This window comes from Eptesicus fuscus, chromosome 14, assembly GCF_027574615.1.
Source record: "Eptesicus fuscus isolate TK198812 chromosome 14, DD_ASM_mEF_20220401, whole genome shotgun sequence".
In the NCBI taxonomy this organism is placed as follows: domain Eukaryota; kingdom Metazoa; phylum Chordata; class Mammalia; order Chiroptera; family Vespertilionidae; genus Eptesicus; species Eptesicus fuscus.
The window spans coordinates 17,034,991-17,179,169 of record NC_072486.1 but is presented as its reverse complement, the minus strand read 5'-3'; the positions used below and the strand labels follow the sequence as shown (position 1 = coordinate 17,179,169).

Genomic DNA, 144,179 nt, shown 5'->3' with positions numbered 1-144,179 from the left:
CTGCCATAAATCAAGAAGATAAAGGACAGTTCTTATCCAGAGGACTGAAAAGTCTTCAAACATCTGGTCTGGAAAGGGTTCAATGGAGTGAGTGTGACTCAGATATCCTATTGGAAAGGACTGCAGTTGGCGCTTGTCTTTTTCAGGGAACAGGGATTAATGACCAGATAGGAGAGCTAATGACCCAGCCAGAGTGGATTATTACTCAGCCTGGCTGGCAGAAACCCCCCTGAGGCTATTCTTTGCCTCACATTGTTCTGTTTATTAAATTAAGTAACTTTTTTTTCTGTAAAGGAAGTCACCTGTATCCCACATACCCCAATCCCCCACCCCCACCCCAACACACACACACACACACACACACACACACACACACACACAATTGTTTTTTATTTTAATTGTGGTAAAATACATATAACATAAGATTTACTATCTTAATGATTAAGTGTGCAGTTCAGGGGCATTAAGTACAGTCACATTTTGTGCCCCCTCATTTATTTTTAGATTATTAAGCAAACACTGCACTAATCTAGGACAAAAATAGAAGGTCTCAATAATAGTAACAAAATAGTGTGCCTGGCTTTATCTCCACCTGCGATCTTAGGACTATTAGATCCTTTTAAGTGCTTCCTCCCACACATGCCATCAACACACACACACACGCACACACATGCACACACACACACACACACACACACACACACACACACACTGCACTTCACAATGATTTCTCTAGTCCCAGAGGATTCTCAGTTGATGCCACTTGCTCTATGTTCCATCTCTGCCCTCACTCCTGGCACCAGAGTTCCCAATTCACCAAAGGGAGACCACAAGATTACTTCTTCCTGTTACACCAAGCATGTCAAACTCACGGCCCACAGGCTGTCTGTGGCCCACAATGAATATTTTTGCGGCCCAACCAATATAATGGTATGTAAGAAACATTTTAATAAAAATTTCATAACTTCATTTTTACAATACCCTGTTATACATAATTATTAATAACAAACTACAATGTTTGCTAATGACTGATGACTATAATCGGGTTGCATTCATTTCCCTTACGCACAGGCGCACCGTTTCTCTCCACTAATACCAGCAGTGAATATTTTAGCAGCCCATCGCCACGTCATTAGTCTTGTACTGACTTGTTTGGTGTGTGCACAACAGGAAATATTTCACTCAGAGAACAAGAAAAATCGGTTTATTTGCGTTACGCTTATTAATTTGTACAGTTATTCAGTGTCTGGCAAGTTAGTGATCAAGAAAAAAATATTATTTTTATTAAAATGTTCTATTATTTTATGTTAACAATTACTTATTTCAGCCCTTGGTATTCAGTATGTCTCCATTGAAATAAACCTACGTGTCTATGAAAATTGAAGCTGTTGTTTTTTTGCGGCCCACATCAACTTAAACCTTGTTTATTTGGCCCGTGTTAGCCTTTGAGTCTGACATGCCTGTGTTACATGGATCCCAGAGTACAGCAGTCCAGGGTCCCAGGGTCGCACTGAGACTTTTGGTGAATGCCTCTTTCCGCTCTGCTCAGAGCCCCTTCCCCTGAAATCAGCTTGTGGGCTGAGCCAGAAGAGACCCCAAATGACAGTTGTCAGGTTATCCTCAGTCCCACCTCCACTCCAAAGCCAGAACCTTGTTACTGGAACAGGCCCGTGTCTCTGACTCTCCATTTTTTAGCAGGAGTCGCTTTTTGTCCTGAAAATACTCACTTCAGGTCTCTGCCGCCCCAATCGCAGGCATGGTCAGACATGTCTAACGCCCAGGGGAGATGCTGAGGCAGGAACTTGGATTTTCATTCTTCTTACCTACCATATAGGCTAGTGGTCTCTGATACAAACACATGTGCTTCTAGCAGCCCCGTTCCCCAACATGAAAAGGCCACTCTCAACATGGCTTGATATTCACGATGACTTATTTGTTGGCCGTGGAAGAAAGAGAGTGATTCCTTGGACACTTTCCAGTTTTTAAATAAACCATGACTTGAAAAGAGTCACTGTATTACATCATATCAAACTCGGAAGATCATACTCACTTCTCAAGAATTACTTCCTGGCAAACTCCACCAGACACCAAAGTAAAAATATCGTGATGGAGCCAGATACAGGACATGTGCGGTGGTGTCATAGGGCTCTACAGCTACGGCAAAAATAAAAATGCCTTTCCTTTATTCATATGGGTCTTTAAAGTATCCCTATCATTTGTCTGTAGAGAGGCATAGTTTAATATGGATGTTTGCAGCAACCCTTGTCAAGGTGATAGGGTACATGTTATTACCTCTATTTTACAGATGAAAAAGCTGTTACACAAAAAAAGTGCCTGAGATAAGATGGCTATACGTGCCATCTCTTGAACTCTGTAAACATGTTACGCCTCCATGTGAACAGAGCGGAGGAAAATCGACCCCCGGGTTATTTCACGCCTCCCCATCTCCCACCCGCTCTCCCTGGCCCACTCCCCACATCCCCAGTTTGCATCGCCTGTTATTTATAGAGAGGCCTGCGATCGAGTTACGAGTGTCAGGAGGAAGGAGAAGGCAGTGGAAGGATTGCCACGAAGGTGTGCATGTGGGTTTTCCTGCAGCCTCCTTTTGGACCTGCTCAGTGAGCCCACAGCCCGCAAAAAGCATTTTTCAGACGAAACCACTGCAACAGGTCAAGGCTCCTGCTGTGACTGCACAAACCACAGCCAACGTGCCCGTCGGGATTTGTTCTAGAGATTTCCAGGCTTGAATATTGAGCTACCAAGTCACCAAATTCTTCTTGCTAAGAATCTACTGGAAAACTCCAACTTGTGGCGATCAAGGAGGTGCTTGCCCTCCGATAAAACGTGAAAGGCCACCTGGGATGACTTGTCCACGTTACAGATCAGAAGGGAAGGATCTGTGTAAGGAAGCAGCGCAGACTCTCCATCCCGCCTCTGGTACGCCAGACCTCACTCTCTCACTTTGCCTTTTCACACCGGCCCTTCAGCCAGGTTTCACCTGCCGCTCACTCTCTGCTTGGCCAGCCCCATGGTCAGCCACTCGGCATCACCAAAGCGATGGAGAGAGGGTAAGACTGATTTGTCCTCTACTCCTGAACAGAATGATCCTGAGGGGCGCTGTTTAAAACCTTCTCGTAGATGAGATGGAAAACAAATATAAGTCACATGTTAATTATCAAATCAACAGTAAATATTTCTAAAAATAAGCCCATCGTTTTAAAATGTTGTTTTATTATAATCAAAACTTTGAAATCTAATATAAAATTTTGTTTTTTGATGAAATAATGACAGAATATCTTGGTGACAATAATTTAAAAAAAAAAAAACTGTCCTGAGAAAAACATAAAAAGCGTAATTGATACTGACTACAAACAGTAAATTTACTGACTTAAAATTCAGTAAAACCCATTTAGGCCAAGAGAATTGAATTTCAGAGAGGCAATGGCCATGATGAAGAAAGTTCTATGAACGGGTGAGGAGTCATTTCCAGGTTATACTGTTATGCAAACAAGTGAAATTCAAAATAGTATATATAGAATGTTATCTATTGTGTAAGAATATCATAGGAATAAGAAAATCGCTTAACTGCTTACTAGGTTTGTTACCATTGATGTTGTAATTCTGAAAGTGTTATATATTGCAGTTTGGGATAAATGAGTACATACAGTGATGTTGTCAGGAACCAAGAGTTTCATTGTGGGAGGGAAGGGATATAAAATGGAATAGGGGGAAACTCCTGTGTTGAATTTCACTGGAACTATCAATACTGAGTTTTTAAAAAATTACCTTAGCTCTATTTATTGAAAGGGCCTAGGTCTCAATTTCTAAATACCGTTCTTCACAAAAAGGGGCTCAGGACTGTTTGGAGAAATAACTGACTCCAGGGCAGGGTGGGCCCGGAACAACTCCTTGTACCACAAAGCAAGGAGGTACTCAGATATCAACAGGACACAGGAGCTGGCTTTTGAAGTGGCACACGTGGGCTACATTTGGAACAATGCTGGCGTGAGAAAGAGTAACGATGGCCATGGATTTTGTCACATTGAGCAGGACAATCCTGAATGTGGGACGTGTGCAGGACAACATGCTTGGACTCTTGAATGGACTCAGTGTCTTGAAGCCCAGAGGGAGGTCATGGGTTGTTCTAGACTGAAAGAGACTCAAGAAGGACCAAAGAAGATTGGAAGGTGCACGTAATTTCAAAGGCATGCAAAGAAGCCCAAGGGAATCATCCCACTATAAAAAAATTCACAAATTCATTTTTTTTAAAAAAAGTGCAAAACTCCTCAAGGTTACCAATTGTGCACTCATCTGTTCCTAATGGAAATACAGCAACTTTTTCTTATGATTAACATACTAACGAAGGTCTCGCAATCTACTCTAATATTAGCACTGTAAAAGTTAAGGATAGATTTGCCTTTGCTAGTGACCTCTGGTTTATGGTAAATGTTCAAATTTATTTTGTTTGTTTGTTCAGGTCAGAAATACCCGGGGACACCAGTTACTTTTGCTTATCTCAGAGGACAACGTACTTTTTCTCTCGACTGTGGTGGCTTATGTGAACCATAACATAAGATACTAAAGAGTATCAGTTTTGCATCTACAAGAGAAAGAATAGCCATGCGTAAGGTATGCAAAAATTAAAACAAATAAAAAAACTACAATGGATGTTTGGGGATAATTTGGGAAAACGCAATATGGACTTTATGTTAGTTGATTCTATTCCATTAATGTTCACCAAATCATTTTTCCCTTCTTACCTATGAACCCAACAACTAAGGATTTGGTTTCTGTAGAATAGTGTTCTTGTTCTTGGGATAGACACGTTGAAGTGTTTAGGGTGAAATGCCATGATTATGTACCCTATTAGTGATTTTGGGGAAGGGAAAGGTCTTAAATAGCTGGGCCAATTGTGGAACGATTTAATGAATTTATGAAAGGCGTATATGAGCTTTTGTTTTACTCTTCCTTCAGTTTTTCTGTGGGTTAGAATAGGTTCTTTTTTAAAAAATTAAAGAAGTAAGGGTCAACCAAAACCCCCATAATAGCAATAGGTTAAAGAAAAATGGCATGCAGAAAAACAAGATGATCAATAAATCAAAATTTTTGTGGTCAACTTTCCATTGAAGAGAACTGATCTTGGGGAAAGTAATTCAATAGAAGAGATATAGTGAGAAAAATCAGAAGGGTTTTAAGTATGCTATATAAAAATGTTTGATCAGGTGATTAAATTGAATTAAAGAAGGTTGTGAACAGTCCTCAATGTTGGCTCAATTCCATTAAAATATTGTAGTCACCAGTCATTTGTTCAAATATCTATATTGTCTAACTAGGGTACGTGGGGAAGGGGTCTCTCTAAGCATGAATGTATTCCTTTGGTCAAAATGGCTTGGGGGGGAGGAGAGAATATTATACACTTGTCCTGAGAATGTGACAAATACTATCTTTTAACCTTTTGCCCTCGGATGTCGAGTGTGACTAGACACGGTAAGCATTAGAATAAGGGAATCAAGAAAAAAAGTAAGCGAGTGCAAAGGGTTAAAAACCTGCACCTTGGAGTTGTTAGGTCAGGTGGCTATGACTAGCCAGTTAGTGAGAAGTCAACTTGGGAGAAGGAGGAGAGGAACCTGGAGGAAAGGCCTGATTCACAGACTTTCACTGAATCCCAGCGAGAGGGCGTCAGCCCAGGTTAGCCACTCTCCAGTCTTCCCTGCAAGCAGTTTCAGGGTTCTTGACTGAGAAGCAGGCTCCAAAACGTTTAGGCTCCTACCTGATTCTCATTCAGCGCTGTGAAGAAATAACCATTTTATAGATGAGGAAACCGAGGCTCCTAGAAGTAAAGAAACTGTCCCAAGCTAACAAAATCAAGCCAGACCCCATCCCGTTATCCCCTTAACTGCAACATGTTTTAAAATGTAAAGGAATGTTGGAGGTCCCCAGGGGAAAAGGTCATATTCAGCATAATTCTGGCTCTGCTTTCTATACTAGGCTCTGCGTTCTGTAATAATACTGATGAAATGAAGGAGATGGGTCTTTCTTAAAAAAAAAAATTGATCTTTGATTTTATTTTCCAGTTGTCGTTAAGAAGTGGAGAAACCAGGGTTTGGTTTTGCTATTAAATAACTGCTAATACATAACACGAAGATCAATTAACCGTTGCTCTGTAAAAGATGCACTCAGAACAATAGGCATCCTGCCATTTGATAAATGGTTAAGTGATTTGATAAATTATTTTAAATTTTTGAAGATTATGGTGAATCCATACGAACTTCACAACAGTGTTCTTAGACCGTAAAACTTAATCCTGCGCTCCATCATGATGTGGCAGTTGTTTGTGCCTATAAATTACCATCAAGTCATCCCACAGAACAGAGGCCTGATTTAATAACCGTGGTATCCTTCTTACCCGTTACAAAGTCATTGAAAGCCACGGTACACTGTGCCCTGGGAAGTCAGCATGTGAAGAGACCACATCAGCTTGCCTGGTCTGGCCGAGGAGCCCCGCCTGTGAATGTCTGTGTTTAAAGAGACAGGGAGGGGCTGCGGGAGTGGGAGGGTGAAGGTGGGGGCGCCCCATGAAATGAGGCCTTCACTTCAAAGGGGCCGCTGGCAAGTGCAGGTGGGCGGCTCCCTGGGGAAGGTGCGGGGGGCGGGGGAGGGGGAGGGGAACAGTGTCTGTGCTGGAACTCACATGAGGCGGGGCAGCAAAGGAGGGGGGCCGGGAGATCAAAGGGAAACCTGAAAATCACAGGTCACCCCCCCCCCGACCTGCACCTCTCCACTAGGATTACAATGTCAGGCATTTGAAAGGGAGCGCCTGACCTTGACAAGGTCAAGAGCCACGGACTCCGTGAGTCTGTAATGGATCCGAGGCGGCCAGTTTCATTACTGCCAAGTGCAGAATCCATTCCGGCCCAAGACACTCGGGTGGTTCCCACAGCCCGGGTCAAGTTCGCGGGGGACACCTGCACGCCACAGGCTCCCAGGGGCTCCTCTGAAGGATCTCCAGGAGCTCAAGCAGCCTGTCCGAGGGCTCATTTAACGCGCTGCTAGAGAAGGATGTGCGCTCCGGAGTGGCCCGGTCCATCCAGGGAGAGGGAGGACCACCTCCTCCTCCTTTGGCCTGGCACCAGGACGCAATCCGGCCGCGATCCCACTTATAAACATTTCCTGTACAAATGACATCCAGTTTCAAAACAGCACTCTTGAAGCCCTGGTCTCTCTTCTTGGTGAGAGAAAAAGAGCCTGTCTCTAGGTTTCTTTGGATGGAATGTCCCATATGGAATTTCAGCAGAATCGAGTCAGGTGAACCGCGTATCTCATGCAACCCTGTGGTTATGGCGCAGGACCTGGTGGGGGGTCGTTTCCTTACACATCACGAAAAGCAAAGCATCTGGTCGTCCACGTTGTTAATTAACTGTGTGAAGATCATCAGTGGTGCATGGGCCTTTGTGTTCTGGATTCTTCCTTTTGAAAACCCCTAATCCAGTCTCGACGGAGGTGTACAGTATCTATGAAAAATTTTGACTACTTCAACGTAACATTTTAAGTAATCTGGTTAAGGACTAAAAAAATCAGTCAAATGTTTTTTCCCATTCCAAAATTTAAAATTTTGATGGACTTCTACTGTTTTGCTTTAACTAAATACATTGAAAACATCTGCAAAATGTAGTTGCAATGTTGAGGTTCCTTGGAGGAAAGACCCTCGAGGCTGAAAAGAATGCATTTTTTTTCGAGCTGTAATCACACGTATGCAGGTGATATAAGCCGCCATAACTCAGGCCTTTCCCCCCTTAGCAGATGCTAAAAAACTGGACAACTTCGATAACAGCAGATTTTGCTCTGTGGATAATATGTGAGGCTTATTACATTTCATATCTCATCTTGCCTGGTTCAGTGTGTCCATCAGCAAAACTCCACAAAATAACAAATCCCGTCCAATACATGTTTAAGCCGTGTTCTCTCTGCCTGGGTACCTAGAAATGTTAGCTTATTTGATTTGATTACAAAAGAGCAAATCAATCAAACACTATGGCCAGAAAATTTCAAGCTATGCACATTCAATAAAATTATTCATTTAGTTGCCAGAAAACATGCCAGATACTCTGGCAGAAAAATCAAAATTATCTGATTCTATTTGATTAAAACTGATGTGAAACCAATGGGGAGAGAACATCAATTGTTGGTAGTGATATTCCAATAGGGAAACAGCTCACATAAGTTTTCTATTGGATAATGTTTAAGACCCATAATTCGAAAATCCAGGTCTTTAGCGACAGGGACTAAAACAAAATCAGGTCCATTATATAGGTCTCTACTTCTGAAATGCAAGTATCAACTTTTTATAATAATAACTCATTGCCCAATGGATGTGTGTGGTGGTTTACTGTGGGGAGGGGCTTGGCAGGGACAGGGGGTCCAGCTGTATGGGAGCAGGTGTGAGGTAGCAATGCTCACACCTGCTCCCATTCAGCCTAAGCAGCCACCACTATGGCAGGATCTTGGCTGTGCTTTATCTGTCCTGATTCCTGCCCAGGTTCTTTTCCAGCTTTCCCGTAGATTCTGTCAGCCTAGATATACTTTTAATAGATTCAATTTCAGCTTAAATCAGCCACATTGGCACCGTTGTTTGCAACCAAGAACCCTAAAAGGAAAAAAGTATGATACAAAAAGTACAAAATATGAAAAGGAGGTATGGCAAACAGAGGAATGGACAATGTAGATGCACTTGACTGGAAACTATAGGGAAGAAATAAATAAGAACCCAACTAATGCATCTAGCTGGCAACTTTCTTAGGACAGTGGTCAGCAAACTCATTAGTCAACAGAGCCAAATATCAACAGTACAACGACTGAAATTTCTTTGGAGAGCCAAATTTTTTAAACTTAAACTTCTTCTAATGCCACTTCTTCAAAATAGACTCACCCAGGCCGTGGTATTTTGTGGAAGCCACACTCAAGGGGCCAAAGAGCTGCATGTGGCTCGCGAGCCGCAGTTTGCTGACCACGGTCTTAGGAGGTTGTGACAGGGCTGACACAACAGTACTGTAGGGTGCTGAAGCTGTTGCATAAAGTGAAATAGGAGAAATGTATGATGTTGGAACATGACTGTTTATTTCTCAAAAAAATGGAAGGGGTGGGGAGAAAATCTGGGCAGATGGTAGGCAATTTGAAAGCTGAGCTCTTGAGCGTGATTCATCTGCTAAATCCACCAACTTCGGGATCTCCTCTTGTCTGAGTTAATGCACTTCCCGGTATCACCCCACCTTGAGTTGCTGTCAGTTTCCAGCAAATCCATCTTAATGGCATGCCAAGAAATTGGGTCCTCATTTGTTCAGAAGATTGAGGGCCTGCTATGCATCCCGTTGCCCAAAGTGGGACCCCAGAGAGCCTGCCTCCCTTATCCTGGGGCTTCTCCACACACAGTGCTAACTGAATTTTGTCTTGACTCATATGGAGGGGGGCCAGGCATTCAAGGGGTAGATTGTCCAGGCATGAGTCACCCCTTCATCAGGACTCATACTTGGTTCTCTTGGCAGCAACGCCCTCCAGGACGCTTGGCCATTTATTTTGCATTAGATGCCATGGCCCAGGCCCACAGGGCCCTGCCTCATGCCCCCTCCCTCCGCTCCAGCTATGGCTCTGTAGTGGGAGAAGCCAGGCAGCCTCTTAGTGGCCAAGTGTGTGCACCTGGGACCTATAGAGTTAATATCCCATGAAGAGTTAACATCCTGTGGGGTAAATCTTTGACCGATGGGAAGTGGGGGTTGTCAGATAAATTCTCCTCCTTTCTCTGCTCAGAAGAACTTTCCTAAAATGCAATCGTCCTTATGGCCTCTCAGAAGATGGCTCTGGAAAGGGGAGGGGAGACGGTCATTCACTCTTGCTACCCAATGTGGCCAGTCCTGTAATGCACTTCCTTGTGCTTGCCCTCCCTCCTCTGCCTCATTTTCTGTTTCCCTCCTTCCTGCTTCTGTGGATTGCAATTCCTAGTAATGTATCAGAACGCAAGCTTTTACTGGCTCTATTTTCTACAGAATCAGGGCTAAAATACTCCCCCTGCAACTCCAATATTTAAAAATAGATCCCTTATTTCCAATTATCCTCTTAAATTTCAGCCTTGGCTCCTAACTTGGAAAGAACTTTACTATTTATAAAATGTCTTTTCCAGTTATGCACACACATGTACTTTGGCTAATTTATCTCAGGATTCCTGATGGCCCACCCTTGCCCCCGACTCCAGAGAGAGACTCTGACCTTTGCAAGTACTGTATATTAGCCTTTGGAGCCCCATCTTGACAATCTTATCTTTACTTATTATTAGTCTGAATTGAGCTGACAGTGGCAGATGTCATCACCAGAAGACACTATGTCAGAGCTTCTTCATCTCTTCTAATAAGTCAGATAGCAAATCTGCACATAAGTGTACCAACTACCATGTCCTCTCCTCACTAACATCTATTTTTCCAAGAGTATTGATGAGAAATAAAGTGACTCAGTGTTGTTATTGCTTGTTTTTCGATATAGGCCCCTCCTGTCATAGGAGAGGTAAGGTTAGAGTTAAGGCTACCAGACCGCTGTACCGATTTTTCGGTAATTTCCGAATCTGCCGCTATACTGCTTTACCTAATTTTCTGTACTTTGCCTAGTACCTATTTTCTACAATGTCTCCAAGTTCCATCTTATTCTAACCACTTGTTTGCATGTAACTAACATTTTTCTATATCATGTTGATTTTTTCTCTTTAATGCTCAGGAGCCCAGGTATAGGGGACAGTTAGGTTCAGGGCCTCAGGTCTGGTAGGGTTAAGGTAAAAAAATGTCTATGGTTAAAAAAAAAAAAAGTTTCCATACCTGAAGCATCCCAGTTAACGTGGGCAAGGCTACCCTGCCGAAACTTCTCCTATTGAGGCTCTAACAGGCCTTCTGCAGTTTCATAGTTATTTTCTTTTTCTTTTAAACATATTTTTTATTGATTTCAGAGAGGAAGGGAGAGGGAGAGAGAGACAGAAACATCAATAATAACACATTTCCTGAATCCAAATATCACCATCAATGATGCAGCAACTGATCTGAATTTAGGAGAAGAATCAACATTTCATTTCTAAATGATGGGGATTAGCAAAGACATTGTTTTCCCCAACAAAGATTTGGACTAAACGGTTCATTCTATCCACTATGTTGATGCTCCAAGTTTCTGCTAGAAAACATTTATCTCTAAATAACAATTTCAGCCTATTTACAGAAATAATCGGAGACAGAAAGAGTTTAATCACTCCTATATGTAAACAAAACTCTGGTAATCAGCCCAAGAATTCGACGACTGGTATGACAAAATGCTAAAAGAAACCCCAAACCCGAAAACAAAACAAAACAAAACAAAAAAAACATGGTTGGCTCAAGTTAATAGCTCAATTTCGAAAACGGAGAGGGAGAGACTTTTATAAAATAGAAGCCGCTCATAAAATCAAGGTCCCAGGAGACAGTGGGACAGAAAAACACCAGGATGACGTTAGCTGTGCCCTCAGCCATTCACATGATATATTCTCTGGGTCTGAGCAAAGTGGTAGCCTTGGACACCAGCCCCAAAACCCTGTCCTCAGAGAGCCGGTGGGCTTGGCAACCAGCCATCCGGCTAAGCGCACACAGCAGGCAGCTATCCTGAGAATACACCTTTCCTCTGAAGTGGGTAGCAATACCTACTCCAGATTAGGAAGTTTGGAGGGTTTTAAATAAAATGTAAAGCTGTCAAACAATGATCATAGAGCTGGCACAATGTAATTCTTCAATAAATTATCATTATTTTCTTATCCTTGTTGTAGAAAAATCACATGTGCTCACAATGTGTTTAGTTCAGATAATGTCCTTATTCTACGCACTCTCCCCCGCCCCTGACTATGGAGTGTAGCCTCATGTTGCCTTACCTTCCCTGTTTATATGGAAATCAGACATTATTCTGTCCTGCTTTTTTAAAGAGAGCAACTGAAGCTAAATGTTTTTACTCACATCATCTTGCTGGGCCGAAGCAGAAGGTAAACTAGTATTTAATAATATATGCTAATCCAGTGTTCCTCAAGGACAGTACTTCCCTTCACGGAAAATTCTGGGAACTTGTAGGCACATCTTTAGATGTGCCAATATCTGAGGAATTCTAATGGTATTTAAGGTAGGGCAATAGATGCTAGACAGTCCAGAGTTACTAAAAAAAAAAAACCAAAAACCCCACATTCCTCTGAATGTTCAGATATTTTTCTGGACATTCTTATGAATCAGAAAAACATATGTTATACCTGCTCACAAACATCTGAGCCAAGACCCAATTTTTTCATATATGAAGACAGACTACATATGAACACACTGCTTTAAAAACTCAGAGATACAGAACAGAAATTATTTCCCAACTGGAATGGGAATATTTCATTATTTTAACAACTAATATATCCATATTGGAACAAACCATCCATCAGCCCTGCAAATGTACCCGTGTGCTTTCTTTTTTAAATTGAGGCTACAATGAATCACCAAGATCAACTGAACATTTTACAAGAAACACGTTAATGGAATTGTCGAAAAAGAATGATCATCCTTGTAGGAGTCAGAAGGGAAGTGTGAAAGCTATTAATATTGCATTGGAAGTTTTAAACAATTTTTTAATCAGAAAGATCATCAAATAGCACTAATGATAACAGATGGGGTAAGACACCCAATATTAGAGAGTAATCTTACCAGGTGTATGATGGGCTTTTAGTGATAAAGGGTGGTGGGGGGGGATCTAACCAAAAGTATTGCCCTCCATTGAAGAATGATACTGTTTTGCGAATAACCAATAAGATGGTGAAAGATGGCAAAATTCAGCTGTGTGATAATTAGCAGTCGGGTGGACATGTATTCTGCAAATAATGAGGCTTTTTACTTATGTAACAGTTTTAAGGAGAAAAATGATTTTTTTTAAATTTTAGACAATGGATACAAAAGAGTTGCCAATGTTTGATTTGTTATTTATACAAAAGGTAAAGTTGCAACTATAATTGGTTAGAACAGTGGTCGGCAAACTCATTAGTCAACAGAGCCAAATATCAACAGTACAATGATTGAAATTTCTTTTGAGAGCCAGATTTTTTAAACTTAAACTTCTTCTAATGCCACTTCTTCAAAATAGACTCACCCAGTCCGTGGTATTTTGTGGAAGAGCCACACTCAAGGGGCCAAAGAGCCGCATGTGGCTCGCGAGCCGCGGTTTGCCGACCACTGGGTTAGAACATAGTATAAAAGGTAAAGTGAGGGGCAATGGGGGAATAAGGACACATATGTTATACCTTAATCAATAAAGAAAAAAAAAAAGGTAAAGTGAGGCATGTTAAAAATGTTTAGTTTATTTGAGGAAAAAGTGGGCAGAATTCAATCTAGCAGATAAAAAGGAGCTCCAAGAAGTTGCACAAAGTGAGAGATGTTTATAAGGCAGAAGGGAGCAGGGACAAGTTATATTAGGAAAAGGAAAATACACCCTGGGTTGGTTATTGCGAGGCTGCTTTCCTTAAAGGCAGCGGTTTCCCACCAGTGTGCCACCGAATGCTGGTTGCCACAGAACGTTTAAAACCCGCAGTACCTGACTGCTTGGCCAGGGGCACTGACCTCTTTTCCCTTGGAATCTAAGGGAAATCTTAGCCTCTACAGCAGCGGTTCTCAACCTGTGGGTCACGACCCACAGGTTGAGAACCGCTAACAGGGTCGCCTAAGACCATAGGAAAACACAGATATTTACATTACGATTCAAAACAGTAGCAAAATTACAGTTATGAAGTAGCAACGAAAATAATTTTATGGTTGGGGGTCACCACAACATGAGGAACAGTATTAAAGGGTCTCGGCATTAGAAAGGTTGAGAACCACTGCCTTAGATTGTCAAATATAAAAATGACAACAGCCAACACAATTGCCATCCATTGTGAATGAATCAAAATTATACCTTTTTTTTTTTTTTTTTGGTCAGAATATATTTTGTGGTGTGCCACAGAATTTTAGTAATTAGATCGTGAGCCATAAGGTGACAATAGCTGCTTTAGAGGGGTGGCGGGGATCTGTCAAACAGATTTCTTACTGGTGCTTAGCAGGAGACTCCTCATTGGCTGGTGTAGGATTCCATTTCTGGGAAAACCGAAAATTGTAACTCCTGTTTTGGTGATATGTGACTCTATTTTGATCTCATGTCTTATTTTTTTTTTTAACAATAGATTTATAGTTTTGTAAAAATAGCACCAAATATTTTAAGAATTCATGATGTTATTTCTTGACAATTAATTACTAAGAATTGTACTGAGAGACTCAGCAAATCAATAGTTGCTACCAGCTCTATTTATAACATGAGATTAACCCCTTAAATGATAGATTATTTTATAAAATGCTCAGTGATAGGAAGAAGAGTTTGTATATCTTATCCTACAAAAGTAAATAAATTGACCTTTCAAAGGAAATCATTTGAGTGTTTTGGCTTAATATTTGATACTATTGTTGAATACTATTATTGATTTTTATTTTACCAGATGAAAAATTAAGCAATAAAACTAAAATATTATGAAATTACATTAACCCTTTTAAAATAGATTTAAAAGCTTAAATGAAATCCTTCTTAAGCCAGAAGGAAATGAGATTAAAGGAAAAAAAAAAACACCTAATGAGAGTTAATAGACAATTTTACATAATTTTAAAGTAAGCTTGCCCACAGAATTTCCAGAGCTTCTGTTTTTACAGTAATGAGAAAATGGTCGGCTTAAACTATTGATTTGAAAATATACTACTCCCAATTGGAAGCTGTTAAAAAGACTTGATGATGACATTTAAAGATTTATATGATCTTTACAATAGCATTTTCTGGGATTTATCCATTTTAAAAATGAAATGGAACGTGTTAGCCAGCATTTCAGAAAGAATTAACTGAGCTAAAAATTGACTTTGAGAGTAAAGCATAATTTAACTAGGGCAACTACAAAAGAATTGGATCTATTAAGGCTTTTATACTTCTTGGGAAAGATCTCAATGACTTATTTATAGCATTTCCAATTACATATGTGGTTGAAAATGGCTTCACTGGAAAGTGAAGATGTTGCAAAATATCAAAGCAGCATTGCGTTAGAACAGAAGAGATCGGAGGTCCCGCGTTTTTACAGATTTACAACAAAATCCTATTAAATTACCAGATATACATGAAATGCTCAGTTTCAGTGCTAAGATTGTTTTTAAGATACTTCATATAGTTGCCACAGTCTTAAAATATTTTGAATCATAATGACAAGCAACCTCAGCTATGAAAACTCTATTTTGAAATTCTTTGTCCTCGTGTTGTCTGCTGTTTCCCACTCTTCCTCTGGTCCTGTGGCCACAAGCCCAGGCCCTGCTGCCCTCGTGGGCTTGTGCTTCCATTTGTTCTCTCGCCCATCCTCTCTGCCCCGTTCCTCAGCGCAGGGTATGGTGCCGGGGGCCTTTTCCCGTTTCTCCTTGTCAGTCCTCGCGTGTGTTTCTCTAACCAATAAGCATATTTTCAAAATAAATAACGAATACTCCCTTATCACATCTCACACTGTGACCATATGTTATTTGGCCAAACTTGATACTTTTGTTATCCAAGTGTTCTGTTACACGGTGGGTTTATTTTTCTATTTCTCCGAGTTACCCTTACTCCTGGGGAACAGCCCCTTCTGACAGCCTTACTGGACGTTTGGGTGTTTCCAGTGCTGCTTCTTTGGGGGACCCTGAAATCCTCGTGTGTATGGGGTGGGGGGAGTTTCTCTCTCCACCCTTGTGAGACAGCGCCAAGCTCTCCGCAGATTTCTAGCTTCTGAGCGGCAGCTGTTTGACTTCTGAGCGTCCTGGTTTGGTGTCACTTACAGCTCCACTCGGGTTTTGACGGGGAAGGTCCACCCTTCAGGGCCCTTCTCTGCTCTCTGGGGTCGCGGTGCCCAAGTCTCTGATTGCCTTGGTCGTAATCTAATGTCCAAAAGCCAATGTTTGTTTCCTCTGCCCAGCATTTCTAGATGAATTCAGTACGCGTGCTAGACGCTCATTCACTTCTCTGTTAATTGCCAGAAGCCCAAGTCCTGCTGTGTTAGCTGAGAGCAATTCCGGGAGGACTCATCCCTTCCCTCCCGTATCTAACGCCACTGCTCACCAGGACCGGAACGAGCGCTTCCTTGCACAGTTCCTCCACTCAGCCTGCTTCCCTCGCTGCACCAAGCCGCATGTTGACCCCCGTTCTCTGGACTGGGGTTCAAGCAATCGAGCCTCGATGGTGATGGCATGTTCCCCTTGAGGGCCTAATTCAACATCCCATCTTGACCTTTGATACTAAGACTTAGTAATAAATGATGCTGTTAAAATCTCTCCGGAGGCCTGAAGGCTATCAAAGATTCTACTCGCCCTGGTTCACAGAGCTATCACAACGTCAAAGGCAATGATTTCTCTGTAATTTGACATTGCATTATCAGCTCTTTTTACCTTGATTTCCTACGGGGGTAAATGAGACACAAAGACATTATATTTCCTGGTTCAAGGGCTACTTAGTAAGAGGTAGGACTGCAATCTATTTATTTTAATACATAGGCTGTTTTCCACAATACCGAACTATATTTTTTTTAATGAAATGCAATTTGTTAGGTGGCATTGAAAGACCTTCCAGCGGTGGGGGGCATCCCTGCGTAGGGGCCTAGTGGTTCTCAAACTTCAGCCTCTGTTCCCTGTGATTCCTGCCAGGGCTCCGGTTAGGCTCCCGCGGCTCTGATCTTATTAACACTCCATCTCGTAGGAGTGGGAAGTGGTGAATCCCATTCACCTCGCTCCTCTCAGCGCTACCTCCCAAGGTTTTCTGATCCCCTCGGGAGTGCCCACACTTCCCTCAGGGACTCACTGCCTTTGGCCATACGTCCACACGGGGCAATCTGAACCTGCCTTTAGAGTGCAGTTCAGTGTCCTCTGCAAACACATTTGCCTCACTTTGAGGATCAGATAACCTTAGCCTGACCTTTTCCTGAAAAAAACAGAATCTCTAAGTGGCATCCATAAAGACTGAAGACCCGTGTGTGGGCTTCCAATTTAGTTACCCCAGCATTCACATCTGCAAGAGGGGCGATCTAGCTGCGAATTCTCACCCCGAGGGTTGGTGTTTGCTGGCTCAGGGGTGCGACATTCACAGGAAAACCTCAAGATCCTTTCTGCATAAGCAGGAGTTTCTGTCCCACGGGGGTGTCTACTAGTACCTGTGTGCCCATCTGAAAAAGCCCTCTTTAGTTCACACCAACACTGTTTTCTGGAAGGAAAATAGGGCATGCCCAACACTAGTAATGCCGATTGACACTTGTATTTTTCAAAGTTTTCTCTCTTGGCTCTCTTTGCTCTGTCACCTACCTATGAGTGATAATTGGTTGGTCAGTAAATAAAACTGCTAAAAACAAACGATCAAATACATAGTTGAACTCCTAACATTAACCGTTCAAAAACTAGGAAGTGCCATGAACCCCACCCTCACCCCATCTGCCAGCATTGCCATCAGGTTCAGGAAAAAATATTATTTGATGCTCTGAACTAGCAGACTTGGTGAATCAGCATGCTCCCCTGAGGCACATAAAAGAGGGGGAGGGTGGGGGAGGGGGAGAGTTCAACCAAAGGACCTGTATGCATGCATATAAGCCTATCCAACGGTTAAGTTCAACAGGGGATTGGGGCATGCGTGGGGAGAGGGGTGGGATGGGAATGGGGGGATGAGGACAAATATGTGACACCTTAATCAATAAAGAAATTAAAAAAAAAAAAAAAAAAAAGAGAAAAGGTTTTAATGGGCAATTGGTATTTTTATGCTTTTTTGAGGAATTTTAATTTTCACTTTTATCGAACTGTCAACTTACAAGGATGGAGGTGGTTACAAGCAGAAAAGTTACAGTATGTGCAAAAACCCTTGAAATTAAAAAAAAAATCTGGCTTATTTATGGGTATCTCAAGACAATTTTAATATTTTCTTGAGAGAAGAATACACTTCTAAAAAAGGAATGCGGATTCATACCAACAGAGGGAAAAGGCAGTTACATGTGAAGGAAAAAAAAGTGGCAAACACTATTCTTTATATTTAAATGTGGTATCATTTAGTGCAAGAGATTTCTGTCCGTTTGTTCCAGATGTTTCCTTAATTCCTGCTAATAGTCCCTTTAACCATGAATAAAGAAGATTTGCTTCTTTCTCATTATGTCTGAGGATCAGGTTGAGCATTTCTCTTGAGAAACAACTAATGTCTTTAGGACCCGTTCTCGTGTCATGGGAAATAAAAAACATGTTTCAAAACAGGACTTCTTTCACCTAATTTCTTTCGTAGATTAATTTACCTCTTGCTCTCAGTTAGACTCTAGCATTCCAGTCTCATGTAGATATTCCCCGGGGCAAAAGCAGAAAATATCATGTTGAACTCCCCGATTATAGGAAAAATGATTATCCAGGCATCAAGTTTGTTTTGGAAATTTCTTCAATTTCTGACAGCGAACATTTATCGGGACCTCCTCCGTGCATGTTTACTACACAATACAATGAGGTTTCTGAAATAGCTTGTAAGTTGATTCTTGCCCCAGTAGAATTACAGAATTGCAAAGAAACTCAGAGCAACAAAAAAATAATCACCTGTCCTGCATGTAAAATATTACAAATTTTTAAATAATTTATAAACTTAAAATTTATAAACTTTCAAACACCACAGTCTTGTTTCTAGGAGCACACTTGTGAGCAAGCATTCATGAAATTTTTTGACAACCGTAATATTCCCACACTGCTGAAAATTGATGGTAGAAATAAACTGTTTGTTTCAATCTATTTTTTATTAGCTTTGCAATACACGAAGGAAAAAAGGGCAATGACATAAACATAAGTGAAAATTCTGTGATCTCTTGATTTGGGATCTGTACTTCAAAACGAGGATTGTTTTTGTGCTTCATGTAAAATGGTGACTGCTACGAAACTGAGAGAATAAAACACAAACTAGGTGTTTGTTTCTGTTTGTTTCATTAAAAATAAAGTATTTTCTCCCTAAAACATGGGGGGTCCCAGAGAGCGTGAAAGCAAGTTTACAAGAGGTGTACTAATTGTGTTAGCACACTTACGTAGAAGCGTAGGACTGTCTCTACTTGTACACAGGCTCGAGTCATATCACATCTGGGATTGTGTTCATCAAAGTATCAAACAATGCTTTGCTCTGGTGGAAAGATGTGGAATGAATGCTACTCAAAACTTCATATTGTTCTTGATGGTTTGAGTAGTTTTCCAGGAAAGACAAATTCCTTTTATTCATACAGTCACAGCAAGGACTGCATCTCCCAAAATGAAAATGTTGCTTCCTGGGCCACCATTGTGGTTCCAACTTGCAGCAAGGCCTCCGGACCATATAGTAGTTCTGTGTACAAGTTTTTGTGTGGATGCACGTTTTCCGTTCTCTTGGGTATACATGTGGGATTGGAACTGCGGATCATATGGAACTGCGGATCAGACTATTTTCCAAAGCAGTTGTACCATTTTACATTCCCACCAGCAGTGTATTAGAGTTCTTATTTCTTCACATCCTCATTGTCTGATTTTTTTTTTTAAGCTATTCTAGTGAATATGCAGTGGTATCTCATTGTGGTTTTGATTTGCATTTCCCTAATGATGTTGAACATCTTTTCACATACTATTGGCTACCTGTATGTCTTCTTTGGATGAATGTTAAGATCCTTTGCCCATTTTTTTAATTGAATAATTTGCCTTTTTATTCGTGAGTTGTAGGAGTTCTTTATATATTCTGGATACAAGTCTCTTATCAGATATATGATTTGCAAATATTTTCCCTCTGTGGGTTGTCTTTTCACTTTCTTGATAGTGCTCTTTGAAACAAAACAAAAGTAACTGAGATAATTCATGTAAGTCCTGGACATGTAAATAAGAGCAGAAAGTATGGTCATAATTAATATTATCATTTGAAAAATTCGGGGTTCTGTCTTCCACCCTTAGCTGGTTTCTCTGGTTTCTACCCCAGTGCCTCTCTCCTGGATTTTCTTCGTGGTTGGACTGCCTATCTGGCTTTGATTCAGACTCTTCCTGACGCCCTGCCTCAGGAAATTCCAGGACCTTTAGCTTGAAGCACGTGAGCTGACCCTTGCTGAATCCAGGCTCTGGACTGTCCAGGAGGGGGCATCAGATAACCAGAAGAGAAGCCCCTGGAAAAATGAGCCTCAGCCAAAGATCTACCATTCACTGAGCACCCGCTGTGTGACATCCTGTCTGTATTATCTCCAGTCACTGGGATAACTGTGGGCACAAGTATTATCATCCTGATATTACAAATGAGCCAACTGAGTTCAGGGAAGTATAGTAACTTTTTCAATGTTTCTCAGTTGAGTAATTGAGGAACTGAGGTCTGACTGACTCTGAGGCCTGTGGTCTTTCCTTTACGGCAGCAAGTCTCTCAAAGCAGCACCAGAGCTTTCTTCTTTCTCGAGCAGCTCTGCCCAGTATTGAAATATTAACAAGAGTGAGCTAAGAGCATGTGTACTGGACTTGGAGGACAATGACCAACCTGGAAACCAAGTTCACTGACCACAAGGATTTGCAATAGAAATAAGGATGCAACATGCAAACAAGCAACAGACCCTGGAAGCGGCTGTGAAGTAATAATGCCTCGATCAAGTCAACCTCTTCTCTCCTGGACTGGGTTATGATATTTATTAGTAGTAAACCCTGGCTTCACTTTTAAGAAACTTGAACCTGACCAATTTCTCTAAGTCACTATGCTTGCAATTTGAATATCCAGCCAGGGCACAGTTAGCAGGGCTCTCTCAGACTGCTGTCCGGGATCGCCTGCAGCAGAACCTCTGGTGTGCTTATTGAGAGGCAGATTGTAGGGCTGCCCCCACACTTCCTGGCTCCAGGCCTGGGCCTGCCCTGCTGCCTGTCTAAGCAGCTCTTCACTAAAAAGCAAGAAACGCAAGTAACAGTTTTTTCCTCATCACTGGATCCCACATTATGCCTTTAGGAAATATCACCCACTCGCTTAAGGCCTCTCTCTCTCTTTCTTATTATAGTCCTAATCACTATTTTTAAAAAGTTTATAAAGCCAGTAACATTGATATTGTTGCTAAACGGTTAGGCTCAGTGGCTAGAGCATCGGCCCATGGACTGAAAGATCCCAGGTTCAACTCCAGTCAAGGGCACATGCCCAGGTTGTGGGCTCGATCCCCAGTAGGGAGCATACAGAAGGCAGCCGATCAATGATTTTCTCTCATCATTGATGTTTTATCTCTCTCCCAATCCCTTCCTCTCTGAAATCAATAAAAATGTTTTTTAAAAAGATGTATATTGTTTTGTCACATAGTGATAATAATAACAACTAACATTTCAATAGCAATTATCACAGGCCAGGTATTATTCTAAGCTCTTTACCAACATATTAACACATTGAAGACTCACAACAATCTCATGTTGTTGATACTATTGACTTCACACCCATTACACAGATGAGGAAACAGAGGCCCAAGGTCAAGGTCATGTAGCTTGAAATTGATAATAGTCAAAATCTGAATCCACAGGCAACTGGATTTCATAAACTCTTGAACATTATAATTCTCCCCTTCAAAACATGTTTTAAAGCAAGAGGTTGGAAAAAAAACAAGCCTGTATGTCTACTAATAGGGGCCTGGGTAAGGAAATTATGATTTTCCCAAACAACGAAACAGCAGTAAAAAGGTATGAAGAAGTTATCACTAAGCTGAAAGGCAAGATGCAGAATGTGTATAACATGCTGCCTTTATGTTTTAAAACATCTGTTTTCAAATTGATTTTTGTTAGATCTTTTATGTATTGGGAGTTTAACCTTTGGCCTTACAATTTTTTGCAGTTTGTCATTTGATTTTTTCATGCTCACGGCATAATTTGCCATGCAACAGTTATTTTTACTTATGTTCTTGAATTAACCTTTCACTTCATGGCTTTCAGATTTTGAACCATCTAAGTAGGAAGACCTTCCCCACTTCAAGGAGACAAAAGAATTCTCCCAGTGTTTTCTTCGGGTGCTTTTAGGGTTTCTTTTTAAAATATGGGATTTTTCAATGTATTGTAAGTTTATTATGATATGCGGGTGAGGTATAAATGAGCTCACCAGTCTCAGAACACCCACTATTAAATTGCCCTTTGCCCTCCTGCTAAGAGATGCCCTCTTTATCACAAAGTGAATTCTCCTATATATTTGGATTATATCTGGACTTGCTGTGTCCCTTTGGGGACCATGTTTTTTGATTTACGAGGCAGCCAGAGGCCTTTGCCTTTGTACTTAAATATTATTTCAGTCCTGGAGTTAAATTTATGGCCTGTTTAATGTACCATGTCATTGCCAGCATCCCTCATTATCCCGGGGACGTTCCAGGAGTAGGAACAGTGGTTTTACAGTGGTGGCTTTAGAAGCCAGCAGATCGAGAGGAGCCTGCCCTGTTGATAAAGATAGTGGGCCCTCACTTGAGGAGATCTTTAAAGTCATATCATTCTGTCCACTCAACTCCACTGGTACCCTTTGGAAAACCACAGCCAGGAGGATTGGTTAAATTCTCATCGTCTGCACCCAAAAGAGAAAGTGTACTACCTCCGGCCACTCACCTCCCACTTGACATTGTGTGAAAGTACAAAATCAAAATCAAACGTTCCAATTTGCCAGACTCCTAACCGGGTGTGTGTCTGCTGCTGGCTCCTAAGACCTGCCCATATCCCCCCGAAACCACAACCAAATAGCAGCTTGACTGGGGAGTAGGGTGAGAGTGCCGCACTGTTCATACCACAAAGCTCTCACATGGGCCCCTCTGACCCAAACTCCCCTGAAGCCCCTAGAAAGGCCTGTTGGAATGGGATGCACTTTCGGACAGCTTTTGCACTTTGCAGACTCCATAGAAGGCTCCCCGTCTTAAGTTACCAGCACGTGGTGGGATAGATAGCAGGGCAGGGGTGCTGGCCTCCAGACCTGCGTGTGACCTGGCCAATGCTCGTGGCTCAGCCCCTGCCCCGTGATAAGCTCCCATTGCCATGGTTGGAATGGGTGTGCGTGCTCTCTAGGCCTGAGCAGCTCGGGGGCAGGGGGAAGGGGGCGAGTCACAGATTACATTTGGAGGTGTAAAACGCTGTGGGAAGAAAACACACCAAGATGGCTAAAACAGATACCGAAGAGCGTTTGTTCACAGCTCCATCGCAACTTCATTTCTTTGTGTATGGTTGGCAGCTAACCGCATCAGAGAAAATGTCGTGCTTCTTTAACCTCTGGACGTCCTGAAGAGCGAAAGGCCGAACACCTGTTGCCGAAAGGGTTTCCAGGAGAGGAGGCACTGCTCCCCAGCATCTCACAGGCTCACGCACTGTGGATCCCGCACTGTGGATGGATCGGGAGAGCCTGTCCTTTAGAAACCAGCATCTTCAAGGACTAGCTGACAGGTACAACTGTCCCTTTACTGTAATTCTGACAATTTATTGTCTGAGGATTATCTCTTGTTACGTCTGAACTTCTATTAGAAAGACCTTAAAGAGTTGCAAGCTTGCATCACACTAGTACTGATTGGTTTGTCATAGTCCAAAGCACCTCTCACGTGCTCCTGATGATTCACGAGCTCTAAGTGGGAGACCCAAAGGGCAGCATTTCCGGGAACAGCCAGATACCACCATCGTACAGTGAGCTTTGCCAGCACAGCCTGTAGGTAAACACTGGGTTGCAATAAAGCCACCGGTGACTGGTTCTCTGGCTCCACTGGTCCTGGTCCTTGCTGGGGGACCCATGAGCCCTCAAATTCCCCCTGAACTGTCCTCGGATGGGTTCCTTGGCCCAGTCTTCCCTGCTAGCCCTGAGCTCCCAGCCTTTCTTCCTCGCCTGCCCTGGCTCCCTGTGCTGTGCTGATTAATGCCTGTAGAAGGCGCCCCCAGGGCTGCTGACTCACCGTCACATCTCTGTGTCCACGTTGCAAATAACGGGACTGGTGCTGACACCCAAGTTCCTGACACCTAGTGCTCTCAGGACCCGGGCTTGACCTGATCTTTCATTATAGCCTTCACCTAAATACTCAAAGTGAAAATAGGACTTGAGGGCCATCTAAATGAGTGACAGACATCTTCCCTTGAGGCCAACCATTCACTAATCTTCTGCCCTTAGAAGAGTCTCTAAAAACACTCTTCCATCTCAGAAGGCTTCTCAGTCCTTCGTGCCACTGGAACCCGAGCCAGCCTGCTCCACCAGTCCTTTAGGCATGTCTACGTCCCAGGCCTTCTGCTGTGAGATTGAAAGCAACGCTGACGTAAAACAACTTTGAAAATCTCAATTCTTCTTGAAATCAGCATTCTGAACGTGTCATCCTTATGGGTGTGGAAAAATAGTTCTACCTCTGATACATACTGAACGTCACTTGAATTTCCTTCTACATCACTGAGGGGAGCAAGAATTGACAATTCGAAGGCAATGGTCTATATATCCATTACCATCACTTCATACAAACACTAATTAACATGCAGCATTAATGACGTTCCACATTCCTATGTCCAGCCCAGTTTTTGAGGAGTCATCCACTTCACCGTGTTATATATTCAGGGTTCCTAGATCCATGAACTAGTCAAGTTCATGTGCTGTACTTCATGGGCCGTGGGTTTTCCTGACCTGGCCATTTGTCTGACTAATTCTGACCCAGTCTCCTTGCTTTCAAGCTTGGCTTTGCACCCAATAGCATGTCCCTCACTACTTGGAGGCAAGATGGCATAGTGATTGAGAGCAGCGTGGCATTCTGGCACCACAAAGACTTAACTGTGTGACACTACACGGGTATGTGCCTTCCCCCAGTGAGTCTCTGCAGCTACAGAATGGGGATAATTAATAATAATAATAATAATGCTTACCTCATGGGGATTTTTCAAGGATTACATAAGGCCAAATATGGAAATCACTTCAAATGTTAAGCATTCCTTAAATGTTAGCCAGGGTTATTATTATTCACGAAAAGGCCCGCTGTTAGCCCTCCATAAAAACAGGCTCATGAATGATGCTCTGAAGTATAGCTAGAGGATGTGATGTAAAAGTACCTGGTTATTTCTTTATAAACTGGCTCTTGGTAAGTTTATCTCCATGGTGACAGCTCAGCACCATTCATTGCTTTACCTCTTGCTATTTGATGCTGTTCTATCAAAAAAAAAAAATCCCCCAGCTCAGCCGGCATGGCTCAGTGGTTGAGTGCTGACCTATGAACCAGGAGGCCACGGTTCCATTCCTGGTCAAGGGCACATGCCTGGGTTGTGGGCTCGGTCCCCAGTAGGGGGCGTGCAGGAGGCAGCCGATCAATGATTCTCTCTCATCACTGATGTTTCTATTTTTCTCTCCCTCTCCCTTCCTCTCTGAAGTCAATAAAAATATATTTTTAAAAAGAAAAAGAAAACCCCCAGAGGAATCTGTGAACTCAGCAATCATTTGAGACATTGGAAAGGGCTCTGTGAAAGAATGTGCGGGCCTTACCTAGGAAGCCTACCTCCTAACAGGGGACGAGGAAAACCAATGACTGAGGCCTGCAGGAGGTAACTCCCAGAGGAGTGGAGTGCAGAGGCGGCCCAGGGCCAGGGCTCCGCGGGGCCTCGGGCCCCCAGCTGCCCAAGATGCGCCCTGGTCCCCAGCGCCAAAGCTGTGGTGGGGAAGTGAAGAGAGTTCATCTCCCTCCATCTCTGAGCCGCACCCTTGGTTACATGGGTCCCAAATCATTACCCTGTGACACCGAGGCCTGGCGGGGATTTTGGAAAGACCCCGCTATGAAATGCTGCCCTGGCATTGTTCTTCCTTTCGGACCACTTGGGCACTGTTGTCTGACCAGGCTTCCATTCAGAGTCCCTCTCCCTTCCCTTGGGACGCACGCTCTTCCAGGGGGGTCTGCAGCCTCTGGCACGTCTGAATTGGAGAACAGGCCCAGCGGAGGCCAAGGCTGGCCCTGCCCCAGAACCATTTGTCAGTGCCCAGGGTCACGGCCGGGGGTCACAGAACTACCCCTTCCCCTACAGGAGTCTGATTCCACGCCCTTTTGCTTTTTGCTTTTCCTCGCTGCATGCTGCCTACGCGTGAAACAGCCTGAGTCAATCAATGAGGAAGGAGCAGGGGCAGCTGTCAGGAAGGGACAAGTCTCACGGCAGCTGGGGGGGGGGGGGCGGTCTTCCCCCAGGGACCCTCCAGCAGAGGCGCCAGTTAGCGAATTCCTTTAAAACTTTTCCGTGTACCGACTTCAAGCAGGTATAGTTTTGGTGAGATGTGTGATTCTGTCATAATAGGTACCCGGACCTGGCGTCTAATCTTCAATATGTTATTAACTACATGATGGTAGGCGTGTATCATTTAAGCTTTCCTCTGCCTCCTCCTGTAAGTTCTAGGTAGAGTGGAAGCAACTATCTCCTACAAACTCATATACAGCTATGGACACCCAGAGGATGTCCCTCTCTACAATCAGAGATGAGCTTCTATGCAGTATTTCTGTCATTTAGGGCAGGAATATGAGAATTATCTTCATTTCCCTGTCCCAACGAATGATTTTGCTTTTCCCACCTTGCCCTCTCTCGTGTGGGAGAGGAGTCTGCCATTCCTGGGATTCAGGCCATGCCCACGCATCTCTCTACAGAAATCCTCCTGCCCTGCTGAGTCAGCTGCAGGCCTGCAGCTCTACACCCTGAAGCCCTGCTGTGGTGACCAGACGAAGGGCTCCCGACCCAAGGCTTTGTCCTGAAAGCTCCATCCAACAGAAGTGCCCTAAACCGAATGTTGGTTGAAGCCATCAAATCCTCTCTCCTGAATTTAACACAAAGAGAAAAAAGCATGGCGACAAATCCCAGAAATGTAGGACGCCATCGACTGAACTAATATGTGGGTAAGTGGAGTCCCAGAAAAAGTAAGAGAGCAAGAAATAAAATATATATGTAGATAATTTTCCAAAAATAATACATAAACTCACAGCTCCAAGAAGCTCACATAACTGTTCCAAGCAAGATGAAAATGACATACAGGTGCATGGGAACATGCGCACACACACAAACCTGGACACCTCATAGTCAATCTGCCATAAAGCAAAGATAAAGAAAACAATCTCAAAGATAGCTAGAAAAACAAAAGATGCAATGTGTATAAAGCAACAAAGAATTATATCAGACTTCTCATAGAAAACCGAGCAAGACCGACAACAGTGACATTTTAAAAAAATCATCAATAGACTTTTGATAATGACATTTGAATTCCAGAATTGAGAGATAGTATAGAGTTCCATATACCTATTCCATTAATAATTAACATATTAATATATTAATAATTATGCCCTTAATTATAGTCCATGGTTTACACTGTTTACTCTTTGTATTAGCTTTCTATGGATTTTGACACGGGCCTAATGACATGTATCTACTATTTATTTTATAAAGAATAGTTTTCCCAACCCTAGCCAGTTTGGCTCAGCGGATAGAGTGTCGGCCTGTGGACTGAAGAGTCACAGGTTCGATTCCGGTAGAGGGCACATGCCTGGGTTACAGGCTCGATCCCCCATAGGGGGTGTGCAGGAGGCAGCCTGATCAATGATTCTCTCTCATCATTGATGTTTCTATCTCTCTCTCCCTCTCCCTTCCTCTCTGAAATCAATAAAGATATATTTTTTTAAAAAAGAATAGTTTCCCCAATCTAAAAATCCTCTTTGCTTCATCTAGTCCTCCCTCCCTTCCCACTTCCCAAAACCCTGGCAACCACTGATCTTTTTACAGTCACAGAGAAGCATAAGTCTATGGGAAATTCAGCCCAGAATTCTATGCACAGTGAAAATAGTGTTCTAAAATGAAGACATTTGTAAACAACAAAAATTGAGAGAGCTCAATGGCAACAGACATGTATCACAATGTTAAACTTACAATTTTCAGGCAGGAGTATTACTGCTAGGTGGAAACTTGGATTTGTACAAAGGAATGAATGCCAGGGTTCTTTTCCCAACCTTACAAAGGGTTCAGCATTCTGGAGAAAGGGGCTGCGCGTAGATGATTAAGAAGGAGTCCAAAGACAAAAGATAATTTTGAAAGGCACTGGGGGTCAGAGGATCTTCAGCTAAAGGAACTGAAGACTCACCTGGTCTAAGGACCCCGTGCTATTTATTTAACACCATTTGTCCTAAGGCAAGGTGGAGATATACACTTCAAAGGGTAAGGTTTCAAAGGGTATACAGAAGCATTGTCAGTTTGGGGAATAGCCTACAGCTGTTCAGGTATTTGGCCAACAGGAGGCAATAAAATGCCCTGAGCTGTCTGGCAGCAAGCAATCCTATTTAGGTTTGAGGGAAGTGCCATTTAGCCTTCCAACAGGTAAACTACATTTGTGGCTCACCCTTGTTGAGCCGCCCAAGCTTCACCAACCTTTTGGTGAAACTCTTGTAATTATGACATGTTGGAATTGGTTCCCGGCAAATGAACAGCATTATAAATGGTAAAAATGGACATAAATATATACTTTTTCTTCTTTCTAATCCCTTTATGAAATGTTTGACTAACATAAAACCATTAATAGTTTACTGTAGGGCTTATAATATATGTAAAATAAAATGTATAACAATAAAACAACAGAGGTAGGAATTGGAAATATATTATTGTATGAGTCTTACACTATAAAGAATTATAATGCTATTTTAAGGCATCTGTGATAAGTTGAAACTTTTTTTTTATCCTCACCGGAGGATATGTTTATTGATTTTAGAGAGAGGAGGATAGAGAAGGAGAGAGAGAGAGAGAGGAGTACTAGGGGAGAGAGACAGACAGAGAGAGAGAAGCATCCACTTGAGAGATAAATGTCAATAGGTTGCCTCCCACATACACCGACAGGGAATTGAAACCAACACCTTTTGGTGTATAGGACGACACTTCAACCAACTGAGCCACCTGGCCAGGGCAACAAAAAACCTTTTAAACAGGGTCAACACACTATACTCCATGGGTTAAGTCCAGCTGGCAGCATGTTTTTAAAGACCTTTATTAATAACAAAGTGGACACTTGAACAAAGATTATTAGCAGGGATAAGGAGGAACATTAGGCCATGATAAATGGGTCAATGCATTATAGAAACATAAAAATCTTAAATAGACATGAACGAAGCTTCAAAACAGGAAGCAAAACCTGACAAAACTAATAGGAAACATAGACTCACAATTGTAATTGGAAATTTTAACACTTCTCTCTCAGTAACTGAGAGACAAATCAGAAAAATAAAACGGGTAAAGATAGAGACCTCAATACCACAACCAATCAACAGGACCTAAGCAGCAATCAGGGAACATTCCACTCAATAACAACAGAATATACATTCTTTCAAGTAAATATGAAATGTTCACCAAGATCAATCGAATTCTGGGCCACAAAACAAACCTCAATAAATTTAAAGGAACGGATATACGTAAAGTACATTCTCTAACCAAAACAGAATTAAACTAGAAATAACAGATATACAGAAAATGCCAAAATGTTTAGATACTAAATATACTTTTCATTTACTCGTGGATCAAAGACAAAGTCAAATAGAAAAGGAAATATCTGTTGAACTGAATGACAATGAATAAAACTAGTTGAGGCGGGCGTGCCTCGGGGTTTTGCACAATGATGCTGGCTCACATACATGGTTCTTTGTTCTTATATCTTCTTCCCTCTTCCCTACATTCTGTTTGCCCTGGGGAAATTCAGTAACAATTTCCATTAAAAGTTGACTACCCTGAAGGTAGATCACAGAGGCCCACTTTCTATAGTTCTCAACCAACAGAGGACATTTGGCAAAAATGTTGGAAGATGCTTTTGTTTGTCACAACTGGGGGTTTGCTCCTGGCATCTAGTGAGTAGAGTCCTAGGATGCAGCTAAACATCCTACTATGCACACGACACCCTCCCACAGCACATAGTTATCCTGCTCAGATGTCACTTTGGTTGAGAAACACTGACTTAGATGAAATGGACAACTTCCTTGAAAAACCTCAACTACCAAAGCTTAGAAAAAAAAACACAAAAACTTAATAGTCCTGTACCTATGAAAGACACTGACTTCATAATCCAATTCACAGTTCACAAAAGAAAACTCCAGGCTCCTATGGACTCACAGATCAGTTCTAACAATGAGGAAGAAATAATATCAATTTTACACACATTTTTCCCGAATATATTTAAAAAAGAGGAAACACTTGTCAACTCCCTTTAGAAATTGTTACCCTGTTACTAAAATCAGACATTAAAAGCAAACCAGTGACTAATATCCTTTATGATGACAGCCATAAGATTTTCTAATAGTGGTTCAAGTCCCAACAATATATTAAAAGGACAATAAATCATGACCAATTAAGGTTAATCCCAGGAACACAAGGTTTATTTAACATTAGAAAGTCAGCAATGTAATTTACCACGTCAACAGACAAAAAACAACTATATGATCACTGAAAATGATGCAGAAAAGCATTTGAAAACCTCAATATCCATTTGTAATCAAAGTTATCAGCAAATAAGAATGACAGGCAATTCCCTTCATCTGACGAAGAACATGTATTAAAAGCTTACACTAATGTCCAAACTTAATGGTGAAAGAACAAGGCAAAGATATCCACGCTCCTCATTCCTACGCAGCAAATATACTGGACTTCTAGCCAGTAAAGTAAAGTAAAAGGGAGGGGAGGGAGCATACAGATTGGAATAAAGATTTAAAACTGCCTTCCTTAATAGATGATATGGTGGTTTATGAAAAAAAAAAAAAAATCCCAAAGAATCTTTAAGTGACTTTAGCAAGGTCACAGAATATAAGGTCAATATAAAACACTGTATTTATATATGCTAGCAATGCAATTGGAAATTGAAATTAAAATATTATTTGCAATATTTACAATAACATTTAAAAAACTTGAGATATTTATTAAATCTAACAAACTATGTAAAAGATTTGTTCAATGAGACTATAACACACAGACGAGAGAAATCATACCATACTCATGGATTCAAAGGTTCAATATTAAGATGTCAATTCTCATGAAGTTGACCTATAGATTAAATGCAATTTGACTGGCTTCAAATCTAGGGGTTCCCACAACCATCTCCTCAGGTTCAATAATTAATTAAAACGACTCACAGAATTCAGAGAAGCATTATAATTATTACTAGAGGCCCGGTGCATGAAATTTGTGCACTGGGGGGGGGGGGCCTCAGCCCACCCTGCCCCCTCTCACAGTCTGGGAGCCCTCAGGGGATGTCCTACAGAGGGCTTAGGCCTGCTTCCTGCAGGCCTAAGCCGTCAGTAGGCCTCCCTCTGCAGGAGGCAATCTGGCTCATCAGGGGAAGGCACCACCCCCATCACCCCGCTGCTGCTGCCACTGCTGGCCGCCACAGCTGCCAAGGTGTTTTCATCAACACGGACTCCAGTCCCTTCACCACGAAAAAAATGACAACTTTCTTTAGGCATTTTCAAGATATCTCTTTCATAGGATATGATATTTCTTTCTTTTTTTTTTTTTATCCTCACCTGAGGATATTTTTCCATTGATTTTTAGAGAGCGTGGAAGAGAGAGGGAAAGATAGACAGAAACATCAATGTGAGAGGGACACTTCGATTGGTTGCCTCCTGCATGAGCCCTGACCTGGGCCCCGGCCAGGGAGGAGCCTGAAACCTAGGTACGTGCCCTTGACAAGAATCGAACCCGGACCCTGCGGTCGGCAGGCGGAGGCTCTATCCACTGAGCCAAACCAGCTAGGGCAGGATATGACATTTCTTAGCCCCTCCAGCAGCAGACCTTCGTTTTTTCCTCCAGGAGTGAGGTGGAAAAAACCTAGATCACCTTCTTGGATTCTTATTACTCAAGTTACCAAGAACACTGTGAGTAGCATACGGGGAGCTTAGCCAATGAGCAGTCAGAAAAGGTGTTTCCTCTGCAGCTCACACGCAGAGGTGGGACTGCTGGCCAGGGCCTGGCCCTGGCCCGGGCCCTCTCCCTCTAGTTCACTCTCTCTAAACCTACTGGGGTTTCATTACAGAAAGACAAGATTGACTGAATCCATTGGCCATGTGCTTGAACTCAATCTCCAGTCCTCCTCCCCTTCCTAGAGGTTGGCTGGCTCAAAGTCCCAAACCCTTAATCACATGGTTGATCTGCTGACCAGCTGGCATCCTAAGTCAACTCACCTCATTAACATAAACTCAGGTGCTTATAAATAGCAAAGACACTCCTATTACTCAGGAAAGACAATAGATTTAGAGTTTACCTTCCAGGAACCAGAATAGAGGCCACATTCTTTATTATACAACTAAAAATTCACAATTACCAAAACCCTAACATAACCAAAAGTCCTTCAACTGGTGAGTAGTTGGAACAATTGGGTATGTCCATACAATGGAATATTATTAGCAAGAAAAAGGATGAGTTATTGATATGCAACAACATAGATGAATTTCAAAAAATATGACAATTTCTTTGCATAGGTATTATAAATGCAATAATGAACTATATAGCATCATCTTGTGATTTGTAATAGCAGAGGAATCAATCCTTTTCATAAAGCCATAGTAATTTCATTAAGTCCAGGATTTTGCAACCTCAGTGCTACTGACATTTTGGCCAGTTCCTTGTTGTGGGGGCTGAAGGATGTTTAGCTGCATTCCTGGCCTCTACTTGTTAAGATGTGAGTAGCAACCTCTCCCATCTTGACAATCAAAAATGCCCCGATATCCCTAAATGTTCCATGAGGGTTTAATTCACCCCAAGTTGAAAAATACTAATTTAGTCAAACCCAATTTTACATTTTTATAATTTTAAATGTTTTGTGGAGATAAAGATAACTTACTTGATCCATTAAATCAGTATAGGAAACTTATGGCTTCCCAATGAGACTTTCCATAGGAAAACATACCCCAGTTTTGTTGGATAAAAACTCTAATTGCGGTTCATCCCTGGAGGCAATCAGCGCAGGTGAGCCACCTGGCAGCCCAGTGGATGGTATCAATTGGAAAGTCACCAATGTGTTGTATAAGTTAGAAACTTTAATGTTACTTCTCACACTAGGGCAAAGACATCTAGTGGTTTTAAACCAAAATCATTAAAACTGCCTAATTTGTCCAAGTATTCACTTTGTTCAATCATATTATCTATTTTCTATATTTGCATATCTAATTACATACCTAACAAGGTCTTAGCATTTTCTTCTTGTTAACTGATAACACATGTATGCCTTTGTCTCTTATTTTGTAGCCACACAATCATTGCTAATTTTTCCCACCAGCTCCCTTAATTTGTTAGTGGGAATGTAAAATGCTACAACCACTATGGAAAGTAGTGTGACAGCTTCTACTAAAATTAAATATATACTTATCATCTAAGCAAGCATTTGAGTTTCCTAAAAGAGCTAGCAAATTTAGCCATTGGATTTTTTTTTTCTCTCCAGAAATTATTTGGTTCTTTTATTTTAAATGCTTAAGTCCCACTTAGTCTATTTATTCCACCAAAACAGGAGCCCCATTAAATTTGAGACTTTATAACCCAATTTATTATAAGTTAGGAGATAATCAGAGACATAAAACATGTCTATCAACAAACACATTTATAAAATATTTCATATTTATGCAATAAATTAACTTTGTCCAACTCCTGAGCAAGCTAGGGTACACTGGAGGAATTCAGCGCTGGATTTCTTCCTATTGTATGTTCGTGTGTATTTTGTTTGGCTTGTTTTTAACACAAAGCTCTTCTCCATACCCTCATCTGCTTCACGGTGACATTTCATTGTTGTAAAGAAATGACTAAAAAATTCAGCTGCTCAGCATCCTTCAGGTTGCACAGGGAGTCCTGAAGCGCCTCGTAAGTTGGAAACCGTCTTCCCCATTCGATCTGCAGCCCACACCACACATACACTCGTTGATAAGTTCATATGCTCAATTAATTTCCCAAAGTTGAGGGACACAATAAAGTGAATGCCAGCCACAAACACAGTATTACAGTCATAAACGGACCATTTGTAAAAGGCTAATTACTTTTCTTTTACAAGGAGAGATAAGGGCTTTCTTTTTCTATTTACACACATTAAAACACACACAGAGAGAGAGAGAGAGGGAGAGGGGGAGAGGAGAGAGAGAGAGAGAGAGAGGAGAGAGAGAGAGAGAGAGAGAGAGAGAGAGAGGGAGAGAAAGAGAGAGAGAACGAACAGGCTCCCTTTTACAACTTCATCCATGAACCAAAAATAAAGAACGAAACTCACCAATGTGTTGCAGCAGCACTGGGAGGAGGGAGGTCAGACACCGAATTGCAGGGAGCTGCTTTCTTTCCAGCAGGCACAAAACTTTTTTCTTTAAAACTTTTTTAGGGTGTAGTACTGTGTAAATCAGACAAACAGCACAGAACATTCTACCTGTGGCAAAAGAAACACCATCCGGGTGTAGGCTGCAACGTGACTGCCTTTAAAACCCCACAGGTGAAACCAACTGCTGGCCTAAGCTTGTGTCTGAAAGGCCAGTCGATACCAGGAGTCCTTAAGACGGGCAAACAGACAAATGGCGGTTTGATGGAGAATCAGAAGTTCAGACGGCAAAAATCAGCTTCCCAACATTGCTGCCACCAATGGATTTATACAGCAGCTGTGCACTAATCAAAAGCAGAACCAGATTTGCCCAAGACCCAGAAAAAGAACCGGGAGGTGGGGGGAGTAAAGGGTCAGCAAGAGTAACAGCTCTGATTGTTGGAGATCAGCTCCAATGGCGCTTCGTCCCTGGAGGCCATCAGCGCAGGTGAGCCACCTGGGCTGCCCAGTGGATGGTGAAACTCAGAAACAAGAGCATTTAGGAAAGGTGTTCACTTGCAAAGAAGACTGAGAGGGAATTTTCAAGCTTTGAGAGGAGTGGCTCACAAAATAACGATTTGAAAGGAAAAGATCCCACACGTATCCACGATGCTAAGTTTGTAGCCTGGGCATGAGAGTAAAACAGCCATGTTTTCATTTAATCATTTATCTCACATCTTCCAAGAAAAGAAAAGAAAAAACACCCGTTTGTCTTATCTCAGGTTCTCTTCCACCACCTCCACCGCCGCCTCAACTATGAGATGCTCAATTAACAAAGTCAAGTTACAATACTTGGTTTGGCAGCCTCCCCCGGCAAGGCAGACTCAGGCATCCTGCTTACCTTCTCCCTACAAGGCAAGCCACAAAGCCGTCAGGTGTTTGCTCGTCAAGACACAGATGTCCATCGTTAATCTTCAGTCCCTACTTGATCTTTCTTTTGTTTTCGCTGTTTTTTGTTTGTTTTTGATCCTCACCTGAGGATATTTTTCCATTGATTTTTAGTGTGTGTGTGGAACAGAGAAACATCAATGAGAGAAACACATCGATTGGTCGGCTTCCTCACAAGCCCAGACCAGGGCCTGGGCTGGGGAGAAGCCTGCAACCGAGGTAGGTACCCTTGACTGTCATCGAACCTCGGGACCCTTTGATCTGCAGGCTGACGCTCTATCCACTGAGCCAAACCAGCTAGTTCTCAACTAGTGCCAATCTTGCCCCGGACATCACTTGGCCATGTCTGAAGACATCTTTATCACAACCAGGGGTGGGGGTGAGGGTGAGGGGTGCTACTGGCATTATCTAGTAAATAGAGGCTGGGATGCTTTCCCATCCATCAACTAAAGAGAAATGTACCTACACTCAAAAAGTTGTGATTAGTAAGTGCTATAGAACTGTTGGCTATGGGAATCTTCCTTGGAAACACAATCTGTTCCTCCAGTTTTTTACATATGCATATGAATATCACTTTATCTTTTTTCCTTTTAGAGTCTACATCTGCATTTTTTTCTGCCGTGTTTCTACTTCTAGGCATGGGGGCTTCTACACAGGGATAGACCTTTTTGAGCTTCAGGGCAACTCAAAACTTTCTATCAGCCATTTCTTTGCATCAAGGTATATAGTTGTACAGAAGAGTTAACATAGCAGGTGACTGCTGTTCTTTGAAAGGTTTGCTTACAAGGCTGGCCCCTGTTCTCAGAAATCTTAGAACTTAGATTTCAGGAGTATTTCTACAATTCCCCAAAGTGCCTCACTATGCCTAAACTTGTTTGTACGAAATATATACGTATATGGTAGTTTCTGCAGAACACATGCTTACCTTCTGAGAGTCCGGAATTTTGGTATATGCCAGGCAGAGGGTGACTACATGAACTGCCTCCTATAAAAATCATAGGCAGTCTTGTCCCAACCAGGTGGTTCAGTTGGTTGGAGTATTGTCCTGTACACCAAAAGGCAGCGAGTGTGATTCCTGGTCAGGGCACATACAGGAGGCAACTGATTGATGTTTCTCACATCAATGTTTTTCTCTCTCCCCCTTCCTCTCCAAAAAAAAAACAAACAAAAACAAAAAGAAACCCCTCAGGTGAAGATTAAAGTAAAATTTTAAAGTCATAGGCAGTCTTTTTTTTCTCATTTATTAAGGTATTACATGTGTCCTTATCCCATTGCCTCCACCAACCCCCACTCATGCCCTCACCCCCCTGGTGTCTGTGTCCATTGGTTAGGCTTATATGCATGCATACAAGTCCTTTGGTTGATCTCTCTCCCTTACCCCCACTCTCCCCTGCCTTCCCTCTGATGTTTGACGGTCTGATAGATGCTTCTCTGTCTCTGGATGTTTTTGTTCATCAGTTTATGTTGTTCATTATATTCCACAAATGAGTGAGATCATGTGATATTTATCTTTCTCTGACTGGCTTATTTCACTTAGCATAATGCTCTTCGGTTCCATCCATGCTGTTGCAACTGGTAAGAATTCCTTCTTTTTTACAGTAGCACAGTATTCCATTGTGTAGATGTACCACAGTATTTTAATCTACTCATCTGCTGATGGGCACTTAGGCTGTTTCCAAATCTTAGCTATGGTAAATTGTGCTGCTATGAACATAGGGGTGCATATATCCTTCCTGATTCGTGTTTCTAGTTTCTTGGGATATATTCCTAGAAGTGAGATCACTGGGTCAAATGGGAGTTCCATTTTTAGTTTTTTGAGGAAACTCCATACCGTTCTCCACAGTGGCTGTACCAGTCTGCATTCCCACCAGCAGTGTACGAAGGTTCCTTTTATTCCACATCCTTGCCAGCACTTGTCATTTGTTGATTTGTTGACGATAGCCATTCTGACAGGTGTGAGATGGTAGCTCATTGTTGTTTTGATTTGCATCTCGGATGATTAGTGACTTTGAGCATGTTTTCATATGTCTCTTGGCCTTCCTTATGTCCTCTTTCAAAAAGTATCCATTTAGGTCCATTGCCCATTTTTTGATTGGATTGTTTATCTTCCTTTTGTTAATTTGTATGAGTTCCCTATAAATGTTGGAGATTAAGCCCTTATCGGTGATAACATTGGCAAATGTTCTCCCATGCAGTGGGCTTTCTTGTTTTGTTGATGGTTTCTTTTGCTGTACAGAAACTTGTTATTTTGATGTAGTCCCATTTGTTTTTCTCTTTAGTTTTCATTGCCCTAGGAGCTGTATTGGTGAAGATATTGCTTCAGCATATGTCTGACATTATGCTGCCTGTGGATTCCTCTAATATTTTTATGGTTTCCCATCTTACGTTTAAGTCCTTTATCCACTTTTCTATTTTTTGTGTATGGTGTAAGTTGGTGGTCTAGTTTCATTTTTTTGCATGTACCTGTTCATAGGCAGTCTTGAATGAGCTTCCTGGTTGGCAACATTTCACATGTCACAACTCATTGCTGGAGGGGGAATTAAGTGTATCCTTCAAGACTCTAGAAGAATCTTGGAAGGTCAGGCTTGGTTTTTTGGACTTAGCCCCACCAACCCTTTCCCTTTGATCTTGTTCTACATCCTTTTGCTGTATCAGATATTAGCTGTATGACTCTAGGTTGAGTCATGTGAGCCCTCTTAGTAAAGCCCCAGGGGATGGTCTTAGGGACTTCCAACACATAGTCCTCTATTGATTTATTCTACCCAATGATACGTTAAAGGTCGTTTACCAATTTAAAATATCACATTTCACATACATTTCAATACACTGTGCACTGGTTGATGACTTGAGTTGATTCTAATTTTCAATCTATTAATTTTTTCCTTGTGAAACACTAGATTCGCAGCTGCTGCAATTTTTGCTAGATCAAACACAGTACCCGCCATTACATATAGGGCAACGTTTGGCACACATTTTAAAAACTGACTGTACAATATTATATTTCTCTCTCCCTCCTTCATTTCCTAGTTACTTCTCTTTTGATCTCATCTGCAAGGTCCTTAGCAAGTATCTTTCCCACTTTATTTCCCCTCACTGAGTTCATTATTCTGATACTCAGGGAAAAATTCAATTCTAACATCTACTAATCAGCCATTAATTTTTCCATATTCTTTTTATTCCAAAAACTGAACTTTCCATTGGAATGATAGGCAAAAATATAAAATCTTGTGTCCCCAATCCACTGCTTTTTCCGTTTAGAGTTAATATTCCTTAATTATAGTAGTTTCCTCCTATGACTGTTTTTCAAACCATGTTCTTTAGGTTTGAATATTAGGAATGTTATCCTCAAGCTATTAATAGTTGATTATGACAAAAGATTCTATGGATAACTAAGTTTGGGAAGTTAGGTAAACAAAGTGTTTGCTTATTATAAAACTTTTCAGAACATTTGATATAATCGTTTGAATTGTGAACATTTTAGGATTTTGGCTAGCATGTAAATCTGCATAAGTTATATAAAAATTATTCTCCCAAGAACATCATAGAGAGATAAATATTTTATAGTATGTATTTTGAGAAATATTGTGCCTGTCCCTGGTAAGGTGGCAGTATTCACACCTGAGGTCTGGGAAGTCTGTGGATACAGATCCAGGGAGGCTGCAAATATTATGACCAACCAGATATAGCTACAATGCTGAGTAATGAAACAACTACTTTTAGAACTGAAATGTCTAAAACATTAGGCAAACTATAAATTAAAAACGAGAAAAAGTAAAAACTGTTAATAGATTATTATAGATCTATGGGAAAATTACTTTATAATTCTGAATGACAGGGAAGTATGAAGTTTCTTTAACAAAGTGGTAGTAAGTTACTTGCCCCATAAAAGGAAAATTAAATGCAGTTAGTTATAAGTCAATCACTCAATAGCTCATCTAGCAACCTGGATCTTGTATTGTTTGATTTCCAAAATGAAATGGGAAAAAAAAATACACAGAGATACTAAAAATAAGGCCACCGAGCAAGCATTTTTTTTAAGTTAATAAAAATGCATTACTACCAAATAAATTCAACAAAAAGGTTTGTTAATACTTTATTAGTATTTTCTAATGGACAGAACATAACACAAACCAAATAAAATTTTTACTCTTCTTTTTTAGTTCAATAAAAATAACACATTCTGATTGTTGTTTCTTCTTTGTTAAAGAAGGAAAGTATTGATAGAATAGTTAGGCACACAGTTGACACTCACTGTACAATGATATGCACAAGTTATCTTTTAACAATTATAATCCTAAGATGTGCTCTTTATATTTTTCCCTTGTAATACAGGAGCCATGCTCCTATAAGCAAAATTTACTATTAACAAAAGAATTTTACAAGGAGTGACAAAGAGACTTTTAAAACAAGTCCTTAAATAAAAGGATGCAGCAACAACGGAATGTAAGTTGTTGGGTTAAGAAGACATTAGTTTAAACTAGATCTCAAAACATTAAAAATTCATTTATTTTACAATTACTCAAATATACATGCATTAAATGAAAATATTGCACAAAATTAAAATTTTAGATTGTGAAATTTATATTGTTCTTAGTTTTTTAAAAATCGGTACACTTTCTGGTAGCACTTAACTGTTTGATTTTTTTCCCCCCAAACACCAGTAACACAACTTAAAATGAGCAAACTGAAATAGAAAAAAAGTTTTTAATGTTTGTTTAAAAAAATTTAAGGCTAACCAAGTGCATCCATTGGTCAATGGCACAATTATTTTCAGCAACTATTCAGTACACCCAAATTATAGGAAATGCCCATCTAACTGCTATATTTAAATCATACAATCAAATTTTTTTAGGTGAATAAACTATTGAAAGTTAATAATAATGGTTTCTAAATAGTCTGTTACCTGAAAAATCAGAAAACCCAAAGAATGATTAATTTTTATGGTTTTTGCCTACAGGCACCACTGACTTAATAAACATTCAAAAATCAAATATCAGAAGACATAAAGCCTCTTCATGTATATTTATATATGCAATAAATGCATTAAATGTAATAACTTCATTTAACATAGTACACTGTACTTATGGGTTAAATATTTTAACACAGCTTGACCAAGTCATTCAAACAATATCTCTAATTTTAGCATGACCACGGCTCTCTCTGATGTAAAACATAGATGTGCATGGAGAAGATGCACAACCGTTTACATAGACTACCATTTGACATTCCTGCTTTTGAAATATAAACTCTCTTAACAAAAATTATTTTAAAAACCCATTTACTCAAATATTTTTTTGGTATAATGCAGTTATCTTGCAGGGCTCTGTTATGAAAAATTTGCAATCTTACACGACATCTCTTTCCCTGGTTGATGGCCAGCGCTCTTCCTATTATCTAGAAATGTTTTTTCACATGTACACACTAGACTCTTACATGAATTCTTCTGTTTACCCTTAGATTTATTTATGTCAAAAATATCCTTGAACTGGGCAGGGGTATATTTGAAAATCATTGCACTTGTGGCCATGCTGATGCTTTTGACAGACATGTTTCAAACAGCCTCATTTTTAAAGCCTGGGGCATGAGGAGGGACCAGGGCAGGGAGGTACACTGAGAAGAAGAAATATTATTTCTTCCACCCGAGTTAATAAGGATCTTTTCTCTTTTGTTAAGTTTCAATGAAAGGGATTTCATTTATGTAATTTTGAAGACATGCAACACACGATGAGTAGATGCATACAAGTATGCACACCAGCATCATTAATATAAATACGATTATTATTATAAAGCTTTAAAGGAAGGCTTTACTCTGCTATGAGGCTTCACTCTTTCAGTAGGACCTCAGTGAAAACAAGACGATAATATCTTGTTCCATTCTCAAAGCTCCCAAATAACTGGGATACCAATACTCTGTCCCTCTATCTTAAGCACCCAGGCGTTCTTTTAATACCAGGATTTTGGCTCAGTGGCCCGATAAGTAGCTTCACTATTTTAAGGTTTTAGTGTTAAATATTTTTAAAACAAAAAAAGCTGACACACTCAAACCCTTAGTCAGTGGAAGTGTTTAAAACTATGCAGGAATCCTGCATATAAAGGATAGAAAGACTTCCATGATGGACACAAGGAGAAGGCGAAAACTAAGGGAAATGCAGAGGCTCCAAAACTGGAAAAGGTATTTTGTTGTTGGTATAAAATTATTTGAGGGACTTAAATGTATACACTGAGGGGTTTTGCCAACTTGCTTTACTTAGTAGAATTTTACATTATGCAAAATATAAATAAAAGCATATTTTAAAAAATATTATAGTTCTGTTTTTCATTATTTTCATATATGTACACTATAATAGAATTAGGGATTTGTATGTTTACATATGACTAATAAACTCATTTAATCCTTTTATTTTCTATTTTTAAAATCACCTAAGGTATGTCTAGATCACACAATTTAAAATTATCAAATGGTAACTTTCAATAGAGTGCTGTTTCCTTTCACATTTTCATTATTTTTAGAAGGACAGAATTTTTTGGCTGTCTTTCAACAAATTATACCCCTATTTTATAATGGTAATTAATCTCTTAAAGGTAAAGAAAACGGCAATAATTTTGAAACTTAAGTGAGAGCCACCATATGCTTCTTTTTTTTTGCATAAAGAATACCAAAAGAAAACGTGGACTGAGTACCGTAAGAGCAAAAGAGAGCCCTTAAAGCACATTAGAATCAATTAAAGCTAGTTTTATACCAGTGAACAAATCCAATCATTCTGTTTCTGATTGGTTTTATTTTATGTCTCAGAGCTGTAAATTTGGGTATAAGGTTAATTCATACCTTAAGGGCATTCTGTCACTTTTCCCAGACCCAAAATAGATGTTCCAAAGATCATTCATCTGGCTAACCTACAATATATCAAAATTCCAAGAGACCTATAAAATCATTATGCAAAACAAATCCCTCCAAATCACACATTGCACAGTCTCCCACTTCAGACAAATTAGCTAATGTATCTGTGAACCGTTCTTTGTGCTTTCCTTGGCTCTCATGCATACACTCTGGCACTGTGTCACTGCTGCAGAACGCTGATTAGTTTAAAACGAAAGAGACAGACGTCGTTCTTGCTTGAGATGGGGGCAGTATCCTCTCAGTGTTGCAAAAATATGCACCAAATCATTTAAGACATGGCAACTCTCTTGGTAGTGATGGATTACAGACAAGGATGAAAAAAACCACAGTTTTGTGGATGTATTAATAATCTATTTGAGACATTAAGAGACTGGTGCAGGCACAACAGTATATGAGTTAAGCCCCAGAAGATCTGTCCACACTTTAGTTCTGGAAAAAAGGAACACCAGCTTCACAGATTGGAGTGTCACCTTTTCTGCAAAGAAGGCGCTTGAGATGTCTGAAGTTTCTGTTTATATTTCTGCATCTGCATTGATCGTGAATGCAGTTTGTTGAAAAGTTCACGGAATTTATACTGTGGAAATAAGGTTTCCAAAAAGCCTTCCAAGAAGACATAAACCATTCTCCTATTTAACTGGTTGTGCTGAAACATTTCAAAAACACGAAGAATACCTTTCCGTGTTGTCTCAGCCCCAATAATGTGCTTCAGTTCATCTACATAGGGGGGAAAAGAAACACAGTTCATTACTCAAATAAAGGAAGCACAGGGCCTACTAGTACACTATGCTCTACGTTAAACCAAGTATACAAAGAACACAGCAGAGTAACTAAAAAGTACAGGTGTTCAGTTAATGCGTTTCAGCCATGTATTGTAACTGAGATTTAAAATTTATACACGTGCATGCATGCCTCCAATCACTGATGCAATAGATACTGGGAGACATGACAGCACATGAGAAAGAAATAGGACCCAGCTCAGGAACCCCAATGAGAATTACAATCCTGTCCCTTAACACATATACTATATGATACTCACCTACCCTGAGTTTGTTTCTTTATCTGTAAAATGGGGATTTATAACAACCAATATCCTTATAACACTAAGGATTTATAAGGCTTTAATTAAATAATGTGAAAAGTGACCTATAAACTCAAAAACATATTCTTATTATGTGTAATGCACAATGAGAAATACGCTATAAGGAAATTATGTGTGAAAGCTGACATATGATCTCAAAAAAACCTGTGACACAGTAACAGTGCCATTAAAATACAAAAAATATAAAAATGTATATGGAGGGTAGAATTCTACACGAGAATATAAGGCAAGGTCCGTTCCAGGAAGTAATAAATGAAGTGGACGTTGCTACCTGGGCAGGAATTTGACAGATACAACCAGATGAAGGATTCGCTTTGGTGGAGAAACATCAGTGAGTGAGCACTAAGGGCACAAAACCAGGCAGATGCCAGGAGTGGGGGTGGTGCCATCGGCTGAATCTAGGGTTTCCCTTGAGAAAGTGGAGAAGAGAATGGGACTGACAGTGCTGTGACTGTCGGGATGAGCGACTTTGGAGTTTACTCACAGGCAACATGAGGCCACTAGAGATATCTGAGTATGGGAACAACACGTATGATTATTCTCAATTATTCATAATCAGGACCCTAATAGTAGTACTAGTAAATATTACTCTGGTGCTGGTGAAAGAAACACGCAACTTCAAAAGGTATGTTTCTAACTAGGGGTACAATATACTTTAACACAAGTGAGGGATTATAAACGTATTTTTATATCTACCTTCACTTCCTGCCAGTCTTCACACAGTGTCATCTTCTCAGGGCCTTCCCGGTCACCCCATCTATGTCTGCACTTACTGACACCTCCCTTGTCCTGACTCTCTGTTGTCTCAGCACTTTCCACTATGGAACATACTGTGCTATATTATTGTTTTGTCTGATTTCTGTGTCCCTTCATTAGAGTGTTAGCTCCAAGTAGGCAAAGATTAGTGCAAAGAATAGTGTATGGCACATGATACGCTCTCAAAAAATACTTACTGAATAAATGCATTAAGAATTCTTTCAGCTGCATAATTGAGTCAGTTTATAGCAAGACCTAATGTATTCTAGTGGTTTATTACATAATATTTTAAGTTATTGTGTCTTTTTATTTTTCTGAAATGTTATTTCTATAATTTGCTTTTAAAATCCAAATGCAACAATATAGTTTATAGGGCAGAATTAACAGCCATGTGGTAAGTTTCCAACTTAACTGACAGAAGAGAAAGTCGATTATTAAAATCTATGATGGAAATTTAGTTTTAAATTATAGAAGAATAGGTATTCTATGATATTAAAGAATTTAACAAATATATCTTTTAGATTCTCTACATCCATAATTTAAATGTGGAAAGAAGATACCTAGGTATGTCAAAGATATTCATAACCAAAGGAGGGACCAAATAACCACGCAGCCATACAAACTGCTTGTCATATTACATACCTTCTCTTCCTGAGAGAAGACAAAAGGGACAAAGGGAATTTAACTTAGTGAATAGGCGTGTTCTAAAGAAGTAACTCAAATTAGACCACAGGATGCCATTATGTGTACTTTCTTTGAGATCATGTTTTAATAAAGATTAATATTAGATCAGTCAGTTGTTCCTATGTAAAGGCATTCTTTGAAAAAAGAATATTCTTCCTAAAACCTCAAACTTCAGATTCCTTTATTAGCCCTTAAGTCTGTTACATATTTTATTTATCATCCAATTATCCTCAAAATATTTCAAGGCAGCAAAGTGAAGTGGTTGAAAGCACCACTTTTTTTCAAGTGGTTGAAAGAACTGGCTTTCATATCACTCAGAGCTGAGTCAGAATCCCAACACTTGCTTATCAGCTATAAACTTTGGGTACCTTACTTAATCTCTTTGAGCTTCTGTTTCCTCACATATAAAGTTGCAACATTAACAGTGCCTAGCTTCATAATATTGTAACGAGGACTGGTTAAGAAAAAACGAGGACTGCCAGAACAGTGCCTCGTATATGGTAAGTAATCAAATGGTAGTTGTTATAATCAAACTAGAATGCTCAATGCCAAAAATTCAGAACTACAAATTAGTGAGTGTTTTACCCAACATGTTCACTCACCTGGCATAATTGAAAGTAGTTTAGTTTTTCCTGCAATTCTTGTTCTCATTCGGATAGCTTTATCTCTGCATGGAACAGCTTCTGCTAAAATGCCATTTGGCCAAAAGGCATCTCTATTTAAAAAGATTAAATTTTATAACTATTTTTATTTTCTAATAATACAAGTTGGTACAATTATTCCAATTTTCTACAGAAAACACAAATGTAAACAGAAAGAGGAAATATTTCTGAAATTTTATAAAAGTATGATATTCAACAAATAGAAACTAAGTACAAGGTTCAATTTTAGGTATAAAAGGATACACACAAGGAAGATACAGATGAATTCTGCCCTAATATAATTTATAAACACTGACAAATGATAAAGATAGCAAAACGGAATACATAAACAACTATATCACAGCATTTAACTTCAAAGTAGGCCTCTCCTCTCATTGAGATTGAACATCTCATCTAAATACAACCCACAACATCCTGAATTTGGGTAGAGTTACTCTCCCTCAGGTCCTTTATCACTAAGCCAACATAAAACAAACTCTGCACCCACACCTTACAGCTGGATTGAGTACAATGTTCCTTTCACACATATAATCCGTTCTCCTTCACTTTCACAGCATGCTTAATTCTTGTTCCTTATTTATGAGGCCAAAAGCAGGAATTCAAGCACAATAACTAAGCTTCCGTCAGGGAATCTGGCCTAAGGGAGAGAGAATCCCCAGAGCGGTCGTTCTGAACTTTACACAGTAGAAACACCTGGGAGCTTTAAAACTCTTAATGTGCAGGCCTTCCAACAGATTAATTAAGTCAGGCTCTGGAGAGAGGCCCAAGCACCAGCACTTTGTAAAGCTTTCCAAGCGATTTCACTGTGCAGCCAAGGCTGAGAATCACTGCTCCAGAGGAACACCATTTACCTACCCTGAAACAGAATCAATGTGCCAGGGCAGTGGTCCAACTTTTGGAAACAGTATGGCACAGAGGAAAATGTAGCTTCAGATTAGAGAAACCCGGTTCCCTGTTTCCAGCACACAAGCTTTTGGGCAAGCTGCCTAACTTGTCTAATCCTCAATTTCCTCCTAACAAAATGGAGACAAAAATCCCTATCTCGTGAAACATGATAAAACCAGAAAGTGTACATAAAGAAGTTGGCATAGTACCAAGCAAAGAGTGCTTAATACTGATAGCTCCCTTCTTGCTTCTATCATTTTAAAATACACGATGCCATGAATATTGATGTCTTTGCTTATCTTTCACTCCTAGAAAAGAGGTCCATTTCTCTGCTACACCAGGCTTTTCTTGAAGGAACTGCATCAGAGTCCCTGGTGATTGGCAAAGTGCTAGGCATAAAGGAGGGGCTCGAAATACTTTTATAGAATGAACATATAAACTGGACTATAACTGCTCTTCATGTGTATTATTTTCAGAGGTTCAAATAGTTAAAAAATTAGACTATGGTCAGAGACATACATACTTTTTAAAGTTTTCATTTAAAATCAAGGTTAGCAAACAAGCAGAAAAAAGAAATCCCCAACACTAGGTATTGGATTATATGGCCATGCCTTGTCCACACTCGTATTTCAATTATTTTAAAGTGACTTTAAAATGCCTAGCATCTTAAGAATTTTCTTTTATGCTTTTTTCTATTCTGGTTTTAAAGAAAACAAAGATCAACATGCCCATGTAAAAAATGTTTATTACAATTCTTAAGTCTTTTGGCTCATCAACTTTATGGCCAGGAAGGAAAGAAAAGCAATCAGAGTTAATTAGTGATAACAATGCTAAACTCTGTACTACCTGAAAGAAGTGACTGTGTCTTAGATATACCTGAAACGTTTCACTAAGTCCGCTACTTGCTCAGGTGAGGTCATCCAATCAACATGGTCGACTATTTTTCTGAAAGTAAAGAAATTTATATACAGTCAAAATTTTAGGTGAATAAAATAAACACTACTTTCATGAAGTAATAAGCAACTTAATTTGCATATAAATAATCTCTGAGAAAAATAGACTGCTTTAATGATGTTCTTAAAGGGCCCAGAGAAGGACATATCCTAAGAAGGTTGAACAATTTACTTTCAGAAGTAAAAGTTTAAAAGCTAAGTAATAATTGAAGGAATAAAAATTAAAAAATGTGGTACCTATTAATAGTATCACCATATGTGGCTCTAATAAGCTGTTGAAGTAGGTTTTTGATATTTCTTCGCAACCACTGATTTCTCTCTTTTAAGTCGAACACTTCATCCATGAGAAGCAGCATTACCCTAAGCGGAATATTGTCATCCACCTAACAATGTATGAGAAGAAATAAGCATGTTTAATTGAGTTACCTACCTACCATAAATGGGACACTTCACAAAATTATTGCTACCATTTCACAGGTCAGAGAACAAGTTATATTATAGCTTGCATAACCTGACATTTCATTCTAACTTAGAAAAGACATTTTTAAAAGTCATTTTGACAGAATACAGAATTTTACAGCCCTATAATGATGAGTAAATTCCATGACTATAATAATGGTCTTGGGGAAAGATTATTGGCTCTTTTACTTTTAGTAGAGTCTGTATTAGCTGGATAAGGCAAATACTAGCCCCTTTGCCTATTTCCTAGGGCATGTTTTTCAAAAGAACAAAGTAGTCTCAACATTCCTCCTTATCCTACCTAATAATAGACAAATATGCAAATTGACCACACCTTCGCTACGCCCAAGCCATGCCCACAAGCCAAGCCACGCCCACCAGCCAATCAGGATGAGTATGCAAATTACCCCAACCAAGATGGCGGTTAATTTGCATATCAAGACAGCATAGAAAGAAGCCAAGAGCTGCAGAAGGGAGCAAAGCTGCAGAGAAGCAAGCAAGCTGGGGGGAGGAGAAGGGAGGAGCGGAGGCGGGGCCGGGGGAGAAGGAAGGAGAGCAGGCGAGCCGGCGGAGAAGGGAGAAAAGCAGGCGGGCTGGCGGAAAAGGTGGAGCGGAGGAGAAGGGAGGAGAGCAGGTGGGACGGGGTAGAGTGCAGCAGGAAACCATATTGCAGGATTCTTCTTGCAACGGGAATGCTAGTCCTATATAATAAAAGCCTAATATGCTAATGATATGCTAAGGCTGCTCAACCACTCGCTATGATATGGACTGACCACCAGGGGGCGGACAGTTGACCAGTCGACCAGTTGCTATGACGTGCACTGACCACCAGGGGGAAGACGCTCTGACAAGTAGGTTAGCTTGCTGCTGGGGTCTGGCTGATCGGGACTGAGCAAGACAGGCCGGACATGCCCAGGAACCCTCCCGCGGCCCCCTCCCCGGCTGGCCAACCTCCTGCGTCTCTCCCTGGCCCTGATCGTGCACTGGTGGGGTCCCTCGGCTTGGCCTGTGCCCTCTTGCAATCTGGGACCCCTCGAGGGATGTTGGAGAGACGGTTTCGGCCCAATCCTGGCCAGGCCAAGGAACCCCACTGTGCATAAAATTCATGCACCGGGCCTCTAGTTTAATATAACAAAACACAATCTACACAAAATGTGTTGTGCTTGATTAGTGAGTTTTATGTATTTAGGTATTTTCAGGGAAAAGAATTGAATAAAATCTAGTAAACAGCTAGCAGTACTAAGACATTTCTCTAAACTATGAGAATTTTAACATTTAACCAGTAAAAATGTGAACACTTTTATAATGGGAATATTTGATTAACAATGTAAAAAGTAAAGGAAGACAATAGAACGCTTTGATGCAAAAAAATATATACAAAGCCAAAACAGGAGCAGATTTAGAAATGCGACAGAATTGCATATAATTGCCAGTTAAGCTTATAACTCTTTCATCACTAAGATACTCTCTCTAATGATTTCTTCATCAGTGCTGTAATTTAAACAATGAGAAAACAGTATGAATTATACATTTTTCACTGTCGTGCTGTAAACATTTTCTTAAGTGTACCTTCCCTTTCACAACATACTGAAAGCTCAGAATTTAACCAAGGGGAGGGGAACATGGTAGTGGGGGAGGTCAGGAAGGATACATTTCATTACAGAGGCAAAATAAAAACTGTTCTCTGATTAAGTACGTTCGAGTTTGGTGCCACATGGCAATTCTAATAAAAGGTTAAACTGTAAAAACCCTTAACAAAAGGTATGATGTTATGGATATTATACCATAATATAAATTATTCTGAAATAGTCTTAAAACAGATTAAATATTGTATTTTTAAAGATAGTTTATCATAAAGAAGTTTAATGAGAAAATGAAGGGAAATAATCATAACTGTAAAATAAATCTGCCTAATACAATAGAATAGAGCCCAGACCCAAACATATACAATCATCTGATTTGTGGCAAAGGAGAAGCACAGAAATCGGGGAAAAGAAAGCCTTCTCAGTAACTGGTGCTTAGGTCAAATGGACCCCTACCTCATCCATACACAAAAATCAACCTTACATGAATGCCAAATGTAAGTTTCAGCATGGTAAAACAAACAGAAATATTAAAGAAAACCACATATATTTGTGACCTTGCAACAGGTACGATTGTATATACAGTTAAACAAAAGCACACAAAGCAAAACACAATCTGACAAAGAATTAATATTTAGATCATATAAAGCACTCTTACTAATCAAAAGACAAAAACAGCCAAGCCAACAGAAAAATAAGGAAAAGCACTAGACACAAAAGACAAGACACCCAAAAGGCCAATAAACATATGAAATGGGGTTCAACATTTCAGTCATAAGAGAAATGAAAATCCACATGAGATACAAAAACCAGAACGACTAAAGATAAAAAGACACACACTGGCAGGCTTGGACCACTGGAATTCTCATGCATTGCGGGTGGCAGTGAAAGTGGAAAAAACACTTCGGGAAACTATGGGGCAGTATCCATTAAAACCGAACCTTTGCATACCCTCTAACCAAGCAATTCTACTCCTAGGTATAGCCCCAACCGAGACATGTACCAGAACATTCATTGGAATACTATTCATAATACAACAAATAAATTGTACTATATTTACAAAATGGGGTACTGTAAGGCCACAAGAATGAAGAAATTACAATCACACAAAACAACATGAACAAATATCACAATGTTGAGCACAAAAAAAGAAAAGCCAGACTTAAAGGAGTACGTACCTTATAGTTTCATTTACATAAAGTATAAAAGCAGGGTGGAAGTCAGGATAGTGATTACCCTTGGTGGGGGAGAGCATAGTGACAGGAGAGAGCATTAGGGGCTTTCTGGGGTACTGACAACAATCTGTTTCTTGTTTAGAGTGCTGATTACATGGACATGTTCAGCTTGTAAGAATTCATCAAACTCAATACTTACAATAAATGTACATTAACGGTAGCTATATGTTACTATACTTCATTAAAAAGATCTATCAAGTATGATTTGAATCACAACTGAATACTATCCAAAATAAAATTAACTCACAGTATCATCAAGTTGAGCTGAGACTCGACAATGTTCAGGATCTGAATCAGTCTTTGGAATTAAAGGAGGCATCTAACATAAAAAAAAGAAAAAGGAAAAAAGTAAACCCACAAGCAGTGAAAGAACAAATAATAAAACAAAACAATTATCAAACATAATAAATGGCATTTGATTTGATATATAGTATTTAAAAAGTATTCACAATCTATAATTAGAAACGAAGTGTGATTATTTCATTACTGAAAGATTTTTTTTTTTAATGCTTAACTTTTTAGTTGGAAGGGGAGATTACTTAGTCAAAATCCCATACCTTTTTGAAGAATTTAAAGCTAAGAAAGGTTAAATGATTTAAAGACCAAAAGTTAGTAACACAGACAGGGAATAAAACTCCAATCTTCTTTCTTTTACCACAGAGAGCTTGATAGTATGATAACAGGATAAAAAAACTAACCCCATTGGACAAATTGTGGTAAAAAAGGACAGGAAGAACAGTACTAGCTGATAATTTATCAACACAGGAAGAACCATCAAGATCACCTATTATAACCCTTTCATGTTATTGATGTGGAAAAAGAAGCCTGGAAAAGTTCAGTGACTTTGTACGAAGTCACAGAAGTGGCACTGGAAATCCTCCTTTCAGTGAGTGTACTTCCCATGAATAGAAATGAAGGTGAAGCATCAGAGAAAGTATGAGAATTAATGGAGAAGTATGACTGACACACACTATTTTAGGAGTTGTCTCTTTCAGTAAAAACATTCTGTGTTTCTGTATATTTCCTCTTCATTCAAACTGATCTAATGAAAACTGTAATAGCTGTATGTTTTCTTTCATAATCTTAATTATGACAAACAACTAGATCAAAATTTGAAGGTACAAATTATGAAACAACCAACTACTTGGTCCACTACCTGTACTTTACCAATTTAAAATATTTGTTTCACATAGATTTTAAAATTATACCATAGCAGAGACTGAGAAGTGACTGGATTTTATAGTATACATTTCTGGTAAGAATGTATTCTCTTTAGTTATTTTGTTTGTTTGTTTTTTAATTCTTTATGAGACTGTATGTTAGAGGGCTTTGAACTTTTGAAAGAAATAGGTAAATCTAAGCAGGGACTCAATAAATTTTAGGTGACTTAAAAATAATTTGCTTTAGACATTAATGCAAATTATCTTACCTTGAAAAATGATTGCTTTATGTCTTGACCTAGTCTTTCTGACATTCTGCCCATGTTGTCTGACATTTTAGTCATTCCCTCTGCCAAGCTATCAGGAAGGGATTTTACTGCATTGGAAACATTCCTCATAGAATTTCGAAGTGGATTCACAAAAGTGTCCATCTAAAGAGGAAAAGATATTATACCAAGACTTTATTGTATCAGATCCGTTATTCAACTGAGAAGTTTGAGAAAACACAGAGTGTAACATATGGAAGATGCAATAATTTTCTAATCTATAATAGCTCATTTCATTTAAAAAGTATGTAAATGTGTCTTTGATGTGTCTTAAAAATGTATTTTCACACACAAATGTATAACTAAAAAATTTGAGTGATAATGTTATTGATAGAAAATAAATATAAACTGTGGCTGCTTTATTTATTAAATTCTGAAAATAAAATTTTTCAAAACAAAAACTGATGCAAGTGGAATTAGCTATAACATCCTTCTGCCACAATTCAAGGCAACGATGACAGATATTTTGAGGAGATACTGAAAAGTAAACAAGCTGATAAGAAACCGAAAGCTGAAATAACTAACAAGTGGCTATTTAAAATCAATATTTAAAAATAATTTTTAGGATACATACATTCGATGTAGGGAATTTGAAATCCATTAGGAAGAAGAAAAAAAGAAGTTGCAAACCAGATATGTAAATGATATTTGTATAAGGAGAACACAAAAACTATAAAAGAAAATATGATCAGAGATATAAAATGGAATAATCTTCAGAGGATTTGGAGCAGTAAAATAGAAATGTGGCTGCTCCATACAAATGTTCGATAATTTCAATGAAGAAAGGAAGCAACATCTAAAGAAACAAAGCAGCTGAATACAGAACTATCTGAGATTAAAAAAAAAAGGGTGGGGGGTGGACACAAAACCAGTCATACCAAACTACAAGAATATTTCCCAGAAAATGCTGAGTCTCATAAAAACTACCACAAAACAAATTATGTGCCCTGCAAAAATAAAAAAGCAAATGGTAGAAAAACGAACCCCACTGTTTAAAGAACATGACATAATGTTAATACATGATATAAAGAAGACAAAATTACTCTAATATGCTTTTGTAGTTTCCATCAAGAAAAGCACTCTGGAAAGGTAGAATAAGACAGCAATAACAACAACAAAAAAACTGAATTTCAAAAATAACTGTAGAAGGGATAGAGTTTTGGTTACTCCCCAGCTTAAGTTGAACCAATAGAGCTATAAAAACGCTTGATAGAATATACAACCTACAGGGGGACATTGTCAAAGTACAACAATTTAGAGTAGAAACAAAGGACAGAAATGAGCATGAAGAAAGGTTCTGAACAACACTACCACTGGTGAAAAGAAAAATGGAAATAAAAAGGATAAAAAGATGAAGCGTGTGTCCGTCTGTAATTCTAATTCTATACACAGTAATTTTTGGTTAACCATGAGAATACTCAAATCAATCAGAACATTTTTTCCAACACTGACATTATTGCCAGGAGTTTTTGTTTAACCGGAATGACATTATAAATGAACTATTATAAGAGCACTAGAGGCCCGGTGCACAAAATTCGTGCATGGAGGGGGGGCATGTCCCTCAGCCCAGCCTGCACTCTCTCCAATCTGGGACCCCTCTCACAATCCAGGACTGCTGGCTCCTAACTGCTCGCCTGCCTGCCTGCCTGATTGCCCCTAACTGCTTCTGCCTGCCAGCCTGATCACCCCCTAACCACTCCACTGCCAGCCTGATTGATGCCTAACTGCTCCCCTGCCAGCCTGTTTGCCCCCAACTTCCCTCCTCTGCCAGCCTGGTCACCCCTAACTGCCCTCCCCTACAGGGTTGATCGCCTCCAACTGCCCTCCCTTGCAGGCCTGGTCCCTCCCAACTGCCCTCCCTTGCAGGCCTGGTGCTTCCCAACTGCCCTCCCCTGATGGCCATCTTATGTCCACATGGGGGCAGGATCTTTGACCACATGGGGGAAGCCATTTTGTGTGTTGGAGTGATGGTCAATCTGCATATTACTCTTTTATTAGATAGGATAGAGGCCTGGTGCACGGGTGGGGGCCAGCTGGTTTGCCCTGAAGGGTGTCCCGGATCAGGATGGGGGTTCCCTTGGGGCGTGGGGCAGCCTGAGTGAGGGGCCTGTGGTGGTATGCAGGCCAGCCATGCCCCATGGCAACCCAAGCGGAGGCCCTGGTATCTGGAATTTATTTACCTTCTACAATGGAAACTTTGTAGCCTGGAGTAGAGGCTGAGGCCGGCAAGGGCAGGTAGAAAGCTTGGCTTCCTCCGTTGCCTGGGAAACCCAAGCCTCCCTCCTGCTCTCTGTGGCTGTAGCCATCTTGGTTGGATTTATTTGCATACTTGCTCTGATTGGCAGGTGGACGTGGCTTGTGGGTGTAGTGAAGGTACAGTCAATTTGCATATTACTTTTTTATTAGGTAGGACAAGCAGAATTAAGAGAGATAAACATGAAACTACAACATTTAAAATACACAGCTTGAGGGAAAATTGTCACCTGTCTACTAAGTTATAATGTTCACAGAAGAGGTAGAATTTCAGAAGCATAGAAGGCATGAATTTCACTTTAATCCACAACCTATATTAAAAACTATTTGATGAATCTATCTTCCCACCCCCAGAGTCATCAGTCTGTTGCACACTTCCATGTCTCTAAATCTATTTTGTTTGTCAGTTTATTTTGTTCATCAGATTCCACACGTGAGGCAGTGAAGGCCTGGAAAGCGGGAGGAGTGAAGAGAAGGGGTAATGGAGGGGAAAAAGGGGACACCTGTAATACTTTCAACAATAAAGATTAAAAAAATATTGTCAAGGAACAAACTGATGGTTACCAGAGGGGGGCTTGGGAGGCTGGTTGGAAAAGGTGAAGGGATTAAGAAGTACAAACTAGTCACAGCTGGTTTTGCCCTGTGGTTAGATCGTTGGCCCATGGATTTGCACTAAAGGGTTGCAGGTTCAATTCCGATCAAGGGCAAGTACCTGTTTCAGGACAGGGCCCAGGGAGCATGCAAGAGGCAACCAATCGATCTCTCACATTGATGTTTCTCTCCCTCTCTCTCTCTTTCTCTCTCTCTCACCCATCCTCCTCCCTTCCTTTCTCTCTAAAAATCAATGGGAAAAAATATCCTCAGGTGAGGATTAACAACAACAAAAAAGTACAAATTAGCAGTTACAAAATAGTCATGGGGATGTAAAGTACAGCAAAGGGAATATAGTCAATAATCTATCTATAATAATAAAAGCATAATATGCTAATTAGACTGGACAGTTGAACAACCTTCCAGATGTCCTTCTGGACAAAGCTTGGGACCTGTTTTAGGCAAACCTTTATCAATGCATCATTTCTAAATTTTTTCCCCCCTTTCTTTGAAGCTACTAGTACTGGTGGATTTAATCCACAAGTAAAGATAGGACTTTATGCTTATTAGGTCTACCTATTGAAGGCTTAGTAAAGCACAGAAGATAAATATGCCATGATACACTTAATAAAATTGTCTAGTTTTAAAACATAAATAAGTATAAATTTATTTCCTTATATTGAAAACGAAGAATGAAAACAGATCTGTAAGAAAATCAATGCAATGGTCTGCTTACCTTGCGAGCAAAATCCCCCTTCCCTTTACTGTAGGCTTTGTTCTCAAGGAAATCATACACATAGTGAGCCAAAACTGGGGATGCTTTCATCATTTCAGGAGTTAATAGTAACTAACAGGAAAAAAGGGTAAAAATTTTAATTTTACATTAAAAAAAATAATTATGCAGTTAAAGTCATCAATAATTCTATGACTATTAACATTAGGATATATACTATTCTCCCCATCTGCTATTTTGACTTTCAGTGCATCCTATCTAATAAAGAGGGAATATGCTAATTGATTGTCATGCCCTCACAAAGATGGTGGCACCCACAGCCAATAAGAAGGGAATATGCTCGGAGCTCCAGTGGCGCAATCAGATAGCGTGCGGTACTTATAAGGAGGGAATATGCTAATTGACTACCACGCCCTCAAATATGGCAGCGCCCACAGCCACAAGATGGTGGTACCCAGTCCCCTCAGCTCCACTGGGGCGGCAGGCGCGTGGCACGGCCGGGTCTGTCCCAGGAGGATCTGGCCACTCTGTGCGCATGCCTCCAGACTCCCCTAGTCCCCTCAGCCCCCCAGACCCCCAAGGCCAGCCCGAGGCACAGGCAAGCCTCGGATAGTGGGTACCCAGCCGCCCAGGGCCGCCCTAGGCTCAGGTAACCAGGGCTGGCCGAGGCTTGTGCTGCAGGCAGTGGCAGCAACAGAGGTGTGATGGGGGCGTCGCCTTCCTGATCACCAGGTCACCTCCCACCCCTGAGGGCTCCCAGAATGTGAGAGGGGGCAGGCTGGGCTGAGGGACCCCCTCTCCAGTGCATGGATTTTCATGCACCGGGCCTCTAGTTTAATATGAAAGTTGTCCAAATATATTTACTATTCCATTTTCAGGTTTTACAGCTAATCCTAAAATCCACATTAGTAAATTATTATGTTATTCATATACTAATTTCAAATTTAGCATTAATAGAAAGTACATTAAAAAATCCAGGCAAACATTTTTAAAATACTGTTTTCACCAAAAATATTTCATGATATGACCTAACACTCTAGCGTAATTCCTTCAATGAAACACGTTTTGACATACTGAGTTCATTAGCTATATTAAAATGAAAATTTGTGGGCAAAAATAAACATAAACTTACCTGCAAATATGCATTAAGATCCTTTTTTCTCTTTTCTAAAAAATCCCTATCCATATTATTAAAAGTTTTTTTCCCAGGAAGCTTCAATATACTTGACAGATTTTCAAACTGGAAGATAAAATTTATTCAATAATCTTAATTTTTTAATAAAAAAGAAAAGTATTTTCCTAGTTACAATTTATCTATATATTAAAAGCATCTTGAAACAGATCCTTTTGCAATATATTTTACTAAGCAAAAATCAGAAAATAGAAAATTATTTTCCAAGTATGTCCAAATCAGTTCTTTTTTAAAAATTTTATTTTAGCCCTAACCGGTTTGGCTCAGTGGATAGAGCATCGGCCCGTGGACTCAAGGGTCTCAGGTTCGATTCTGGTCAAGGGCATGTACCTTGGCTGCCAGCACATACCCAGTGGGCGGTGTGCAGGAGGCAGCTAATCGGTGTTTCTCTCTCATCGATGTTTGTAACTCTCTATCCCTTTCCCTTCCTCTCTGTAAAAAAATCAATAAAATATATTAAAAAAAATTTATTTTAGTTTTCTCATCACCAGTTATCCCCTCTATGCCTTCTTCTATCTTGATCTATCCCCTTCTACCCCCGCAATCATCACACTGTTGTTGTCCATGAATTCTCTCTTTTTTTCTTTTTTGCTCAATCTCTCCACTCTCCCATCCCACCCCCACTCTCCCAGAGCTGTCTGCCTGGTCTCCAGTACAAGTCTGTCTCCATTTTGCTTGGAAATTTCTTAAATTCCACATATGAGTGAAATCATATGGTAGTTGTCTTTCCCTGACTGGCTTATTTCACTTAGCATAATGTTCTCCAGGTCCATCCATGCTGTTGCAAAGGCAAACCACAGTTCTAATGTTATATGTTATAAATTTCAATAAAGAATAACAAACATGGACAGCTGATGAAGATGGGTGATATTCACATGGGGTATCATTTTCATACTTTCTCTAATTTTGAGACTGTTCAAATTTTTTATAAGAAAATGTTTTTAAAATATTGTCTATAACCATCCTTTGACTTGTAAATCAAGTATTAGCAAATAAGTTTTTAATGATCAAAGTTATGTGTTTCTGGCTTGTTAAAAATCTTATAAAGAATTATTTTTATATTGATGAGTTCAAATAAATTAATTCTTGTAATGGCTAATTATTAAAAGTAGAAAAGGAAAATTTTAAATATAGCTTACAACTGTATTACAATTCTGTATATACACAGCTGGAGTATTACACTGATACTTTCCCTCCAACCACATGAAAAATAAAGCGCTAGATTACTTAACACTTGGGTGCACCTTCAAAGCTCCAGCTACGCAGTAATCTGCCGTGCCTCAATGAAGCACAGTTTTAACCACACTAGCTACTAACAAACATTTTAAGATGAAAGTCATTTAGCTAGTGATTATGCCTGGCCAACAGCCTAGCATCTGAAACTTCAAGCAGCCTCATTGCTTTTCCCATGTGATACATATTATGAAGTGAAACAACTTTCTAAAACCATTCTATGTTCAAAAACACATTCATTCCTGGAGCAGAGATTAAAGAGAAGAGGAATGAAAAGGTGTAGGATAATTTTCATCCCCAAACTGGAAGATTCTGATAAATTAAATGGAATGGCAAATCAGATGGTTGCTTGGAGCTATAATGTGAACAAGTTCATTGTATGTTACACATGAAAGGTAAAAGCAGTTCTTTTGCTCCAGGCAAGGTAGGGGGGAAAGTGGAGAGGCAATTTATAGGGGAGAAGTTACGCTGTAGTAATATTCATAAATTTGGCAATTCACAAAACTATTAGCCTTGCATTTGCACTCGGATGTCGAGTGTGACTCGACACGGTTAGCATCAGTAGCAGCTCTTTTTATACTCTTTGAATGTATCAATAATTTGAAATATAAAAAAATCCAAATAAATAAGTTTGTATGAAAAGAAACTCTAGTTTTTTATTCTACTGCTGCGCTTTGTAAAATCTGGGATATTTAAAAAATTAAATCCAAAAGTAGAATAAAGGAATCGAGAAAAAAGCAAGCGAGTGCAAAGGGTTAGAATATGTCCTCCTTGGATATCAAATGGCCAATGGATTAAATTTTTTAATCACATCTAACAGATGTAAATTAAAATTTTCAAGGAGTCCTAAAATATTTAATTTCCTGGAATATTATCGACATTATCTTAACTATGGACTCAATTTTACAGAACACACAGTTTACTCTGGCATTACCAATATGGTATGGACTGAACTGTAGTTCCCCAATAAGAAGACCTAACCTCCAGTGTGTCAGAATGTGACTATATGTGAAGAAAGAGCCTTTAGAGAGGTGATAAAATTAAAACAAGTTCTTAGGGTGGGTCCTAATCTAATCGGGCTATTGTACTTATAAGTGGATGAAATTTGGGCATACGAAACACCACCAGGAATGAGAGCCCACAGAGAGACCATGTGAGGACACAATGAGAAGGGCAGTCACTAAAAGCCAAAAGAGGCGGTCAGGGATAGATAAGCCCAAAGCTGAGACCTGGCCTTCCAGCCTCCAGAAAATAAATATGAGAAAATAAATGTCTGTTGCTTAAGCCACCCATTCTGTAGTATTTTGTTAGGATGAAATACACTATGGAAATATAACAGTATCCAACAAAACAATTTATTTCAGAAACTTTAAAATATTAAACATTATTAATAAAAAGAAAAAATAAATGTTACAATAACAGTTATTTTCTTAAAGTCTAAATTATCAAACTCCTTTTAAAATTATCTGTCTGGAACAGAGGTATTGATGATTAATAGTTTTTTAAAGTATAGTTATTATAAAAGGAAAAAATGAGAAAACTTTATACTTCATACTGACATATTATAAACTTGGTATTTGAAAGATTGTTTATAAGTACAAGGTAGTCCATTCCTGAAAAATAATATAATTCTATGCCAAAAATTCATAAAAATATTTTTAAAGAAATATAAAAGAAATTGGAAATTTACCTAAAGAACTCACAAGAATAAAAAAAAAAAAAAGAGTATTACAATGCTCACAAAAAACTCAAATACTATATGTAAATCATAGACATTCCAAAATCAAAGATTTTATTTTTGTACATCGAATATGTCAGGTTTAGATTCCAGACACATTACTGGAAAATTTAAAAAACATTCTTGAATTTTTTTATCAGAAGGATTCAAAATGTGTTTATATCCAGGCGCAAATATACATTTACTCAGTTACTTTAATGCATACTTAATATCTTTTAAATCACTACTTTTATTTATACTCAGTTACAATTCACCCAATGAAAACGACATGCACAGTACCTACTGAAATAAAACTCCTAGAGGCACGGACCTGTCTTGTTCACGGTTATGTCTGCAGCATTGAGAGCTGCGCCAGGCATATAGGGAAAGCTCAATAAATATTTGTTAAATAAATGAATGGGGAGTTCAGCCCATTTCTAAAATAATATGACATTTAACATTTTAATTATCTCCTTTTATTTTTATATATCTTTATTCATAAAGACGTACTCAAAATGAACAGAAAAAGCAAACATGTCCAAAATTATTAATTTCCCTCGAAATATAATTCAAAAATAGTCTTTTTAATATGGGCTTCTGGAGTCAACACTAACCTGTTTTTAATCATTTTAAGTTATTAATAGTTTATCTCATTCTCATTAAACAAACATTTTAATGAGATTACCAATGCCAACCATTTTCCCTCTACTCTCTTAAATGAAAAAGGCATTTTCTGATTACTAAACTAGTACAATGTCATTTCAAAGCTTTAGTCCACCCAATCAAATGTCACCATTAATTAGTATAATTTGTATTGGCTTAATACCAGTTGTATATTTATAAGCCTTGAATAAAATCAAAGACTCTTGAGTTAAAATAAATTTCATAGATCACCTACTCCATTCATCTGGTGATAATTTATTTCCTTCTAAATTAAGGATAAGAAAACATATTTAATAAAAAGTAGAACAGAAATAATTTGTTTGTTATTTTTAAGAGTTCTTATATTTCCATAAAACAGGAGGGTTGTATTTAATACAAATTAAAACCATTATTTGGTTAATGTTAAATTTAATTCACGTTATGGTTCTTAAAATAATGTAATAGATCAAAGATTTAATTACACTATTAAATAAGGATGTCAACTAAAATGACTATAGCTCTGAATTACACTGCTGAAAACCAAAAAATATTCTACAGTGATCCCCTTCCTTACTTTAAACCAAACCCAAATAACTCTAATACATGCGCGCGCACAAACACACATACACACACACACACTCACGACTCAAAATGAGAAATATACACTCATGTTAATTTCCCAAGGTATACCATTGATATTTTGTCTAGTCCACAGTGTTTATGATTAGTTAAAGTCTGACTTATTGGTTAAATATTCAAAATCATTCTAACATTTATACTGATTATACACAAATTCTTACTTTGTTTTCTTTCATTGGCTTTGGTCAATACCTTAACATCCTCAGAACTATTTAGAATTAAACATTGAATCAGGAAACAATTTAAAGCACACACTTTAAAACCTCATTACCTGTTCAGTGATTCTCATGTGGAAGTCATGGAAGTCACTGTAACGACGATAGGTTTTCCACATCTCCTCACTGTTAAGATTGCGTCGGTGCACAGTGATGGCATACAATGCATATGTCTTGCCATGATCATTACAAACTCCTGCCACAGCATATGGGTCATAGTCAGCATATACTAGTCATTTAAAACAAAATGAAGAGGAACAAAAGACACAAAAAAAGGAGGAAGATGAAGAACAAAAACAAAAAGGACAACATGAAATGAAGAATTTGAAATGACAGACTGAGACAAAAGGATGTCACCAGGGGATAAAATAGAATCCCATCCTCTCTACTCGCACCCATAAGGTATTATATATGACTAGAGGCCCGGTGCACAACATTCCTGCATGGGTGGGGTCCTAGGCCTGGCTGGTGATCAGGGCCTATCAGGGCTGTCTCTCCCAGTCCAGATCAGGGCTGGGCCAGTCGGGGCCTGCTGGCTGCTGGACAGGGCCTGCCAGACGGGACCTGCCAGATCGTGGGGAGGGACCAGTGGGAGCACACTGACCACCAGGGGGCAGCTCCTGTATCGAGTGTCTGCCCCCTGGTGGTCAGTGCATGTCAATGCAACTGGTCGACTGGTCGTTCTGGTCATAATGGTTGCTTAGGCTTCTATATATATATATAGATGGCTACATTGCAAAACAAGCTACAAGTTTATGATGACATGATCAACCACACAACCAACCACACAAAAATGTCTACTTTGAACAATCTCCCCCAGGACTTTTACCTATATTATTAGTTATGATACCACAATACAACTTCACAGCACAGCATTGGAGCCTGAAATTTAATAGAGGAAAAATAACAGAAACAAAATAATAACCTTTTGTACTAGCCTTCACTATTTAGTTACATTTCAATTAAAATCTCCACAGTTAAACAGAAAGCAAAAGCAATGGAATAAGGTTTATCTGCTATTTTGGCAACTCATTTCTAATAAACAATTCACAAGTGTAGTTATTTTGGAGACTTTTTATAGGCATTTTCCTAATTTTCCACAAACTATCCAAGTCCAGTAGTCTTTAAAATAAAAAACTGTTCACATTTTGTACTATTCTTATGGAAAGAGATGCCCTTTGAATCCTTTTCTTTGTATTTCCTAGTTTCCACTTTCTTATTTCTCTGCATTGTATTCTCTTCTAGATCATTTCTCCAGGTCTCCAAAAAGTTTACTGAGTCTGTACTCATCTGTATTTAGTCTTATTCCATCCATTGACCTTAATTCCAATCACTATATTTTAATTTCTGTAATTTTACTTGGTTCTTATTTCGTGTTGTATTCTTATCTCTACAAATATTTTATACACACTCTCAGGCTAGGACAGTGGTCGGCAAACTCATTAGTCAACAGAGCCAAATATCAACAGTACAATTGAAATTTCTTTTGAGAGCCAAATTTTTTAAGCTTAACCTATATAGGTAGGTACATTGTTATTAACTTAATTAGGATACTCCTAAGCTGGCCTTTGCTAAAAACTCAAGGGGCCAAAGAGCCGCATGTGGCTTGCAAGCCACAGTTTGCCGACCATTGGGCTAGGAGATGCTGTGGCACACAATCACTTGAGGATAGGTGAATCTAGACATACCTATGTTGGGATATCCTATACAATAAAAACGTAATATGCAAATTGATCATCACACCATCGCACAAGATGGCTGCCCCCATTTGGTCACAAGATGGCCGGCAGGGGAGGGCAGTTGTAGGTGATCAGTCCAGCAGAGGAGGGCAGTTAGGGGCGACCAGGTCAGCAGAGGAGGGCAGTTGGGGGCAAACAGGCCAGCAGGGGAGGGCAGTTGGGGGTGACCGGGCCCGAAAGGGAGGGCAGTTAGCAGGGGGGGACCAGGCCTGCAGGGGAGGGTATTGGGGGCAACCAGGCTGGCAGGGGAGGGCAGTTGGGGGTGATCGGGCCAGCAAGGAAGGGCAATTGGGGGTGATCAGGTCAGCAGGGGAGGGCAGTTGGGGGCAATTGGGCCAGGAAGGGAAGAGGTTAGGCATCAATCAGGCTGGCAGAGGAGTGGTTAGAGGGTGATCAGGCTGGCAGGCAGAAGCGGTTAGGGCAAATCAGGCAGGCAGGCAGGCGAGTGGTTGGGAGTCAGCAGTCCTGGATCAGGCCTAAACTGGCAGTCAGTCATCCCTCGAGGGGTCCCAGATTGGAGAGGGTGCAGACTGGGCTGAGGGACCCCTGCCACACACACACCCCAGTGCACAAATTTTGTACACCAGGCCTCTAGTAAGATATAATTTGACAAAATATAAAACTGGAGAAAGGCTGGTTATGTTGCTCTAGGAGCTTAAACTGTAGGTAACACTATATTTCACTGCTCTCCACTTCCAATCATCCTTCTCTCAAAGACCTATGCATAAATAAGTGCAATACACTTTTTTCATCATGTTAGAGAACCACCATCATTGAAGAGAGTTGGCATGTAAACAAGGGAATGGCTTTATCTGTTGTGTTTAAGATAGGTTTGGGAAAGGAAAATAGAAAACAGAAGTCAATTAGGCAGCAAACCATAACCAGTTAGGAGTTAATAAAAGCAAGGACTAGAAAAAGAAAGAGAAATGTAAGAAAGCATTCTAAAAAGGAATAATCATATTTGTCACAAATTAATAGGCACGGAGATAATGACCAGGATGTATGCACCATAGGAAAAATAATGAGGTTATTATAAAAGAAGCACAGAAGACAAAAGGTAATTTGGTTTTAAAGAAGATAAATGAGGTTACATATATTGATTTTGAGATGATGGTGAGATATTACAGTGGAAATAGGTTTTGTTTTCATTAGGACTATGTTACCCATAGCAGGTGATGTGCAAACTGTTATTAATCTATAGCCAGATAAAAAAAATAGGACCAGAATATAAATCAATCTCATCACTAAACATAGTGCTTAATTTAGCCAATATTTTTTAAAGCAAGACTTCTCAATGAAAGAAGCAGTAAGCACTTGTCTATGGACCACTCTTTGCGTAGCACTACACTAGACTATCAGTTCTTCCTATAATAAAGATGTTAAGAGTGTGAAGATCTAGACTCAGAATCAGGAGGCCAATCTATATATATAAAAGCCCATCGACCTGAATGGCAGAACAACCAGAAAGACCAGTGGCTATGACACACACTGTGGCAGCCAACCAGCCTGATTTGAGCCCCTATCGGCCACCAGCCACCCCCCCTGGCCGGCCCTGCCCCCGATCTGCCCCCAACACCCCAATCAGGAGCAGGGCCAGCCGCCAACTCTCCTGGCCCCTTCCACCAGACACCCATGGCCCCTACCCCTGCACCTGCCCGGCCCAATGGGCCCCTATTAGGGCGGGCCGGCCGGACCACACCCATGCACAAATTTGTGCACCAGGCCTCTAGTTGATAGAATAAACATTTATAGAACAAGCACTAATATAAAATCCCCATCATGTTATTACTATTGTAATGAGTTAACTAGTCCTATAATAACCCTATGAGGTAAGTATTACTAATTATTAGTATTATTATCCCATTTTACATATAAGGAAATTGAAGTATAGAAGTTAAAGAACTTACCCAATTTCACCCAAGTATTAAGTGGCAAAGCTAGGGTTTCAACACAAGCAATCTGGACAAAAAGTTGTGCTCCTAACCACTATGTATGCTGCTTCTTTAGTATTTAAATGTTTGTCTGACAGGAGTAACAATTTATTAAAAATGCTTAACATTGTGCTTCCTACAAGAAGCTAATAAATACTTGCTGAATAAATGGATAATACAGCTGGAAAATCAGAACTCTCAGAGAAGAGAAAGATCCACAAAAGAAATATGGACATGAGCATCTTCCTCTAGACATGAAAGCTTAAGGTCTTCAAGAAAGAAGTAAAAGCACAAATACTAAATGTTTGCACTTTAACAAAGCCTTTCATATTTGGAAGACAAGCCAACAAAGAAAATAGAGGTTTATAAAAGAATTTAAAATTGAAATGAAGGAAAAGGTGGGACAACTCTAGCTAAAGCTAGAAAGAAAAGCAACCTGGTTTTATTGACAAGGTTTTTATCTAAGACCTTTAAGAGCAGAGTAATGTGTACACCAACTACTTGTAAAAGAAAAAGGAACTGAGACAGAAATTATAGATAAGTTATTACAGAAATTTAGCAGAGAACAGAATGCAAAATGAGATTTCAGCTCCAGTAAGAAGCAAAAGAAAACATTTAAAAAAATAATACCAATTATCTAAAACTGCACTTATACTATAAATTTCATTTCAGTATCTAAAACGTAAGCATTAAATTGAACTGAGATCTGTATTTCAGTATTATCTATACTTTAATATGTAATCTAACACAATACTCCTATATTCTAGGACCAGGGAGAGGCCACATAAGAAAATGTCATTATCTACTACTTACTGACTTTATCTAATAACCTAATGGCAATGATGAGTATTGATTTTTTTCTCAGTTCACTAACCATATTGCTGATTGAGACACAAAATCTTAGGGGTTTCTCACCTAATCCAAGCATGTCTTGAACTTCTGTAAACTCCTATACCCAAAAGCTTCATTTATTCAGTTATCTAATTGGCTTTGCATTCATGAAAATAAATTCTGAACTAAAATATGTCTCCCAAATGATTTAATGAGAATTATGCAGACAAATATCAGCTAGATGCAAACAAGAAGAGAGAAAGATTGGTTCAAGTTTATTAGCAATGACAAAATACTTAGAATTTGAGCTTTTTAAAATGTTAACAGTGACAACCTTACAGAAAGAAAATACCTATATACACAAGTAAATAAATATCAAAGGATTTAATGAGGAACATGCTGCAGGGGAAAAAATTAACTTAAAAAAATATGAGTACAGAAGAATGGTTTATAAAAATAAATGTGGAAAATAACGTAAGGGTAATAATAATCAAAATTTTAAGACTCTTACCTGTGTCTGAAATGTAAGCATGAAGTTGTATTAAATCATCAGAAGATACACTTGAAAGGTCATCTAAAGACTTGGGGGAAAGGAGGAGAAAAAAAAAATTAATTTTATAGGAAAAAAGTGTTAAAGAATTCCACATCACATATGCATTACTCACCTTTGCCCCATATAATCTTTATATTAATTGTATACTCCCCCACCCTCCACAATCCTCACTTTTACACCAACAGGAAAGAGAAAAGCTAAGGTTAAGAAACTATAAAATAAAGTAATTTAGAAATACTCTTAATCAATCAGATTATTTCTTCCTTCACTGCTGATCCGAATGCTAAAATTTGCTACCTCTCAGTTATATTCAATATTCAATACATGGCAAAACAAAATGTGGATAAAAATAAGTGGACCTATTTTAATTTAATGTTTCAATTTTTTAAAATGTTGAGATATACTATAGCCAACTCTGTATTATTTAAATGTACTTTTGTTAATTTCAAAATAATTTTAGTTAATTTAGATTCTTTATAAAATAAAAATAAAGGCACCTACATCACAGGATTATGTGAGGATTAAACAAGAAGACATGTAAAACATTTAGAAGACTGCCTAACCCAAAAAATGTTAACTATTATGATGATTACGTATTAAGTGGACTGAATCCATAGTCCAAGATGGATTTTAAATAATTAATTTTCAAAATTAATTTCACAAACAAAAATTATTACTAATTGATTGAGATCTTTTGAAACTATGGCTTTTGGGTCTAAATTTAAAATTTTTGCTATGTATGTATATAGAGTCTCCACACATACAGAGAGAAGAAAATAATCATATAATAAAGACAGACTGTACAGAAAAGAGTTAATAGAGCAAGCTTGAAACTGTGTGACTGCTTGCAATCTTGGCCCTTGGATGGCATCTGGGAATTTGATTTAGGGAAGGTTTCTGCCATTCCCTAACTACTAAGAGTGGCTCACACTACCTGAGATGTTTATACAAGGATGTGGTTTATCCTGAACACCTGCTTTCCTTCTGGAAATCTGGAATTTTGGCATATGCTAGGCAGAGTGTTCGTATATGACCTGCCTCCAATAAAAACCCTAGGCACTTAATTTGTTAGCTTTCCTAGTGGCAGCATTTCACCTGTGCTGTCACATTCATCATTCATCATGGGGGAATTAAGTTTATCCCATGGGATTTCCATGGGAGAGGATACTTGGAAATATGTGCTGGGTTTACTCTGGGCTTTACTCCATGCAACTTTTCCCTTTGCTGATTTTGCTTTATTTCCTTTTGCTATAATAAATCCTAGCCATAAGTATGACTATGTCGTGGTCTGTGACACCTCTTAGAAAATCACTGATCATAGGAGTGGTGCTGGAGACCTATAATACACAAACATTATATGATTCTGACATATTTTACACTTTAATAACCATATAAACTGAATGAACCTTGAAGTCCTAATGTGATATTCCAATTATTACTAAAAGAGTCATCTAAATGATTAGAATGCAGCCATACTGATGACATAAAACCATTTAAATTAAGGCAATTGCACTCTAAGATAGCCAAAAGTGTATCTACTAAAGACTGATCATTAAGAGAAACAAATGTGATAAATCCATACAGATATCACTGCACTCCTCTGGTCAAGTCAAGTAGTCCAGCTTCACCACTGATACCATAAGAGACTTTAGCCATATCACCTAGTCTCTCCTGAATCTAATTTTCCCAATAATACAATGCCAGCTCTAAACTCTGTCATGATAGAATATGAATGAAAATATTTTTAAAAGAAATAGAATTTATTTTTAAGTGCTCATATGACCTATAATAAAATATTGTAGTAGAAATAGCACAATCTTTGCTTTAATATTACCCTTACATGAAAGAGAGAAGACGCATTCTACAAGATTTATATTATCTACGCTGATTTTCAAATTACAAACCAGCACAGGGAACATAAAACAACCAAGTTTTCATCCTGGCTGGTGTGGCTCAGGGAATAGAGTGTTGGCCTGCACACCTAAGGGTCCCAGTTCGATTCCTGGTCAAAGGCACATATCTGGGTTGCAGGTTCCATCCCCACCCTGGTCCACGCATGTACAGAAGGCAACCAATCCATGTGTCTCTCTCACATCGATGCTTCTCCCTCTGTGTTTCTCTCTCTCCCCCCCCCCCCCCCGCCTCCCTCCCTTCCACTCTCTTTAAAACCAACCAAAGGTTTTGTTACATTGGAAACTTATTCTAATCTAGAGGCCCGGTGCATGAAATTTGTGCACGGGTAGGGGGTCCGGGGGTGTCCCTCAGCCCAGCCTGCACCCTCTCGAATCTGGGACCCCTAAACGGGCATCAGACATCCCTCTCACAATCCAGGACTGCTGGCTCCCAACCACTCAGCTGCCTGCGTGCCTGATTGCCTCTAACTACTTCTGCCTGCCAGCCTGATCACCCCCTAACCACTCCCCTGCCAGCCTGACTGCCCCTAACTGCCCTCCCTTGCCAGCCCGGTCACCCCTAACTGCCCTCCCCTGTTAGCCTGGTCGCCTCTAACTATCCTCCCCTGCAGGCCCGGTCGCCCCCAACTGCCCTCCCCTGCTAGCCGGTAACCCCTAAATGCCCTCCCTTGCCAGCCTGGTCGCCCCTAAATGCACTCCCCTGCTGGCCTGGTTGCCCCCAACTGCCCTCCCCTGCTGGCCCGGTCCCCCCAACTGTCCTTCCCTGCAGGCCTGGGTCTTCCCCAACTGTCCTCCCATGCAGGCCTGGTCCCTCCCAACTGCCCTGATCGCCCACAACTGCCCTCTCCTGCTAGCCATCTTGTGGCAGCCGTCTTGTGTCCACATGGGGGTAGCCATCTTTGACGACATGGGGGCGGCCATCTTGTGTGTTGGAGTGACGGTCAAATTGCATATTATTCTTTTATTAGATAGGGTAATGAAAATTATTGCTAACATTTTCTTCCTGCTCTAAGAGCTATATTACTTTTTGTTATAAGGCTATAGAATATAACAAGTAAACGATAATGATACTAAATGATTTAGGAAAACATTTTAAACGTTACAAAATATCTGACATAACACTCTGGCTGATTTGCTATAATATTTTGTCGAAGGTTATACTTTGTATGGTAATAGAGCAGTTACTCAGTGAGGTTATTTTAGAAATATGTGTATAGTATAGACAACATAAGATAATGGACCTGTAAACCACTTAGCTATTGCAAAAAGTCTGAGAGAAAGTTATATAGGTGGAAGGAAAAACCAAGCAAACAATCTCCTGGGACACCCTGCAAACTCTGGACTGAAACTTTAGAGAACACTAATATTTCATACTAGCATTTTATGAAATAAGTTATTCAACGGAAATACTATAAAGAAACTGAAATGTTCATTACTTCACAGCTCACCTCTTATAACATAAAACATCAATGACAGCTTATATGCTAAAAACCTGTCATTCTTAAACCTATAATCATAGAGTAGTTGCCCAATTCACTATAAAACTCTATACAATTAAAAAAATGTACAACCACCTGAATTTATTATACTGTAGACGTTAAGAAATATCTAGAAGTTTTCAGGTATCCTAACTAGTTTTATATTTCTTTTCTAAATACAAAAGAAGAAAAACTAATTCCAATGTAAATTATTTATATGTCACAAATTTACTATCATTGTACTAAGCACAGTAATTTAAAAATACTAAATGAAAATAAGTTTCATTTTAAAATTCTATTTCACAGATGTCTTATAGCCAAGTTTAACATTTCTTTAAAAGCACAACTTCTTATAACACTAACGGATGATATGGGGGCTTCTAAATATATTATTCATTTTCATATCTTAAAGCTCATATTATTTTCAAGCCACCTTAATAATTAAGTACCCCTAACAGTACATACCAAATTTATGCTTCCTGTAGGAGACCCATTAAAAGATTCTGTGGGAAAGAAAATTCAACTTAGTATACAGTAAAAGACTTTTGAAACAGCTGCTTTATCTAAGGTTCAAACACCAAGAATGAAAGTCAGCCAAGCCAAGACCTAACAGAAGAAAGAAAACTGTCATACACTACTCCCAAACACCTGCTCCCTTAAGCCCCATGATTTCTCCAGCCAGGAATTTCAGTGAATATATATATATTGGTGGGGCAAAAATAGGTTTACTATTGTTCATATTGAAGATAATACAATAATTAATAATAATGTAAAAATAAACTTGTGTTTTGTGTATTCACAACTGTAAACCTACTTCTGCCCCACTCTGTATGTACCTAAGTTGCCTACACACACACAGGCATTCATGTATAGAGAGAGCAACTATTAAATTATTTTATCCTCATAATGCAGTATTAAGTTGTCTAATACAATATAAACATGAGGAAAATACAGCAGACTGCGTGTTCAATATGTGAGAAGTATTTTGTTATTTCTGTTTCACTGGATTAAGAATTATTACAAATAAAATTATTCTTTAGTGTGAAAAACAGATTGATTTCTAATGTATCTTTATACTTATTCTTGGTAGATTTGGTTCAAAAACATTGTAAGTCTAGATTTTTAAATCACTGTGAATAATAGGACAAAATATATGTAAAACTCCATATGCAATGCCACTTAATTAAAAAGCAACCAAAATTATTTTTTAAAATGTTAGAAAATAAGTCAATTATACTTTATGAAAATTAACCCTTTGCACACCATAAGCATCTATAGACGCAAGCGGCAAACCTTCCCCCCACACACCACGCGCATCTATAGCCACAAACCTCGCGTATCAACTCTGGTCACCCAATTTTAAAATCAGACTTGTTAGTGACATCTCTGGGTTTGTAAAGAAAATTACGGTAACTTAAATTCGTAAATATTCCAGCACATATGGAAGAAATTCCAATATCGATTTATAGGGCTGCCACTCAGACACGTGAGAGATAAACACTGCGACACTTGAGATTTCTTTTGTTCATTGTGACACCTGAAATTTGTGTTAACATGAATTTCAGGCCTAAAATGGTAAACAGGATGTGCATTCTTCATTATTGTTTTTACAGATTTCGACTTTGGAACATCAACAAAATTTAGTGTTTTCGAGGCTTTTCGTGTTGATGGTTTATTTTTATTTTGAACTTGCTTTTGTTGATATTTCCGTAGAATTGAAAATTATTTTGTTATTGAATTTATCGCTGTAATATATCATATTGTGCAAGTAAAATTCAATCCCCATAAATGGCATCAGAGATGAAGAAATAATCGAACCAAGCACCTCGCAAGAAGAAAATGCCATCCTTTATTCAACTCCAGAGTCAGATGATGTTTTTTAATTAAATTCAAAATACCGTGGTGTGTGGGGATGGTTTCCATTTTGGATGCGTGGCAGTTAACCAGCTAATGTCTTTTGCCTCAGGCTTTATCTACATCATAGCAAATTAAGTCACCAAATAAATATATGGTAAAGAAATATTCACTTGCAGTTTAAAGTTAATACATATGGTTTCTAGCACTTAAGAGATTATGAATTTGGATCTCTAAAGAGATCTTAAAAGCAAATTTCTATTAATTTGAGAACAGTGGCCAAAATTTCAGAATGTATAATATACACCAAGTGTGAGTACACTTAAATTTAGAAGTCAGGAAATAAATTTGAAACAAAAAATTTGGGGAAGGCCTATTTTTTATTAAATAATCTTATAAAGACAAGAAAATATAAGCATTATTATTTGAAAAAGTTGTAATTGCCTAAAACCTAAACACTGGCAAGGACAATACACCTAACAGCTAACTTTTATTTTATTTTATTTTATTTTATTTATTTTATTTTATTTTATTTTAATTTTATTTTAATTTTATTTTATTTTATTTTCTTTCCTCCCCTCCCCTCCCCTCCCCTCCCCTCCCCTCCCCTCCTCTCTCTCTCTCTCTCTCTCTCTCTCTCTCTCTCTCTCTCTCTTTCTTTCTTTCAAATCCCCAGCCCAGGATATGTTTATTTTAGAGAGGATGGAAGGAGAGAGAAAAGAAACATTAACGTGAGAAACATCAATCAGTTATCCCACTGTGTTCAAGTCTGGACCAGGGATGGAACCCAAAATCTGGGTATGTGCCCTGACCGGGAATTGAACCTGCAACCAACTGAGCCACACCAGCCAGGGTCTGACAGCTATTTTTAATAATATTTTGTATTACATACACTATTACACATGCTTTTTTCAAATGATTTCTAAAGAAAAGGGAGAGGCAATTTCTTTGTGATAAAATATATAAAAACTCATTAATTAGGGCACGGAATGTTAAAAAGCAATATCTAGAAAGACAAAAAATACATATGTATACAATTCCAACTACAATCAATGATTCCAATGCAAGGGATTACTCAATTACTGATGTATAAGAGAAGTACACTTACTTCAGATCAAAACCAGTTGCAGTAAAACTTTTTAAAAATATACTTTACGTTTTAAGTAAATATGAGGTTTGAAGAAGTTTGAAATGGCTCATTTTGTTTCTGTTAGTTGCATAAAAGAAGATAGACTGGCTAAAAAAAATACCTATATGGAAGCTAAAAGTCAAGATGACCTTGGAAGAGTTCTTATACTACAGCATCAAAAACTACTCCCATAGGATATACTGTTACTATCATCACTTTAAATGATAGAATTATGATAAAAGTGATCTCCCTTCATTCTGAGTAATATAACAAATGCATGTCACAATGGTAAGAAATTTCTAAAGCACATAAAATTAAAATACTTATAGCAATCCTCTCTGGAAGCAGAGTTGCTACTGCACATTTCACAGTGGCTCTATAAAAGATTTTTCCAACATACACTAAATACAGATATATCAACTAATAAACTTGAGGTAAACTGAATTTTACTATTCAGCTCCCATAGAAGTACTCCTTAAAAAAAAAAAACTTTCTGGCTGTAGCCAGCGTGGCTCCGTGGTTAGAGTGGCAGCTGCTCCTCAGAGGGTCGTGGGTTTGATTCCTGGTCAAGGGTTCATACTGGGTTGTAGGTTTGATACCCGTCCCCGGTCAGAGAGTGTGTGGGAGGCAACCAATCGATGTGTCTCTCTCATATCAATGTTTCTCTCTCTCTTCCCCCCAAAGCCCCTTTACTCTGTCTGGTTAAAAAAAACCCAAATCAATGAAAATATCCTCATTCCTTGGGTGAAGATTAAAAAAAAGAAAGAAAACTTCCTTAATTATGCAATCAAATTCAGTTAAATATTATTCTAATTTTACAAATAAGACAAGAAAGAGTAGCAAATTAAAAACCCAAGATATCAGATCAATAATTAAGACAAAAGATATTAAAACTCAAATGCAAACATCTGTAAATAGATTTCTTAGATTATTTGAAAAGTAAAATCTCACTAATATAGGACACCATATGGTCCTAATTCATAAACCTATTCTTAAGTAAAGGGTTATAATTAAAGTACTCTCTTAAACTATTACTTAGTCAAATCTTTCCCATTTACTTTTTATTTACATTATTTATTTGCTTAGAACATACCAGGAAGTTTATCAAACCCTAGATATTTAACCAGAATTTAGCAAGAACTTCTGAACTGGATCACAAGTGAGATAGACACTGGGCCTAAGAATCTGGAACCTTGTGCTCTAAGGGCTGCCTCTCCCGCTATTAGTAAATAACTGATTGTTTACTACCAATAAAAATTGACATGTGTTTTAGTTTATAAATAATTTTCATATGCCTAATTCCATTTATATCTGATGATAAGTCAGAGGTAAGATAATTATTATGAGAAGACTATTAATCCAGACTCACAATTTAGAAAAATGAGGCTTAAAGAAATTTAGCCAACATAACACAGGTAATAAGCAGCAGAACAGGAACAAATATAAATATTCTGACTCTTACAATCTGCTTTTCTAACTGTACCAAGCTGATAGTAACCTAATTTGAAAAAACTATAAAAATAAATGACTGCTATAGCTTTTCTAGCTTGTACTGTACAGGATTTGGAAAAACAGTATAATTAGAGAGAAAAAAACTGTATTTTTTAAAATAAAGTTTTATAGTTTATGGTATACTCTAGAATCATTACTTGTATTTCTCATTTAATCTTCTCACTAATCCTACTGTTACATCTTAGTCATAAGTATTATTTACCATAAAAGTATTTGCATGAAAAAACTAAAAAAAAAAAAAAAAAAAAATTATTTAAGAATTCAAGGCTAGCCCTAACCAGTTTGGCTCAGTGGATAGAGTGTTGGCCTAAGGACTCAAGGGTCCCAGGTTCGATTCCGGTCAAGGGCATGTACCTTGGTTGTGGGCACATACCCAGTAGGGAGTGTGCAGGAGGCAGCTGATTGATATTTCTCTCTCATTGATGTTTCTAACTCTCTATCTCTCTCCCTTCCTCTCTGTAAAAAATCAATAATATATATAAAGAGAATTCAAGGCTTCTAGTTACACATTTTAATCTATTGTTATATTTTCAACATTTTAATTTAGTATGGTAACTAAACATTGTCACTCATTTATAGCTTTTTAAATATATTACAATTTATATTTGGACTTCAAGAAAATTTATATTGTCTGAAAGGTCATTTATTTGGTAGAATATATAGGAATACAACCCTAACCAGTTTGGCTCAGTGGATAGAGCATCAGCCAGTGGACTGAAGGGTCTGGGATTTGATTCCAGTCAAGAGCATGTACCCCAGTTGCATGCTCAATCACTGGTCCTGGTTGGGGAACATGCAGGAGGCAATCAATGTGTCTCACTCACATCAATGTTTCCCTGTCTATATCGCTCCCCATCCCTTCCACTCTCTCTAAAAGTCAATGGAAACATATCCTTGGGTAAAGATTAACAACAACAAAGAATATATAGAAATGCATACACATATAAATGTACAATGTGTGCCACATACCTCCATCACCATCATCTGATCCTCTGAAACTAGGATCTTTTAACATGTCCAGTTCAGCTAACATGCGCACATAAAGTGCATTCTGTCTGAAGGAAGGATAAAATCTTTCATCTCGTAGCATCAGTTCATACACCTATTGAATAAATGAAGATATTCAATCATTAACAAAGAAAATGGTCTTGCTGTAATGAATCACAGGCTCCATATTTACAAGAAGTTGTCACAACTAATGATTCCTCTGGTCTATCGGTATTGAAATTGCACTGAAAAGGGTCTCACTATAACATATGTCACATGATAGCAGATTATACATAACTAGAGGTCCGATGCACGAAATTCATGCAAGGGGCTCTACCCTTGCAGCCCTAGCTTCATCTGAAGGTTGTCCAGAAGGATATCTGGTCTTCTAATTCCTAATAGAAGACTAGAGGCCCAGTGCTCTAAAATTCGTGCACTCAGGGCGGGTCCCTCAGCCCAGCCTGCACCCTCTCACAATCCGGGACCTCTCGGGTAGGGTCCCTAGGCCTAGCCTGAGATCAGGGCCTATCAGGGCTTTCCTTCCCTGGGCTGCAGGCAGCTGGCCCCAACCCCGCCGCTGCCACTGCTTGCCATCTGTGCAGCGCTGCCCCCATCCCCAGCCACCAGTGGCCTCCTTCTGCAGGTGACAGGCTGGGATGCAATGGCTTGGCTGGCCTGGACCTCCCTTTTTCTTTGCTGGGGGGCGGGGCCAGCCCTGCGAGTGGCCATCTGCCCACCTGATTGCGCCTAACCACTCTGCCTGATTGCCCCTAACCGCTGGTCTGCCTACCTGATCACCCCTAACCACTCTGCCAGCCTGCCTGATTGCCCCTGCTTTCTTGGGGGCGGGGCCAGCCCAATGAGGGGCCGTCTGCCTATCTGATCTTCCCTAACCACTTGCCTGCCTACCTGATCATCCCTAACCACTGGTCTGCCTGCCTGATCACCCCTAACCCCTCTGCCTGCCTGCCTGATTGCCCCTTACCACTTGCTTGGGGGCGAGGCCAGCACTGACTTCCGGGTGGTCAGGCTCCGTTTGTTACGACCCAGGGTTTTTATATATTAGGACTAGAAGCCCGGTGCATGACAATTCATGTACTGGATGGGGGAATCCCTCAGCCTGGCCTGCCCCCTCTCACAGTCCAGGAGCCCTCAGGGGCAGGAAGTGACCTTACCTGGCAATCAGGGCAAGGTGACGCCCCCATCACACCACTGCTGCTGCCACTGCCGGCAGCGCAAGCTTCGACCGGCCCTGATTACATGAGTCTCGGGCGGCCCTGGGAGGCTGGGAAGCTGACATCCAAGGGTTGCCTGCACCTTGGGCCGGCCCTGGGTGGCTGGGGGGCTGAAGGGACTGGGGGACTCTGGAGGCAGGTGCCCTGGCGGGGCTGAGGGGACCGCGCGCCATCTTGTGGCTGTGGGTGCTGCCATCTTTGAGGGCGTGACGGTCAATTAGCATATTCCCTCCTTATTGGCTGTGGGCTCTGCCATCTTTGTGAGTGTGTGACAGTCAATTAGTATATTCCCTCTTTATTAGATAGTATGTTCTAGAAAGTGGTATTCTCTAAGAAACAAGTCCACCCTAAGACTCAAACACATTCAAATCAATTTGAGTGATGTTATTTATTTACATCATCAATTCAAGAAATTCTAAGATTGTATATCTGGCTCTGCAGTCAAACCAATATAAAATAGCCTGAAATAAGCATTTCCCTCACTTGTTAAATACAAAAACAAGCAGAGTGGCCCACCTTTTTGTAATTGAGAAGTATTATTACCATAACTCATTAGTTTCCTCTTTCTTTTTTTAAAAATCCTCACCTGAGGAGTCACTTAGAGAGAGGAAGGGAGAGACAGAAAGAGAAACATTGATGTGAGAAAGAAAACATGGATTGACTGCCTTCAGTGCATGTCCCGACCCCGGATTGAACCTACAAGTCAGGTACATGCCCTAACTGGGATCAAACAGGCAACTTAGGTACATGGGATGATACTCCAATCAACTGAGCCACTCCAGCCAAGCAATTTTTTACAATTTTCAATAAGTTTTTTAAAAACAAACTATATGCATGTGGAAATATACATATTTTTCAAGAAAGATCTAATAATAAATGTTGTATATAATACCTTTCTTTGAATGTCATCAAAGATTTCAGGAGTTGGATCTTCATGATTCAAAGTATCTGCTAATTTTGCTACCAAATAATCATCAACAGTAACCCGTGGAGATGCCTAACAAATAGAAAAATTACAGTAATAATTATCTTTGGAATTCCTAAATGCAATTTAAACCTTAATATTATTGAAAGTAACTGCCAGAAAATGCTTGGTTTATAAATGATAACTTGATGTTTAGAAGGCTGATATAAGAGCTAGAATTTCCTTGTCATCATGTAATATAGTAGCCTGGTAGACAAACATTTACTCAATCTGCAAAATGGAAATACTACTACATAAAGTTGTTATAAGGTTTAAAAGAAATTTACTGTATTTTCCGGTGTATAAGACGACTGGGCGTATAGAAGATTTTCCTGGGTTAAAAAGTCGTCTTATACGCCAGAAAATACGGTATGTAAACCATACAAACACAATAACTGGAACATAGGAAATACTTTCATTAGGAGTTTGTTTTGAACATTCAGTAGTCCTGGGTGTGTATTTACTACAACTGCCAAAATAATAATTTGTTACTTACCACTTAACAATAGAAACAATCCTTTTGAATGTCCTTTAAAAGAGACAACCTTTATCCTAAAGTTGGTTTTATAACACTGAAGCAAAGTTCCACTGTGATATGAGAGAAAATTTATCTGAAAAGTTAATCTGTTCCAACAACTTCCAAAATCTGATGTTCAATGTGAAAAATTACTTTACTGAAAGAAAAAAGTTCTGAAATCTAGGAATATGGTCATCTTTATGATGTCAACTTTGAAGTTTTAGTTCTGAAGGCTTCTGAGATCAAGTGATCAGGATGTTAACTCTTAGAAAACTAGCAAAAGAATGCATTGTTTAAATAATTTCTCCATGCTATCCAATAAAGTATCTAAGGAACAGAATGAATAAATCAAGAAAAGGGATAAAAGAAGAAAAAGTATACAGCAGGGTATAAATGTGTAGAAAAAGGGCTATAGAATTTATAATGCTCCCTTGTTAATTCAACATTATTGTTAGTAAATCCAAGCAGGTTGTATGGTGGTTTTCATTTTTGGGGGAAGAAGGGTGCTTATCTGTTGTTTGTGTATAGGAGGGTGTGGTGTAGTGTGTGTGTATGTTTTCCTCTGAAACAGGAATAGGAGAGCTAAACAACTCCGAGTATGTGACAAAGATTAGAGAAGAACATGATGTTAGGTTCTGTCCTTTCATTTACCCTCTAAGCTCACTAAACTCAGTTTCTAGAAAATAATAAGAGGCAAATTTAAAAATAACATTTTATATTTATTTAATTTTTCCTATAAACTCTGGTACACAGAATTGGATTAAGGTTCCCTGGTATAGGTTGACCAACACTTCTGGAGAGCTATTATAGGTCACAACTTACCAGACTGGCCCACTCAGAAAAGTAATACAGAAGAAATAAGTTTACACATTTATTATTGCCTTAATAACACAAAAGTGATTATTTTCCAAAATTATCTATTAATCTGTATTCTTTACTTTTCTATTACACAAATGTGGTTATTTAAACAAAATAACAGGACTAGTAAACAATGGCAATTAGTAACTAATAGGACTAATACAAGTATTATTAAAAATATATAAAAATGTATTTATGTTTCTGTCCTCTGATACAGCAATTTTTACTTTTTAAGCATTAGATATTTAAATATTATAGGCTCATTATTGTATATTCTTAATATACATAAATATGATTTTAAAAGATTATACATATAATAGGGTATTATCTATATTTAATTTAAAAAGTTCCTTTTTATTCCATGAACCCATAGGATATTTTTACTTTGTGTGTTTCTCTTTTTAGTAAGACTTCTCTGATTTGCCTGAAGCCTTTAAAAAATCCTTTTCTTTTACATAGTGGTAAAACAGCACAATCAAATGTAAAATTCACTTTGACTTTCAGCTCTAATCTTAAGCCTACATCACACTTATTTCTCTTACCAATTTAACAATTCTATCCTATTGTTCTATCAATTAATGAGACTGGGTACTGAAGTCTTAAACTATTATTGCTAAATTATCTATTTCTCTCTTCAATTCTGTCAGGTTTGTTTTGTGGTGTTTTTTTTCATGAATGTGGGGGTTTTTATGTTTCTGATTGTTTTATCACCCTGATCAATTAACCCTTTTATTATAAAACTAGTGATCTAGGGCACATTGAAAGGAAATTAATTAAAAGATGGCCAGTAGGGCAGGACTGGGTAAGATGGGCCAGACACACCCTGGAACCAACCTCCTTCAGATGGGGTCCCTCAGCCTGGCCTGTGAGGATTGGGCCGAAACCGGCTCTCTAATATCCCCCCCAAGGGGTCCCAGAGTGCAAGAGGGCACTCTACAAAGTTGCTGTTTGCAAACGCAAGTGTGCAATAAACCAGATTTGGGGCCGACAATGCCCCAGCAACAACATAACCCACAGCAAAGGTAGAATTGCGCAACCCCGCGAGAAATCAGGCTCCCTCCTCTCACCCAAGAACCGCCACTGCCAAGTCACTGCAGCTCAGCAGCTCCTGCGTTGAGCATCTGCCCTCTGGTGCTCAGTGCATATCATAGCTACTAGTCGGCTTAGCATATTAGCCTTTTATATATATACTAGAGGCCGGTGCATGAAATTCGTGCACGGGGGTGTGTGTCCCTCAGCCCAGCCTGCACCCACTCCAATCTGGGATCCTTCTCACAATCCAGGACTGCTGGCTCCCAACTGCTCGCCTGCCTGCCTTCCTGAATGCCCCTAACCGCTTCTTCCTGCCAGCCTGATCACCCCCTAACCACTCCCCTGCCAGCTGATTGATGCCTAACTGCTTCCCTGCCAACCTGATTGCCCCAAACTGCCCTCCTCTGCAGGCCTAGTCACCCCTAACTGCCCTCCCCTGAAGGCCTGGTCACCCCTAAATGCCCTCCCCTGCAGGCTTGATTGCACCCAGCTGCCCTCCCTTGCAGGCCTGGTCCCTCCCAACTGCCATCCCCTGCTGGCCTGATCACCCACAACTGCCCTTCCTTGCAGGCCTGGTCCCTCCAAACTGCCCTCCCCTGCTGGCCATCTTGCGGCGGCCATCTTGTGTCCACATGGGGGCAGCCATCTTGTGTGTTGGAGTGATGGTCAATTTACATATTACTCTTTTATTAGGTAGGATAGAGGCCCTGGAGTTCCTCGGCCTGGCCTGTGGGATCGGGCCGAAACTGGCTCTCCGACATCTCCCAAGGGGTCCCGGATTTAGAGAGGGGGCAGGCCAGGCCTAGGGACCCCAGCGATGCACTATCGGGGCCAGGGAGGAACCGCAGGAGGGCTCCAGGGCATGTCCGGCCTGTTACATCCAGTCCCAATCAGCCAGACCCCAGCAGTAAGCTAACCTACCAGTCAAGCGTCTGGCCCCGGTGGTCAGTGCGCATCATAGTGACTGGTCGAACGATGGTCGGACACTTAACATATTTGGCTTTTATTATATAGGATGTTCCTCTTTTCTCATTAACAATTTTTGTCTTAAAAATCTATTGTCTATACTAAAATCTATTAGCATAGCCATTCCTGCTCTGTTTTAGTTACTGTTTGCATAATTTACCTTTTTCATTCTTTACTTTCAACTATTGTGTCTTTGAATCTAAAGTGTGTGTGACTTTATCATTTAGTATTTTCATGATGTTGGCCAAGTTAATTCAATTTCCTAAACATTAGTTTCTTCCCTTCAAAATGATGATAATATACACAATAAGACTGTGATCAGGATTAAATGAGACAATATTAGTGAACAAGTTGTGCCTAGCATAAGTAATGGATATTTATAAGTACTACAAAAATTACTATTATTATTATTATTTTAAAATATATTTTTATTGATTTCAGAGAGGAAGGGAAGAGGGAGAGAGAGATAAAACATCAATGATGACAGGGAATCATTGATTGGCTGCCTCTTGCACATCTCCCAGCAGGGATCAAGCCCAAACCCGGGCATGTTCCCTTGAGTGGAATTAAACCCGGGACCCTTCAGTACGCAGGCCGACTCTCTATCCACTGAGCCAAACCAGCTCGGGCTATAAAAATTATTATTATTAATGATACTGCCAAAGAAGATAAGAACACATTAACCAAAATACATCCTCACCTTTTCTGATAAATACTGTTCATAAATTCCAACAGCAGCTGCTCTTAAAAGACCTTTGGTTTGGTTGGTTTGATGTTTTCCATCTTTCTGACGGCTTAATAAAACTTCTAGTTGTTGTTGGGCTGTAACCCGGTACCCTTCCACTGTCATCCAGAAGAAGAGATGTGCTTGACCTCCAGTTTGCTGCATGTAATCTACCAAATAAAATCCACACATAGGTATTAGTGTCACACATTTCTGGGTGCATGTAGCTGTATCCTACCTAATAAAAGAGTAATATGCAAATTGATCGCACCTTCGCTACGCCTAAGCCACGCCCACCAGCCAATCAGCTCAAGTATGCAAATTAACCCAACCAAGATGGCGGTTAATTTGCATATCAAGACAGTATAGAAAGAAGCCAAGCCGCTGCAGAAGAGAGCGAAGCTGCTGAGAAGCAAGCAAGCAGTCAGCGGAGAAGGAAAGGAAGCAGGCGGGGCGGAGAGAAGGAAGAGAAGCAGGCAGGGTGGGGGAGAGCGCAGTAGGAAGCCCTATTGCAGGAATCTTCCTGCAACAGGCCACTAGTCATAAGATAAGAAGAATTAAAGTTTCAAATACTTAAAATTTGGGCATTTTAAAAGGTTTAAAAAATGTTTGAGGTGAAAATATAGTTATATCATGAATTAGTTAAGCTAAAAAAGACCAGTTATGTAGAAAACATAAATAAAAGCACAGTTTTTTAAATATCTATTTTTCATAATAAAATCTCTAGTGGATAAAATTGCTACACAAAGTTTCATCAGAAATAAACCATTTTGCTAGCATTCAGCTTTTGTTCTCAATAAACATTATTAATAATCATAATATGTATTAATGTTTATGTAAATATTAAAAGTAAAAATTAAACTTTTTAACAAATCATGTATCTATATTTTTTATCATGAAAATCAAGAATCAGGAAGTTGTGCTAAAAATGTTCTCGAAATAAAAGGAATTATGATGTAATTGTAATAAAATTCCCACCCCATTCACACACAAAAATGATACAAACAAGTTATATATGCCACGTACATACTCCTCATAAAATACTCTTCTTCAAATAATTTAAATTCATAGTAGACTCTTCCAAGGTTTATTTTAAAAGCAAATGCACATCAGAGTTATAATAACATTTGTTTCTTTAAAACAAAATAAATCTCTGCCTCTATGTTTTCCAGTGAAAAAAATGAACATTTCAGAGAATAAGAGGAAGAGGTGAGACAGATTTGGCATGCTTAATACTGAGTACTTAAAATTTAGTAATAGTTACAATTATTAAAAATTTCAAGGGTTATATTATTTTCATAAAATAGATTTACCTACCCATAAAAAATTGTAGTGCAACATTGTCTACAAGGATGCTGGCCAGAGGGACTGTGCAAAGTTTCCCAAAGTTTGCTGCCAGTTTCACAGTATTTATTTCCTACAGATGAAAGTGGAATGTAGGTTAATATTTCATCTATTCACTCATTAGGTTAAAGATCATTATATAAGAGTAAAATATCAAATTATAAATTAAAATGGAATAAAAATAAAGTTTTTCCCTTCTTATACATGTGAGTTCCCAATAAAATAGCCTCGGCTCAGTGAATGTTATTTTCAGAGTTGCTTAGTAAATATATATTAAATATGATAAGCATTCATTTCTTCCAACACAAAATAATTCTAAATTACTGTGTTTTCAAATTCTCTCTCTCCATACTCCAAATGAAAATGGGTATTTTAGAGGCTCAAGGGGATGTTTAGAATGCTTAATATGTCCAAGAATAAACAAATTCCAACCTATTTAAGTATAGATTGAAGTCTATCTACTGGGAAAACAGAAAATATTCCTAAAAGAATAATTTTGCTCCCAAGAGAGTACAATCTCTATAAAGTATTTTATAGAAATATAAATGCAGAAAATATATTTCTCCTCAGACTATGTAAACAATAAATTATGTATGCTTTTCAGAGTTATAAAAGCATGATAACTACCTACATGTAAAACACAAGAAAAAAAAAGGGTTCAAAATCTACATATCAAGCACTATGCTAGGTACATTACACACATTACTTCATTTAATTTCCACAACAATTCTATTGGATTAAGTACCACCAAAGCCATCCTATATAATAAAAGTCTAATATGCAAATTGACCCCTCGACCAGGAGTTCCACTGGGAGTTCAATTGGGAGTTCAACCAGGGGGCGGGGCCAGCCAGCCAACTGCCCATGGCCCCTCCCCTGGCTGGCTGCATCCGTTGCCTTCCCCCAGCTGGCCTGATTGGGCCCCACCCATGCACAAATTTGTGCACCGGGCCTCTAGTTTATGATATAAGAAAGCTGAAGACCAAAAAGTTTACCTATGACCACAAAGCTGGTAAGAGTGAGTTTGTTTTTAAAGCCTACTGTTCTTTCTTCTAAAACGGATGATATTTCTGTGAACTATTTTAACCAGCTTCTCTGTACATATTCCCAAATCCGTATCTCACAACACTCGATTTTAAAAGATAGGCATGTTCTCTGGAAGTTAAATAGGCTCTATTATTCAGGGGCAGATACTAAATTAGGTATAGGTGATGCATAAAAAAGAAGGAAGATAATTTGAAGGAGGAAAATAACTTCTTGTGTAATTAGTATCCCTTCATATAAGTACTGAAAGTAAGAGGTAACTGACTTAAAATATCTGGCATAAACAACCCAGTGCCAGCACATGATTTCTCTCCTATATTTCCCATGCCCAGCAGCAGCTCCACAAAAAATGGGATGGGGGAGAGTGTTCACTATAACTTTATTAGTAATAAAAAGATATGATAAAAGATCTTCTAAGATTTCAAGATGAGTAGCATGGTTAAAAAAACATCTCTGGGGGATTCTGCGGTTACTTCCAAAGGAAAATGCATGACCAGATGAAGTTTAATATTCAAAACAGAACTGACAGGTTTCCAAACAAGGCATTGAAATTTTAAAAGGATTCAATGTCAAAAAGCATCTGGGCAAGAAGACTTTAAATAATGATGATGAAGGACCACTAACTCTAAGATCTAGATAGTGTAACTACTTAAAAGAAACAATAAGCACTAGTGAAACCATATCTTTTTTCTATTCTGAATTTGCATGAGTGGGTATATTAAACTAATTTTAACACAGCTAAAACAAAGACAGGCATACACACAAATTCACATGTGTAAATGAAATGAAATGTGGGCCTCAAGTACTGCGAGCTAAAATTAATTTAGCAAACTAAACTTATTTAAAAATGTCTTGTATTCCTTAAGAAAAATTGCAAAATTACATGATCAGAGTCACAAATAAATTTCCAAAATAGAAAACCAGCCCAAAAATCTAAAATAAAAATGTATTTTCCTAACAGCCCCAAATCTCTGCTCTATTTTATAGTAAAACTCTTCCAAACAGCTAACAATAATCACTATTTCTAATTCATCTCTTCCCATTTCCTCCTGGACTGACTCCCCTCATTAAGGTTTCTCTCCACTATTCCACCAAAGTTGTTTATCATCAGATCACCAATAATCCCCTTGGTGGCATATCCAATGGGCAATTCTAAGTTTCATCTTACTCAACTTATTAGTAGCCTTTGACATACCTGATCTCTGACTTCTTCAAACACTTTCTACACATGGCTTCTAGGATATCACACTGTCAGGTTTTCCTTCAAGCTCACCAGCCACTTACTCTGTATCTTTGATTTTCTACTTTGTCTTAAACTCTAGCAACTGAAGTGCCTCAGAACTGAGTTCCTGGTATCTTCTTACACCCACTCTTTTAGGTAACCTCATCCAGTCTCTTAACTTTAAGTAAACATCTGATAACCCTTAGAATTCTCAAAGTTATTTCCACCACTAAACTTTCCCTTGAACTTGTTTACTAATTAGCATGACTACTTCAATATTGAACAGGGAACACAAACTAAAACATCCAAAGTTAGATTAGATTCACTCCTCCAAATCTCTTCCCTCAGTTTTATCCATTTTTGTAAAAAGTGACTCCATTCATACACTTGCTCAAGACAAAAAAAACCTACAAATCATCCAAGTCCCTTTTTAGTTTATCACCCCAAATTTAATCCATTAGTAAATCCTATTAGCACTATATCTAGTCTCTACTTCTGACAACCTCTAAGACATCTATTACTGGAATGCAATAGTCTTGTAAATGATCTCTAAGTTTCCATTCTTGCCCCCACCACTTTACAATTTATTATCACAAAGAATCAAAGTAAACATTTTAATTCACAAATCAGATCACATCACTCACCTAGAAAAATATCCAATGGATTCACAATACAATTAGAATCTTAAAAAAAAAAACTACTATGGCAGGTAAAACCACATATAATCTAGCCTCAAGGTTCCTCTCCAATTTCATTCCTATTAACAATTCCTCTTTCATTCCATAGCAGCCACACTGACCTCCACGAACTCACCAACCATTTTCCTATCTCAGGACCTTTGCTTTCACCTTGCCTGTAAAACTCTTTAAAAAATAATCTAAAAAAAAAAAAAAAGTCATAGGACTCTCTCATGTTACGCCTTCCTATGCTTAAATGTCACCAGATCTCTCAGCACCTATAGAAAATACTGCTGGACATTCTTTATCCCTCTATTTTGCTTTACTTGTGTGTTTTTTCACTCTTTATTTATTTTCTACCTTTTTTTTTTTTTACATTATATATCAATTTATTTATTGGCTTATTTTCTGATTGCAACTAAAATGTAAAGCTCCATGAAAGATATTTTGTCTATTAGGTCAATCTACCATGGTGTCCATGAATAAAACTCAATAAATATTGATTTTTTTAATAAATAAAAGTGGATAGATGACTAAGTAAATTAAGGAATAAAAAAATCTTTAATTACTTTAGCATTTTTTAAGCAGTATTTTAATCTCTTTAGCTTGGTTTCACAAATATTTATACTACATTATATCAGAGAAGTTTTTTAAAAGTTCTTTTGTAGCGTAGTGCACTGGTTAATGTACTTTTCGTTATTTGCTAGACATTTTAAAAGTTTACTTTTATATTAGACATACATTATTAGTTTCAGATGTATAATTATAGTCACTAGACATTTATATGCCTTATGATGTGATCACCACAATAAGTCTAGTAATTATCTGCCCCCATAGTTATTACAATATTATTAACTATATTTCTTATATTGTACATTACTTCTCCACCACATATTTTATAACTGGCAGTATGTACTTTTTATTGATTTTTATTGACTTTAGAGAGGAAGGGAAGAGAAATAGAAACATCAACAATGAGAAAGAATCATTGATCAGCTGCCTTCTGCACTCCCCACACTGGGGATTGAGCCTACAACTCGGGCATACGGCCTGACCGGGAATCAAACCGTGACCTCCTGATTCATAGGTCAACACTTAACCACTGAGTCAGGCTGTCTGGGCCGCAGATTGTACTTCTTAATCCCCTTCACCTTTTTCACCTATGCCCCACCCTGCTAAACATTTTAATAAATAAAGAGTATTTATAACTAAATGTTAACTCAAAAGTACTTTACTTACTTTGCCTGACTGCAACCGTTGTATTCTTGAGTCACATACTTTCTTTACAAATAATAAGCTATTTATTTGATTTTTGATAGTGTTGATATCTAAAAACAAACAAATTGATTATGAACTAGGAAGTGGTAGTTATATGTGAAATACTTTAAACATGCACTTACTGTCATCCTATACAATAAAAGGCTAATATGCAAGTAGACCGAACGGTGGAACAACCAAACAACCAGTTGCTAAGATGTGCATTGACCACCAAGGGGTGTGCGTGAACCATGGCGGGCACTGGTCACAGCGGGATGGTGGAGCAGGTGAGCAGGGGCACCAGACCAAGGTGGGGCGCCAGTCGCTGTCATCAGGGCGAGCCTTAGGTGGTTATTGAAAATTCTTTGCTCCAATGTACCGCAGTCCTGCTCAGCACTCACACCTGCTGCTGGCACTGGACCCACTTGCACCCGCTGCTGGCGCTGGCCTCAATCACTCTATGCCGTCAGCAGGTGCGAGCATGACTGGCACGTCAGCACATGGGAGCAGTGGTGGCAGGAGCGGGGGGCTGCTGGCAGATAGAGGGCTGGGGGCCATGGTGGGAGGGGCCGGGCAGGGGCGCGGAGGATGGGCTGAGACCTGCCCCTGTGCCCACCACAGCTTTGTGGCCCACAGTTCCTTTCAAGGTGTACAAATTCATGCACTGGGCCCCTAGTTTAGTATAAAAGCCAATGCAGAGAGCAATTATAAACCTAAAATTATATACTGAAATTATTTAGTTAATATTAAACCATACCAATTCTCTTTACTTTAGAGATAACTGCAATAGTCTCACGTTCAAAATTATAATACCTTATTCTTTGTTTTTTGTTTGTTTTTGTGGTTTTTTTAATCCTCACCAGAGGATATTTTTTCCATTGATTTCTAGAAAGATGGGAAGGAGGAGGGAAGTGAGAGAGACACATTGATTGGTTGCCGCCCACAACGCTCCTACCAGGGCTGGGGAACCTGCAACTGAGATATGTGGTCTTTCCTGTGACTCTTGGGCCTGCAGGCTGACACTCTAACCACTGAGCAAATGGCCACAGCTATAATACCGTATTCTTAATACATGTTGTAACACAATAAGCTAGATTTCAATTTAGTTAAGGCTAAAACAACTAATACCATAAAATGACATTTAGGTAAATTCCAGTTTTGTTTGAGATATAGTAATCAATAAAGAAGTAAAACATTCTTTCACTTAAATCACTTACCATCACCAGCTGTATCTAGAGATCGAAGATACTGTAATTCTTCTATTGCCTTATCTCTGACTGCTTCTAGCTCTCCAATATTGTCACTCAATTTAATAATGTTCATAAAGGCCTCATAGTTGCAATTAGACTCACGGATCTAAAAAATGAAGTTTAAAAAACAGATGGGAGGGAGACTCACTTATTAGGGGAAAACAGAATCTTGAGTGACTACCATGTGACAGGCATGACTTGCTATATTCCTAATGTTTATAACAAAACAAAATGAAAATCTCTACACTCAGAGTACTTAAATTCCCATGGTTCACAAACTAAACAACGTAAATAAAAAATACAGTAGGCTAGAAAGTAGAAAAGCATGCTCAGAATGTTTGACGATAACAAGGAAGCCATGACGGTTGAGCTATAGCAAAGAAAGGTAGAAGAATAGACAATAAGATCAGTGGCGATGAGAGCAAACCAGTAGATTACAGTAAATGTTTTGACTTTCATTCTATGTGGAATGCAAGTTACTAAAGGATTTTAAACAGAAGAGTGTGATTCTCTGACCTAAATTTAACAGAATCACTATGATTATATGAATACTATTATTCTGTCCTTTTCTCCAGTCACTTGCTGTTTAAGAACAGAAATAGAGTAGATGGATGGTTAAGTTGAATTTAAGCAGAGTGTCATTTCACCAAGCAAGTACAGTGAAAGAGAGAGAAAGGTAAGTGAAGATGTTGTGAAGGAACTAATCATGACTGTCAATTAAATTTAAACCAAGTAAAGCAGTAAAGGGAGCTATGAAAAGGTAGCAGACTGAGGATATACCATCATCATTTTTAATGGCTGCATAGTATTCAATTGTATTAATATGCATAATTTATTAAACTAATCCTCTATGTGAGACACTTAAATTGCTTTCAGTTTTTTAGTATTATATGCAATGTTTCCATTAGTGGCCTTAAATGTTGTTGCAAATCTGCTTATCGTGATCCTATATAATAAAGAGCTAATATGCAAATGGTCATCACGCTGCACGCCGTTAATGGCTCAGACACTCAACACTGGGGAGAGAGGAATGGGGACCAGCCAGACACAAACAGGCTTGTGAGAGAGGAATGGGGACCAGCCAGCACAAATGAGCTTGCGAGAGAGGAATGGGGACGAGCCAGGCTGCGGCCCAGGAGAGGGACAAGCCGCCCAACACAGGGTCCTGGGTGCCAGCGGCTGTGCCTGTACCTGCGGCCTGGGAGAGGGACAAGCTGCCCGCCCCGCCGTCTCAGGTGCCTGCGGCTGCGGCCCAGGCAAAGCCACCGCCCATGGTCCCCTGCAGCTGTGGCCAGCCCAGGCGAAGCCAGCCCAGGTCTTGGGTGGCTGCAGCTGACCAGAGGGAGGGAAGCCTGGGTCCTGGGTGCAGGGTAAGGCAGAGGCAGTTAGGGGCAATCAGGCCAGCAGGGGAGCAGTTAGGGGCGATCATGCAGGCAGGCAAAGGTGGTCAGGTACGATCAGGCAGGCAGGCAGGCTAGTGGTTAGGAGTCAGCGGTCCTGGATTGCGAGAGGCAGGTGGACATCCCCCAAGGGGTCCAAGATTGGAAAGGGTGCAGGCCGGGCTGAGAGAACCTCTCCCATGCACGAATTTCGTGAAGCAGGCCTCTAGTTTTAGAATAAATTTCAGGAGAATTCCTAACCAAGGGATATACATTTAAAAAATTTTAATGATGTAGATATGCATATTTTTAAACCTCTTGGTAGAGAGCCCTAGTAGGGATCTATAAAAGTTAACAAAAGAAAAGAATAATCAGGTTCTGTGACCTCCATGAAAGGGACTAACTTTAAAAAATACTGGTCATCTATCTCCACATGGGCAATAAAATATTCCTTTTTAAATTTAAATAACTAATAATAACACCAAACTTGTCTCTTAAAGAGAATTTGACTGACACATATAGCAAACAGAAATATCTATACTAATAAAAGCCAAGTTGGCCCTTGTGCACGATGTCGCCACAAGATGGCCGCGTGCACAGTGGAGGCGGGGCCTGGCAGCCGCTCCGCGTGGTGAGGTCTGGGGGTCCCGCAGTTCACGCGGCATGGAGGAGGCTGGTCCTGGAGGAGGAGACGGGTCGCAGCAGGGGGGGCAGTTGTGGGTCATTGGGCCGGCAAGGGAGGGCAGTTGGGGGCGACTGGGCCAGCAGGAGAGGGCAGTTGGGGGTGATCAGGCCAGAAGAGGAGCAATTAGGTGTCAATCAGGCCGGCAAGGGAGAAGTTAGGTGGCGATCAGGTTGGCATGCAGAAGTGGTTAGGGGCAATCAGGCAAGCAGGCAGGCTAGAGGTTGGGAGCCAGGGGTCCCGGATTGTGAAAAGGATGTTTGGCTGCCGGTTTAGGTCCAATCCCATAACTAAACAGGCAGTCAGACATACCCCGAGGAGTCCCAGATTGGAGAAGGACACCCCCCCCCCCTGCACGATTTTGTGCACCGGCCACTAGTTGAAAATATAAAGATTATCTCTAGATACATCTTTATTTAATAAATTGTTGCTTAATCATCCTAATCTCCAAGTACTATTTCTACATTTAAAAAAACTGTTTTAAAGAGTTGTAATTTAGAAAGTACATACCATCCATATGATATATTGATTAATATAATCAGGATCACTGAGTTGATTTATTAATGGAAGAAGAATTCCTTGTGCAAGGATTTCCTGAACAAAATTTTAAAAAACACAAATTTAATCTAATACACTGTTCAAATCAATAGCATAATATAAATTCCATAACACAACCTATTACTTAAGAAAAGTGCAATACACGTAAAACTAAAACTTGATAACCAACATAAGCTTATAAACAGATGAGCTAGTTAACCACAGTCAAAATCAATTAAATAAATTGAGATGCAGCTACCTAGATCTACATGTCCACAATGACACCTAGAGTTCAATGGAGAAAAGCAAAAAGACAGTTCTAGTATGTATTTCTGTTAACTTTTAAATGGCAAAACATTGCAGTATAAGTATTTATGGATTCCTATATCTATACTTAAAGAATAATAACAAGAAGAAAAGGAAAAGATACACACCAATTTCAGAATAGTGATTATCTTCAAGGGAGGAACAGATTAACTATAGTAAAACTAGAGGCCCAGTGCATGATTGAATCATGCACGTGTAGGGTCCCCTACACGCTTTCGCTTTTGATCGCGGGGGAGCTGGGTGCCTGTCCGCTGGTACACCAGGCTTTCAGAAGCCTCTGGCTCGGCGGAGGCTTCTGAAAGGCCTGGTGCCGGAGCAGACAGGCACCCAGCTCCCCCGCTTTTGATGGTACGCGGCGGGACGTGAGCTCGCTGCCCCAGAGGCCCCTTCTGTTCCGCAGCCCAGCCATGGCGCAGACGCTGAGCTCGCACTGCCGCTGGCGATGCGAGCTCAGCGTCCCACTGGCCCAATCAGCTACCCCGGCCACCCTGAGTAGTTGGTACATAAATGTCTATTCTATTATTCACTATACTAACGGAATGTGGGTTTGTATATTCTTGTTTCTAAATTTCTTAGTTTTAATTTATAATACAGTAAATATTGATACATAAAACCCACATAAAAACAAAGCTCTTTGAGGTCTTCAATAATTTTTAAGAGTGTCATAAGGACCTGAGACCAAAACTTCTGGAAACTACTACTCCAGGTTTCCTACAGCCATTTGTTTGGTATGACTTTAAGCTTACCCTGACAAAGTATCGCATGGTCTTGTTCTGGAAATCTCCAGGAGGTAGCAATAAGTATAATAAGACCTCACACAAATCCCTTAGGAACCCTAGAAAAAAAAGGTAGCTATAATAACATTAGAAAATACTTGATATAAAACACATAAAAGTAGAAATAAGCAGTTTTATGATTATACTGGCTTATTATTTTAGTAATTAATTAGTACATATCAGTATTCATTAAAAACTTTTCCATTCTTCTCCAAATAGTAACTACCCAATAATCAAAATGGTATTTTTAAGTCTGCTCAGTTATATCCCACTCACTGAATCACTGAAAAACTTCAATTATAAAAAGTGCTCCCCAAACAACTTTTGTTGTACCATGTATCCTGTACTCTACCACACTAATTATGTTTGCATACTTAAAAATTATTTGCACATTTAAAAATTACCTGTAATTATTTTTTCCACTATTTTGGCAGAAAAAAAGAGTATGCTCTTCTAATTTACAGATTTGAGGGCTTGGGTTACATAAAAGTTCTGCACATCATTATATCTATTTCTTACATTTAACTATTTCATATCAGTGCTAATATAATGGCAATTGAAAACTGAATTGCACAATATATACAAAAAGAAGAAAAAAAAAAGAGGAAAGGAAAGCAAAGCAAAGAAATAAAAATGTTAAGCATTATAAAAATCAAGGAAAACAACTTCCACAACTTGAAATGTTTTTCCGTAGTTGTTACATGCTGACACTTCATAGGAATTTATTATACACCTCATACTATAAATAAAAAAAAGTGCCAAGTAGGAAAGACTCTTGTCATTGCAAATCTAGGGGAAAATACAACATCCTCAACTAAAGCTTATCTGATATAACCTCCCAAAAAGAAGACAAGTTCATTCAATTCTAAAAATCGTATTTAAAATTATTATAAGCATTACCTTAGAAAAATTTTTAGGGTACCAGATATATTCTTGAATTAGAAATAATAAATTCAAGGTGAAGATAAAATTACTATAGATCAAAAAAGTAAATTTCAATTATAAAATGTTAATGCTTGTTTTATTTTCCAAGAAGACAAGAGAGGTAATCTTGAATTACCATCTTTAACTTTTAACCCTTTGCACTCGCTTGCTTTTTTCTCAAGCTGCTACCGATGCTAACCGTGTCGAGTCACACTCGACATCCGAGTGCAAAAGGTTAAAAGTAATCTTCAAAACAGAAAATAAATTGGAAATTACTTTTAAGAATTAAAAAATAAAATAAAGTGAATAGTAACAGTATCTTCACTATGCTACCTGTCCTAAAAGAATAATTTCGCCCTTATATTTGTTCACTGGTCTTATTAACTCGTCTCTGACCAACTTGAACAGTTACTGTTCTCAAAAGTGTGAAACTGAAAACAAAACCTTCTTCATCTTTGGGAGAAGTGCACACTAGGTCACGGCAAACGTCCTTCTCCATTTCAACTTCAACTTCAAAGAAGGTATCTACAAGATCTTCTGCAGTACCTGCAGAAAGAGAGAACAATTCAAGCTATACTGAATGATAAAAACAAAACAGATTTTAAAATCATAATTTTCAGGAATAAAGATATTACCTGTTACTTGATCATCTTTCTCTGTTATCTTCTGTTGAGCCTTTCTAAATACTCGTAGGTGTGTGCCAAAATCATCTACAATGCGTGTTGTAAAATAAGGTTGCCAGTCTATTTCTTTTGACCTTATAAAAAACATATTACATAGAAGCATTATGTAAATGCTTTTTAATCAAGAAATATAAATTATTTTAATGACTACTAAAAGACATCATTATCAGAAATTGAATTTATTTATACTGAGGTTTTGTTCATTTAATTACTATTACATCTTAACACTATCTTTCATTCATAAGACCCAAGGTGTATCAAATCTATTTGACTAAGACATAAGTATTTTATGTGCCAAAGCTTAAAGATTATAATAGAAAAAAATATTTTTTCCAGTTAAATCTGAAATGAATCTAACCAATATATCATGAAAATTCTTACCCCAGACCTAAGGATATATTAGAAATTCAGAACTTTTTTGCCTGCTTTTGAAAGAGCAGACTAACAGCTGTCAGAGGGAAGAGGGTTTGGGGAAGGTGGAAGTAGGCAAAGGGGGAGATAAAAAGGAATAGAAAGAGACTTGACTTAGGGTGGTGAGTATACAATGCAGATATTTTATTGAGTTGTATACCTGAAACTTGTATGATTTTATTAACCAACTAGAGGCCCAATGCATGAAATTCGTGCATGGGAAGGGTGGTCCCTAGCAGCTGCCAGCTGCCGGCTGGGTCCTACCTTCATTCTGCGCCGCCCCCCTGGTGGTCAGCGCATGTCATAGCAAGTGATCGAATTCCTGGTTGGTCAAACTCCGAGGGGACACTTCGCATATTAGGCTTTTATATATATAGATGCTACCCCAATAAATTCAATTAAAAAAAAACAACAAAAGAACATTTGAAATATTTCTTGGTTCTTTTTCAACCATTTCTAAAATCTTCACATTCTTCTTTTAGTTATATAGGCCAAGTTCTAAACTAAATATCTTTGGTATGAGCCTGATTGGTTTCTGCTTGCATATACTAGCACTTAAAAACTAGTGTATTCAAAATAACAAAAAAATGGTTCAAAGAATGTGGCTGCACTTAGCCATGAAAAAGGTGATGATTACTAATTATATTATGTAGTACTCTATCTCAAAAGCAAAAGACCTCAAGAGACACTGCTAATTTAGTATAAAAGTGAAGCAAATAATAAACACAACAGATAAACCCAAAACAGTTTACACCTCTCCTTGAATTAAGTAACAGTTTGTTTTGTTTTTTAATCCTCAAGGATATTTTTTCCATTGATTTCTAGAAACAGTAGAAGGGAGGGAGAAGGGGGAGAGAGAGAGAAAGAGAAAAACATTTATGTGAGAGAGACACACTGGTTGGTTGCTTCCTACATGTGCCCCTACCAGGGATGGAGAACCTGCAACTGAGGTACTTGCCCTTAACCAGGGATCAAACCCGAGACCCTTCAGTCCACAGGCTGAGACTCTAACCACTGTGAAAACCTGGCCAGGGCAAATTAAGTGTTAGTTTTAAACAAACGTTTTTAGTGCTGTTTTCCTTAAATTAGTACTAAAATTAATTTCCTCTTTTAGGTATTTATTCATGAAGATGCTAGGCAATGGAGGGGCCATAAAAAGTACACCCTACATTACGTTAATTACCCACACATGTATAATAAAGAAGCTAGTGAAGAAATTGACTTGATTACACTGCCATTTTTTGATAGAAAGCATTAAAAAGATAATGGCATTAAGAAATATAACAGATGGCTGTTTTAAAATAAAAAACATAAGTTATTAACATTCATATACTTTTTAAAAAAATTATACAACTATGATTTTATTATATATATGGAAAGAGAGAGTAACATTTAAGGGTAACCTAAACTCAGGAATCTGAGGAGAGTTACCATTATTTAGAATATAAGAACCATGTATTAACCTTCGTAACAACATTCAGCTTCAACATAAAAACTTAAGTCTAGGAATCTCTAGAGTCTCTTTCAAAAAAAAAATCACAATCTATATAAGCATTTTTCAAAAACACTTTTAACATGAATATTTGTACAAAATTATACACACTGAAAATTTTATGAAAACAGAATTTACTTGGTATAAGCCATTACATTAGTTCATTTAATCCATAAAAGGATCCTTCTAGCAAATTTAGAAGAGAGTAATCTTTCAAGTTAGAGCTGTAATCTTTCAAAGTTAGAGCTGTTTCATTTCATGGTTCAATATATATAAAACAGTGACATTTTCAAACAAAGTAAAATTTACAAAGGTATTTTAAACCAAATTCAATTCTATTACCCATCACTATAGAGGAGGTAATGACATTTAAAATTAGTGAAAATAAAAAAAAAAATTAGTGAAAATCAAAGAGCAATGCAACTATACAAAAATAATTTTAAATATAGATTTTTACTTTCAATATACAAATATGAGTAGGGTAGGGAGAACAGGGAACACAGTATTCTGCATCTCTATCCAAGGTCATTAGTTTCCCTCTTCTTGACTCGTTTCCCCTGAATACATGAAACCCTAATGTAAATCTCAACTAAAAGGGACTTTTCTAGGTTAGAAAGATAAAAACAACAAAATACATTGCTTCCCATTTATAAATTAGGAAAATATCTACTATCAATTTCTAGTAGTATTTGTATAACAAAATTTGAAACTATTTTGATGACAGTACTTTCTAAATTTATGGTATATGATAAATATGTAATAAATTTTAAAAATCATCAATTTATGTAACCATCATATTTCTTTGTATTGATCCACGTGTAACTATTAAAGTTCTTAATATCCATTACTTTTAAGTTATGCCTAAGTTCAAACCTCTTTTCACTGTTTAAATATTTCCCCACACGCTTCCTATTCTAATAAAAACAAAAGAATTATTACACAATGAATCCCATTACCTACACTTCCACTTTATTATTACTTACATGTGAATATTTTATAATAATAAAAGCATAATATGCTTATTAGACTGGACAAAGCCTGGGTTGGGAGGAAAGCCGGTGCCAGCAGCCAGGGGAAGGCCTACTCTTGCACAAATTTTGTGCATCGGGCCTCTAGTTTAAAAATAAGAGCATATTTCCCATATGTTCAAAAGGATAAGTGATGTATTTAACCCTACCCTGAAAATATAAAATTTATAGTAGGGTCCTGAAGCTTATATACCTGATAGTATGAGTGCAAAAATAACTCAGATTACTGAGGAATGCAAAGAAGCAATAAAGTTATAATTAAGCACACAAGCAAAAGCCAAACTATAATGTGTACCTCTCTGACCATATATTTTGCATGTCTGTACCTCCATCTCGAACACCAGGATCATCTCCTTGCTTTTAATTGGTCTCCCATGTCTACTCTTGTCTCCCCTCCATTCTACTTTCCATAGAGCAGCCAGAGTGATCTTTTAAAAATACAAATGTGATAGTACGAAATAAAAACTTTAAAAACCTTTCAATAACTCTCCATTGATCTTAGGCCTGAGCACAAATACCTTCTCTAAAATCTTACATACCCGGAACACTGCTTACTTCCTTATCATCATCTGTTCCACCCTCTTTCTTCCCTTCTGTTCTGCACACTATCAGGCTTTCTTTCCATTTCTCAAACTTGAATATGCCTTTTCTTATATCAGTGCTTCTGGACAAACTATCCCCTCTGACAGGTTTGCTCATCCCTGCCCACTCTCCACAAATTCCCCTTCTTTCTCACATTCAATTGACAATTCTCACTTATAATTAATTAATTCATCTAAAACATCAATTCCATACATCAGCCTTTGTTGACCCTCTCCCTTTGCTTTATTCCTTAAGACCAGGTCTGGCTCTCTGGTGATACATTCTTATAGCACCAAAATTTTCACTTTTTATAGCACTTACAACAAGCATGTCAAACTCACAGCCCACGAGCTGCATGTGACCCACAATGAATATTTTTGTGGCCCAGCCAATACAACAGTATGTTAAGAAAATTTCATAACTTAATTTTTACAATACCCTGTTATACATAACTAGAGGCCTGGTGCACGAAATTCGTGCACAGGTGGGGGGGTTGTCCCTCAGCCAGGCCTTCACCGTCTCCAATCTGGGACCCCATGGGGGATGTCCGACTGCTGGCAGTCGGACATCCCTCACACAATCCAGGACTGCTGGCTCCTAACTGCTCGCCTGCCTGAATGATCCTAACCGCTTCTGCCTGCCAGCCTGATCGCCCCCTAACTGTTCCCCTGCAGGCCTGATTGCCCCCAACTGCCATCCCCTGCCAGCCTAATAGCCCCCAACTGCCCTCCCCTGCTGGCCTGCTCGCCCGAACTGCCCTCCCCTGCCAGTCTGATCTCGCCCCCCAACTGCCCTTCCCTGCTGAACTGATCTCTCCCCCAACTGCCCTCCCCTGCTGGACATCTTGTGGCAGCCATCTTGTGATGATGTCACACAGGCATGACGCCACCTAGGCTTTATTTTTAATTGATTTTTTTACATCTCGGAAGGGAGAGGCATAGAGAGTTAGAAACATCGATGAGAGAGAAACATCGATCAGCTGCCTCTTGCACACCCCCTACTGGGGATGTGCCCGCAACCCAGGTACATGCCCTTGACTGGAATCGAACCTGGGACCCTTCAGTCCGAAGGCCAATGCTCCATCCACTGAACCAAACCGGTTAGGGCGAACTAGGCTTTTATTATATAGGATTATTAATAACAAGCTACAAAGTTCGCTAATGACTTGATTACTATAATCATGTTGCATTCATTTCCCTCACGTGCCTATGTGCAGATTCACCATTTCTCTCCACTAATACTAGCAACGAATATTTTAGCAGCCAATTGCCACGCCATTAGTCTTGGACTGACTTGTTTGGTGTGCGCCACAGGAAATATTTCGCTTTCGGAGAACAAGAAAAATAGGTTTATTTGTGTTACACTTATTAACTTGTGCAGTTATTCAGTGTCTGGTAAGTTAATGTTCACGAAAAAATATTAATTTTTATTAAAATGTTCTATTATTTTATGTTAATGATTATTCATTTATTTCAGCCCTTTGTATTCAGCATGTCTCTATCGAAATAAACCTACGTTTCTATGATAATTGAAGTTTTTGCAGCCCACATAGACTTAAACCTTGTGTTAGCCTTTGAGTTTGGCATGCTTGACTTACAAACTGCAGTTAAATAACTCAACTGCTAGAAATAAATTCAATTACTGAGATAAAAATCTAGGAAAGTCAAGAACTTTGTTTTATTCTGTGTTCATTTTATTCACAATTGTATCCCTGATGGCTAAGTAATGTGTTGAACATTGGGAGGCACTCAATACATATTGATTTATTGATCCCTCTTTCAGGGTCAGATCCCTCTTTTCAGGGTCAGGTGCTTGAAAAATAGCACAAGACACATACAACAGTTGCTTCTTTACTCCTTACAGTTCTGAAATAGAACATCAACTGAGCTTTTTTTTGCCTCTCTAAATCCCTAAGCTACTTCATGCTAATGCCTAAAAAGGGCAATGAATGTCCCAAATATGTGGGCTGCGACTGAGTTGATATAAATTACTTCACTGGTTCTATCTATTCTAAGCAGTGTAGAGCTTATCATCCCACAAACACACACAAAAAAACCCTCCAAAAATCAACCAATTTCTGTAAAAAGCACTGGACATGTACACACACATACATGTACACACACACACATATATATCCTTAATTAAAGAAAGATTTATCATTTCATTAGTTGTGAAATTCAGCAAGTCACATAACTCCCCAAGGTTTGTTTTCTCTAAGGACATTTAGGGTTTTAAGAATCTATGATTATATTATCTAAATACCTACACACACACACACACACACACACACACACACACACACACATACACACACACACAGTAAATGGAAAACTGGTAACTGGTATATACTTGTAAATCAAAATATTTGATCAAGAGAGGGAGTTATGAATACATTTCATTTAACTTGAATCATATAAATCAGGGGTCCTCAAACTTTTTAAACAGGGGGCCAGTTCACTGTCCCTCAGACCGTTGGGAGGGCTGGACTATAGTTTTAAAAAAACTATGAACAAATTCCTATGCACACTGCACATATCTTATTTTGAAGTAAAAAAACAAAACAGCAAAAACACCCGCATGTGGCCCGCGGGCCGTAGTTTGAGAACGCCTGATATAAATCTTTCAACATTAGGCTAAGACCTTTTATTTGAATAATGTTTTGCTTAGTGATATTAATGTAGTCTTTGTCATGGATAAATCATTCCCACACTGCAAAAGTTATGCTTTTCTTTTAAGTGGCATGACAACTAAAGACATTTGTGAACAAATCTGAATCCTTCAAAAGAGTCCTTTAAAACTCTTCACCAATATTTCATAGCTGTCTTTTGCACACCTAATTCAACTGCAATCTATCTAGCAACTAACTACGAGTAAAATTCCAAAGCGAGTGACTTAGTTTTCATAGGGACTACCTTGCCATACTCCTATTCCTTCCATCTGGGCAGGAGTCACTTATATGATTAAAATACAGGTTCAGAAGCAAATACAACTTTCTTTTTTAATACTCTTAATTATCTTTCTCCTCTAAGTCACGAATGTGCAGCTTGCACCAGACCAACTGTATCAAATTTTCCTTCTTTCTCCCACATTCACTTGACAATTCTCTTATACTTAATCTAAAACATTAATCCCGCACGTCAGCCTTTGTTGACCCTCTCCCTAAAATACATAAACCAGGCATCACACAACTGACTTCTGATAAGCTTAAAACTCAAAAGATGGGAACAGAAGTGGACAGAAGTACTAGAAAGTGGTCTATTAGCCTAGCTTTATTGCTAGGGATATAAGTCAGTATATCCTACGAAGAGAATGAAGAATATTCGCTAACTAAATGTAAGTTAAAAGAATGATAGTAGTATATATAGAATTGGTACCATTCCAAAAATAGCTTAAAAGTTCATTAACCATACACAGAAATAAGAGGTTAATCAAGTAATATGTTGCAATTTAAATAGGATTAAATAATAAGCAGTATTTAATCGGAGAAAGAAACAGTATAGGAATGAGCAAAAGAGATGGAATGAACATGGTATATGGAAGAGTCATTGTGTAGACTTGCCTGACTAGAGAAGTGGGTGACCGTTTGGCAGTAAAGGCAATCTTCACATTCTTGGCAGAATACTTTCCTGGAAAAGGTCCTTTTGTCAAAATGATAAAAGTAAATACTGATTTTCCCATAGAAACAATCCTATTATAAACCATGTTCCTAATGCCACATATTTTTTCACAGAAATGACTAGGAAGACCTTATTTAAAAACAGTTAAGAACGTCACAGTACACTATTTACTGAACAGTGTGTGTGTGTTTGTGTGTGTGTGTGTGTGACAGACTACATATATATATACACACATATAAAGATTTATTTAAAGATACATCAATCAATAAAGGACAATATAAAAACCAATCACATAAAATTGAAATAAAATATACTAATTTCCCATATAAAGTTTTTTTTATGTAGAAAAATCAGATATTTTTAAAAAATATCACTAGTGTAGGAAAATTCAGTTTTTCTGGGCAGATTTTGACAAGTATTTTTGAGGAGATGTTGATAAAAGTTTAATTCCACTAAAGGATTTTTGAATCAACTGACCTACAGGCATGTTTCGTGGAAAGCAGTGGCCTATCTATGAAAGAAGAAATTTCTTTCTCTTTGAGCCACTGAATCAGGCAGTAACTTCCCCCTCATAATAATTCTCTATAAGAAAGTATATACATAAACCTAAAAAATAAATAAATAAAATACATAAACCTTTATTTGTTTCCATCCTTCTAAAGTACTTGAGAAACTACTTTGTTACACTGTCAAAAGCGTCAACCTGAAATTGAATAAGTCAAATTTTAAAGGCACAGAATTATAAGCTTGCTGCTAAATTAAAAGAATACCCCTTCTTCCAACCTCAGTTCACTGATAAATACTACATGTTACATCTCTCTAGAGTACCTTTGTTTCCCTTTTAAAATCTATAAGGATTTAGCTATAAAATAAACTGATTTTTTCACAACACTGTAAAGTATATGATAGTTTAACCACTATGCTGTACACTTGAAACTAATACAAAATAACAGTGAATAAAAAAGAAATACAGCTGAAAATCATTTTTATTTAATTTTTTTAAAATATATTTTTATTGATTTCAGAGAGGAAGGAAGAGGGAGAGATAGAAACATCAAATGGCTACCTTCTGCATGACCCCTACTGGGAATTGAGCCCATAACCCTGGCATGTGCCCTTACCTGGAATCGAACCATGACCTCCTGGTCCATAGGTCGATGCTCAACCACTGAGCCATATTGGTTGGGCTATATTTTTGTTTTCTAGATAATACTACCAAAGCCATGTTCCCACAAAATAAGTATACAGGAGTAGAAGTTTTGTTGTATCACTGACAATGAGTGTTTGAATTCCTTTCAACTTATGCATCCAAATCACATAGTTATATGTCATCAAAATTTAGTTTTAGTAATACATAAGCTGATAATCTGATTAGGCCCTCTTCTAATTTTGTTGAAATTAAGGAATGAAAATGACCTGACTTCCAACTGGATTTGTTATGGAGTCATTAATTATACCCATTATTCTTTACTTTTAGGGACCTATTTGAATATGATATACTCAGAAAGGACTAGAAAACAGAAATACTAATTTAAGACACTTTTGACAATTCAATACTTTTAATAAAATGCTTTTATTTCTCAAAGAAAAGAAAAGATTAGTGTACTATGTATGTCTTCTATGTTTGAGGTCAAGCATCCTATCTGACCATGTAGAAATATAATAAAATGTTTAAATAAACTTTATCCTCCTACTCTAAGACTCCTACTAATAAAATAGACCAGAGTAGTGCTTAATCCCAAAGTCAATTAAATCTAATTATCAACCTTATACACTATAAAAAATAACTCCCCAGTTTCCTCAAAAAGTTAAAAATGGAACTCCCATTTGACCCAATAATCCCACTTTTAGGAATCAGAAAGAATATATGCACCCCTATGTTCACAGCAGCACAATTTACAATAACTGAGATTTGAAAACAGCCTAAGTGCCCATCAGCAGAAGAGTGGATTAGAAAACTGGTACATCTACACAATGGAATACTATGCTGCTATAAAAAGAAGGAACTTTTACTATTTGCAACAGCATGGATGGAATTGGAGAGCATTATGCTAAGAGAAATAAGCCAGTCCGAGAAAGATAAATATCATATGATCTCACTCATATGTGGAATATAATGATCAACATAAACTGATGAACAAAAATAGATCCAGAGACAAGTTAGCACTGAACAGACTGTCCAACCTCAGAGAAAAGGCGGGGGGGGGGGGGGGGGGGGGGGGGGCGGGGGAGGGAGTGGTTAGAGATCAACCAAAGGACTTGTATGCATGCATATTAGCATAACCAATGGACACAGACACGGGCAGCGGGGGCTTGCCCTCAGGGATGGGAGTGGCGGGGGGAAGGGTCAATCAGGAAAAAGGAGACATATGTAATACTTTAAACAATTAAAAAACAATAATAATAAATAAAAATTAAAGAAATAAACAACTCTCCAAATGGTATTCAAAATGTGGGGTGTGACAGGATATGTGAATGTTTGAGTAGGAGGTATGATTAAAAACAAACAAATTAAGATCAGTACCAACTTGACCTGGGACTCTTTAGTATGTTAGAACTGAAAGGGATCTGAAATAATTACCATAACCCTGGTTAGTGCAGAGCCAGAAGTTAACTTACTTAGTCTAGGTTACATAGTGAGATTAAGACTTTTCGAAAGAGGACATAGAGAATGCCAAGAGACATGAAAACATGCTCAAAATCACTAAGCATCCGAGGGATGCAAATCAAAACGACAATGAGGTACCATCTCACACCTGTCAGAATGGCTATCATCAACAAATCAACAATTGACAAGTGCTGGTGAGGATGCGGAGAAAAAGGAACCCTCTTGCACTGCTGGTGGGAATGCAGACTGGTGCAGCCACTGTGGAGAACACTATGGAGTTTCCTCAAAAAACTGTAAATGGAACTCCCATTTGACCCAGTGATCCCACTTTTAGGACTATATCCCAAGAAACTAGAAATGCCAATCAGAAAGGCTATATGCACCCCTATGTTCATAGCAGCACAATTTACAATAACTAAGATTTGGAAACAGCCTAAGTGCCCAACAGCAGATGAATGAATTAGAAAACTGTGGTACATCTATACAATGGAATACTATGCTGCTGTAAAAAGGAAGGAACTTTTACCATTTGCAACAGCACGGATGGCCCTGGATAGCATTACGCTAAGCAAAATAAGCCAGTTGGAGAAAGATAAATATCATATGATCTTACTCATTTATGGAATATAATGAACAACATAAACGGATGAACAAAACAGTTCCAGAGACAGAGAAGCTTTGATTAGACCGTCAAACCTCAGAGGGAAGGCAAGGGAAGGTGAGGGTAAGGGGGAGAGACTTGTATGCATGGACTTGTATGCATGCATATAAGCATAACCAATGGACTCAGACTCCAGGGGAGTGAAGGCATTAGTGGTGGTGGCGGGGAGTAGTGGAAGGGGGGGAACAATGGGGGGATAAGGACACAAATGTAATACCTTAATCAATAAAGAAAATTTAAAAAAACAACAACAGGGTTCTTAATTTTCAATTTATTGTTTTCTCTACTAACACCTCAACAACATGAAACCTCCTGCTCATAATTTTTTTTTTAATGGTGGAAATGCAGAAAAATGTAAGCATGTACCTTTATCTAACCATATTAAAGAAATGGTACTTAGTGATCTACAACACCACATAAAAGCTCTAGTTCTGTGTCCCAATGCTTCAAAGAAGTCAAATATCCAGACGTTCTAAAGGACTTGGATCTCAGGATATAATGAACAACTTAGGAAGAGGACACACATGAAGCACACTCCCTACTTCAGGGGCTGAATATAAAGAACACACAGCTGAAAGCCACACATGAGCTACAAGAAAAGGAAAAAATAACCTAGGGCTAAGGGTGCATCCTCTTCAGTATAACATTAAATAAAGTATTAAAAAATTAAATTAGCCCTAACCGGTTTTGCTCAGGGGAATAGAGCGTTGGCCTGCGGACTGAAGGGTCCCAGGTTTGATTCTAGTCAAGGCCATGTACCTTGGTTGCAGGCACATCCCCAGTAGGGAGTGTGCTGGAGGCAGCTGATCGGTGTTCCTCTCTCATCAATGTTTCTAACTCTCTATCCTTCTCCCTTCCTCTCTGTAAAAAATGAATAAAATATATTTTTAAAATATTAAATTAATGCTGTTAAGAAATTTAATAAATAAGATTTTTAGTAAATTTTTCTTGATAAATGAAACATTCCTAGGCCCAACAGTGAAATATATTAAAATTTTGTGGAAAAAAAAAACATGGAAGTCATAAATGGGAATTTAATTAACAAAAATTTATTATGTATTCACTATTCCATCACAAACAAAACACTATATTAAGCATTAGTTTCAAGATCACTTCCTAAAGAAATAGAGGCTGCCAAGTCCAAACATGTCATCTAGAGCTGAAAAATAATGATTCCTATGTTTATATCTTCATAGAACATAAAAAGCAGAGAAACAGGAACATCATTTTTTAAGTCATCTTAAGATATATTTATTGCTGATTACCAAATGTTTCTGTCTAATAAAAGCCCATTTTGTAAAATGTAATTTTCTTCTTTAGATTTTCTGCATCAGTTATAATCAATCATAAATCCACAATCCAGAGATTGCTGTTAATATTTTAGTGTATTTACTTTTAGTCTCTTTGCCATGCATACAGTTACAACTTTTTAGAGCTGAAATCATATAGTATACACTATTTTGTATTATTTTCATTCTAATATACTTTCTATTTGTTTAATAATGCTTCTTAAGTGTTTTAATGGCTACAAAATTATCTAGTGCAAAGGTCAGCAAACTTTTTCTCTAAAGAGCCAAAGAGCAACTATTTTAGGTTTTGCAGGCCACATCATCTCAGCAACAACAGTCAACTCTGCCATTTATAATAATAAAAGCGTGCTATGCTAATTAGACTGGTCATCCTTCTGGATAACCTTCCGGATGAAGCCGGGGCTGTGAGGGAAGCCCAGGTCCCAGGTGCCAAAGGGAAGCCGGTGCAGGCAGCCGGGGGAAGGAAGGCCTACTCTTGCACAAATTTCGTGCATCGGGCCTCTAGTTGTTGTATAAAACAGCTATGGACAAAGTGTAAACATATAGTATGAGTGTTCAATAAAACTATTTACAAAAAAAGGCAGCAGTATACTCAATAATAAAATAATTTGAAAATGGGGAAAAGTGACTGATAGTGGATATAGGTCCTATGAATAGGCATTCTCTAAAGAAGATATACAGGTGACTAATAAGCACAAGATAAAATGCTCAATACCATTCGCTGTCATGGAAATACAAATAAAAACTACAATGAAATACCACTTTACAAGCAGTAGGAGGGCTAAAATAAAAGAGACAGAAAATAACAAGTGCAGATGAGAATATGGAGAAATTGAAACCCTCATACATTGTTGGTGGGAATGTAACACACTTTGAAAAACAGTTTGCAGTTTCTCAAAAGGTTAAACAGAGTTACCATATGACCCAGAAACTCCACTCATAGGTATATTACCAAGAAAAATGAAAACATATGTCCACACAAAAACTTGTGCACAAATGCTCATAGTAGTAGCATTCCTCATAATGTTCCCAAAAGGTGGAAACAACTGAAAAGCCCACCAAGTGATGAACAGATAAACAAAATATGGTATATCCATGCAATAAACTGTTATTCTTATGAATGACTACTAATATATGCTACAACATGGATAAACCTTGAAAGCACTATGTTAAGTGAAAGAAGACATTCCCAAAAGACCACATATAGTATTTAATTCACATAAAAAGTCCAAAATAGGCAAATCCACAGACATAAAATGTAGATCAGTGGTTGCCTAGGGCCAGAAGTTTTGGAGGAATGGGGAAGGAACTGATAGTGGATAAAGGTCATTAAAATGTTCTTAAATTGTGATGAAAGTTGCACAACTCTGTGAATATACAGATTTTTTTCAATAAATACATAGTTGACTCTCCATATCCCTGGGTTTCTCATCGATGATTCCGAGGGCCAAATATATGTACTGTTCCAGGCAAAAGGTAGTGAGAAAAATGGCAAAACTTTCAGAACATAAACCCTGTCATTCCAGAAACAATGTTACAATTACTACCATAACCATGAATCTTGGGACCTACACTTCTCCCCCATGGAAAAACCCTTCAGGATGGAACACAGTGACAGAATATATCTTCTTTCTGCTAATCTTGGGGTTAAGGGGAATAAAAATGGAGGGAGTTAGTAACCACTTTTCACTTTTAACATGTTAAGCGCCCAGCCTGTTTTATATTCAGGTCGTAAAGTATAGTGTCAGTCACCGGTGATTGACTGGGCGCTTAACGTGTTAAGAGCAATAATGTTCCTTATTCATTTGTAGCTCCTTAGCGTTTCTACCACCTAATCTTATGCCCCCTTCACAGAACTTTGCTCATACCATGTCTCTTTTCTAGCATTTCCTTTATCCCTCTCTATCTCAATATATCCATTCTTGAAGACCAGTTTTGACTTCAGTCCACATGAGGTCTTCATCAGTTACTCTGGTCCACTCTATCTCTAGATGAAAATTTGCTCTCAGTACCATACAAATTATGACTTTATTTCTCTCCATTTCATGTACCTTAATTTTGTCTCCCCACAGCCCCACAAAAACAAACAAACAAACAAACAAACAAAAAAGAATGAAAGCTAAGATAAGGTCAAAGAATCTTTATATATATCCTTGAGACATAAAAAATAACAAAAATAGTAACCAAGATAGCCCTGGCTGAGTGGTTAAATTGGTTGGAACATCATACCATACACCAAAAAAGGTTGCAGGTTCAATTCCCAGTCAGATCAGGGCACATACCTAGGTTGCAGTTTGATTCTCTCATCGGGGCACATATGGGAGGCAACCAATTGATGTTTCTCTCTTTCTCCCCCTTCCTTCCACGCTCTCTAAAAGGCAAAGGTGAAATATCCTTGGGTAAAGATTAGCAACAACAAAAAAGTGCTCTAGCCCTGGCCGGTTTGGCTCAGTGGATAGAGAGTCAGCCTGTGGACTGAAAAGTCCCAGGTTGGATTCTAGTCAAGGGCATGTACCTTGGTTGCGGGCACATACCCAGTGGGGGACGTGCAGGAGGCAGCTGATAGATGTTTCTCTCTCATCGATGTTTCTAATTCTCTATCCTTCTCCCTTCCTCTCTGTAAAAAATCAATAAAGTATATACATTTTTTAAAAGTGCTCTAGAAAGGTCTTCTTCCTCAAACTGCTACTAGAATAGCAGGTGCTATACTAATGCTAGCTTAAAATACCATCATTCCAAAGTACTATCTCAAATGTGATGTCATTTACTCCTAACAACCTGATAAATACTTATGGGTGATCATCAGATTCAAATAATTTATGTGTTTTGCCAATTCAAGGCTATTGAGCTTAATAAATAACAAAGCTAAATCTCACAATCAAGACTTTAAACTTTAAGTATGTCCTCTTTGGCCTGTTATGTCTCAAAATTAGCATTTCAATTTATGCTGATATTCTATAATTGTTTCTTCAAGGTGATGAATAAATATAAACAATAGGTTCTAAATTTTTTCTAAGTATAAGCCCTTTGTAAAAATGAAATCTATGGAAGCACTGAATAAGGGGAAAAAAGTTTTGGATACATTTTCAGGCCTTCATGAGTCCCGGGTTAATAACCCTATAGAAGATTATTACGTGAAGGATAGGGGTGATAACTTATGCTCTTCTCATATGCTTCACAGTGCATAGCAGAAAGCACAGAACAAGATTAAGAAATATTGGAATGATTGTAAAAAGTCCATTTTCTTAATATTGACATTCGAAACAGTCAAGAGTTTCTATTAAGATGCACATTTTAGCAGTAATAATAAAAAAAATGATGAAAAGAAGACAAATGATAGAGAAAAATAAAGTAATTCAGCCCAACCGGTGTGGCTCAGTGGTTGAGCGTTACCTATGAACCAGAAGGTCACAGTTCAATTCCTGGTCAGAGCACATGCCTGTGTTTCAGTCTCAATTCCCAGTAGGGGGCATGCAGGAAGCAGCTAATCAATGATTCTCACTCATATCTGATGTTTCTCTCTCTCCTCCTCCCTTCCTCTCTGAAATAAATAAAAATATATTACAAAAAATAAAATCATTCAGAGAGAAGGCACAAACAACTGCTGAGCTTTACTGTATGCTAAGAGCTTTACTTCATATTATTTTTAGCCTGAAAATAGCCTCTAAAGTAGTTATTATCATTCTTTTAGAAGATAAAACCAAGGATTAAAAGAAGCTGATTAATTTGCCCATAGCTTAAGGCCAATGAAAAAGCAAAGAGATAAATCAGATCAATCTAGGATGGAAGAAATCTGGCTCGTAGCCTGTAATCGCCCAAATATTTAGCTTGATAGCATAAGACTGCTACAGAAGGGGGAAAAAGTTCAAAATTCTTTCCATGAATAATTTGCTATATTTTAATATACTCTTAGGCAGTCAGACACAAGAATAATGAACTCTTCTTGTTTCCACCCTTTTGAAGAAAAATCATTAGGATGCTGTTACTACAGAAAGCAGTAACACTTCCTAGAGTTACATACATATCCTATCTAATAAAAGAGTAATATGCAAAATAACCATCACTCCACTACACCCACAAGCCACGCCCACCAGCCAATCAGGATCAAGTATGCAAATTAACCCAACCAAGATGGCTGCAGCCAGGGGGCAAGCAGGAGGCTTGGGTTTCCCTGGCAATGGAGGAAGCCAAGCTTTCCACACATTCAAGGTGGGCCCAGGCCTCCATTCAAGGATACAGAGTTTCAATTATAGAAGATAAATAAATCCCAACAAAATGGCGGCATGGAGTTGGAAAAAGCAGGAGGCTTGAATTGCCCCGGGCGATGGAGGAAGCCAAGCTTTCCGCAGCCCTGGCCTGCCTTGGCCTCCACTACAAAGATTCAATTATAGAAGATAAATAAATCCCAACAAAAATGGCTGCGGCCACGGAGCAAGCAGGAGGCTTGGCTCTGCTCAGGGCTACAAAGTTTCAATTATAGAAGATAAATAAATCCCAGATACCAGGGTCTCCACTTGGGTCACTGAGGGGCGTGGCCGGCCTGCAAACCACCACAGGCCCCTCGCCCAGGCTGCCCCACATCCCAAGGGAACCCCCACCCTGATCCAGGACACCCTTCAGGGCAAACCAGCTGGTCCCCAACCCCACACGTGCACCAGGCCTCTATCCTATCTAATAAAAGAGTAATATGCAAATTGACCATCACTCAAACACACAAGATAGCTGCCCCCATGTGGTCAAAGATGGCTGCCCCCATGTGGACACAAGATGGCCACCATAAGATGGCCAGCAGGGGAGGGAAGTTGGGAGGGACCAGGCCTGCAAGGAAGGGCAGTTGTGGGCGATCAGGCCAGCAGGGGAGGGCAGTTAGGAGGGACCAGGCCTGCAAGGGAGGGCAGTTAGGGGTGATCAAGCCTACAGGGGAGGGCAGTTGGGGGGGACCAGGCCGGCAGAGGAGGGAAATTGGGGGCGACCAGGCCTGCAGGAAAGGGCAGTTGGGGGAAACCCAGGCCTGTAGGGGAGAGCAGTTGGGGGGGACCAGGCCTGCAGGGAAGGGCAGTTAGGGTGAGCAGGCCTGCAGGGGAGAGCAGTTAGGGGTGACCAGGCTTGCAGGGGAGGGCAGTTAGGGGCAAACAGGCTGGCAGGGGAGTGGTTAGGGGGTGATCAGGCTGGCAGGCAGAAACAGTTAGGGGCAATCAGGAAGGCAGGCAGGCGAGCAGTTGGGAGCCAGCAGTCCTGGATTGTGAGAGGGATGTCCCAGATTGGAGAGGGTGCAGGCTGGGCTGAGGGACACACACTCCCATGCATGAATTTCGTGCACCGGGCCTCTAGTCTGTAATAATAAAAGCGTTAATATGCTAATTAGACTGGACATCCTTCCGGATAACCTCCCGGACAAAGCCAGGGCTGCAAGGGAAGCCCGGGTCCCGGTGCCAGCCTGGAAAGCTGATACCCACAGCTGGGGGAAGGAAGGCCTACTCTTGCACAAATTTCATGCATCAGGCCTCTAGTATAAAATAAAGGAGATCAAACCCAATTTCTGACCTTCTTTGATTAACTTTTCTGTGTTCCACAATGAGTCTACACTCATACTTACAGCTGGCTACTTTGAAAATTTTTGGTGTTAAATATAAGGGAGACGTTCAAACCTATCTCAACAAGTAAGGTTATTGTTCAAGCCATAAACCTTATAGCAGGCCTCCCCCAATGACCTAAGATTGAGGAATTAACCTCCCATTCTCAAGCTTAGCATCAACTGAGTTACAGAGGAAAAGTCTTGACAGAGCAGATGAGCTGGAAATATCTCTATATGCAGAGTGGGTTTTAGAGCAAATGAGGCCTGAAACGTTGCTGGAGGCAAAAATGACAATACTGAAGCTGTCCTACTTTGGGCACATCATGAGAAGACAAAGTTCTTTGGAAAAGATAATAATGCTAGGAAAAAGAGAAGACAGTAGGAAAAAGGAAGACCAAATATGAGATGGTTTGACTGCATAAAAGGCATGAGTCTACAGGAGCTGAGCCGGGCTGTTGAGGACAGGACATTGTGGATTTCACTCACTTACAGAGTTCCCAAAAGTCAGAGCCCACTCAAAGGTAAGGCAGCTAACATACATATAACAGAGATAAAAACACAGTAAGAGTTCTAGGGGAAAAAAGTATCCAAGATTCTCAAAAATACAAGAATGTATTTCAAGAATCTAAGTGAGAAAAAGAGATTGGCTAGAAAATAACACTTTCAGACTTGAGTGTACTCATGGCCATGACATGCAGCCTAAGGTTTTGATGATCTAGGTTAGTAAGAAAATCTTTATGTGTACTGGGAAGCAAAAGCTTTGATTAAAAAAAAAAAAAAAAAAGACTGTAAACTCTTGGAAAAACAAATACTTTCTTTCAAAAATAAATCATTTCTGGGTATGAAACGGCCCCCTCAAAAAAATCAAGTACAAGGATATAAACCAAAATATTTTGTTATATGGAGATACAAGTGGCTGTTTCTTAAAGCAAAATCACCAAAATACACTTCTCTCCTATAAACAAATAATAAAGTGAATAGTCTCCAATAACTTATGCTCTTTTGGTTTCTTCTTTCATTAAGAGGACTTCTATTAGATATATGCCAAAAGTAAGAGAAACTAATTTCCACAGCACTCAAATAAAACAGAGTATCTGGGTAAGGAGGAATAAATTATCAATAAGGGGGTTTGAAACGTGATTGGACCCCGAGGAAGAAACAAACCTAGAGACTAAGAGAACAGGGCTTAATCAAAATTAACATTCTGTAAATGTAAAGATTAAATTTAAAGGTTTTTAGGGTTCTAATTCTATAATCCAAGTTATCTATAATCTACTATTCTACTTACCTTTTAATACAGTAGACCCTTAAACAACATGTGTTTGAATTGCACAAGCCTACTTATATGCAGATTTAAAAAAATATTTGTACAGTAATAATAATGTATTTTCTCTGTATTATGATTTTCTTAATAACATTTCTTTTCTATAGTTTTATTATAAAAATATAGTATATAATACATATAAAAAACAAAATATGTGTCAACTGACTGCTTGTTATTGGTAAGGCTTGCAGGTTGGGGGAGTCAAGTTACTTGTGAATTTTCAACTGTGCAGGGGTCAGCATGCCTAACCCCCAAGTTATTCAAGGGTCAACTATAATTAATTTTCCCCTCCCACTTAAGTTATTTCACTATTGGTACGAACAATATAAAATTTTCAGCAAAAAAACAATGCAGTGACCTTACCTAGTAGCAAACTGAATGAGTGCATTTTGAAGAGTCTGTCTAATTTCAAGAAGAAAAGATTCATCATCACTTAGTGTATAATACCAATACTGGACATAATCCCTCAAGGAAAACTGGATAACCTAAAACAAGAATATTGGGAGAAAAATACAACTATTTAGGATTTTAAAAGTTAACAGTGGCAAACTAAAACCTAAAGGATTATTTGCCAATTGGTAATTATTCTCTATACACTAAATTGTGGTGGTAAATAACTTTTATTTTAAAAGCATCAATATGCCAAAAACCATTTCAAAAATTTAAAAATTATTTTAGTATCCCAATTCATAAGCTGCCCAAGTTTTTTTTGTTTTTTTTTAATTAGCTATCTATGGCCAAGGCTACTCCAAATTCACAACAGTGCCTGCAAAAAAAGTAAACTTTCAATGTTATAATATAATGAAGAGTTTTAATTAGTTTGATTTAATAAGATGCAAAGTAATGCCAATGGACCCTAATTCTACAAAAAAGCTCCACAATTTTTCCAAGATTATATCTTCAGATTCCTTTCAAATTATAAAAATGACATAGTTCAATTAATTCTAATACCTTCTACACTGCCAGCAGTATTAAGTTAGCCAATAAATAGCACATAATACAACTTAATGTATAATGTTTTTGTAATTCAGATAAACTAAACATGGGTTTATCTATAAAATGACTGTTAGAATTTTAAAGTACACATTACTTATAATAACCATATAATTTAAAAAATCAGTGAAAAATATGTGGGAGAAGAATATTTTTAATTCTAATTTTTTTAAAACATTTAATCACCTTTATTTGTTTGTTTTTGTTAATCCTCACCTGAGGATATTTTCCCACTGATTTTTAGAGAGAATGGAAGAGAGAGGGAAAGAGAAACATCGATAGGAGAGAAACACATCGATTGGTTGCCTCCTGCAGGATCCCTAACCTGGGCCAGGTCTGGGGAAGAGCCTGCAACCAAGGTACATGCCCTTGACCAGAATCGAACGTGGGACCCTTTGGTCCACAGGCTGATGCTCTATCCACTGAGCCAAACCGGCTGGGGAAAACTTAAGACTTTTTTTTGTTAATCCTCACCCGAGGACATTTTCCCATTGATTTTTAGAGAGAGTGGAAGGGAGAGAGAGAAACATCAATGTGAGAGAGACACATCGATTGGTTGCCTCCCGCACGGGCCCCAACCAGCCTGCAACCAAGGCACATGCCCTTGACCGGAATCGAACCTGGGCCACTTCAGTCCACAGGCCAATGCTCTATCCACTGAGCCAAACCTGTCAGTGCTTAATTCTAACTTTTGAATGTTGTTGAATTGAAGGAAGTATATGCACTTTACAAAGTAATAAAACTAGTAGGGAATTATGTCTGATTTACCAAAGCACTAAGTTTGTTCATTAGCTAAAGATTACACTTTAACTATAAAATAACTAAAAACATTATCAAATATGTCAGTAAAAACTTTTTTTCTAAATGCAAATTCAATCAAAAGGCTTACTATTAAGTAAAGTATCTCATTATAAATTAGTTCATAAATAAGGCAGCATCTTTAAATTTAGAACCAAGGGTAGAATTATATTTCTAGCATGTTACATAAATAGCAAAATTATTTTCAAAAGAAATATACCTAGCACACAATATATGGAATTCAAATACCACATACTGAAACTCACTTGCTGGAGAGGTTCATCAATTATATTGGCACCAGTTAATCTTCTATCAATCTTTATAGTCCCGGCTTCACGTTTCATTTCTTCTAAACACTTAAAGGAAACCATCACATCTTACTGCATAGTTTCTTGATTTAAAATCTCTGTGGTTCACTTCTAACTGAATATTCATTGTAACTTTCCTGTCATTATCTTTAAGTACATAAATAACCTTATTTCTTGATACTCTAGTAAAAACCAAACACTACTTCTCAAGTTAGCAAAACTACAGATCCAAAAATAAAAATCTATTCTTAACTTCAAAAATTTAATAAAATCTGCTAACATTATTTAGAATGTGAGAAAACAAAATATACAGAGACAATGTTGACATATTTTAATAAAACTTTAAACCATAAGTTAAAGTGAGCTATTAATTTTCCTCTTCCCTTCCCCCGCCACCCCCCCCCGCCCCCCCCAGCCCAAAACAGTTGGCAAAAGAATATCTTTCAAATTGATTTTACTTAGGGATGATTTATAACAACTAATGAAAATTAATTTGTCTATTTCTCTGTAGTCTTCAGAAAGATCAGTGGTCTGGAAACAAGATGAAAAGTAGTGGTTTACTCTTCAATTAAAAATACAAACCGAAGCCTACTTATATTTTATATATATTTACTAGAGGCCTGGTGCACAAATTTGTGCACAGGTGGGGTCCTTTGGCCTGACTGGAGATCGGGGCAGGTCGACCAGGGGGAGGGACCGCGGGACAATGGCCAGCCGCAGGAGGTTGGCTGTGAGAGCACACTGACAACCAGGGGGCAGATCCTGCATTGAGCATCTGCCCCCTGGTGGTCCATGCACATCATAGCAACTGGTTGACTGGTCGTTTGTTTGCTTAGGCTTTTATATATATAGATGTATATATTTATACATATAAAACATGATTCATGTTTATAAAACCTCTAAGAATTTTTCATAAAGCATGCTTATAAAGCATTTTAGAAAAAGCAAATCAAAATCACAATTTTTTATACCATCTATTAAAATATATAATAAATATAAATCTTGACTATGATATATTACTTTTTGGGATCTTACATTTTTTAAAATAGATTTTTAGAGAGAGATAAAGGGGAAGGGAGGGAGAGAAACATCAATGTGAGAAGGAAACATCAACTGGCTACCTCCACACACTCCCCACTCCGCCCCAGAGGTAATGGAGCCTGAAACCTGGGCATGTGAACTGACAGGGGACTGAATCAACCTTTCAGTGCTTGGAATGATGCCCAACCACAGGGGCCAATCCTGGGATCGTAATTATAAAATATTTCCATCTTCTATATTTATCCCTCAAATGAATGGAAACTATGATTGGCTAAGAATTGATTCAAAAAAAGAAAAGGTTCATTTCCTCAGAAAGATTTGTGAGCAAACTCAAAGAATACATTAATAGGAGTCATAAAGGAAGACAAGAAAGTTTCAGATTATTTTAAAAGTTACAGTATTAGAAAAAAATTATTAATATGAAAATCAGTGGGATAGGGTTATTTCAGTAATGTAAAATAATACTTTATATATTACTTTCTCTGCATCTCCTACATCAGGCGTCCTCAAACTATGGCCCGTGGACCACATGCGGGTGTTTTTGCCGTTTTGTTTTTTTACTTCAAAATAAGATACGTGCAGTGTGCATAGGAATTTGTTCATAGTTTTTTTTAAACTATAGTCTGGCCCTCCAACGGTCTGAGGGACAGTGAACTGGCCCCCTGTTTAAAAAGTTTGAGGACCCCTGTCCTACATTTTAGCACAAATTGAACAAAATAATAATTGCAAAGTTAAATTCCTAGCAGCAGCTCCAGACCATTTGTCTCTCTTTATAAAAGATGAAACCATCCAAATCCTACAAAAAGAATTGAGGCAATGCAAAACTGAAACCTATCTATCTTACTCAATTCCAATTTTATTTATATGACACTAGAGGCCCAGTGCACGAATTTGTGCACCAGTGGGGTCCCTTGGCCTGGTCTGCAGGATTGGGCCAAAACCGACTCTCTGAAATCCCCTGAGGCGTCCTGGATTGTGAGAGGGTGCAGGCCAGGCCCGAGGACCCCACCGGTGCACAATCGGGGCCGGGGAGGGACATGGGAGGTTGGCCAGCCAGGGAGGGACTGCAAGAGGGCTCCAGGGCATGTCCGGCCTGTCTTGCTCAGTTCCAATCGGCCGGACCCCAAGCAGCAAGCTAACCTACAGGTCAGAGCGTCTGCACCCTGGTGGTCAGTGCACATCATAGTGACTGGTTGACTGTCTGCCCCCTGGTGGTCAGTGCATGTTATAGCAACTGGTCGACCGGTCAACTGTCTGCCCCGTGGTGGTCAGTGTACGTCATAGTGAACAGTTGAGCGATCCTAGCATATCATTAGCATATTACGCTTTGATTAGTTGAACGGATGACCAGGCGACTAGACACTTAGCATATTAGGCTTTTATTATATAGAGGATTGAAAAAAATTTTAAAAAGCAACATTCAAGATGATATAAAATTGGCCCTAACTAATTAAAATTATAAATAATGCATAGCCTAACTGCAAGCTATAGTTTTCAAGTGAGTTAAATAAAAAGTATTCCTTTACTCCCTCTGGTTCCTTTGTTATTTATTTCATTCAAAACATTATATTCATTGACACAAATCATACATACTTTCAAAGTGAAACTTTCAAAGTCTAGTATAAGGATAGAAGGAAACACTCCAATTTTCTGTCTTTTCCTCAAATTTGTATTTGCACTTTTAACATCTGAGGAAGTTTAAAAGGTAACTTGTTAAAATGCATTTTTCTAGGCATGATCAGAAAGTCTCCCATAAGTTTATAATGAACATTAATGAGTTATAGAAAAATCTGCCAAGCCATAAATGGATTGTCACTTTGTAGTTATCATTGTGTAGAGGACTTGAAATGAGGTTTCACATTCCTTTACACTATTTACCTTAGGAATTCCAGTTGAAGTTGGAGGAAGAAATGAGTGTTCACACTGCTCTAGGTACTTCTCTGAGTTTGTTTTTCCAAACAAAAGAGTAACCACAAAACCCCTGAAAAAAAATTTAATTATAGATATGAAAACAAAATTTTACTATAATCTAATTCTAACACATCTATTAACAAATATTTTTTTCAGATTTAATAGGTGGTTTATCATTCACTAAAATATCTATTTTTTACTTTGACAAGGCAAGGAATTGACAGATTTTGCTATTCTCTGAAATTTAAATTAACTATCAACATTTGTAAATTTATACAATAATGCCTTTCAAAGTTTTCATCCAGAATAGTTCATAAAAAAAAAAATCTCAGGCAACATTTTCAAATTTTAGGAAAATCAGCCCTCGTTAAATAAGTAGGCTAGCTAATAACCAAAGACAAGAACAAATGAGATCTAAATCTATAGTTAAAACACACATTCTATTGCTAATTAATTAACATGAGATATTATAACTTGCCACTATGACTAAAAAACAAAGGCTACATGTAAAAAAGTGACCCAATTTATTATCTATTTAAATAATCCTGGAATTTATAAAGGAAAATTAAACTCAAGGTAAGATAAACACTAGTGTAGAACTACTTTACTGTAAGTATTGACTAAATGCTATCAATATTTTCTATATTTAAAATTTATCAATTAACTAAGTACTACTAAGTAGATAGAAATTCCATCAGGAAGAAAACTAAATTTTAATTTTGTAATAATCATACAATAATCTTACAGTGATTCAAAGATTGTAGGGACAAGAAGGGAACAGTGAAAAATCATATATAGGCAGCTTCAACTAACAACTGAAGATTCTCAAGGTTCTCTGCTTTGTGTGGCTGCCTGCCACTTCACTGCTCTTCAGTACAGGCAGCACAAAAGCAGGGAGGAAAGTGGAAAACACAAATAAAATAAAATCAGCTTATGTCATCAATTCTGTTTTTGTTTCATTTTAAAAGGCTGGTCTCAGAATTACCAGTAAATTTCACCTGTGTTCTATCTGATGTTAATACTAAGACTCACACTGGCTCTGTATTTCAGTTTTACCTGGTTATAAGCACATTTACAGACACAATAAAATAAATACATAAAGTAAACAATGTACTTCTAAAAACATCATCTTGGAACAGACTGATAAAATATAAACCTTTGCCCAGAGTATGAAATTAGGGAAGTAGGCTAAGGAACAGTCTGATCTTACAAGGAACCTAATAGCTTTAGCAATGAGGTTAAGTAAAAACAGGTAGAACAAATGATTGCATAACCAAACAAACATAATAGAATGCCATTAAATAACCTATAATACAGTTATAAATGGTATGCCAAAGTAACAATCAAAAACAAAACAAAAAATTCATCAGTGCTTTTCTTTCCAAAAGTATTCTTATAACTAGAAAATAAGGGATTAGCTTTAACTATACACAAAATATATACATTTTCAACATTATAAACTGCAGAACTTAAAAACTTAAGTGTTATTAGCAAAAAATAAAAAAGCGGTTTTCACAGAAAAATGTATTAATTCCTCTCAAGTTAGAATTTTAAGTAAGAAAAAGAAATGTTTTTACTTGAGATTGATATTTAAAAGCCTATTTTTGCTTTTAAAATTCATAGCCATTAAACTATACTAAGTTAAAGAAGGGACAATAGTCTTCATAACTATCGCCAAAATAAGAAACTTCCTTCGGGAATTATGGTACCTACTGCCCATAACTGAATAACCTAGGAGTGCTTAATTAACTAATTTCCTTCTGAGAGGATTGCAAATACGTAAGTAGAAGTCTCCTATTGTGGCAGTGAGTTTCAATGGCATCAACAGTCTGGAACAGAACATCAATTTATGTAACAGCAGGAACTTGGAATTTCACACCCTACTATGTGACTTAATATTATCTAATGAGTTTTTAGTGGCTCTCCAACACTTTCCAATGCCCCATCTTATCTATAAATGTTTACACACTTTACAAGTATCCAAAAATGTTTTTGAAAATTATTCCTTAAAAAATTAGCAGATGCAAAGAGGAAACAGCAGAGGCTACCATGACTTTGAAATGAATGCACTCATCACCCTTCTCTCTTTCCCAAATGTTATATACAACTAGCAGCCCTGGGCACAAATCCGTGTGCCAGTAGCTCTCTGTGGAGCCTAGCCGCTCCACAACTGCGCCCAGAGGCTCCCCACGGCCCAGAGGCCCATCCACAACCAGGCACGGAATGCTTGTCTCGTCGTCAGGGCAACGATGCAAGCGTTCCCCCCAAACCCCAGTTGCTCCGTGCCCACTGCCCAGAGGCCCTCTGCGGCCGGGGGGGAGAAGGGGGGGGGGAATGCTTGCCTCATCGCCACAGTGATGAAGCAAACATTCCACCAGGCTGCTCACACTACCCGCTCTCAGCGGCCGCCCCCTGGGACTGGGGGACTCTGGCAGGACTGAGAGGACTGGGCGTCGCCATCTTGTGGCTATGGGCACCGCCATCTTTGTGATGGACTGATGGTTAATTTGCATATTACCCTTTTATTAGATAGAAGGATAGTTAGTCAAAAAGAAGTAATTCTCCACCTCTCCATCTTCCAAGGGATCCTACCTTCCTCTATAAACCTAAAATTTCCTTCTTCTCTGAAGTATTGGGAAATCCTTCTCCTTCACTTTTGCCAAGCACTTATTCAATAAGTGAAATAGAAGAAATCTCTTCTTTCAAAGAAACACCTCAAGACAATCTCCTTTCCAATAAGTAAAAGCAGTTATGACCCTATACAGGAAAGCTGCAACCATGCAGCTATGCAACCCTGCTGCTCTGGCCTAAACTTAGGACTAAGGAATGTAATTTAGAAGCCAAATGGCTACAGATCTATAATCTTCAATCATCTTTATAATCAATAAAGATATTCAGGACTCCATTTATCTGATTCCTATAACTTATTTCTTAATTGTTCAATACACAGTTATCATATCTAAGCAATTCTAATAAAAATACTAAAACTAAAATAGAAAGTAATTTTATTAATAGTCATTTAATTAATTCTCACTTGTTCAACAGTCAGTGGTGCACTCCCTATAAAAATGGCTATGCATTACTTTCAAACCCATATCCTGAAAGAGGTAATAGGTAGTTGATATATTCAGAAGCCACCCCTTTAGTGTCTTATACATTCAGGCCACAGTTTATATATGCTATTCAATTCAGTGAAGTCCTTTAAACCTATAAATCAAATAACTCCTCCAAATTTGGGGATTCTCAAAATATATTTTTAAAAGAATTCATAGGTATTTATTTCACAAATAATTACAGAAATGTATCATCTATATATGTGTGCATACATATGTGTATGTGTATATACGTGTGCATACATATGTGTGTGTGTGTGTGTGTGTATGTATGTGTGTGTGTGTGTATATATATATATATATATATATATATATACACACACACATACATACATACTAGAGGCCCGGTGCACAAAATTCGTGCACGAAGGGGGGTTGTCCCTCAGCCCAGCCTGTACCCTCTCCAATCTGAGACCCCTCAAGGGATGTCCAATCTGGGACCCCGGTGGGATCGGGCCTAAACAGGCAGTCGGACATCCCTCTCACAATCCAGGACTGCTGGCTCCCAACTGCTTGCCTGCCTGCCTTCCTGATTGCCCCTAACCGCTTCTGCCTGCCAGCCTGATCACCCCCTAACCACTCTGCTGCCAGCCTGTTTGCCCCCAACTTTCCTCCTCTGCCGGCTGGTTACCCCTAACTGCCCTCTCCTGCAGGGTTGATCACCTCCAATTGCCCTCCCTTGCAGGCCTGGTCCTTCTCAACTGCCCTGCCTTGCAGGCCGGGTGCCTCCCAACTGCCCTCTCCTACTGGCCATCTTGTGGTGGCCATCTTGTGTCCACATGGGGGCAGGATCTTTGACCACATGGGGGCAGCTATATTGTGTGTTGCAGTGATGATCAATCTGCATAGTACTCTTTTATTAGATAGGATAGAGGCCTGGTACAGGGGTGGGGGCCAGCTGGTTTGCCCTGAAGGGCATCCCGGATCAGGTGGGGGTTCCCTTGGGGTGTGGGGTGGCCTGAGCGAGGGGCCTGTGGTGGTTTGCAGGCGGGCCACGCCCCCTGGCAACGCAAGCAGAGGCCCTGGTATCTGGAATTTATTTTCCTTCTACAATTGAAACTTTGTAGCCTGGAGCAGAGCCAAGCCTGGGGCTCCCTCCAAGGGCGCCGGCAGCCATTTGTGTTGGGGTTATAATTGAAACTTTGGAGCCTTAAGCGGGTGGGCCCAGCCAGGGTGTGCGGAAAGCTTTGCTTCCCCCGTTGCCGGCGGCAACCCTGACCTGCTCTCTCAAGCTCCATTCTGCCGCCATTTGTTTGAATTTGTTTACCTCCTATAATTGAAACTTTGTAGCTTGAGTGGAGGCTTAGGCCTGGCCAGGGCAGGCAGAAAGCTTGGCTTCCTCTGTTACCTAGGAAACCTTGCTCTCTGTGGCTGTAGCCATCTTGGTTTGGGTTAATTTGCATACTCGTTCTGATTGGATGGTGGGCGTGGCTTGTGGGTGTGTTGGATGTATGGTCAATTTGCATATTTGTCTATTATTAGATAGGATACACATATATATATATTCCCTACCTAATAACAGGGTAATATGCAAATAACCATCACTCCGCTACGTCCACGATTGGGCAGCAGGAGGCTTGGGGGCAGGACTCGGGGTGGCATATCCTGTCATTGAGAGGCGCAGGGCTCAGGACTCGCGAGTCCCGCCCCCCGCGCCACCGCTGATCTGGCTGTTGAGAGTCACCTCTCAATGACCAGATCGGCCACAGAGTCCCGCGCCCCGTGCCTCTCAAAGACCGGATCAGTGGCCACTGAGGGGGGGCTGCCGCGGATACCCGGCTCCCCTGCCATCGAAAGCGGGGAGACGGAGCGGACACCCGGCTGCCCTGCCATCTAAAGTGGGGAGGGATGTCCGCTCTGACTCCAAGGCCAAAAAGTGGGGAGCCGGTGTACTTGCCAGAGTCCATTAAGCAGGCCAAGGAGCTGGACCTTGCGGGGCTGGGCCTACAACCCCTCTTCAGCTTGAGCTTTGAGGAGGAGGAGCTGTAGCAGCTGAAGCTGGTGGGACAGCATCAAGCAGTACCGCTCACAGGCGACCATCTTTGAGATCAATGCCTTCAGCTGGGACCTGAGCAGCCAGGTGATGTAGGCCAAGCGGCAGAAGGACTGCAAGGCCATCGCCAGCTTCCGGCAGGGTTGGCAGGAGCGGCAGGAGGGCCTGGCTGGTCCAGCCTCGAGCTGCCAGTGTGGCAGGCGGAGCAGCCTGGGGAAGAGGAGGAGGAGGAGGTGGCGGGAGAGAGCATGGAGGATGTCTCATAGAGGTTGTGGGCCAAAAACGGCAACAGCCAGGACCTGAACGGGGAGCCAAGAGGTGGAAGGAGGAGGCCCGGCAGCTGGACCAGGATTTCTATGTCCCCTATCAGCCCAAAGATTTCGACAGTGAATGGGGCCTAAGCGTTGGTGGGGACCAGAGGTGCCTTTGAGCAACAGGTGGCTGGTGCTGTCCTGGACCTGATGGGGGGCGAGGCCCAGAACCTGACCAGGGGCCGGCAGCAGCTCAAGTGGGACTGGAAGAAGAAGCGGTTTGTGGGACAGTCAGGACAAGAGGACAAGAAGAAGATCAAGACAGAAAGTGGTGGCTCCATCAGCAGCTCCTACAAGCGGGACCTCTACCAGATGTGGAAGCAGAAACAGAAAATTGCCATATGCTCAACATCTGAGCCCCAGTGGGCTGCCTGCAGTCGGCCCTGTTGGCAGCGCTATTTCGGCCTGATCTGGTTGGGGCATGTGCAGGAGGCAACCAATTGATATGTCTTTCTCACATCCATGTTTCTCTCTCTGTCTCTCTCCTTCCCTTCTACTCTAAAAATCAATGAAAAATGTCCTTAGGTGAGGATTAACAAAAAACCAACAGTGCATACATACACACATATACAAAAATACATGAATATTGGAGGGTTGGGGAGCAGGGCCCCATAAGTGCACAAATTTTGTGCACCAGGCCTCTAATATAATATATATATATATATTTACACACACACACACACACACACACACACGCACACACACACACATATGTATAAACAAAATGCACTTTTCAGCTAAGCTGGTTAGAATACCTAAAACAAGAATCTCTCGTCTATACATTCTCTTACATGTCTGATATCAAATGTTCTGCATGGGAAGCTATACAAAATCATGACTGAAACCTCTCTTGTAAAGGTTTATCAAGGCAAGATAAAAAGTATAAACTGCAAACAAAATAACCATAAAGAAAAAAACTGTAAATTCAGGTGTTTGAATTTTCTTAAACAAAAGAAAAGCAATTAACATTATTGTTTGAAGTCTAATCAATAACACCAAGTAATATCTCCAAGTAAAAGTTGATGTGTTATCTCAATATAACTTACTTATCTTGTTACTGTTATAATAGATAAAGTAATTTCAACCTTAAAGGAGTAATACCAAAAGGAATTTTTAAAAAATCGTAAAAATTTATCACAAAAAAGTTTGTATCATTAACAATTTTATTTTACTTTTGAAGATGACTAACCATATTTCTGGCACAAATAATTTTATTTCTATAAGTGTCTCAATTTTACTTTTAAACTTTGGTAAAAACAATTTATAAAAACAGCATTCATAATAAACCATACTTCCATTTCTCTTAGTTATTTTTTTCAATTTTGAAAAACAGAACATGACATGAATTGCAAAATTATCACTGATTATACTTACCCACCCACAAAGCAGAGGATATAAAATGCCAAATAAAATATTACAAAGGGTCCAAAGGTTATTAGAGAAAGGACAACGCCAAGGCTTCCCCATCCCCATATGGACAGACTGGTCTGAAATAAAGCAAAAAAAAAAAAAAAAAAAAGTTTTTAAAAATAAATATGAATGATAAAAAAACCAAGAAAACTTTTATATAGTTTTAAATTTCTCCTTTTGTACATTTATAGTACTGTTTTAATTACTGTTAAAATATTTACTTTTGAAAGTGTTAAGTACATTTTTGGAAATTTACCTCCAAGAAATGATATACAAAACCTGAATGTAGGAAGAGATTTATTCATAGAACATCAGTAATGATTTTTTAAAATCTAGTGACAATGTAAAGGTACAAGATTAAATAGTTACACATTGTTAAATAATATGCTGGAATGAGAAATGATAAAGTATTTATAAAAACATTTGTGTATTTATATATGCAAAAGCATATGTAAAATGTAGACTAACTTTGTGCTTATTTTGAATGCTTCATTTCAAAACTAAGTTGAAATATAACTATAGTATAACTTTTTTTTAAATTAAAATTTCCAGGTAAGAAATCCATATCTCACTGAAAGCTGTGTGTAGAAATTTGTAAAATTATAATCACTAAACTTCCAACTTCCACTTAGCAAAATTTATCATGAGCGCAACAAAACATCTCCAAAAATTATCCATAATTAAAAAAACAACAAAAAACCTTATTTCATTTAGAATCCAATAGAAATACTTTTGTTGAAGGCAAACTGGATTTTAACAATTTAAGTCATTATGAATAAATAAATGTATTCAATTCAACAAGTTATATCCATCAACAAGTTATATCCATCTGTGAGGTATACAGGGAAGCATTTGTCTCTCTCCATCAAGGAGCACAGAGAAGACTGTCTTATAGGAATGAAACAATTAGACACTAAACCAAAAGAAAATAATACAAAGCATTATAAGATGCTAAACTGAACAAAATTAATGACCAAAAAACTATGCAATAGACAGTAAGTGCTGTGAATTAGGAGAGAAAGGACAGTTGTATTTATTTATTTATTCATTCATTCATTCACAATCATTGAATGCTTCCTATGTGCTGTAAGTTCTAGATGCTGGGGAAACCAGTGAATAAAACATATCCTGATAAGTCTACATTCAATAAGGAGAGAAAGATGAGCATACCCTCATTAATTTTTTTAAAAAGCACAAGGTGTGACTGCTTTCATGCTCCTACTCTATATCCTACAGTAGTCTCCATGAGAATCTGGATGTAATTTCTTGCTACTGGGAACTACTTTGCAGTGATTACTTGATTGCAGTCCAAGCACTGCCTTTTGGTCTGAGCCTGGATATTTCATACACCTGCTTCTCCCACCTCTGGGGTTAGATGGAAAAAATGTGAAATTTCCCAATCAGAGAATTATAAGGTACCATCACAACATTCATTGGCATTGAGTAATTTTGTAGCTGGAATTGGGCCCTGTATTGTGGTCTAGCAATTATTAGTCCATATGCAGCCAAAATGCCTAATCCATAAGTCTGGTCTGTTAGAAAGGGAAACAGAAAGTGACCTCCTTTGTGCTACAGGAGATCCCCTTGATGGTGTTTCTCTCCCACTTGTAGTACAAACTGGCAAAGCTTTTCTTACCAGTTTGTAAACATGCTGCACTTTCTTCACAGGCATTATCACTTTGACCTGTTTTCCCCCCAATCTTTTGGAAAGGGAATGGAGGCAGAAGTGGGTTGGGACAGTTAGGGCTCTGCCATCCTCCATTCTGGGTGTAGGATATACACACATCTTTTTAAGTTTACATTCCAGAAAGGGAAAAAAGACAAATAAGTAACTATATAGTTCTTGTAAGATGGGGATAAGCATCATGGTGAAAAATAAAGCAACTTCATCTGGTTGATCTAAGAAGCTCTCAAAGATTAGATGATACATGAACAGAAATCTTGGACAAGATTTAAAGAGAATTTATAATATTGATTCTTCTATTTTTCCATTTATTTTTATCTTTTTTTATGTCACTCAGTGTTTTGGGTTTTCTGGTTATTTTTACTTCTTCTATATAGGACTGGTACCACAGTACCGCCAGATGTCCAACTATGGGAAACAGATGCTATTTTCCAGGATTCACTCAAAGTCTTATCCATGGACTTCCCTGAAAAGAGTTCTTGTCAACTCTCAGGAAAGCAGAAATGAGACTATTCAACCTACCTCCTTCAGTGAGACTTGATCTAATAGTAGCAATATTACTCTTTCTTTACACAGTTAAGATTTATGCTTGCAAGTCCATTTTCCAAAGTTAAACAAATAATTAAAGATAAATTCTGATCTATTTGAAGGTCTTAAAAATAAAACCAAGCAAAGTGGCTCTCTCTGGGGATACAGGAAGAGAGCGTGCAATGGGAGGACAACACCTGGGGCCTTCTCAAATACTCAGTAGTGTTCTGCTTCTTAAGGAGGTGTTTGCTTTTTAACCAGTTAACTGCCATATTTTTAATTTAATTATATTAAAGAAGGTCTGCTGCTTCGTCTACAGACACTTATGGCAGTTAACTGGTTAAATGTTTTATTTGTTCTTTTGTTTGAATCATATCTTCCACAATTAAAAAACTTACCAAAAAAAGAACCAAAATTAAGTTAATATGGGGAAGATTATTTAATGCAACAATTAGTTAATATGGGGGAGATGCTCAACTGTCTAAAAATTCCTTTTCAGAATCTTGTAAGTATGTTATGCACTTGAAAACAGTGGCAAATTCACCGAAAACAAACTTTTATTCATTAATTGAATAAATATTTGTAAACACCTACCATGGTAGTGATTTAACCATGAACAAACAGACATTACTGTCACATTATTTTTTAAATCTTGAGACAACCCTTTCCTAAATTAAGTTTGAGAGAAATTTTAATATTCTAGAGATTAATAAAATTAAACAATTCCAATCAAGCAAGTTTGGTGCTCATTTGCTCAGGTAATCTGCTCAATGAAACATCAGAATAGGGAACTGTTCAAAAATAAGAAAGCTTTGTGTTATTCTTAGTGTTCCCATCTATATATATAAAATCCTAAGCGACCATTATGACCGGGTCGACTGGTCGCTATGACAACACACTGACCACCAGGGGACAGATGCTCAATGCAGGAGCTGCACCCTGGTGGTCAGTGAGCTCCCAAAGTCAACCTCCCATGGTACCTCCCCCCACCCGGCCAACCTCCCTTGGTCCCTTCCCCCGCCCCGTCTCTATTGGCCCCGATCGGCCCCAATTGCCGGCCAGGCTGAGGGATCCCACCCATGCACGAATTCGTGCACCAGGCCTCTACTGTGTGTGTGTGTGTGTGTGTGTGTGTGTGTGTGTGTGTGTGTGTGTATATATATATATATATATATATATAAAATTGTCTGAAATTATAATCTTACTTGGTGAGATTAAGAAAAACATTTGCCTTGCCCCCAAGCATGTCAAACTCGAGGCAGGCAGGCTGCATGCCTCATTTATTTAAATGCTTGCCTGGTTTGGCTCAGTAGATAAGCATGTTGGCCTGCAGACTAAAGGGTCCTGGGTTCAATTCCCGTCAAGGGCACATGCCCAGGTTGCGGGCTCAATCCCCAGTAGGGGCATGCAGGAGGCAGCAGATCAATGATTCTCTCTCATCATAGATGTTTCTATCTATCTCTCCCTCTCCCTTCCTCTCTGAAATCAATAAAAATATATTTAAAAAAACAACATTTGCCTTAATACCATTTAAAAAGCTTAAGTTATAATTATTTCCTCAGATAATACAGGACAAAATTTAGGACAATTTGGTACTATGTCAGAAACCTTTTACAAATCCAAACAGGTATTACTTCAGGAGCTGACTTAAAATGAAAGCCAAAACAAAACCAGGAATAAATCTATATTACAATGATTTACATTAAAGTAATTCTTGATAGATTACCATTTTCCTCTCTAAATATAATATTTAAGACTGAAATATCCACACTGGCTGGTGTTCTAGAATCACTGACCAACCGTGAGTTGGCAGAAACCTTCAACATAACCTAAGGCAGAAGTTCTTAAACTGTTAGGTTTTTAAATGCCGATTTTGCTTCAGGATGTCTAGGGTGGGGCCTGTGATTCTTCCATTCTAACAAGTTACCAATACTGTTTAGAACAGTGGTCGGCAAACCGTGGCTCTCAAGCCACATGCAGCTCTTTGGCCCCTTGAGTTTTTAGCAAAGGCCAGCTTAGGAGTACCCTAATTAAGTTAATAACAATGTACCTATCTATATAGTTTAAGTTAAAAAAATTTGGCTCTCAAAAGAAATTTCAATCGTCATACTGTTGATATTTGGCTCCATTGACTAATGAGTTTGCCGACCACTGGTTTAGAACCAAGGAAAACGACATACTTAAAACTCTCCCCAAATTAACCTCTAGGTCCACAAACTGTATTCACAATACTGTACCCCAAAAAGCTGTAAAAGCTAAAATTGTACCAAGCATTCTACATATCCTATTCTCATTTACTTCTCAAAACTTAAGAAGAAATATAGATGGTAGTATAGCATAGTGCTCAAAAAGTATGGACTCTGGAGTCAGAGTAATCAAAGTGCAAATCTCACCTTTCATATTTATTTATTAGTTGTGTAACCACTATATGCCTTTATTTGCTCACCTCTGTCATGTGGTTGTTGTGGGGAGTAAATAAGTCCATGATGCAATGATCAATGTTAGGCTAATTACTGTTATTACTCCTAGCTTAATGAGAAATTAAGATACATATAAAAATGCAGGTCTTAACCCAGCTGTTAAAAGTGCCCTGGCCCTGGCCAGGGAAACCAGTTGATTTGAGTGTCGTCTGGATGCGCCAAGATTTCGGGTTTGATCTCCAGTCAGGGTACATACAAGAATCAACCAATCCTACCTAATAAAATAGTAATATGCAAATTGACCGCACCTTCGCTACGCCCAAACCACGCCCACCAGCCAAACCACGCCCACCAGCCAATCAGGGTATGCAAATTCCCAACAAAGATGGTGGTTAATTTGCATATGCGGAGGGAGGGAGGAGTGAAGACTGAAGACAACTTAGAAGGAAGACGGAAGAAAAGCGGAAAGCAAGATGGCTGCCAGAGGGAAAGCCCGGGCGGGGCGGGTGGCAGCAGCGCGCAGGTGCAGGCGCGGCGGCCGAAATAGCGGCGGCAGCACATGCGGCCGCTTGCAGGATTTTTCCTGCAAATGGGCTACTAGTGAATGAATAAAAGGGGTGAAACAACAAACTGATGTCTTTCTCTTCCTTCCTTCCTCCCTCCCTCCCTCCCTCCGTCTCCCCAACACTATTTCTGTTCCCCTCTCTCCCCTACTCTCTCCCCCTCAAATAAATAAATAAATAATTTTTTAAAAGCATCTTTTTGATATAGCCTAAATCCCCATGATCCATAATAGGCTTCATCTACTTGGTGTCAGAGCCTAGAAAAGTTACCTTTAGTTGCGTAATTCAAACACATGAAATAACGCCACTGTATACAAAGTCACCAAATTTTTAAAAGTTTAAGAGCCTTGCCCTGGCTGGTTTGGCCCAGTGGATAGAACATAGGCCTGCAGACTGAAGGGTCCCAGGTTCGATTCTGATCAAGGGCACATACCTGGGTTGCAGGCTAGATCACTAGTTGGGGGGGGGGGGGGCATGAAGGAGGCAGCTGACCGATGATTCTCTCTCATCATTAATGTTTCTATCTCTCTCTCCCTTTTCCTTCCTCTCTGAAATCAATAAAAAAATATTTGAAAAAAAGGTATAAGAGCTTTAATCATGGCATATATTTGCTTAGTAAAAGCAGTGGGTTTTAATTACTAGTTAACGATATAATATAATCATATAAAAGTCTTATTTTCCACTTAGCATATAATTTTCTTATTTCTACATCAAGCTGATACCAAATTTACTACTTTACTATTTATCTTATCCTGACCAAAATTATATTGAAAAATTTTTACTAATAATTCTTCATTCAAAGGTGATTTCAAAGCTTATTTGCATAACTAAGGTGGTGCTTGAAGACTGTATTATACCTTAAAAAGCTTGCTTTAATTTTAAAAGAAAATTAAATTTGTTGAGTGATGACTGATGTTCTTCTCATTTTCCAAGTTTACAAGTTCAAAAAAAATTGAGTTACATGTCAAATTAATGAGTTAATCAATTTATTCTTAAAACAAATCTGAATCAATTTAACAATTATAAATTTCTAAGCTCAGATACAGTTTATACTCTAGGCTGAGCGGTTTCATTGTGAAACTCATTTTGATTCTCTATGCATGAATTTCTAATGTATAAATAAATAAGAGAAGTTTGCTTAGGTAATATATAAGGTCCCTTTTCACTCTTCTAAATTTAATATAATTCTTATACATTAAAAAAAATGAGCCGAAACCGGTTTGGCTCAGTGGATAGAGCGTCGGCCTGCGGACTTAAGGGTCCCAGGTTCAATTCCGGTCAAGGGCATGTACCTTGGTTGCGGGCACATCCCCAGTGGGGGGTGTGCAGGAGGCAGCTGATCGATGTTTCTCTCTCGTCGATGTTTCTAACTCTCTATCCCTCTCCCTTCCTCTCTGTAAAAAATCAATAAAATATATTAGAAAAATGACACCTATCAGTCGTTGTTTAGAAATCTGAAACTGGACAATTAAAATTGTTCCTAAAAAGCATCTAGTATAAAAAGTAAAGAAACAGTAAAGGCTTTGTTAGGTACAGCAGTGTCAAACTCTCACAAGCAGCATGTCAGAGTGAGCAGAGCTATGCTATGCAAAACTGACCAAGCCTTGATACTACAGTCTCAGCCTGCTGGTGTCAAAACAGATGGGCCTCTAACCACTTCAGCCTGGAACTATGGGTCTCTCCATGGGTCTTGAAGATCCAACCACCTTCACAATCAATCCAAATCCCTTAACAAAGAGAAGGGTACAAGGCTAGGACTTTCAATGAAGTTCAACCCATTAAGGTCTATCAACCACTATGGGATTGCTGAAACTATTTTCCAGGCCAATATGCCCTGTTATCTTTGGTCACCCCCAACAGCTAAATTTATTGGTCTTCTCCTGTACTCTAATCACTGTACTGTTCTTGCTTTTTCCTCCTCTAACTTCCCACTGTTTCCCTCCCTACCAAAGCTTCCCTCTAGGTTTACTCTGTTCCATGAAAAACAAATGCATTGGTATACTCAAATTTTTCAGTTTGTTTTAAGTAAAAGCTGCTTCTCCTGCAATCCTCTCAACTTCATGATGTAGGATGATCACAGTCCCAACCATAGCTCCCATCCAGTTTTCTGTAAAAAGCCCTTCCTGTGCAATTTCTACACGTTAGAACTACCTGGGGGCATTTTAAAATCCCACTGCCCAGGTTACACTCCATACAAAGTAAATCAGAATAGCTAGGGATGGGAGCTAACCATTAGAGCTTCCACTGTGCAGCAAAGTTAGAATGGAGCATTAGTAGTGTGTGAAGTTCTCCAGGTAATTACAATATACAGTCAGAGTGAAAACCACTGATCTCCAAAAGGACTCAAAACTCTTGACATGTGGCACACAACATTCTTCTCTATCCCAAGTACTACATACCTTGAATTATTTCAACATATGTAAGGGTAATACATCCAACAGTCCATTTTTAATATCATAAGCATTTCACCTCCACCATCTTTCACGCAATTCCACTTTAGGCACTATAGACCACACTCTAACTTCATCATATCTTATCTTCTCTGAATGAGAAATTGGAAAATTAAAATCTTCCAGTTCTACATCAGTTACACCATCTGCCTCTATTTTTCATTTACACTCACAGTTGTAGACACTAGATTCTTCTACTTTCTCCTTACTTTACCCACTTCTACTAGTATATTCACTTCCCTATTGAGACTGGACTCCATGGTTCCTCATTGCCAATATCCTCATTTATCACATTATACTGTAATTGCCTGTTTATTTTCCTGCATATACCATATGCCACAAGTCACGTGAGGACATAAATTGTATATGCTTTGTTCAATGGTGTACTCTTAGTACCAAGTATAAAATATGACACATACAGTAAGTATTATTGAATACACAGATCTTCGGATTCGTCATCAAAATCAATGTTATATAAGTTGAGATTTCTTTCCCAGTGATAATCTTCACCAGTTTATCTTCCTTTCTGATCATTAATTAATTGGCATCTTAACACTTAAGTTCCACATGCCCTTGGTCTGTGTCAAATCAACTCATTGAGCAACTACTATTCACATTTATTGTAGTGACCTTCTCTCTCCTAGGGATAGAAGGTCATCAGAGTGGAAAGCCCCAGGTGCCCAGGTGACAGGGAGAAGAGTATAAAATATAATAAAAAAAAAAACTACTGGAAAAGTTAAGTAAACAATTGAGAAATTTATCAAAGTAGGAAAAGATAGTTCATATCACTATCTTTAAGAATAATTTTTAAAATTGAATGAAAATTCTCTATGTGTTTAAAAAAGAACAGTATGGAAGTACCCAGACTCTTTTTAAAATGGAGAAAGCCAATCACACTTTTACTTTTTACTAAATACACTTCTGCAGATTTACTTTTCAAGAAGCTTGTAATATTTTTAACAAAAACTGTATTACAAATACTTTATTATTTTTATGTATTTATTTATTTTTAATTATTATTGATTTCAGAGAGGAAGGGAGAGGGAGAAATAGAAACATCAATGATGAGAGAGAATTATAGATCATCTGCCTCCTGCATGCCGCACACTGGGGTCAAGCCCACAATCCAGGCATGTGCCCTGACCAGGAATAACCATGACCTCCTGGCTTATGGGTTGATGCTCAACCATTGAGCCACACCAGCTGGACTTTTTTTTTTTTTTTACGATATATTTTTATTGATTTCAGAGGGAGAGAAAAGGAGAGGGAGAGAGATAGAAACATGGATGAGAGAAAAACATCGATGGGTTGCCTCCTGCATGCCCAACCTCCCTACTGGGGATCTAGCCTACAACCCTGGCATGTAACCTGACCAGTTACAAACCCAGTAGGGGAAGTGCAGGAGGCAGCCAATAATGATTCTCTCTCATCATTGATGTGTCTCTCTCTCCTAGGGATAGAAGGTCATCAGAGTGGAAAGCCCCAGGTGCCTAGCAATGGACAATCAATTATAGAGTGGGACCTTGCCTCCTGGGTGACTTTTACTCCCATAGTATATTCCTGGTCCTGAAGTTTGGACCCCCTGATCTTTCCTCCCTAAAGATAACATCTATGCCTCAGTTGTATTTCAGCTCCACTCCCAGATAAGCAACAATACCAGCCATGGCTGACATCAGGACCAGCTCCACTGAATAATGTCCCCTCTGCTCTTGTGCCTGCCAATCAATCAGACCACAACCCTGAATGGACACACCTGGAAAACTGCTGAATATTCTCTTGAGAACGTCCCCTGGGACCTCCCCTAAAATCTCTGCTCTTAAAACCCTTAGGACGGAGGACCCAGTGCATTCTTTCTCTCTCCCTGGAGTATGCCCTTGCTTTTCCCTTTCTTTCCCCACCCCTCCCCCCAGGCACGTTACTCCCAAGCTCCAAGGGCCCTTCCTGTACCTCTAGCCCATTCTAGGAATGACTTTGTCTACCTCTGTAATTCACCAAATAAATGTTCTCTTACAGTTTGGGTCTGGACTTTGAATTCTTTCCTAGCCAGAACCCAAATACCTACACCCAAATACCCACCACCTACAACACTCTTACTCTGCTAACTTTTACCAGGACTGGAATATTGCAATGGTTTAAGTGTTGAGCACTTAGGTACTATTAGTCAAGAAAAAACATCAAATGCTAGTAAGTAAAATAACACTGGATATAAAAATAGCTGATTTTATTAATAGTTGCAAACTGATTAAACACCCTGAGAAAAATTCTGAGAACAAATTGTCATCTCAAACTCAGGAAGAGAAATCAAGAACGAATTCTAAACTACAATATTATGATTTAAAGAAATACTGGAGAGCAAATAAGACCTTAAAATCATACCATTATTTCCAAAATTTTATGTGATAACTAAAATGAGATGAAATTTTACTTCATACTTAACTCTTTCATTAAAATTGTACAACTTCAATCAGTTTTATAATTTCCAAGCCTGAAATGATGGTGAATCTAAAAGCCATTCTCCACACATGCATGTTGTCATACAACTCTAGCCTGAAAATAAAAGTCACAATACAAAGAATCACATACTCATGTGCCAAAGCACAGCCAGGCTAAAAATAGCCCCAGGGTTCCAGGAGCAAAAGGAATTCAGGTTTAAATAGAGTAACATCCAAGGAGTCTTTCAACAATGCAGGGCTAAGGTCAAAAGCAAAGCAGCATTCACCTCAGGGATTTCACAGAGGCATCAGAATAAAAAGGTCCCGCAGGAAACTGGAGAAAACAGTGCAATAAGCCCACAAATGTGAACTACTCCACTTGATATATATGAGTCTCTGGGACTAATTTAAAGATCATTAGAACAATTTAATTTTCACAGTTGAACACAGAAATTACTATTGAACTTTTCCGGCTCACATTATTTCTAAACATGCAATGGAATTGTAGATGGGAGAAATGACCTAATAATGCAACACTGAGAGGCACTTGAGTGGAGAGATTGTGGTAGCAGCTGCACTCCTTGAAAATGTGCCTCCAAATTTTCCAACTTGTTGAAATCCATGACCAAATTTTTACTCATACTTGCAACTTTCAAAATAGCATTAAAGGCTACAAACTGTGAAATATTCAATAAAGTGCCACAAAAATCAGCAATATTATTATAAACAAAGCTTTCTTTCAGTTTATCTAGTTTAGGAATACATTATTAAGTGGTACACATGAAATCATAATAAAATTTAAACAGCGCAAGATACAAGATTAAATCCAAGTTGTTCTTGCATTTATAATTGGTTATATAATAACATCAATCTAATCAGATTTTTCCCTATAGAAAAATTTAAGAGACTTCCATTCTAACTAAAAGTTTGATATTTAACTTTTCTGTCAATTTTTTGTGTGTTTTGTGATCCCAAACACATTATTAAACCACAGTGCACTATTAAAAAAATGTCTAATGGACATTGATAATAAATAATCCCTGGAGGGTAATTAATGTGATAGTTTAAATTTACCATAGACAATGTCTGTCTTGGTAATTTTTCACTTTTACCTTAATTTAACTACAGAAAATACTCAACCTTCATCCAATAGATACTGAGTGAGGACTACTAAGCATCCAACTCTGTTCCAGGCACTGGAAATACAATTTGTAAGCTCCATCTTCAGGAGTTAACATTCAAGTTGGGAAGAAGTGAAAAAAAGCAAATAAATGAAAGGTGGGTGAGGACCAAATATAACTTTCACCAGGAAAATTGAATTCAGCTGGGATTTTTCAGTAAAATTTGATAGACCTCTTAAGATTTAAAAATCTTTTTAGGAAAGAAATAATGATAAATTCACAGGTTTTCTTCTCTGTTCTCACTTTTTCTTTCATGCCACACTGTGAATTAGCTTGGGGCAAATACAGACAACAGAGATGGGCTGACTCCAGTTTTAAGAAGCTCATCTCAAAGCTGCCATCTCATCCAAACGGGTAGCTTTACCTGGAGTGATATAACTAATACAGGTAATAACCTTTTAATTACATTCTCCAACCTTTTCTTCCTCTTCATTTTCCCTTTTAATTATGTTATTTGTTTTATTCTGACAAAAGATCTCAACTCTTCAGTAGAATGGTGGCCAAAGTGGCACAATTTAATTGATAGTTAATTTACCTGAGGACAGGTTTTAGGTCTGACCCACCACTTCAGCAACAGAACTTAGCATATGCCTACCACACTAGTAGGTGTGTTTGTGTTTGGTGAACAAATTAATCCACACAAATTAATGTCCGGTACAAATCATAACTAAAGCCTTATAAAAATCATCCTGAACAACAGCTTCTCCTTTTAAGAATGGTACTGGGATTTTTAGAATTACCAGGACTGGTTAAAAATAAATTATTTCTTACAAATAGCCTATCTAATAAAGAGGGAATATGCTAATTGACCCTCACACCATCACAAAGATGATGGCGCCCACAGCCAATAAGTAGGGAATATGCTAATTGACTGCCCCACACTCAAAGATGGCAGCACCCATAGCCAATAAGGAGGGAATATGCTAATTGACTTCCCCACCCTCAAAGATGGCACCACTGCCAGCAGTGGCAGCAGCAGAGGTGTGATGGAGGCGTCACCTGTCCCTGATTGTTGGGTCACCTCCCGCCCCTGAGGGCTCCAGACTGTGCAAGAGGCAGACTGGGCTGAGGGACGCCCCCCTCCAAAGCATGAATTTTCATGCACCAGGCCTCTACTTTCTTAATATATACACACAAATCATTGCTAACATTCAAGTAAGTAACCTTCTACAAAATATTTTTTGGAATTTCCCTTTCAGAAATTCTTTGGCATCAGTTTACCAGCCACACAATAAACCACCCTCATTATTAGTTTGCAGGACATGCTCTCAGTCTATATTTTTTTCTTTCACTTCTTTTTGACGTCTATTCCCTGCCTCCTGAGGTAGGCAGTTAGACAGATCTGAGCAGAGCAAGGACCAAAGGGCTAGGTACATAAAGTCACTAGGGTGGAAAGCCCCAGGGGCCCAGCAAGGACTATCAACTGTAGGGTGGGACCTCACCTCCAGGTGACTTTTCCTCCCCTAGCATATCATTGGACTTGTGGTTTGGATCCTCTGACCTTCCCTCCCTAGAGCTAATATCTATGCCTCCCTTGTACTTCAGGTCCAGGCCCAGATAAACAACAAAACCAGCCAAGGCTGACCTCAGGACCCTGGTGCCAGCCAATCAATGAGTGGAGACCACCCCTCTGAAAGGACACACCTGGAAAACTGCTGAATTTCTATTAGGATCTTCCCCTGGGACTGACCCTAAAATCTCTACCCTTAAAACAGTTAGGACAAGGACTCCAGTGTGTTCTCCTTCCCTGGAATACACCAGTGCCTTTTTCTTTCCCTCTCCCTTTCCCCTTATCCTTCCCCACCCGCTTTCTGCCCCAGATAGGTTACCATTAGGTTCCTCACTCCCAAGCTCCAAGGGCCCATACTTTACCTCTATAACTTGTTTCCTAAGCTCATTTCTTTTAGGAATTACTTCTTCTACTTCTGTGATTTACCAAATAAATGTTCTCTTACAGTTTGGGTCTCAACTCTGAATTCTTTCCTAGCCAGAACCCAAGTACCTGGGTTGCTAAACCCAGGTCGGGTCTGACCCCACCACTCAGACACCTATTGCCATTCCTGAGGCCTACAACACCTCCGCTGTAATTACACCAATGGTCAAGGCACATCTTTTTCCTGGGATCCACCCACAACAGAGAAACTAGCAAGCCATAAAGCTAGACAGAACCTAGGACTTGAATTCACATTAGTACAAGGCATATAGAAAAAAACCTGATGTACTAACCACTGATATCTGTATGATGACTGTCAGTTTACAAAGAATTATATACCTTATTTCATTTTATTTGATCTTCACAACAATGAGAAAGCAGCTTAGAAAGGTGCTATTATTATACCAATTTTACACAGAAGGAAACTAAGGCTCAAAGTTCAAACATCTTCCCCAATGTCACATCATAAATAAGTAAAGTTGAGACTCATCCTTATAATGTTTAACATATAGATCATTTGTGTGTTACCTCACTACTGTGGTAGGTATCATATGTTGATAGATATAAGAATGCATTACCATGAGTCCAGCTTATTCTCTCAATTTCAACCACTTTTTAAAAAATGGTATGTTAAGAGCTGTCCACTTGCTTTATTCAAAGTTCCCTCTCCTCACAACATTTTCTAGCTCTTAACATCCTTTGAATGCCAATGGACCTGAGGTGCTTTTCCTTGTTAGTTGTGTGTGTGTAAGAGAGAGAAAGAGAGAGATTGTGTCTGTATAAAAGATCCCTGCAAGTCCAGAGCCCCTTCCTTGATGAACAACTCATCAACACTCAGGATTTCCTAAAATAAAATACAAGAAATTCTGTAACTCTCCATATTAGTGAGAGTTTGCCAAAACCAATAAGTTAAACAACTTTGCAATATAATGCAAATTCTATCACCTTTGTAAGTAAATCACTTATCAAAAGCTATGAGCTTCTCCAGAAAAGAAATCTATTTAACTTCCTTTAGGCAAATATATTCCAAATTTATTTGAACCACAAAATTTTACTCCCTTAACAACTATTAACCTGGGACTTCTAAAAGTGTTGCAGTTTAACTCTCCTACAAGGGCTTGCCTATGGTTCCCTGTCTTTGGACACATAAGAAAAATAAAATAAAAGTGCTGCAGTTTATATCTTTTCTCATCTGTATCATATTTGTTAATCATAAAGTCAAGAATTAGTGCTAATATATAAAAATCAATAAATCTGATGGAAGTAACACAAATATAAACGATTTTTAACATTATCTAATTCCCCACGTTTGCACACAACCCAAACTAACAAGTTTAAATAACTACAATTTGTATTCACTATTTTTAAAAGCACAAGACAAGTGTCAATAGGCTGGTAATTGGTTTTTATGCAAAAACAACCTCCAGAGCATTAGTATAAATTTAGCATTTTTTCCTACATCTTCTATACCTTCATTCTCTGTTATAATAAATGCTCAGAATAACCCTATTAGCTTTTGAAACATTAAAAAATAGTTTAAAAGTATGTTTAACAAAAACTCACTGATAAATATTTTCTTATATTCAATGTTGTGAAAATTTGGATGAAACAAATTATCAGGTAAATATCCCATATCTAACTAATTCTGATATATGGAAGTTAATTCTTATTTTTAAAATGGGGATGAGGAGTTAGAAGGTGAGGGGGGATTAAACAAATAACTTTCAAGTCTACTGTGACAAATTTTTTGTCAGATATCATAGGAGTAACATTAAGAGTAAGAATTCCTAACAGGGGCAAAGACAGTAGGAGAGGAAATTTTAACAGACATTAAAAAACAAAACAAAAAAAGGCAATACGACCTTTTGGAGCAATACGACTTTCAATTCACACTAATCTATCATATTTTCAAGTTTCAAAGTTCATTGTACATATTTGCTCAATTGACCAATTTTCTCTTTTAACTTAGCATAGCCCTTAGTTGATCACTTGCATGGTTTCTCATTTCTGAAAAGGTTTCAAAGATCTACTCTGACAAAAAGCAAAACTGAAGTTTCATATAAATGTTTATCACTATGTTATTATTTGTCTACATACATGGAATCCCCACCTTGGTTAAGAAAAGGTTTCAAAGATCTATTATGACAAAAAGCAAAACTGGAGTTTCTTATAAATGTTTATCACTTTGTTATTATTTGTCTACATACTTGGAATCCCCACCTTGGTTAAAAAGAAAAACAACTAAAAATAGTATATTGCTGATTATCAGCCACAAAAATTTTATGATGCATTCCATACTGAGCGCAAACACAGCACACAATGTGGAATAAGAGGACTTAGGTGTGACAGCTGGCTCCACCACTTATTACAAGCAAGCCTCTTTATAAACTCTCAATCTTGGTCTTCTCATCAGGCTAATGGAGATAATATCACCTACTTCAATGTCAAAACATAAAAGAACCAAGCAGATGGTACAATCTGAGCACAGTATATGCTTGTTGAACATAAGAATCGTTCAAAATATAGTTTTTCATTATACATTTTAATATCTAACACAAATTAAATCACATCTCCTAAAATTTTCTTATCTAAAGTTAGCACTAAAAGATAGCAGTAAAAAGGAGTCCCACACTACTAATTTTTTAGTAGTTAACAATGAGTAAAATTTGTGTATCTAAAATATTTCAAAATAGGACTATTTTTGAGCCTTGTTCAAACAAACAAAAAAGCTAGAAGTAAAGCAAAAAGTTTTCCTCAAGTAATGATAACTTTCCCAGTTTATTTACTGACCATATTCAGACAAGTAGCCTATTTTAAACTCTATCAAAAGAGCTGAAAACTACTCATTGAGAAATCAGAGTTCCTTACCGAGTAGGAAATGGGATTCTAGTTTCACCTTTGCCACTAGTAATTGCTTGACCTTGGACAAGTCTCTGGACTTCAGTTTTATAATCTATACGATGACTACTAAAACCATAGATAAGACCCAAGTACCTTTTAATCTAGAGGCACTCCAGTGTGGTGGTTAGCAGGCTTCGCTGGAACCCTGGCACTGCCTCTTATAAGCGATGCCCAGTACACACAAAGCACTATAGTGCCTCTTACTACTATCACTGACTTACTGCTGAAGATATGTCGCCGAAACAAAATTATTTTAAAATACAAAAGCTTAGAAAGTTCCATCTTTCCAAATCAAGACACTAATCTATTTATTTTACTAGCAAACACAATGAGTTCATGTGCTAACCCAAGCCAAATTTAATCAAGAGATTATCTCAAAAAAGACTGTACATTAGAGACAACAGTGGAAACTTATAAGGCTAGTGATTCCCACCAAAACATCACACTGCGGGTAAAAATAGAACTTCTGCTACTTCTAAGGTGTTTTTTTTTTTGTTTAAACCTGATAGTGCTAATGACAACCCAAGCTTATTATAGACCACAATCTTCGGGAATGAAATAAGACTCCAGGAATGAAAAATCGGGGGAATTTAGAAATACAGAGCGAACTACAAACTACTAGAAATAAGCAGTTGATGAATTAAAAATCAATCAGTACGTATTGCATAAACAAATCATATGCCAGGCTCTGTGCATAGATTATTCAGTACCAAGAATCACCCAGGTAGGAAGTTCCTCAGAGGTAGCCAAGTTGGAAAAGGCAAGGAAATCCTTTATTATCAAATTTCCACACTCCTCTACCAACATTTTTATGTTCCTTTTGGGCCCAAATAAAAATACTTCCCATGGCCCCTTTAAATGGTTTCCTACCCTTATAGTTCATAGCTCAGCCCCAAAGATGCCCAAGCTAGTAGTCCCTGAGAGCTGACCCCGGAATCCTCCCAGGACTTCAGCTGAGGAGCTTTGAAGATGTTTCCCTTAAACCCACAAGCTGCGGAGTGCACCTTCAGTGATGCCTACACCGGCACCCACCACTCCACACAACTGGGTTCACCGTGTCCAGGGCCTGGCTACGTCCACCGCGTCCTTCCAAGCGCTGCTAGTAAAGGCAAACTCTTACTTCGCAAAAAAACAAACAAAAAGTCTGCTTTTTGCCATGGGCACTGGGCACTAGGAAGGGAAACTGGCTGGCTAGTTACAGCTGCCCCATTTCCAGTTCAGGTCCCAGGAACATGGTCCCGAGGGGGGGGGGGGGGGGAGAGCACCCAGGGAGCCTCAAGCAACCAAGAGGGTGGGTGTTCAACAGAACTTTCTCATTCCTTCCCACGGTGTCAGCGAGAGGTGACCGGGGGTGGGGGTGAGGGTGGGGGTCGCCCAGCTCCCTTTCGCTGGAGGAGAGAGAGAGCAGGTCCACGCCACGAAGCAGTCACGGGTCGGGTGGGACCCACGCCGGTCTGGCCGAGTGACAAACGCAGGATGCTGACCGCGCATGGAGGCGGAGGAGGGCCGCGGAGGCCGAGACCGGGGAAGGGAAGGGAAAGGAAGGGAAGAGGAGGGAGACCTCGAGCAAACCGGGGGCAGCGGGGACCGGCGGCAACGCCGAGACCCACGATGCCACCGAGCAGCGTGGAAGGGACACCGCGAAGGGAGCGTGGCGAGTTGGGAGGCTGGCGACCGCCGGAGGGAGAGCGGAGCCGGGGGACGGGCCAGCGGCAACTGCGAAAGAAGAGCGCGCGGGCAGCGGGAGGCGGCGGGACTCTGTTGAGTCAGCACGGCTCCCCTCAGGGGGCACTTGTGGGATCCCCGCTGCTCCTCCGGCCCCGCGGCCCGCCTCCGAGGGCCGGCCCGCCGGCGCGGGCCGTGCTGTCCTCCGCCGGGCCGGCGCCGGCCCCTTCCCCAGGTCACAGGTAAACACCGGCCGCCGCCGCCGCCGCTTACCTCCGTTAACATTATTACACCCCGGGGGAGTGAGCTCCTCCCTAGCCTCGCCGCATGGCAGCAGCCGTAGCAGCAGCGGAAACTGCCCGAGCCGCCGCCAACGGCGGCAGCAGCCCCTTCAGTCCTTTCCCGGGCGGCGGCTTTACTCGGCTTCGCTGGCTTCCCCCCGGCCCGGCAGCTCGCGACGGACGCGCCGCCATCTTGGAAGAGCGACGTCCGCGTCTCCCCGCGACGTGCTCTCCCATTGGCGGGCGCGGGAGCCGCCGGCGTCTCGTGATGGTCTCCACTGCGCCGGCGCGTGGGGGAGCGGAGACGGGCGTCCGGAGGCCCGCGGGGCGGCGGCGGCGGCGGTGGCGGCGACGACGGGGGCCCGGGAGCTGGGCGCCCAGGCCGATGAGGGGCCGCGGGCAGTGGAGAGAGGGCCCCGCGCCAGGCCAGCCGGGCACCCGGCGCGCTCGCCTGCGGGAACCGCTCGTCCTCCGCCGCTCGCCGGGGTCGGCCGGCCCTGGGGTGGAGCGGTGAGACCGGCAGAGGCCGAGCCCGCGGCGGACGGCGCTGCGGAGCTCGCGGGTCGCGGGGACCAGGCGGCGGGTGTCCTGTAGGAACGCTTCCCTTTCGCATTGCCCTGGGCGGCGGCGGCCGGAGATGCACGCGGCAGGTTCGGCTCTGTCCTCCACGGTCTGAGGCTTAAAGACGACCCGCAACTTCTCCCGGCTCCGCCACTCTCTCCCGAACTTGGACAGAAACTTTCCTCCGTCCTTACGGATCCTCGGCGCGGTCGCTGCTGGGGTGCGCGACAGGTCGTGGAAGTGATAGGGGCGTATCATCTTCACCCAGATCCCCGCGGTCCGGGCTGTCGCCGATCGGTTGATTGGCCAGCCACCTGCATACCAGCGGGGGCTTGGAGACCTCTGCAAAAAAAAAAAAAAAAAAAAAAAAAAGCCACTTTTGTTTTCTAACAGCCATCTCTACAGCTTCACTGGCTTCTTGACCGGCTGTTTTTGAGTTACCGGGGTGAGCAGGCTTCAGCAGGTGTCATTGCAAACATTCCCAACTTCTAGGGGACCGATTCCCGGAACGCGGTGTGCCTAGCAGCCCCTCCATCTGAACCCGCCTCTGGCTCCCAGGTGTTGGTTGACCTGGACCTGCTGCCAAAGTGTGCTGCCCTATTGCAGAGACCATCTTCCCAGGAACCCAGAAGTACATTTCCAGAGTTGACACAGAGAACCTTTCCAGGCCTTATTTGCAAGGGATAACACAAGGCATTTTGCAACACTTAAGGCCAGGTGGTTCCCTTTGCCAGCGTCTCCCCCACCTCAACCCCCCTTCCTTGATACCAGTACTCCTGGGAAAGGGAGATTTACTTAATACGTGACTGTCATCTCTCTGCTGCTGTGTCCTCACCAAGGGAACAGAATGGTTCCTTTCCGTAGCCAGCCAGACATTAAAGAAAAATCCTGGTTTTACTTGATTCTACTAATTGAGGACAAGTAGGGTTTTTGTTGTTTTACTCTACATCCCATACATAATTTCCATACTTCCTGGGCCAGCAGAATTCTGGCCTCTGCAACACCATAAAACGTGTTCCTGGTAAAATGTGACAGAGTAAACCATGAATAGGAAATAAGATTGGAAAATAACTACCTAGACTGAGATATTAAGGGAAACCAAGAGATAACTAGAGACAACAGGAACCTGGAAAAAGATACTCTTCCAACCTGTAAATAAAACAGAGAAGAAGGCTCATTAATATTTAAGATCCTAGCTAGTGAATTAAAACTGTAATTTAGGTGTCTGACCTAATATTTGATTTTCTACATGTTTTCCCAATTCCACAAGCAAGGCATTTTCACTTATTTTAAGGGTGATACAGACACAACTTGAGACATCAACCTGTAACATGACATGGATATGCTTTTAACATTGAGAAGTGTGTCTGTGGACCTTAGATCAAGCCAAAACCATCAGCTCCCAGCTTTCACAGCCAGCGTCCTTTCTGTGACCTAAAAAACATTCCTACCAAGTTCCTACAGTCACCTCTCTGACCTCGTTTCTACTAAGCACTTTGTTCCAGCACCCTGCTCCTAGAACAACCGGGAATCCTCTCGCCCTGGGGTCTTTGCACTGACTATATTCTCTTTATCTGGAACGATCTTTCCACTAGATGCCCCCATGACTAGCTCCCTCG

At 39.2% G+C, this 144,179-nt stretch overlaps 1 protein-coding gene across 3 annotated transcripts; it reads right to left on the bottom strand.

Moving 5' to 3' along the window:
- Positions 1-39,315: 39,315 nt before the first annotated feature.
- Positions 39,316-142,650, bottom strand: SNX13 (sorting nexin 13). 3 transcript variants are annotated; one of them, XM_054725902.1, is made up of 26 exons: positions 141,992-142,650; positions 123,926-124,038; positions 117,102-117,204; positions 114,141-114,230; positions 112,447-112,568; positions 93,428-93,549; positions 93,237-93,338; positions 91,839-91,927; positions 90,739-90,822; positions 88,135-88,273; positions 86,900-86,988; positions 82,691-82,790; positions 81,350-81,543; positions 77,205-77,309; positions 75,060-75,192; positions 70,061-70,098; positions 66,163-66,232; positions 61,207-61,379; positions 56,645-56,752; positions 55,516-55,626; positions 51,879-52,040; positions 50,697-50,768; positions 47,410-47,555; positions 47,096-47,164; positions 45,275-45,387; positions 39,316-42,847 (listed from the first exon to the last, which is right to left on the bottom strand). In XM_054725902.1, exons 1-26 carry the CDS (start codon positions 142,610-142,612, stop codon positions 42,600-42,602), a joined length of 3,516 nt encoding a protein of 1,171 aa, XP_054581877.1. In that variant the 5' UTR covers positions 142,613-142,650; the 3' UTR covers positions 39,316-42,599. The 3 variants fall into 3 exon arrangements, with proteins under 3 accessions (XP_054581877.1, XP_054581878.1, XP_028011899.1); XM_054725903.1 differs by having other exon boundaries at positions 61,207-61,346; positions 141,992-142,061; XM_028156098.2 differs by lacking the exons at positions 114,141-114,230; positions 117,102-117,204; positions 123,926-124,038; positions 141,992-142,650 and adding an exon at positions 100,548-100,614 and having other exon boundaries at positions 61,207-61,346; positions 112,447-112,513.
- Positions 142,651-144,179: the final 1,529 nt, after the last annotated feature.

Bases quoted from the DNA above. Each gene is read 5' to 3' on its own strand.
- SNX13 (XM_054725902.1), bottom strand. From the start codon at position 142,612: ATGCGAAAGGGAAGCGTTCCTACAGGACACCCGCCGCCTGGTCCCCGC. The intron at 112,569-114,140 runs GTGAGTTTCAGT...TTCTTGTTTTAG, and splicing joins TTGATGAACCTCTCCAGCAA to GTTATCCAGTTTTCCTTGAG. The intron at 90,823-91,838 runs GTAAGCTTAAAG...AATTTTGTTCAG, and splicing joins CCATGCGATACTTTGTCAGG to GAAATCCTTGCACAAGGAAT.